Source organism: Schistocerca serialis, chromosome 11 (genome assembly GCF_023864345.2).
Source record: "Schistocerca serialis cubense isolate TAMUIC-IGC-003099 chromosome 11, iqSchSeri2.2, whole genome shotgun sequence".
NCBI lineage: Eukaryota > Metazoa > Arthropoda > Insecta > Orthoptera > Acrididae > Schistocerca > Schistocerca serialis.
The window spans coordinates 13,532,792-13,676,970 of record NC_064648.1 but is presented as its reverse complement, the minus strand read 5'-3'; positions in this window follow the sequence as shown (position 1 = coordinate 13,676,970).

Here is a 144,179-nt window from a genome sequence, read left to right as displayed (position 1 = left end):
ACTCTTCCTACAGTCTATGTTTTGAACCATTCCTGTGACACTAGTTATAGATTCCGATGCTTCACTTCAGGTTTACTGTATCCCTTGGACCTTCTTATTGACGACGAAACACAGAAATTGCAACGGAATTAAATAGAAAAGGCACAATGCCGACTTAAGTACAAAAAGACTGACTCTTCCTTCTGTCTATGCTTTCAACCATTCCTGTGACACTAGTTATAGATTCCGATGCTTCACTTCAGGTTTACTGTATCCCTCTGACCTTCTTATTGACAATGAAACACAGAAATTGCATCGGAATTAAATACAAAAGGCACAATGCCGACTTAAGTACAAGAAGACTGACTTTTCTTACTGCCTATGTTTTGAACCATTCCTGTGACACTAGTTATAGTTTCCGATGCTTCACCTCAGGTTTACTGTAACCCTCTGACCTTCTTATTGACGATAAAACACAGAAATTGCATCGGAATTAAATACAAAAGGCATAATGCCGACTTAAGTACAACAAGACTGACTCTTCTTACTGTCTGTGCCTTTAACCATTCCTGTGACACTGGTTATAGATTCCGATGCTTCACTTCAGGTTTACTCCATCCCTCTGACATTCTTATTGACGATGAAACACAGAAATTGCATCGGAATTAAATAGAAAAGGCACAATGCCGACTTAAGTACAAAACAACTGACTCTTCTTACTGTCTATTATTTGAACCATTCCTGTGACACTAGTTCTAGATCCCTATGATTCACTTCAGGTTTACTGTATCCCGTGGACCTTCGTATTGACGACGAAACACAGAAAATGCATCGGAATTAAATAGAAAAGGCACAATGCCAACTTAAGTACAAGAAGCCTGACTCTTCCTACTGTCTATGTTTTGAACCATTCCTGTGACACTAGTTATAGATTCCGATGCTTTACTTCAGGTTTACTGTATCCGTCTGACCTTCTTATTGACGATGAAACACAGAAATTGAATCGGAATTTAATACAAAAGGCACAATGCCGACTTAAGTACAAGAAGACTGACTCTTCTTACTGTCTATGTTTTGAATCATTCCTGTGACTCTAGTTATAGATTCCGATGCTTCACTTCAGGTTTACTGTATACCTCTGACCTTCTTATTGACGATGAAACAAAGAAATTGCATCGGAATTAAATACAAGAGGCACAATGCCGACTTAAGTACAAGAAGACTGACTCTTCTTACTGTCTATGTGTTGAACCTTTCCTGTGACACTAGTTATAGATTCAGATGCTTCACTTCAGGTTTTCTGTATCCCTTGGACCTTTTTATTGACGACGAAACAATGACATTGCATCGGAATTAGATAAAAAATGCACAATGCCGACTTAAGTACAAGAAGACTGACTCTTCTTACTGACTATGTTTTGAACATTTCCTGTGAGACCAGTTTTAGATTCCGATGCTTCAATATATGTTTACTGTGTCCCTTGGACCTTCGTATTGACGACGAAACACAGAAATTGCATCGAAATTAAATAGAAAAGGCACAGTGCCGATTTAAGTTCCAGAAGACTAACTCTTCCAACTATCTATGTTTTGAACCATTCCTGTGACACTAGTTATAGATTCAGATGCTTCACTTCAGGTTTACTTTATCCCTCTGACCTTCTTATTGACGATGAAACACAAAAATTGCTTTGGAATTAAATACAAAACTCACAATGCCGATTTAAGTACAAGAAGACTGACTCCACTTTCTGTGTATGTTCTGAACCTTTCCTGTGACACTAGTTATAGATTCCGACGCTTCACTTCAGGTTCACTGTATCCCTTGGACCTTCTTATTGACGACGAAACACAAAAATTGCATCTTAATTAAATAGAAAATCACAATGCCGACTTAAGTACAAGAAGACTGACTCTTCCTACTGTCTATGATTTGAACCATTCCTGTGACACTAGTTATAGATTCCGATGCTTTACTTCAGGTTTACTGTATCCCTCTGACATTTTTATTGATGATGAAACACAGAAATTGCATCGGAATTAAATCGAAAAGGCACAATGCCGACTTACGTACATGAAGACTTACTCTTCTTACTGTCTATGTTTTGAACAATTCATGTGACACTAGTTATAGATTCCTATGCTTCACTTCAGGTTTACTGTATCCCTTGGACCTTCTTATTGACGATGAAACACAGAAATTGCGTCAGAATTAAATACGAAAGGCGCAATGCCGACTCAAGTACAAGTAGACTGGCTCTTCCTAGTGTCTATGTTTTGAAGCTTTTCTTTGGGACCGGTTTTAGATTCCGATGCTTCACTTCTGGTTTACTGTATCCCTTGGATCTTCATATTGATGACGAAACATAGAAATTGAATCAGAATTAAATAGAAAAGGCACAATGCTGACATAAGTACAAGAAAACTAACTCTTCTTACTGTCTAAGTTTTGAACCTTTCCTGTGAGACCAGTTTTAGATTCCGATGTTTCACTTCAGTGTTACTGTATCACTTGGACCTTCTTATTGACGATGAAACACAGAAATTTCATCGGAATTAAATACAAAAGCACAATGCCGACATAGGTACAAGAAGACTGACTCTTCTTACTGACTATGTTTTGAACATTTCCTGGGGGACAAGTTTTCGATTCTGATGCTTCATTATATGTTTACTGTATCCCTTGGACCTTCTTATTGACGATGAAACACAGAAATTGCATCGGAAATAAATACAAAAGGCACAATGCCGACTTAAGTACAAGAAGACTGACTCTTCTTACTGACTATCCTTTGAACATTTCCTGTGAGATCAGTTTTAGATTCCGATGCATCACTATATGTTTACAGTATCCCTTGTACCTTCTTATTGACGATGAAACACAGATATTGCATCGGAATTAAATAGAAAAGGCACAATGCTGACTTAAGTACAAGCAAATTGACACTTCTTACTGTCTATGTTTTTAACCATTTCTGTGACACTAGTTATAGATTCCGATGCTTCACTTCAGGTATACTGTATCTCTCTGACCTTTGTATTGACGATGAAACACAGAAATTGCATCGGAATTAAATACAAAACGCACAATGCCGACTCAAGTACAAGAAGACTGGCTCTTCTTACTGTCTATGTTTTGAAACTTTCCTGTGAGACCGGTTTCAGATTCCGATGCTTCACTTCAGGTGTACTGTATCCCATGGACCTTCTTATTGACGACGAAATACAGAAATTGCATCGGAATTAAATAGAAAGGGCACAATTCCGACTTAAGTCCAAGAAAACTGACTCTTCTTACTGCCTATGATTTGAAGCATTCCTGTGACACTAGTTACAAATTCCGATGGTTCCCTTCAGGTTTACTGTATCCCTCTGACCTTCTTATTAACGATGAAACACAGAAATTGCATCGGAATTAAATACAAAAGGCACAATGCCGACTTAAGTACAAGAAATTTGACTCTTCTTACTGTCTGTGTTTTGAACCATTCCTGTGACACTAGTTATCGATCCGATGCTTCACTTCAGGTTTACTGTATCCCTCTGACCGTCTTATTGATGATGAAACACAGAAATTGCATCGGAATTAAGTACAAAACGCTCAATGCTGATTTAAGGACAAGAAGACTGACTCTTCTTACTGTCTATGTTTTGAAGCATTCCTGTGACACTAGTTGTAGATTCCGATGCTTCACTTCAGGTTTACTGTATCCCTCTGACCTTCTTATTGACAATGAAACACAGGAATTGCATCGGAATTAAGTACAAAAGGCACAATGCCGGCTCAAGTACAAGAAGACTGGCTCTTCCTACTGTCTATGTTTTGAACCATTCCTGTGACACTAGTTATAGATTCCGATACTTCACTTCAGGTTTACTGTGTCCCTCTGACCTTCTTATTGACGATGAAACACAGAAATTGCATCGGAATTAAATAGAGAAGGCACAATGCCGACTTAACTACAAGAAAACTGACTCTTCTTACTGTCTATCTTTTGAACCTTTCTTGTGAGACCAGTTTCAGATTCCGATGCTTCACTTCAGGTTTACTGTATACCTTGGACTTCCTTATTGACGATGAAACACAGAAATTGCATCGGAATAAAATACATAGGCACAATGCCGATTCAAGTACAAGAAGACTGGTTCTTCTCACTGTCTATGTTTTGAACCATTCCTGTGACACTAGTTATAGATTCCGATGCTTCACTTCAGGTGTACTGTATCCCTTGGACCTTCTTATTGACGACGAAGCACAGAAATTGCATCGGAATTAAATACAAAATGCACAATGCCGACTTAAGTACAAGAGGACTGACTCTTCTTACTGTCTGTGTTTTGAACCTATCCTGTGACACTAGTTATAGATTCAGATGCTTCACTTCAGGTTTTCTGTATCCCTTGGACCTTTTTATTGACGACGAAACAATGACATTGCATCGGAATTAGATAAAAAATGCACAATGCCGACTTAAGTACAAGAAGACTGACTCTTCTTACTGACTATGTTTTGAACATTTCCTGTGAGACCAGTTTTAGTTTTCGATCCTTCAATATATGTTTACTGTGTCCCTTGGACCTTCGTATTGACGACGAAACACAGAAATTGCATCGAAATTAAATAGAAAAGGCACAATGCCAACTTAAGTTCCAGAAGACTAACTCTTCCAACTATCTATGTTTTGAACCATTCCTGTGACACTAGTTATAGATTCAGATGCTTCACTTCAGGTTTACTTTATCCCTCTGACCTTCCTATTGACGATGAAACACAAAAATTGCTTTGGAATTAAATACAAAACTCACAATGCAGATTTAAGTACAAGAAGACTGACTCCTCTTTCTGTGTATGTTCTGAACCTTTCCTGTGACACTAGTTATAGATTCCGACGCTTCACTTCAGGTTCACTGTATCCCTTGGACCTTCTTATTGACGACGAAACACAAAAATTGCATCTTAATTAAATAGAAAAGCACAATGCCGACTTAAGTACAAGAAGACTTACTCTTCTTACTGTCTATGTTTTGAACAATTCCTGTGACACTAGTTATAGATTCCTATGCTTCACTTCAGGTTTACTGTATCCCTTGTACCTTCTTATTGACGATGAAACACAGATATTGCATCGGAATTAAATAGAAAAGGCACAATGCTGACTTAAGTACAAGCAAATTGACACTTCTTACTGTCTATGTTTTTAACCATTTCTGTGACACTAGTTATAGATTCCGATGCTTCACTTCAGGTATACTGTATCTCTCTGACCTTTGTGTTGACGATGAAACACAGATATTGCATCGGAATTAAAACAAAACGCACAATGCCGACTCAAGTACAAGAAGACTGGCTCTTCTTACTGTCTATGTTTTGAAACTTTCCTGTGAGACCGGTTTCAGATTCCGATGCTTCACTTCAGGTTTACTGTATCCCATGGACCTTCTTATTGACGACGAAATACAGAAATTGCATCGGAATTAAATAGAAAAGGCACAATTCCGACTTAAGTCCAAGAAAACTGACTCTTCTTACTGCCTATTATTTGAAGCATTCCTGTGACACTAGTTACACATTCCGATGCTTCCCTTCAGGTTTACTGTATCCCTCTGACCTTCTTATTGACGATGAAACACAGAAATTGCATCGGAATTAAATACAAAAGGCACAATGCCGACTTAAGTACAAGAAATTTTACTCCTCTTACTGTCTGTGTTTTGAACCATTCCTGTGACACTAGTTATCGATCCGATGCTTCACTTCAGGTTTACTGTATCCCTCTGACCTTCTTATTGATGATGAAACACAGAAATTGCATCGGAATTAAGTACAAAACGCACAATGCTGATTTAAGGACAAGAAGACTGACTCTTCTTACTGTCTATGTTTTGAAGCATTCCTGTGACACTAGTTGTAGATTCCGATGCTTCACTTCAGGTTTACTGTATCCCTCTGACCTTCTTATTGACAATGAAACACAGGAATTGCATCGGAATTAAGTACAAAAGGCACAATGCCGGCTCAAGTACAAGAAGACTGGCTCTTCTTACAGTCTATGCTTTGAACCATTCCTGTGACACTAGTTATAGATTCCGATACTTCACTTCAGGTTTACTGTATCCCTCTGACCTTCTTATTGACGATGAAACACAGAAATTGCATCGGAATTAAATAGAGAAGGCACAATGCCGACATAACTACAACAAAACTGACTCTTCTTACTGTCTATCTTTTGAACCTTTCTTGTGAGACCAGTTTCAGATTCCGATGCTTCACTTCAGGTTTACTGTATACCTTGGACTTCCTTATTGACGATGAAACACAGAAATTGCATCGGAATAAAATACATAGGCACAATGCCGATTCAAGTACAAGAAGACTGGTTCTTCCTACTGTCTATGTTTTGAACCCTTCCTGTGACACTAGTTATAGATTCCGATGCTTCACTTCAGGTTTACTGTATCCCTCTGACTTTCTTATTGACGATGTAACATTGAAATTGCATGGGAATTAAATACATTGGCACAATGCCGACTCAAGTACAAGAAGACTGCCTCTTCTTACTGTCTATGTTTGAACCATTCCTGTGACACTAGTTATAGATTCCGATGCTTCGCTTTAGGTTTACTGTATCCCTTGGACCTTCTTATTGACGATGAAACACAGAAATTGCATCGGAATTAAATACATAGGCACAATGCCGATTCAAGTACAAGAAGACTGGTTCTTCTCACTGTCTATGTTTTGAACCATTCCTGTGACACTAGTTATAGATTCCGATGCTTCACTTCAGGTGTACTGTATCCCTTGGACCTTCTTATTGACGACGAAGCACAGAAATTGCATCGGAATTAAATACAAAATGCACAATGCCGACTTAAGTACAAGAGGACTGACTCTTCTTACTGTCTATGTTTTGAACCATTCCTGTGACACTTGTTTAAGATTCCGATGCTTCTCTTTAGGTTTACTGTATCCCTCTGACCTTCTTATTGCCGATTAATTACAAAAATTGCATCGGAAATCAATAGAAAAGGCACATTGCCGACTTAAGTACAAGAAGACTGACTCATCTTACTGTCTATGTTTTAAACCATTCCTTTGACACTAGTTATAGATTCCGATGCTCCACTTCAGGTTTACTGTATACTTCCCACCTTCTTATTGACGATGAAACACAGAAATTGCATCGGAATTAAATACAAACGGCACAATGCCGACCTAAGTACAAGAAGACTGACTCTTCTTACTGACTATGATTTGAACATTTCCTGTGAGACCAGTTTTAGATTCCGATGCCTCACTATATTTTTACTGTATCCCTTGGACCTTCGTATTGACGACGAACTACAGAAATTACATCGAAATTAAATAGAAAAGGCACAATGCCGACTTAAATTCAAGAAGACTAACTCTTCCTACTCTCTATGTTTTGAACCATTCCTGTGACACTAGTTATAGATTCCGATGCTCCACTTCAGGTTTACTTTATCCCTCTGACGTTCTTATTGACGACGAAACACAGAAATTGCATCGGAATTAATTACAAGACGCACAATGCCGACATAAGTACAAGAAGACTGACTCTTCTTACTGTCTATGTTTTAAACCATTCCTTTGACACTAGTTATAGATTCCGGTGCTCCTCTTAAGGTTTACTTTATCCCTCTGATCTTCTTATTGACGACGAAACACACAAATTGCATCGGAATTAAATAGAAAAAGCGCAATGCCAACTTAAGTACAAGAAGACTGACTTTTCCTACTGTTTATGTTTTGAACCATTCCTGTGACACTAGTTATAGATTCCGATGCTTCACTTCAGGGTTACTGTATCCCTTGGACCTTCTTATTGACGACGAAACACAGAAGTTGCAACGGAATTAAATAGAAAAGGCACAATGCCGACTTAAGTACAAAAAGACTGACTCTTCCTACTGTCTATGCTTTGAACCATTCCTGTGACACTAGTTATAGATTCCGATGCTTCACTTCAGGTTTACTGTATCCCTCTGACCTTCTTATTGACGATGAAACACAGAAATTGCAATAGAATTAAATACAAAAGGCATAATGCCGACTTAAGTACAACAAGACTGACTCTTCTTACTGTCTGTGCTTTTAACCATTCCTGTGACACTGGTTATAGATTCCGATGCTTCACTTCAGGTTTACTCCATCCCTCTGACATTCTTATTGACGATGAAACACAGAAATTGCATCGGAATTAAATAGAAAAGGCTCAATGCCAACTTAAGTACAAAACAACTGACTCTTCTTACCGTCTATGATTTGAACCATTCCTGTGACACTAGTTCTAGATCCCTATGAGTCACTTCAGGTTTACTGTATCCATTGGACCTTCGTATTGACGACGAAACACAGAAAATGCATCGGAGTTAAATAGAAAAGGCACTATGCCAACTTAAGTACAAGAAGCCTGACTCTTCCTACTGTCTATGTTTTGAACCATTCCTGTGACACTAGTTATAGATTCCGATACTTTACTTCAGGTTTACTGTATCCGTCTGACCTTCTTATTGACGATGAAACACAGAAATTGAATCGGAATTTAATACAAAAGGCACAATGCCGACTTAAGTACAAGAAGACTGACTCTTCTTACTGTCTATGTTTTGAATCATTCCTGTGACTCTGGTTATAGATTCCGATGCTTCACTTCAGGGTTACTGTATACCTCTGACCTTCTTATTGACGATGAAACAAAGAAATTGCATCGGAATTAAATACAAGAGGCACAATGCCGACTTAAGTTAAAGAAGACTGACTCTTCTTACTGTCTATGTGTTGAACCTTTCCTGTGACACTAGTTATAGATTCAGATGCTTCACTTCAGGTTTTCTGTATCCCTTGGACCTTTTTATTGACGACGAAACAATGAAATTGCATCGGAATTAGATAAAAAATGCACAATGCCGACTTAAGTACAAGAAGACTGACTCTTCCTACTGTCTATGATTTGAAACATTCCTGTGACACTAGTTATAGATTCCGATGCTTCACTTCAGGTTTACTGTATCCCTCTGACATTCTTATTGACCATGAAACACAGAAATTGCAGCGGAATTAAATCCAAAGTCACAATGGCGACTTAAGTACAAGAAGACTGACTCTTCTTACCGTCTATGATTTGAACCATTCCTGTGACACTAGTTATAGATTCCGATGCTTCACTTCAGGTTTACTGTATCCCATGGACCTTCTTATTGACGACGAAACACAGAAATTGCATCGGAATTTAATCGAAAAACACAATTCCGACTTAAGTTCAAGATGACTGACTCTTCCAACTGTCTATGTTTTGAACCATTCCTGTGACACTAGTTATAGATTCCGATGCTTCACTTCAGGTTTACTGTATCCCTTGGACCCTCTTATTGACGATGTAACACAGAAATTGCATCGGAATTAAATACATAAGGCACAATGCCGACTTAAGTACAAGTACAATGACTCTTCCTACTGTCTTTGTTTGAACCATTCCTGTGACACTAGTTATAGATTCCGATGTTTCACTTCAGGTTTACTGTATCCCTTGGACCTTCTTATTGACGATGAAACACAGAAATTGCATCGGAATTAAATACAAAAGGCAAAATGCCGACTTAAGTACAAGAACACTCACTCTTCCTACTGTCTATCTTTTGAACCATTCCTGTGACACTAGTTATAGATTTCGATGCTTCACTTCAGGTTTGCTGTATCCCTTGGACCTTCTTATTGACGATAAAACACCGAAATTGCATCGGAATTTAATCGAAAAACACAGTTCCGACTTAAGTTCAAGAAGACTGACTCTTCCAACTGTCTATGTTTTGAACCATTCCTGTGACACTAGTTATAGATTCCGATGCTTCACTTCAGGTTTACTGTAACCCTTGGACCTTCTTATTGACGACGAAAAACAGAAGTTGCATCCGAATTAAATACAAAAGGCACAATGCCGACTTAAGTACAAGAAGACTGACTCTTGTTACTGTCTATGTTTTGAACTATTCCTGAGACACTAGTTATAGATTCCGATGCTTCACTTCAGGTTTACTGTATCCCTTGGACCTTCTTATTGACGACGAAACACAGAAATTGCATCGGAATTTAATCGAAAAACACAATTCCGACTTAAGTTCAAGAAGACTGACTCTTCCAACTGTCTATGTTTTGAACCATTCCTGTGACACTAGTTATAGATTCCGATGCTTCACTTCAGGTTTACTGTATCCCTTGGACCCTCTTATTGACGATGTAACACAGAAATTGCATCGGAATTAAATACATAAGGCGCAATGCCGTCTTAAGTACAAGTACAATGACTCTTCCTACTGTCTTTGTTTTGAACCATTCCTGTGACACTAGTTATAGATTCCGATACTTCACTTCAGGTGTACTGTATCCCTCTGACCTTCTTATTGACGACGAAACACGGAAGTTGCATCGGAATAAAATACAAAAGGCACAATGGCGACTTTAGTACAAGAAGACAGACCCTTCTTACTGTCTATGCTTTGAACCATTCCTGTGACACTAGTTATAGATGCCGATGCTTCACTTCAGGTTTACTGTGTCCCTTGGACCTTCTTATTGACGACGAAACACAGAAATTGCATCGGAATTAAATAGAAAAGGCACAATGCCGACTTAAGTTCAAGAAGACTGACTCTTCCAACTGTCTATGTTTTGAACCATTCCTGTGACACTAGTTATAGACTCCGATGCTTCACTTCAGGTTTACTGTATCCCTTGGACCTTCTTATTGACGATGAAACACAGAAATTGCATCGGAATTAAATACAAAAGGCACAATACCGACTTAAGTAAAAGAACACTCACTCTTCCTACTGTCTATCTTTTGAACCATTCCTGTGACACTAGTTATAGATTTCGATGCTTCACTTCAGGTTTGCTGTATCCCTTGGACCTTCTTATTGACGATAAAACACCGAAATTGCATCGGTATAAAATATAAGAGTCACATTGCCGACTTAAGTACAAGAAGACTGACTCTTCTTATTGTCTATGTCTTGAACCATTCCTGTGACACTAGTTATAGATTGCGATGCTTCACCTCAGATTTACTGTATCCCTCTGACCATCTTATTGACGATGAAACACAGAAATTGCATCAGAATTAATGACAAAAGGCACAATGCCGACTCAAGTTCAAGAAGACTAGCTCTTCTGACTGTCTATGTTTTCGACCTTTCCTGAGAGACCGGTTATAGATTCCGATGCTTCACTTCACGTTTACTGTATTCCTTGGACCTTCTTATTGACAAGATAACACAGAAATTGCATCGGAATTAAATAGAAAAGGCACAATACCGACTTAAGTACAAGAAGACTGACTCTTCCTACTGACTATGCTTTGAACATTTCCTGTGAGACTAGTTTTAGATTCCGATGCTTCACTATATTTTTACTGTATCCCTTGGACTTTCTTATTGACGATGACACACAGAAATAGAATCGGAATTAAATACAAAAGGCACAATAACGACTTATGTACAAGAAGACTGACTCTTCTTACTGACTATGATTTGAACATTTCCTGTGAGACCAGTTTTAGATTCCGATGCTTCACTATATTTTTACTGTATCCCTTGGACATTCTTATTGACGATGAAATACAGATATTTCATCAGAATTAAATACGAACGGCGCAATGCCGGCTCAAGTACAAGTGGACTGGCTCTTCTTACTGTCTATGTTTTGAAGCTTTTCTGTGGGACCGGTTCTAGATTCCGATGCTTCACTTCAGGTTTACTGTATCCCTTGGACCTTCATATTGATGACGAAACACAGAAATTGAATCGGAATTAAATAGAAAAGGCACAATGCTGACATAACTACAAGAAAACTAACTCTTCTTACTGTCTATGTTTTGAACCTTTCCTGAGAGACCAGTTTTGGATTCGAGTGCTTCACTTCAGTTTTACTGTATCCCTTGGACCTTCATATTGACGATGAAATACAGAAATTTCATCGGAATTAAATACAAAAGGCACAATGCCGACATAGGTACAAGAAGACTGACTCTTCTTACTGACTGTGTTTTGAACATTTCCTGTGAGACCAGTTTCAGATTCTGATGCTTCACTATATGTTTACTGTATCCCTTGGACCTTCTTATTGACGATGAAACACTGAAATTGCATCGGAATTAAATAAAAAAGCCACAATGCTGACTTAAGTACAACAAGACTGTCTCTTCTTAATGACTATCTTTTGAACATTTCCTGTGAGACCAGTTTTAGATTCCGATGCTTCACTATATGTTTACTGTATCCCTTGGACCTTCTTATTGACGATGAAACACAGAAATTGCATCGGAATTAAATACAAAAGGCACAATACCGACTTAAGTACAAGAAGACTGACTCTACTTACTGACTATGTTTTGAACATTTCCTGTGAGACCAGTTTTAGATTACGATGCTTCACTATATTTTTACTGTATCCCTTGGATCTTCTTATTGACGATGAAACACATATATTGCATCACAATTAAATACAAAAGGCAAAATGCCGACTTAAGTGCAGGAAGACTGACTCTTCGTACTTACTATGATTTCAACATTTCCTGTGAGACCAGTTTTAGATTCCGATGCTTCACTATATGTTTACTGTATCCCTTGGACCTTCTTATTGACGATGAAACACAGAAATTGCATCGGAATTAAAAAGAAAAGGTACAATACCGACTTACGTACAAGCAAACTGACACTTCTTACTGTCTATGTTTTAACCATTTCTGTGACACTAGTTATAGATTCCGATGCTTCACTTCAGGTATACTGTATCTCTCTGACCTTTGTATTGACGATGAAACACAGAAATTGCATCGGAATTAAATACAAAGGCACAATGCCGACTCTAGTACAAGAAGACTGGTTCCTCTTACTGTCCTATGTTTACAAAACTTTCCTGTGAGACCGGTTTTAGATTCTGTTGCTTCACTTCAGGCTTACTGTATCCCATGGACTCTCTTATTGACGATGAAGTACAGAAGTTGCATCGGAATTAAATAGATAAGGCACTATGCCGACTTAAGTACAAGAAAACTGACTCTTCTTATTGTCTATGTTTTGAACCATTCCTGTGACACTTGTTACACATTCCGATGCTTCCCTTCAGGTTTACTATATCCCTCTGACCTTCTTATTGACGTTGAAACACAGAAATTGCAACGGAATTGAATACAAAAGGCAAAATGCCGACTTAAGTACAAGAAAACTGACTTTTCTTTTTGCCTTTGTTTTCAACCATTCCTGTGACACTAGTTATGGATTTCGATGCTTCACTTCAGGTTTACTGTATCCCTCTGACCTTCTTATTGACGATGAAACACAGAAATTCCATCGGAATTAAATACAAAAGGCACAATGCCGACTTAAGTACAAGTAATCTGACTCTTCTTACTGTCTGTGTTTTGAACCATTCCTGTGACACTAGTTATAGATTCCGATGCTTCACTTCAGGTTTACTGTATCCCTTGGACCCTCTTATTGACGATGTAACACAGAAATTGCATCGGAATTAAATACATAAGGCACAATGCCGACTTAAGTACAAGTACAATGACTCTTCCTACTGTCTTTGTTTTGAACCATTCCTGTGACACTAGTTATAGATTCCGATGCTTCACCTCGGGTTTACTGTATCCCTTGGACATTCTTATTGACGATGAATCACGGAAATTGCATCGTTATTAAATATAAAAGTCACAAATCCGACTTAAGTACAAGAAGACTGAGTCTTCATACTGTCTATGATTTGAACCATTCCTGTGACACTATCTATAGATTCCGATGTTTCACTTCAGGTTTACTGTATCCCTCTGACATTCTTATTGACGATGAAGCACAGAAATTGCATCGGAATTAAATAGAAAAGGCACAATGCCGACTTAAGTACAAGAAGACTGACTGTTCTTACTGTCTATGTTTTGAACCATTCCTGTGACACTAGTTATAGGTTACTATGCTTCACTTCAGGTTTACTGTAACCCTTGGACCTTCTTATTGACGACGAAAAACAGAAGTTGCATCCGAATTAAATACAAAAGGCACAATGCCGACTTAAGTACAAGAAGACTGACTCTTGTTACTGTCTATGTTTTGAACTATTCCTGTGACACTAGTTATAGATTCCGATGCTTCACTTCAGGTTTACTGTATCCCTTGGACCTTCTTATTGACGACGGAACACAGAAATTGCATCGGAATTTAATCGAAAAACACAATTCCGACTTAAGTTCAAGAAGACTGACTCTTCCAACTGTCTATGTTTTGAACCATTCCTGTGACACTAGTTATAGATTCCGATGCTTCACTTCAGGTTTACTGTATCCCTTGGACCCTCTTACTGACGATGTAACACAGAAATTGCATCGGAATTAAATACATAAGGCACAATGCCGTCTTAAGTACAAGTACAATGACTCTTCCTACTGTCTTTGTTTTGAACCATTCCTGTGACACTAGTTATAGATTCCGATACTTCACTTCAGGTGTACTGTATCCCTCTGACCTTCTTATTGACGACGAAACACGGAAGTTGCATCGGAATAAAATACAAAAGGCACAATGGCGACTTTAGTACAAGAAGACAGACCCTTCTTACTGTCTATGCTTTGAACCATTCCTGTGACACTAGTTATAGATGCCGATGCTTCACTTCAGGTTTACTGTATCCCTTGGACCTTCTTATTGACGATAAAACACCGAAATTGCATCGGTAAAAAATATAAGAGTCACATTGCCGACTTAAGTACAAGAAGACTGACTCTTCTTATTGTCTATGTTTTGAACCATTCCTGTGACACTAGTTATAGATTGCGATGCTTCACCTCAGATTTACTGTATCCCTCTGACCATCTTATTGACGATGAAACACAGAAATTGCATCAGAATTAATGACAAAAGGCACAATGCTGACTCAAGTTCAAGAAGACTAGCTCTTCTGACTGTCTATGTTTTCGACCTTTCCTGAGAGACCGGTTATAGATTCCGATGCTTCACTTCACGTTTACTGTATTCCTTGGACCTTCTTATTGACAAGATAACACAGAAATTGCATCGGAATTAAATAGAAAAGGCACAATACCGACTTAAGTACAAGAAGACTGACTCTTCCTACTGACTATGCTTTGAACATTTCCTGTGAGACTAGTTTTAGATTCCGATGCTTCACTATATTTTTACTGTATCCCTTGGACTTTCCTATTGACGATGACACACAGAAATTGAATCGGAATTAAATACAAAAGGCACAATAACGACTTAAGTACAAGAAGACTGACTCTTCTTACTGACTATGATTTGAACATTTCCTGTGAGACCAGTTTTAGATTCCGATGCTTCACTATATTTTTACTGTATCCCTTGGACCTTCTTATTGACGATGAAACACAGATATTTCATCAGAATTAAATACGAACGGCGCAATGCCGACTCAAGTACAAGTGGACTGGCTCTTCTTACTGTCTATGTTTTGAAGCTTTTCTGTGGGACCGGTTCTAGATTCCGATGCTTCACTTCAGGTTTACTGTATCCCTTGGACCTTCATATTGATGACGAAACACAGAAATTGAATCGGAATTAAATAGAAAAGGCACAATGCTGACATAACTACAAGAAAACTAACTCTTCTTACTGTCTATGTTTTGAACCTTTCCTGAGAGACCAGTTTTGGATTCGAGTGCTTCACTTCAGTTTTACTGTATCCCTTGGACCTTCATAATGACGATGAAACACAGAAATTTCATCGGAATTAAATACAAAAGGCACAATGCCGACATAGGTAAAAGAAGACTGACTCTTCTTACTAACTGTGTTTTGAACATTTCCTGTGAGACCAGTTTCAGATTCTGATGCTTCACTATATGTTTACTGTATCCCTTGGAACTTCTTATTGACGATGAAACACTGAAATTGCATCGGAATTAAATAAAAAAGCCACAATGCCGACTTAAGTACAAGTAGACTGTCTCTTCCTAATGACTATCTTTTGAACATTTCCTGTGAGACCAGTTTTAGATTCCGATGCTTCACTATATGTTTACTGTATCCCTTGGACCTTCTTATTGACGATGAAACACAGAAATTGCATCGGAATTAAATACAAAAGGCACAATACCGACTTAAGTACAAGAAGACTGACTCTACTTACTGACTATGTTTTGAACATTTCCTGTGAGACCAGTTTTAGATTACGATGCTTCACTATACTTTTACTGTATCCCTTGGATCTTCTTATTGACGATGAAACACATATATTGCATCACAATTAAATACAAAAGGCAAAATGCCGACTTAAGTGCAGGAAGACTGACTCTTCGTACTTACTATGTTTTCAACATTTCCTGTGAGACCAGTTTTAGATTACGATGCTTCACTATATGTTTACTGTATCCCTTGGACCTTCTTATTGACGATGAAACACAGAAATTGCATCGGAATTAAAAAGAAAAGGCACAATGCCGACTTACGTACAAGCAAACTGACACTTCTTACTGTCTACGTTTTAACCATTTCTGTGACACTAGTTATAGATTCCGATGCTTCACTTCAGGTATACTGTATCTCTCTGACCTTTGTATTGACGATGAAACACAGAAATTGCATCGGAATTAAATACAAAAGCACATTGCCGACTCTAGTACAAGAAGACTGGTTCTTCTTACTGTCTATGTTTACAAAACTTTCCTGTGAGACCGGTTTTAGATTCCGTTGCTTCACTTCAGGTTTACTGTATCCCATGGACTCTCTTATTGACGATGAAGGACAGAAATTGCATCGGAATTAAATACAAAAGGCACAATGCCGAGTTAAGTACAAGAAAACTGAGACTTCTTACTGTCTATGTTTTGAACCATTCCTGTGACACTAGTTATAGATTCCGATGCTTCACTTGAAGTTTACTGTATCCCTCTGACCTTCTTATTGACAATGAAACACAGAAATTGCATCGGAATTAAATACAAAAGGCACAATGCCGGCTGAAGTACAAGAAGACTGGCTCTTCTTACTGTATATATTTGGAACCATTCCTGTGACACTAGTTATAGATTCCGATCCTTCACTTGAAGTTTACTGTATCCCTCTGACCCTCTTATTGACGATGAAACACAGAAATTGCATAGGAATTAAATACAAAAGGCACAATGCCGACTCAAGTACATGAAGACTGGCTCTTCTTACTGTCTATGTTTTGAACCATTCCTGTGACACTAGTTATAGATTCCGATGCTTCACTTAAGGTTTACTGTATCCCTCTGACCTTCTTATTGACAATGAAACACAGAAATTGCATCGGAATTAAATACAAAAGGCACAATGCCGGCTCAAGTACAAGAAGACTGGCTCTTCTTACTGCATATGTTTGGAACCATTCCTGTGACACTAGTTATAGATTCTGATACTTCACTTGAAGTTTACTGTATCCCTCTGACCCTCTTATTGACGATGAAACACAGAAATTGCATGGGAATTAAATACAAAAGGCACAATGCCGACTCAAGTACATGAAGACTGGCTCTTCTTACTGTCTATGCTTTGAACCATTCCTGTGACACTAGTTATAGATTCCGATGCTTCACTTAAGGTTTACTGTATCCCTCTGACCTTCTTATTGACGATGAAACACAGAAATTGCATCGGAATTAAATACATAGGCACAATTCCGACTCAAGTACAAGAAGACCGGCTCTTCTTACTGTCTATGTTTTGAACCATTCCTGTGACACTAGTTATAGATTCCGATGCTTCACTTAAGGTTTACTGTATCCCTCTGACATTCTTATTGACGATGAAACACAGAAATTGCATCGGAATTAAATACAAAACGCACAATGCCGAATTAAGTACAAGAAAACTGACTCTTCTTACAGTCTATGTTTTGAACCATTCCTGTGACACTAGTTATAGATTCCGATGCTTCACTACAGGTTTACTGTATCCCTCTGAGCTCCTTATTGTCGATGAAACACAGAAATTGCATCGGAATTAAATACAAAAGGCAGAATGCCTATGTAAGAAAAAAGAAGACTGACTCTTCTTACTGTCTATGTTTTGAACTATTCCTGTGTCACTAGTTATAGATTCCGATGCTTCGCTTCAGGTTTACTGTATCCCATGGACCTTCTTATTGACGATGAAACACAGAAATTGCATCGGAAATAAATACATAGGCACAATGCCGATTCAAGTACAAGAAGACTGGCTCTTCTTACTGTCTATGTTTTGAACCATTCCCGTGACACTAGTTATTGATTCCGATGCTACACTTCAGGTTTACCGTATCCCTTGGACCTTCTTATTGACGATGAAGCACAGAAATTGCATAGGAATTAAATACAAGAGGCACAATGCCAACTTAAGTACAAGAAGACTGAATCTTCCTACTGTCTATGTTTTGAACCATTCCTGTGACACTAGTTAAAGATTCCGATGCTTCACTTCAGGTTCACTGTATCCCTCTGACCTTCTTATTGCCGATGAAACACAGAAATTGCATCGGAATTAAATAGAAAAGGCACAATGCCGACTTAAGTACAAGAAGAATGACTCTTCTTACTGTCTATGTTTTAAACCATTCCTTTGACACTAGTTATAGATTCCGATGCTCCACTTCAGGTTTACTGTATCCTTCTGACCTTCTTATTGACGATGAAACACAGAAATTGCATCGGAATTAAATGGAACAGTCACAATGCCGACATAAGTACAAGAAGACTGACTCTTCCTCCTGTCTATGCTTTGATGTATTCCAGTGTCACTAGTTATAGATTCCGATACTTCACATCAGGTTTACTGTATCCCTCTGACCTTCTTATTGACGACGAAACACGGAAGTCGCATCGGAATTAAATACAAAAGGCACAATGGCGACCTAAGTACAAGAAGACAAACTCTTCTTACTATCTATGTTTTGAACCATTCCTGTGACACTAGTCATAGATTCCGATGCTTCACTTCAGGTTTACTGTATCCCTTGGACCTTCTTATTGACGATGAAACACAGAAATTGCATCGGAATTAAATACAAAAGGCACAATGCCGACTTAAGTACAAGAACACTGACTCTTCCAACTGTCTATGTTTTGAACCATTCCTGTGACACTAGTTATAGATTCCGATGCTTCACTTCAGGTTTACTGTATCCCTTGGACTTTCTTATTGACGATGAAACACGGAAATTGCATCGGTATAAAATATAAAATCACATTGCCGACTTAAGTACTAGAAGACTGACTCTTCTTACTGTCTATGTTTTGAACCATTCCTGTGACACTAGTTATAGATTGCGATGCTTCACCTCAGATTTACTGTATCCCTCTGACCATCTAATTGACGATGAAACACAGAAATTGCATCGGAATTAAATACAAAAGGCACAATACCGACTTAAGTACAAGAAGACTGACTCTTCTTACTGACTATGTTTTGAACATTTCCTGTGAGACTAGTTTTAGATTCCGATGCTTCACTATATTTTTACTGTATCCCTTGGACCTTCTTATTGACGATGAAACACAGAAATTGCATCGGAATTAAATACAGAAGGCACAATACCGACTTAAGTACAAGAAGACTGGCTCTTCTTACTGACTATGATTTGAACATTTCCGGTGAGATTAGTTTTAGATTCCGATGATTCTCTATATTTTTACTGTATCCCTTGGACCTTCTTATTGACGATGAAACACAGATATTTCATCAGAATTAAATACGAAAGGCGCAATGCCGACTCAAGTACAAGTAGACTGGCTCTTCTTACTGTCTATGTTTTGAAGCTTTTCTGTGGGGCCGGTTTTAGATTCCGATGCTTCACTTCAGGTTTACTGTATCACTTGGACCTTCATATTGATGACGAAACACAGAAATTGAATCGGAATTAAATAGAAAAAGTACAATGCTGACATAACTACAAGAAAACTAACTCTTCTTACCGTATATGTTTGGAACCTGTCCTGTGAGACCAGTTCGGATGCTTCACTTCAGTTTTACTGTATCCCTTGGACCTTCTTATTGACGATGAAACACAGAAATTTCATCGGAATGAAATACAAAAGGCACAATGCCGAATTAGGTACAAGAAGACTGACTCTTCTTACTGACTATGTTTTGAACATTTCCTGTGAGACCAGTTTTAGATTCCGATGCTTCACTATATGTTTACTGTATCCCTTGGACCTTCTTATTGACGATGAAACACAGAAATTGCATCGGAATTAAATACAAAAGGCATAATGCCGGCTCAAGTACAAGAAGACTGGCTCTTCTTACTGTATATGTTTGGAACCATTCCTGTGACACTAGTTATAGATTCCGATACTTCACTTCGGGTTTACTGTATCCCTCTGACCTTCTTATTGACGATGAAACACAGAAATTGCATCGGAATTAAATTCAAAAGGCACAATGCCGACTCAAGTACATGAAGACTGGCTCTTCTTATTGTCTATGATATGAACCATTCCTGTGACACTAGTTATAGATTCCGATGCTTCACTTAAGGTTTACTGTATCCCTCTGACATTCTTATTGACGATGAAACACAGAAATTGCATCGGAATTAAATACATATGCACAATTCCGACTCAAGTACAAGAAGACCGGCTCTTCTTACTGTCAATGTTTTGAACCATTCCTGTGACGCTAGTTATAGACTCCGATGCTTCACTTCAGGTTAACTTTATCCCTCTGACCTTCTTATTGACGATGAAACACAGAAATTGCATCGGAATTAAATAGAAAAGGCACAATGCCGACTTAAGTACAAGAAAACTCACTTTTCTTACTGTCTATGTTTTGAACCATTCCCGTGACACAAGTTATATATTCCGATGCTTCACTTCAGGTTTACTGTATCCCTCTGACTATCTTATTGACGATGAAACACAGAAATTGCATCGGAATTAAATACAAAAGGCACAATGCCGAATTAAGTACAAGAAAACTGACTCTTCTTACTGTCTATGTTTTGAACCATTCCTGTGACACTAGTTATAGATTCCGATGCTTCACTACAGGTTTACTGTATCCCTCTGACCTTCTTATTGATGATGAAACACAGATATTGCATCGGAATTATATACAAAAGGCACAATACCGACTTAAGTAGAAGAAGACTGAATCTTCTTACTGACTATGTTTTGAACATTTCCTGTGAGACCAGTTTTAGATTCTGATGCTTCACTATATTTTTACTGTATCCCTTGGATCCTCTTATTAACGATGAAACACAGATATTGCATCAGAATTAAATACAAAAGGCAAAATGCCGACTTAAGTGCAGGAAGACTGACTCTTCTTACTTACTATGATTTCAACATTTCCTGTGAGACCAGTTTTAGATTCCGATGCTTCACCATATGTTTACTGTATCCCTTGGACCTTCTTATTGACGATGAAACACAGAAATTGCATCGGAATTAAACAGAAAAGGCACAATGCCGACTTAAGTACAAGCAAACTGACACTTCTTACTGTCTATGTTTTAACCATTTCTGTGACACTAGTTATAGATTCCGATGCTTCACTTCAGGTATACTGTATCTCTCTGACCTTTGTATTGACGATGAAACACAGAAATTGCATCGTAATTAAATACAAAAGGCACAATGCCGACTCTAGTACAAGAAGACTGGTTCTTCTTACTGTCTATGTTTGAAACGTTCCTGTGACACTAGTTACACATTCCGATGCTTCCCTTCAGGTTTACTGTATCCCTCTGACCTTCTTATTGACGATGAAACACAGAAATTGCATCGATATTGAATACAATAGGCAAAATGCCGACTTAAGTACAAGAAAACTGACTCTTCTTACTGCCTTTGTTTTGAACCATTCCTGTGACACTAGTTATGGATTTTGATGCTTCCCTTCATGTTTACTGTATCCCTCTGACCTTCTTATTGACGATGAAACACAGAAATTGCATCGGAATTAAATACAAAAGGCACAATGCCAACTTAAGTACAAGAAATCTGACTCTTCTTACTGTTGTGTTTTGAACCATTCCTGTGACACTAGTTATCGATTCCGATGCTTCACTTCAGGTTTATTGTATCGCTCTGACCTTCTTATTGACGATGAAACACAGAAATTGCATCGGAATTAAATACAAAAGGCACAATGCCGACTTAAGAACAACAAAACTGACACTTCTTACTGTCTATGTTTTGAACCATTCCTGTGACACTAGTTATAGATTCCGAAGTATCACTTCAGGTTTACTGTATCCCTCTGACCTTCTTATTGATGATGAAACACAGATATTGCATCGTAATTAAATACAAAAGGCACAATGCCGACTCTAGTACAAGAAGACTGGTTCTTCTTACTGTCTATGTTTGAAACTTTCCTGTGACACTAGTTACACATTCCGATGCTTCCCTTCATGTTTACTGTATCCCTCTGACCTTCTTATTGACGATGAAACACAGAAATTGCATCGGAATTGAATACAAAAGGCAAAATGCCGCCTTAAGTACAAGAAAACTGACTCTTCTTACTGCCTTTGTTTTGAACCATTCCTGTGACACTAGTTATGGATTTCGATGCTTCACTTCATGTTTACTGTATCCCTCTGACCTTCTTATTGACGATGAAACACAGAAATTGCATCGGAATTAAATACAAAAGGCACAATGCCAACTTAAGTACAAGAAATCTGACTCTTGTTACTGTCTATGTTTTGAACCATTCCTGTGACACTAGTTATAGATTCCGAAGTATCACTTCAGGTTTACTGTATCCCTCTGACCTTCTTATTGATGATGAAACACAGATATTGCATAGTAATTAAATACAAAAGGCACAATGCCGACTTAAGTACAAGAAGACTGACTCTTCTTACTGTCTATGTTATGAAGCATTCCTGTGACACTAGTTATAGATTCCGATGCTTCACTTCAGGTTTACTGTATCCCTCTGACCTTCCTATTGACAATGAAACACAGAAATTGCATCGGAATTAAATACAAAAGGCATAATGCCGGCTCAAGTACAAGAAGACTGGCTCTTCTTACTGTATATGTTTGGAACCATTCCTGTGACACTAGTTATAGATTCCGATACTTCACTTCGGGTCTACTGTATCCCTCTGACCTTCTTATTGACGATGAAACACAGAAACTGCATCGGAATTAAATACAAAAGGCACAATGCCGACTCAAGTACATCACGAATGGCTCTTCTTACTGCCTATGTTTTGAACCATTCCAGTGACACTAGTTATAGATTCCGATGCTTCACTTCAGGTTTACTGTATCCCTCTGACATTCTTATGGACGATGAAACACAAAAATTGCATCGGAATTAAATACAAAAGGCACAATGCCGAATTAAGTACAGGAAAACTAACTCTTCTTACTGTCTATGTTTTGAACCATTCCTGTGACACTAGTTATAGATTCCGATGCTTCACTACAGGTTTACTGTATCCCTCTGAGCTCCTTATTGACGATGAAACACAGAAATTGCATCGGAATTAAATACAAAAGGCACAATGCCTACGTAAGAACAAGAAGACTGACTCTTCTTACTGCCTATGTTTTGAGCCATTCCTGCGACACTAGTTATAGATTCCGATGCTTCACTTCAGGTTTACTGTAACCCTCTGACTTTCTTATTGATGATGTAACACTGAAATTGCATGGGAATGAAATAAATAGGCACAATGCCGACTAAGGTACAAGAAGACTGGCTCTCCTTACTGTCTATGCTTTGATCCATTCCTGTGACACTAGTTATGGATTCCGATGCTTCGCTTCAGGTTTACTGTATCCCTTGGACCTTCTTATTGACGATGAAACACAGAAATTGCATCGGAATTAAATACATAGGCACAATGCCGATTCAAGTACAAGAAGACTGGCTCTTCTTACTGTCTATGTTTCGAACCATTCCTGTGACACTAGTTATTGATTCCGATGCTACACTTCAGGTTTACTGTGTCCCTTGGACCTTGTTATAGACGATGAAACACAGAAATTGCATCGGAATTAAATACAAAAGGCACAATGCCGACTTAAGTACAAGAAGACTGACTCTTCCTACTGTCTATGATTTGAAAATTCCTGTGACACTAGTTAAAGATTCCGATGCTTCACTTCAGGTTTACTGTATCCCTCGGACCTTCTTATTGCCGATGAAACACAGAAATTGCATCGGAAATAAATACAAAATGCACAATGCCGACTTAAGTACAAGAAGAATGACGCTTCTTACTGTCTATGATTTAAACCATTCCTTTGACACTAGATATAGATTCCGATGCTCCACTTCAGGTTTACTGTATCCTTCTGACCTTCTTATTGACGATGAAACACAGAAATTGCATCGGAAAAAATTACAAACGGCACAATGCCGACTTAAGTACAAGAAGACTGACTCTTCATACTGACTATGATTTGAACATTTCCTGTGAGACCAGTTTTAGATTCCGATGTTTCACTTCAGTTTTACTGTATCCCTTGGACCTTCTTATTGACGATGAAACACAGAAATTGCATCGGAATTAAATATAAAAGGCACAATGCCGACTTAAGTACAAAAAGACTGACTCTTCTTACTGTCTATATTTTGAACCATTCCTGTGAAACTAGTTATAGATTCCGATGCTTCACTTCAAGTTTACTGTATCCCCTGGACTTTCTTATTGACGACGGAACACAGAAATTGCATCGGAATTAAATAGAAAAGGCAACAATGCCGACTTAAGTACAAGAAGACTGACTCTTCTTACTGACTATGTTTTAACATTTCCTGAGAGACCAGTTTTTGATTCCGATGCTTCACTATATGTTTACAGTATCCCTTGGACCTTCGTATTGACGACGAAACACAGAAATTGCATGGAAATTAAATAGAAAAGACACAATGCCGACTTAAGTTCAAGAAGACTTAACTATTCCTACTCTCTATGTTTTCAACCATTCCTGTGACACTAGTTATAGATTCCGATGCTTAACTTCCGGTTTACTGAATCCCTCTGACATTCTTATTGACGATGAAACACAGATATTGCATCGGAATTAAATCGAAAAGGCACAATGCCGACTTACGTACAAGAAGACTGACTCTTCTTACTGTCTATGTTTTGAACAATTCCTGTGACACTAGTTATAGATTCCTAAGCATCACTTCAGGTTTACTGTATCCCTCTGACCTTCTTATTGACGATGAAACACAGATATTGCATCGGAATTAAATGCAAAAGGCATAATGCCGACTTAAGTACAACAAGACTGACTCTTCTTACTGTCTATGTTTTGTACCATTCCTGTGACACTGGTTATAGATTCCGATGCTTCACTTTAGGTTTACTGCATCCCTCTGACCTTCTTATTGACGATGAAACACAGAAATTACATCGGAATTAAATAGAAAAGGCACAATGCCGACTTAAGTACAAGAAAACTGACTTTTCGTACTGTCTATGTTTTGAACCATTCCCGTGACACAAGTTATAGATTCCGATACTTCACTTCAGGTTTACTGTATCCCTCTGACATTCTTATTGACGATGAAACACAGATATTGCATCGTAATTAAATACAAATGGCACAATGCCGAATTAAGTACAAGAAAACTGACTCTTCTTACTGTCTATGTTTTGAACCATTCCTGTGACACTAGTTGTAGATTCCGATGCTTCACTACAGGTTTACTGTATCCCTCTGAGCCCCTTATTGACGATGAAACACAGAAATTGTATCGGAATTAAATACAAAAGGCACAATGCCTACGTAAGTACTAGAAGACTGACTCTTCTTACTGTCTATGATTTGAACATTTCCTGTGACACTAGTTTTAGATTCCGATGCTTCACTTCAGGTTTACTGTATCCCTTTGACTTTCTTATTGACGATGTAACACAAAAATTGCATCGGAATTAAATACATAGCCACAATGCCGACTCAAGTACAAGATGACTGGCTCTTCTTACTGTCTATGTTTTGAACCATTCCTGTGACACTAGTTATAGATTCCAATGCTTCACTTCAGGTTTACTGTATCCCTTGGACCTTCTTATTGACGATGAAACACAGAAATTGCATCGGAATTAAATACATAGGCACAATGCCGATTCAAGTACAAGAAGACTGGCTCTTCTTACTGTCTATGTTTTGAATCATTCCTGTGACACTAGTTATTGATTCCGATGCTGCACTTCAGGTTTACTGTATCCCTTGGAAGTTCTTATTGACGATGAAACACAGAAATTGCATCGGAATTAAATACAAAAGGCACAATGCCGACTTAAGTACAAGAAGACTGACTCTTCCTACTGTCTATGATTTGAACCATTCCCGTGACACTAGTTAAAGATTCCGATGCTTCACTTCAGGTTTATTGTATCCCTCTGACCTTCTCATTGCCGATGAAACACAGAAATTGCATCTGAATTAAATAGAAAGGGCACAATGCCGACTTGAGTACAAGAAGACTGACTCATCTTACTGTCTATGTTTTAAACCGTTCCTTTGACACTAGTTATAGATTCCGATGCTCCACTTCAGGTTTACTATATCTTTCTGACATTCTTATTGACGATGAAACACAGAAATTGCCTCGGAATTAATTACAAACGGCACAATGCCGACTTAAGTACAAGAAGACTGACTCTTCATACTGACTATGATTTGAACATTTCCTGTGAGACTAGTTTTAGATTCCGATGCTTCACTATAATTTTACTGTATCCCTTGGACCTTCTTATTGACGATGAAACACAGAAATTGCATCGGAATTAAATAAAAAAGCCACAATGCCGACTTAAGTACAAGAAGACTGACTCCTCTTACTGTCTATGTTTTGAACCATTCCTGTATTTAGATTCCGATGCTTCACTTCAGGTTTACTGTATCCCTCTGACATTCTTAATGACGATGAAACACAGAAATTGCATCGGAATTAAATAGGAAAGGCACAATGCCGACTTAAGTACAAGAAGACTGACTGTTCTTACTGTTTATGTTTTGAACCATTCCTGTGACACTAGTTATAGATTACTATGCTTCACTTCAGGTTGACTGTATCCCTTGGACCTTCTTATTGACGACGAAACACAGAAGTTGCATCGCAATTGAATACAAACGGCACAATGCCGACTTAAGTACAAGAAAACTGACTCCTCTTACTGACTATGTTTTGAACCATTCCTGTATTTAGATTCCGATGCTTCCCTTCAGGTGTACTGTAACCCTCTGACCTTCTTATTGACAATGAAACACAGAAATTGCATCTGAATTAAATACAAAAGGCACAATGCCGACTTAAGTACAAGAACACTGACTCTTACTACTGTCTATGTATTGAACCATTCCTGTGACACTAGATATAGATTCCGATCCTTTACCTCGGGTTTACTGTATCCCTCGGTCCTTCTTATTGACGATGAAACACGGAAATTGCATCGGTGTAAAATATAATAGTCACATTGCCGACTTAAGCACAAGAAGACTGTCTCTTCTTGCTCTCTATGTTTTGAACCATTCCTGTGACACTAGTTACAGATTGCGATGCTTCACCTCAGGTTTACTGTATCTCTGTGACCTTCTTATTGACGATGATACACAGAAATTGCATCGCAATTAATTACAAATGGCACAATGCCGACTCAAGTTCAAGAAGACTGGCTTTACTGACTGTCTATGTTTTGAACCTTTCCTGTGAGACCGGTTATAGATTCCGATGCTTCACTTCAGGTTTACTGTATCCCTTGGACCTTCTTAGTGAGGACAAAACACAGAAATTGCATCGGAATTAATTAGAAAAGGCACAATGCCGACTTAAGTACAAGATGGCTGACTCTTCTTACTGACTATGATTTGAACCTTTTCTGTGAGACCAGTTTTAGATTCCGATGCTTCACTATAATTTTACTGTATCCCTTGTACCTTCTAATTGACGATGAAACACAGAAATTGCATCAGAATTAAATACGAAAGCCGCAATGCCGACTCAAGTACAAGTAGACTGGCTCTTCTTGCGGTCTATGATTTGAAGCTTTTCTGTGGGACCGGTTTTAGATTCCGATGCTTCACTTCAGGTTTACTGTATCCCTTGGTCCCTCATATTGATGACAAAACACAGAAATTGAATCAGAATTAAATTGAAAAGGCACAACGCAGACATAAGTACAAGAAAACTAACTCTTCTTACTGTCTATGTTTTGAACAATTCCTGTGACACTAGATACACATTCCGATGCTTCCCTTCAGGTTTACAGTATCCCTCTGACCTTCTTATTGACGATGAAACACAGAAATTGCATCGGAATTAAATACAAAAGGCAAAATGCCGACTTAAGTTCAAGAGAACTGACTCTTCTTACTGTATTTGTTTTGAACCATTCCTGTGACACTAGTTATGGATTTCGATGCTTCACTTCAGGTTTACTGTATCGCTCTGACCTTCTTATTGACGATGAAACACAGATATTGCATCGGAATTAAATACAAAAGGCACAATGCCGACTTAAGTACAAGATATTTGACTCTTCTTACTGTCTGTGTTTTGAACCATTCCTGTGAAACTAGTTATCGATTCCGATGCTTCACTTCAGGTTTACTGTATCGCTCTGACCTTCTTATTGACGATGAAACACAGAAATTGTATCGGAATTAAATACAAAAGGCACAATGCCGAGTTAAGTACAAGCAAACTGAGTCTTCTTACTGTCTACGTTTATAACCATTCCTGTGACACTAGTGTATCCTACTGACCTTCTTATTGATCATGAAACACAGAAATTGCATCGGAATTAAATACAAAAGGCACAATGCCGACTTAAGTACAAGAAGACTGACTCTTCTTACTGTCTATGTTTGGAACCATTCCTGTGACACTAGTTATCGATTCCGATGCTTCACTTCAGGTTTACTGTATCCCTCTGACCTTCTTATCCACGATGAAACACAGAAATTGCATCGGAAATAAATACAAAAGGACAATGCCCAATGAAGTACAAGAGAACTGACTCTTCCTACTGTATTTGTTTTGAGCCATTCCTGTGACACTAGTTATAGATTCCGATGCTTCACTTAAGGTTTACTGTATCCCTCTGACCTTCTTATTGACGATGAAACACAGATATTGCTTCGGAATTAAATACTTAGGCTCAATTCCGACTCAAGTACAAGGAGACCGTCTCTTCTTACTGTCTATGCTTTGATCCATTCCTGTGACACTAGTTACAGATTCCGATGCTTCACTTCAGGTTAACTTTATCCCTCTGACCTTCTTATTGACGATGAAACACAGAAATTGCATCGGAATTAAATACAAAAGGCACAATGCCTACGTAAGTACAAGAAGACTGACTCTTCTTACTGTCTATGTTTCGAACCATTCCTGTGACACTGGTTATAGATTCCGATGCTTCACTTCAGGTTTACTGTATCCCTCTGACCTTCTTATTCACTATGAAACACAGAAATTGCATCGGAAATAAATACAAAAGCACAATGCCGAATTAAGTACAAGAGAACTGACTCTTCCTACTGTATTTGTTTTGAACCATTCCTGTGACACTAGTTATAGATTCCGATGCTTCACTTCAGGTTTACTGTATCCCTCTGACCATCTTATTGACAATGAAACACAGAAATTGCATCGGAATTAAATACAAAAGGCACAATGCTGACTCAAGTACAAGAAGACTGACTGTTCTTACTGTCTATGTTTTTAACCATTCCTGTGACACTAGTTATAGATTCCGATGCTTCACTTAAGGTTTACTGTATCCCTCTGACCTTCTTATTGACGATGAAACACAGAAATTGCATCGGAATTAAATACATAGGCTCAATTCCGACTCAAGTACAATAAGACCGGCTCTTCTTACTGTCTATGCTTTGAACCATTCCTGTGACATTAGTTATAGATTCCGATGCTTCACTTCAGGTTAACTTTATCCCTCTGACCTTCTTATTGACGATGAAACACAGAAATTGCATCGGAATTAAATAGAAAAGGCAACAATGCCGACTTAAGTACAAGAAGACTGACTCTTCTTACTGACTATGTTTTAACATTTCCTGAGAGACCAGTTTTTGATTCCGATGCTTCACTATATGTTTACAGTATCCCTTGGACCTTCGTATTGACGACGAAACACAGAAATTGCATGGAAATTAAATAGAAAAGACACAATGCCGACTTAAGTTCAAGAAGACTTAACTATTCCTACTCTGTATGTTTTCAACCATTCCTGTGACACTAGTTATAGATTCCGATGCTTAACTTCCGGTTTACTGTATCCCTCTGACATTCTTATTGACGATGAAACACAGAAATTGCATCGGAATTAAATCGAAAAGGCACAATGCCGACTTACGTACAAGAAGACTGACTCTTCTTACTGTCTATGTTTTGAACAATTCCTGTGACACTAGTTATATATTCCTAAGCATCACTTCAGGTTTACTGTATCCCTCTGACCTTCTTATTGACGATGAAACACAGATATTGCATCGGAATTAAATGCAAAAGGCATAATGCCGACTTAAGTACAACAAGACTGACTCTTCTTACTGTCTATGTTTTGTACCATTCCTGTGACACTGGTTATAGATTCCGATGCTTCACTTTAGGTTTACTGCATCCCTCTGACCTTCTTATTGACGATGAAACACAGAAATTGCATCGGAATTAAATAGAAAAGGCACAATGCCGACTTAAGTACAAGAAAACTGACTTTTCGTACTGTCTATGTTTTGAACCATTCCCGTGACACAAGTTATAGATTCCGATACTTCACTTCAGGTTTACTGTATCCCTCTGACATTCTTATTGACGATGAAACACAGAAATTGCATCGTAATTAAATACAAATGGCACAATGCCGAATTAAGTACAAGAAAACTGACTCTTCTTACTGTCTATGTTTTGAACCATTCCTGTGACACTAGTTGTAGATTCCGATGCTTCACTACAGGTTTACTGTATCCCTCTGAGCCCCTTATTGACGATGAAACACAGAAATTGTATCGGAATTAAATACAAAAGGCACAATGCCTACGTAAGTACTAGAAGACTGACTCTTCTTACTGTCTATGTTTTGAACCTTTCCTGTGACACTAGTTATAGATTCCGATGCTTCACTTCAGGTTTACTGTATCCCTCTGACTTTCTTATTGACGATGTAACACAAAAATTGCATCGGAATTAAATACATAGCCACAATGCCGACTCAAGTACAAGATGACTGGCTCTTCTTACTGTCTATGTTTTGAACCATTCCTGTGACACTAGTTATAGATTCCAATGCTTCACTTCAGGTTTACTGTATCCCTTGGACCTTCTTATTGACGATGAAACACAGAAATTGCATCGGAATTAAATACATAGGCACAATGCCGATTCAAGTACAAGAAGACTGGCTCTTCTTACTGTCTATGTTTTGAATCATTCCTGTGACACTTGTTATTGATTCCGATGCTGCACTTCAGGTTTACTGTATCCCTTGGAAGTTCTTATTGACGATGAAACACAGAAATTGCATCGGAATTAAATACAAAGGGCACAATGCCGACTTAAGTACAAGAAGACTGACTCTTCCTACTGTCTATGTTTTGAACCATTCCCGTGACACTAGTTAAAGATTCCGATGCTTCACTTCAGGTTTATTGTATCCCTCTGACCTTCTCATTGCCGATGAAACACAGAAATTGCATCTGAATTAAATAGAAAAGGCACAATGCCGACTTGAGTACAAGAAGACTGACTCATCTTACTGTCTATGTTTTAAACCGTTCCTTTGACACTAGTTATAGATTCCGATGCTCCACTTCAGGTTTACTATATCTTTCTGACATTCTTATTGACGATGAAACACAGAAATTGCCTCGAAATTAATTACAAACGGCACAATGCCGACTTAAGTACAAGAAGACTGACTCTTCATACTGACTATGATTTGAACATTTCCTGTGAGACTAGTTTTAGATTCCGATGCTTCACTATAATTTTACTGTATCCCTTGGACCTTCTTATTGACGATGAAACACAGAAATTGCATCGGAATTAAATAAAAAAGCCACAATGCCGACTTAAGTACAAGAAGACTGACTCCTCTTACTGTCTATGTTTTGAACCATTCCTGTATTTAGATTCCGATGCTTCACTTCAGGTTTACTGTATCCCTCTGACATTCTTAATGACGATGAAACACAGAAATTGCATCGGAATTAAATAGGAAAGGCACAATGCCGACTTAAGTACAAGAAGACTGACTGTTCTTACTGTTTATGTTTTGAACCATTCCTGTGACACTAGTTACAGATTACTATGCTTCACTTCAGGTTGACTGTATCCCTTGGACCTTCTTATTGACGACGAAACACAGAAGTTGGATCGCAATTGAATACAAACGGCACAATGCCGACTTAAGTACAAGAAAACTGACTCCTCTTACTGACTATGTTTTGAACCATTCCTGTATTTAGATTCCGATGCTTCCCTTCAGGTGTACTGTAACCCTCTGACCTTCTTATTGACAATGAAACACAGAAATTGCATCTGAATTAAATACAAAAGGCACAATGCCGACTTAAGTACAAGAACACTGACTCTTACTACTGTCTATGTATTGAACCATTCCTGTGACACTAGTTATAGATTCCGATCCTTTACCTCGGGTTTACTGTATCCCTCGGTCCTTCTTATTGACGATGAAACACGGAAATTGCATCGGTGTAAAATATAATAGTCACATTGCCGACTTAAGCACAAGAAGACTGTCTCTTCTTGCTCTCTATGTTTTGAACCATTCCTGTGACACTAGTTACAGATTGCGATGCTTCACCTAAGGTTTACTGTATCTCTGTGACCTTCTTATTGACGATGATACACAGAAATTGCATCGCAATTAATTACAAAAGGCACAATGCCGACTCAAGTTCAAGAAGACTGGCTTTACTGACTGTCTATGTTTTGAACCTTTCCTGTGAGACCGGTTATAGATTCCGATGCTTCACTTCAGGTTTACTGTATCCCTTGGACCTTCTTATTGAGGACAAAACACAGAAATTGCATCGGAATTAATTAGAAAAGGCACAATGCCGACTTAAGTACAAGATGGCTGACTCTTCTTACTGACTATGATTTGAACATTTTCTGTGAGACCAGTTTTAGATTCCGATGCTTCACTATAATTTTACTGTATCCCTTGTACCTTCTAATTGACGATGAAACACAGAAATTGCATCAGAATTAAATACGAAAGCCGCAATGCCGACTCAAGTACAAGTAGACTGGCTCTTCTTGCGGTCTATGATTTGAAGCTTTTCTGTGGGACCGGTTTTAGATTCCGATGCTTCACTTCAGGTTTACTGTATCCCTTGGTCCCTCATATTGATGACAAAACACAGAAATTGAATCAGAATTAAATTGAAAAGGCACAACGCAGACATAAGTACAAGAAAACTAACTCTTCTTACTGTCTATGTTTTGAACAATTCCTGTGACACTAGATACACATTCCGATGCTTCCCTTCAGGTTTACAGTATCCCTCTGACCTTCTTATTGACGATGAAACACAGAAATTGTATCGGAATTAAATACAAAAGGCAAAATGCCGACTTAAGTACAAGAGAACTGACTCTTCTTACTGTATTTGTTTTGAACCATTCCTGTGACACTAGTTAGGGATTTCGATGCTTCACTTCAGGTTTACTGTATCGCTCTGACCTTCTTATTGACGATGAAACACAGATATTGCATCGGAATTAAATACAAAAGGCACAATGCCGACTTAAGTACAAGATATCTGACTCTTCTTACTGTCTGTGTTTTGAACCATTCCTGTGAAACTAGTTATCGATTCCGATGCTTCACTTCAGGTTTACTGTATCGCTCTGACCTTCTTATTGACGATGAAACACAGAAATTGCATCGGAATTAAATACAAAAGGCACAATGCCGAGTTAAGTACAAGCAAACTGAGTCTTCTTACTGTCTACGTTTTTAACCATTCCTGTGACACTAGTGTATCCTACTGACCTTCTTATTGATCATGAAACACAGAAATTGCATCGGAATTAAATACAAAAGGCACAATGCCGACTTAAGTACAAGAAGACTGACTCTTCTTACTGTCTATGTTTGGAACCATTCCTGTGACACTAGTTATCGATTCCGATGCTTCACTTCAGGTTTACTGTATCCCTCTGACCTTCTTATCCACGATGAAACACAGAAATTGCATCGGAAATAAATACAAAAGGACAATGCCCAATGAAGTACAAGAGAACTGACTCTTCCTACTGTATTTGTTTTGAGCCATTCCTGTGACACTAGTTATAGATTCCGATGCTTCACTTAAGGTTTACTGTATCCCTCTGACCTTCTTATTGACGATGAAACACAGATATTGCTTCGGAATTAAATACATAGGCTCAATTCCGACTCAAGTACAAGAAGACCGGCTCTTCTTACTGTCTATGCTTTGATCCATTCCTGTGACACTAGTTACAGATTCCGATGCTTCACTTCAGGTTAACTTTATCCCTCTGACCTTCTTATTGACGATGAAACACAGAAATTGCATCGGAATTAAATACAAAAGGCACAATGCCTACGTAAGTACAAGAAGACTGACTCTTCTTACTGTCTATGTTTCGAACCATTCCTGTGACACTGGTTATAGATTCCGATGCTTCACTTCAGGTTTACTGTATCCCTCTGACCTTCTTATTCACTATGAAACACAGAAATTGCATCGGAAATAAATACAAAAGCACAATGCCGAATTAAGTACAAGAGAACTGACTCTTCCTACTGTATTTGTTTTGAACCATTCCTGTGACACTAGTTATAGATTCCGATGCTTCACTTCAGGTTTACTGTATCCCTCTGACCATCTTATTGACAATGAAACACAGAAATTGCATCGGAATTAAATACAAAAGGCACAATGCTGACTCAAGTACAAGAAGACTGACTGTTCTTACTGTCTATGTTTTTAACCATTCCTGTGACACTAGTTATAGATTCCGATGCTTCACTTAAGGTTTACTGTATCCCTCTGACCTTCTTATTGACGATGAAACACAGAAATTGCATCGGAATTAAATACATAGGCTCAATTCCGACTCAAGTACAATAAGACCGGCTCTTCTTACTGTCTATGCTTTGAACCATTCCTGTGACATTAGTTATAGATTCCGATGCTTCACTTCAGGTTAACTTTATCCCTCTGATCTTCTTATTGACGATGAAACACAGAAATTGCATCGGAATTAAATACAAAAGGCACAATGCCTACGTAAGTACAAGAAGACTGACTCTTCTTACTGTCTATGTTTCCAACCATTCCTGTGACACTAGTTACAGATTCCGATGCTTCACTTCAGGTTTACTGTATCCCTCTGACCTTCTTATTCACGATGAAACACAGAAATTGCATCGGAAATAAATACAAAAGCACAATGCCGAATTAAGTACAATAGAACTGACTCTTCCTACTGTATTTGTTTTGAACCATTCCTGTGACACTAGTTAAAGATTCCGATGCTTCACTTCAGGTTTACTGTATCCCTCTGACCTTGTTATTGCCGATGAAACACAGAAATTGCATCGGAATTAAATAGGATGCACAATGCCGACTTAAGTACAAGAAGACTGACTCTTCTCACTGTCTATGTTTAAACCATTCCTTTGACACTAGTTATAGATTCTGATGCTTCACTTCAGAATTACTGTATCCCTCTGACCTTTCTATTGACGATGAAACACAGAAATTGCATCGGAATTAAATACAAAAGGCACATTGCCGACTCAAGTACAAGAAGACTGGCTCTTCTTACTATGTTTTGAACATTTCCTGTGAGACCAGTTTTAGATTCCAATGTTACACTATATGTTTACTGTATCCCTTGGACTTTCTTATTGACGATGAAACACAGAAATTGCTTCGGAATTAAACAGAAAAGGCAGATTGCCGACTTAAGTACAAGAAATCTGACTCTTCTTACAGTCTATGTTTTGAACCATTCCTGTGAGACTAGTTATAGATTCCGATGCTTCAATTCATGTATACTGTATCTCTCTGACCTTCTTGTTGACGATGAAACGCAGAAATTGCATCGGAATTAAATAGAAAAAGCGCAATGCCGACTCAAGTACAAGAAGACTAGTTCTTCTTACTGTCTATGTTCCGAAACTTTCCTGTGAGACCGGTTTTAGATTCCGATGCTTCACTTCAGGTTTACTGTATCCCTTGGATCTTCTTATTGACGACGAAACACAGAAATTGCATCGGAATTAAATACAAAAGGCACAATGCCGACATAAGTACAAGATATCTCACTCTTCTTACAGTCTATGTTATGAACCATTCCTGTGACACTAGTTATCGATTCCAATGCTTCACTTCAGGTTTACTGTATCGCTCTGACCTTCTTATTGACGATGAAACACAGAAATTGCATCGGAATTAAATACAAAAGGCATAATTCCGAATTAAGTACAAGAAAACTGACTCTTCTTACTGTCTATGTTTTGAACCATTCCTGTGACACTAGTTATAGATTCCGATGCTTCACTTCAGGTTTACTGTATCCCTCTGACCTTCTTATTGACGATGAAACACAAAAATTGCATCGGAATAAAATACAAAAGGCATAATGCCAACTTAAGTACAAGAAGACTGACTCCTCATACTGTCTATGTTTTGAACTATTCCTGTGACACTAGTTAAAGATTCCGAAGCTTCACTTCAGGTTTACTGTATCCCTCTGACCTTCTTATTGACAATGAAACACAGAAATTGCATCGGAATTAAATACAAAAGGCACAATGCTGACTCAAGTACAAGAAGACTGACTGTTCTTACTGTCTATGTTTTTAACCATTCCTGTGACACTAGTTATAGATTCCGATGCTTCACTTAAGGTTTACTGTATCCCTCTGACCTTCTTATTGCCGATGAAACACAGAAATTGCATCGGAATTAAATAAAAAAGCACAATGCCGACTGAAGTACAAGAGAACTGACTCTTCCTACTGTCTATGTTTTGAACCATTCCGGTGACACTACTTATAGATTCCGATTCTTCACTTCAGGTTTACTGTATCCCTCTGACCTTCGTATTGACGATGAAACACAGATATTGCATCGGAATTAAATACAAAAGGCACAATGCCGACTTAAGTACAAGAAAACTGACTATTCAATCTGTCTATGTTTTGAACCATTCATGTGACACTAGTTATAGATTCCGATGCTTCACTTCAGGTTTTTCTGTATCCTTCTGACCTTCTTATTGACGATGAAACACCGAAATTGCATCGGAATTAAATACAAAAGGCACAATGCCGACTCAAATACAAGAAGACTGGCTCTTCTTACTGTCTATGTTATGAACCATTCCTGTGACACTAGTCATAGATTCCGATGCATCCCTTCAGGTTCACTGTATCCCTCCTACCTTCTTGTTGACGATGAAACACAGAAATTGCATCGGAATTAAATACAAGAGGCACAATGCCGACTTAAGAACAAGAAAACTGACTCTTCTTACTTTCTATGTTTTGAACCATTCCTGTGACACTAGTTATAGATTCCGATGCTTCACTTCAGGTTCGCTGTATCCCTCTGACCTTCTTATTGACGATGAAACACAGGAACTGCAACGGAATGAAATACAAAAGGCACAATGCCAACTTAAGTACAAGAAAACTGACTCTTCTTACTGTCTATGTTTTGAACCATTCCTGTGCCACTTGTTATAGATTCCGAAGCTTCACTTCAGGTTCACTGTATGCCTCTGACCTTCTTATTGACGATCAAACACTGATATTGCATCGGAATTAAATAGAAAAGTCACAATACCGACTTAAGTACAAGAAAACTGACTCTTCTTACTGTCTACGTTTTCAAACATTCCTGTGACACTAGTTATAGATTCCGATGCTTCACTTCAGGTTTACTGTATCACTCTGACCTTCTTATTGAAGATGAAACACAGAAATTGCATCGGAATTAAATACAAAAGGCACAATGCCGACTTACGTACAAGAAAACTGACTCTTCTTACTGTTTATGATTTGAACCATTCCTGTGACACTAGTTATAGATTCCGATGCTTCACTTCAGGTTTACTGTATCCCTGTGACCTTCTTATTGACGATGAAATACAGAAATTGCATCGGAATTAATTACAAACGGCACAATGCCTATTTAAGTACAAGAAAACTGACTCTTCTTACTGTCTATGTTTTGAACCATTCATGTTTCACTAGTTATAGATTCCGATCCTTCACTTCAGGTTCACAGTACCCCGCTGAGATTCTTATTGACGATGAAACACAGAAATTGCATCGGAATTAAATAACAAAGGCACAATGCCGAATTAAGTACAAGAAAACTGACTCTTCTTACTGTCTATGTTTTGAACCATTCATGTGACACTAGTTATAGATTCCGATGCTTCACTTCAGGTTTACTGTATCCCTCTGACCTTCTTATTGACGATGAAACACAGAAATTGCATCGGAATTATATACAAGAGGCACAATGCCGACTTAAGGACAAGAAAACTGACTCTTCTTACTTTCTATGTTTTGAACCATTCCTGTGACACTAGTTATAGATTCCGATGCTTCACTTCAGGTTCACTGTATCCCTCTGACCTTCTTATTGACGATGAAACACTGAAATTGCATCGGAATTAAATACAAAACGCACAATGCCGACTTAAAAACAAGAAAACTGACTCTTCTTACTTTCTATGCTTTCAACCATTCCTGTGACACTAGTTATAGATTCCGATCCTTCACTTCAGGTTCACTGTATCCCTCTGATCTTCTTATTGACGATGAAACACAGATATTGCATCGGAATTAAATACAAAAGGCACAATGCCGACTTAAGTACAAGATATCTGACTCTTCTTACTGTCTGTGTTTTGAACCATTCCTGTGACACTAGTTATCGATTCCGATGCTTCACTTCAGGTTTACTGTATCGCTCTGACCTTCTTATTGACTATGAAACACAGAAATTGCATCGGAATTAAATACAAAAGACACAATGCCGAGTTAAGTACAAGAAAACTGACTCTTCTTACTGTCTATGTTTTTAACCATTCCTGTGACACTAGTGTATCCTCCTGACATTCTTATTGATCATGAAACACAGAAATTGCATCGGAATTAAATACAAAAGGCACAATGCCGACTTAAGTACAAGAAGACTGACTCTTCTTACTGTCTATGTTTTGAACCATTCCTGTGACACTAGTTATCGATTCCGATGCATCACTTCAGGTTTACTGTATCCCTCTGACCTTCTTATTCACGATGAAACACAGAAATTGCATCGGAAATAAATACAAAAGCACAATGTCCAATTAAGTACAAGAGAACTGACTCTTCCTACTGTATTTGTTTTGAACCATTCCTGTGACACTAGTTATAGATTCCGATGCTTCACATAAGGGTTACTGTATCCCTCTGACCTTCTTATTGACGATGAAACACAGATATTGCATCGGAAATAAATACTTAGGCTCAATTCCGACTTAAGTACAAGAAGACCGGCTCTTCTTACTGTCTATGCTTTGAACCATTCCTGTGACACTAGTTATAGATTCCGATGCTTCACTTCAGGTTAACTTTATCCCTCTGACCTTCTTATTGACGATGAAACACAGAAATTGCATCGGAATTAAATAAAAAAGGCACAATGCCGACTTAAGTACAAGGAGACTGACTCCTCTTACTGTCTATGTTTTGAACCATTCCTGTGACACTAGTTATAGATTCCGATCCTTCACTTCAGGTTCACTGTATCCCTCTGATCTTCTTATTGACGATGAAACACAGATATTGCATCGGAATTAAATACAAAAGGCACAATGCCGACTTAAGTACAAGATATCTGACTCTTCTTACTGTCTGGGTTTTGAACCATTCCTGTGACACTAGTTATCGATTCCGATGCTTCACTTCAGGTTTACTGTATCGCTCTGACCTTCTTATTGACGATGAAACACAGAGATTGCATCGGAATTAAATACAAAAGGCACAATGCCGAGTTAAGTACAAGAAAACTAACTCTTCTTACTGTCTATGTGTTGAACAATTCCTGTGACACTAGTTACACATTCCGATGCTTCCCTTCAGGTTTACTGTATCCCTCTGACCTTCTTATTGACGATGACACACAGAAATTGCATCGGAATTAAATACAAAAGGCAAAATGCCGACTTAAGTACAAGAGAACTGAGTCTTCTTACTGTATTTGTTTTGAACCATTCCTGTAACGCTAGTTATGGATTTCGATGCTTCACTTCAGGTTTACTGTATCCCTCTGACCTTCTTATTGACAATGAACACAGAAATTGCATCGGAAAAAAATACAAAAGGCACAATGCTGACTCAAGTACAAGAAGACTGACTCTTCTTACTGTCTATGATTTTAACCATTCCTGTGACACTAGTTATAGATCCCGATGCTTCACTTAAGGTTTACTGTATCCCTCTGACCTTCTTATTGACGATGAAACACAGAAATTGCATCGGAATTAAATACATAGGCTAAATTCCGACTCAAGTACAATAAGACCGGCTCTTCTTACTGTCTATGCTTTGAACCATTCCTCTGACACTAGTTATAGATTCCGATGCTTCACTTCAGGTTAACTTTATTCCTCTGACCTTCTTATTGCCGATGAAACACAGAAATTGCATCGGAATTAAATAGGATGCACAATGCCGACTTAAGTACAAGAAGACTGACTCTTCTTACTGTCTATGTTTTAAACCATTCCTTTGACACTAGTTATAGATTCTGATGCTTCACTTCAGGTTTACTGTATCCCTCTGACCTTGCTATTGACGATGAAACACAGAAATTGCATCGGAATTAAATACAAAAGGCACAATGCCTACGTAAGTACAAGAAGACTGACTCTTCTAACGGTCTATGTTTCGAACCATTCCTGTGACACTAGTTATAGATCCCGATGCTTCGTTTCAGGTTTACTGTATCCCATGGACCTTCTTATTGACGATGAAACACAGAAATTGCATCGGAATGAAATACAAAAGGCACAATGCCGACTTAAGTACAAGAAGACTGACTCTTTCTACTGTCTATGTTTTGAACCATTCCTGTGACACTAGTTAAAGATTCCGATGCTTCACTTCAGGTTTACTGTATCCCTCTGACCTTCTTATTGCCGATGAAACACAGAAATTGCATCGGAATTAAATAGGATGCACAATGCCGACTTAAGTACAAGAAGACTGACTCTTCTTACTGTCTATGTTTTAAACCATTCCTTTGACATTAGTTATAGATTCTGATGCTTCACTTCAGGTTTACTGTATCCCTCTGACCTTGCTATTGACGATGAAACACAGAAATTGCATCGGAATTAAATACAAAAGGCACATTGCCGACTCAAGTACAAGAAGACTGACTCTTCTTACTATGTTTTGAACATTTCCTGTGAGACCAGTTTTAGATTCCGATGCTTCACTATATGTTTACTGTATCCCTTGGACCTTCTTATTGACGATGAAACACAGAACTTGCATCAGAACTAAATACAAAGGCACAATGCTGACTTAAGTACAAGAAGACTGACTCTTCCTACTGACTACGATTTCAACATTTCCTGTGAGACCAGTTTCAGATTCCGATGCTTCACTATATGTTTATTGTATCCCTTGGTCCTTCTTATTGACGATGAAACACAGAAATTGCATCGGAATTAAATACAGAAGGCACATTGCCGACTCAAGTACAAGAAGACTGGCTCTTCTTACTGACTAAGTTTTGAACATTTCCTGTGAGACCAGTTTTAGATTCCGATGCTTCACTATATGTTTACTGTATCCCTTGGACCTTCTTATTGACGATGAAACACAGAACTTGCATCAGAATTAAATACAAAGGCACAATGCTGATTTAAGTACAAGAAGACTGACTCTTCCTACTGACTACGATTTCAACATTTCCTGTGAGACCAGTTTCAGATTCCGATGCTTCACCATATGTTTACTGTATCCCTTGGACCTTCTTATTGACGATGAAACACAGAAATTGCTTCGGAATTAAACTGAAAAGGCACATTGCCGACTTAAGTACTAGAAATCTGACTCATCTTACAGTCTAGGTTTTGGACCATTCCTGTGAGACTAGTTATAGTTTCCGATGCTTCACTTCATGTATACTGTATCTCTCTGACTTTCTTATTGACGGTGAAACGCTGAAATTGCATCGGAATTAAATACAAAAAGCACAATGCCGACTCAAGTACAAGAAGACTAGCTCTTCTTACTGTCTATGATCTGACACTTTCCTGTGAGACTGGTTTTAGATTCCGATGCTTCACTTCATGTTTACTGTATCCCTTGGATCTTAGTATTGACGACGAAACACAGAAATTGCATCGGAATTAAATACAAAACGCACAATGCCGACTTAAGTACAAGAGAACTGACTCTTCCTACTGTCTATGTTTTGAACCATTCCGGTGACACTACTTATAGATTCCGATTCTTCACTTCAGGTTTACTGTATCCCTCTGACCTTCTTATTGACGATGAAACACAGATATTGCATCGGATTAAATACTAAAGGCACAATGCCGACTTAAGTACAAGAAAACTGACTATTCAATCTGTCTATGTTTTGAACCATTCATGTGACACTAGTTATAGATTCCGATGCTTCACTTCAGGTTTACTGTATCCTTCTGACCTTCTTATTGACGATGAATCACAGAAATTGCATCGGAATTAACTACAAGAGGCACAATGACGACTTAAGTACAAGAAAACTGACTCTTCTTACTTTCTATGTTTTGAACCATTCCTGTGACAGTAGTTATAGATTCCGATGCTTCACTTCAGGTTCACTGTATCCCTCTGACCTTCTTATTGACGATGAAACAAGAAATTGCATCGGAATGAAATACAAAAGGCACAATGCCGACTTAAGTACAAGAAAACTGACTTTTCTTACTGTCTATGTTTTGAACCATTCCTGTGCTACTTGTTTTAGATTCCGAAGCTTCACTTCAGGTTCGCTGTATCCCTCTGACCTTCTTATTGACGATGAAACACTGAAATTGCATCAGAATTAAATAGAAAAGTCACAATGCCGACTTAAGTACAAGAAAACTGACTCTTCTTACTGTCTACGTTTTCAAAGATTCCTGTGACACTAGTTATATATTCCGATGCTTCACTTCAGGTTTACTGTATCCCTCTGACCTTCTTATTGAAGATGAAACACAGAAATTGCATCGGAATTAAATACAAAAGGCACAATGCCGACTTAAGTACAAGAAAACTAACTCTTCTTACTGTTTATGATTTGAACCATTCCTGTGACACTAGTTATAGATTCCGATGCTTCACTTCAGGTTTACTGTATCCCTCTGACCTTCTTATTGACGATGAAATACAGAAATTGAATCGGAATTAATTACAAACGGCACAATGCCGATTTAAGTACAAGAAAACTGACCATCCTTACTGTCTATGTTTTGAGTCATTCATGTTACACTAGTTATAGATTCCGATGCTTAACTTCAGGTTTACTGTATGCCTCTGACCTTCTTATTGACGATGAAACACAGAAATTGCATCGGAATTAAATACAAAAGGCACAATGCCGACTTAAGTACAAGAAAACTGATTCTTCTTACTGTCTATGCTTTGAACCATTCCTGTGACACTAGTTATAGATTCCGATGCTTCACATCAGGTTTAGTGTATCCCTCTGACCTTCTTATTGACGATGAAACACAGAAATTGCATCGGAATTAAATACAAAAGGTACAATGCCGACTTAAGTACAAGAAAACTGACTCTTCTTACTGTCTATGTTTTGAACTATTCCTGTGACACTAGTTATAGATTCCGATGCTTCACTTCAGGTTTACTGTGTCCCTCTGACCTTCTTATTGTCGATGACACACAGAAATTGCATCGGAATTAAATACAAAACGCACAATGCCGACTTAAGTACAAGAAAACTGACTCTTTTTACTTTCTATGTTTTGAACCATTCATGTGACACTAGTTATAGATTCCGATCGTTCACTTCAGGTTCACTGTATCCCTCTGATCTTCTTATTGACGATGAAACACAGAAATTGCATCGGAATGATGTACAAAAGGCACAATGCCGACTTAAGTAGAAGAAAACTGACTCTTCTTACTGTCTATGTTTCGAACCATTCCTGTGACACTAGTTATAGATTCCGAAGCTTCACTTGAGGTTTACTGTATCCCTCTGACCTTCTTATTGACGATTAAATACAGAAATTGCATCGGATTAAATACAAAAGGCACAATGCCGACTTAAATGCATGAAAATTGACTCTTCTTACTGTCTATGTTTTGAACCATTCATGTGACACTAGTTATAGATTCCGATGCTTCACTGCAGGTTTACTGTATCCCTCTGACCTTCTTATTGACGATGGAACACAGAAATTGCATCGGAATTAAATACAAAAGGCACAATGCCGACTTAAGTACAAGGAAACAGACTCTTCCTACTGTCTATGTTTGAACCATTCCTGTGACACTAGTTATAGATTCCGATGCTTCACTTCAGGTTTACTGTATCCCTCTGACCTTCTTAGTGACGATGAAACACAGAAATTGCATCGGAATTAAATACAAAAGGCACAATGCCGACTTAAGTACAAGAAAATTGACTCTTCTTACTGTCTATGTCTTGAACCATTCCTGTGATACTACTTATAGATTCCGATGCTTCACTTCAGGTTTACTGTATCCCTCTGACTTTCTTATTGACGATGAAACACAGAAATTGCATGGGAAATAAATACATAAGGCACAATGCCGACTTAGGTACAAGAAAACTGACTCTTCTTGCTGTCAATGCCTTGAACCATTCCTGTGACACTACTTATAGATTCCGATGTTTCACTTCAGGTTTACTGTATCCCTCTGACCTTCTTATTGACGATGATACACAGATATTGCATCGGAATTAAATACAAAAAGCACAATGCCGACTTAAGTACGAGAAAACTGACTTTTCTTACTGTCTATGTTTTGAACCTTTCCTGTGACACTAGTTATAGATTCCGATGCTTCACTTCAGGTTTTCTGTATCGCTCTGACCTTCTTATTGAAGATGAAATACAGAAATTGCTTCGGACTTAAATACAAAAGATACAACGCCGACTTAAATAGAAGAAAAGTGACTCTTCTTACCGTCTTTGATTTGAACCATACCTGTGACAGTAGTTATAGATTCCGATGCTTCACTTCAGGTTTACTGTATACCTCTGACCTTCTTATTGACGATGAAACTCAGAAATTGTATCGGAATTAAATACAAAAGGCACAATGCCGACTTAAGTACAAGAATACTGACTCTCCTAAATGTCTATGTTTGAACCATTCATGTGACACTAGTTATTGATTCCGATGCTTCACTTCAGGTTTACTGTATCCCTCTGACCTTCTTATTGACGATGAAACACAGAAATTGCATCGGAAATAAATACAAAAGGGCACAATGCCGACTTAAGTACAAGAAAACTGACTCTTCTTACTGTCTATGCTTTGAACAATTCCTGTGACACTAGTTATAGATTCCGATGCTTCGCATCAGGTTTACTGTATCCCTCTGACCTTCTTATTGACGATGAAACACAGAAATTGCATCGGAATTAAATACAAGAATCACAATGCCGCCTTAAGTACAAGAAAACTGACTTTTCTTACTGTCTATGTCTTGAACCATTCCTGTGTCACTACTTATAGATTCCAATGCTTCACTTCAGGTATACTGTATCCCTCTGAACTTCTTATTGACGAAGAAACACTGAAATTGCATCGGAATTAAATACAAAAGGCACAATGCCAACTTAAGTACAAGAAAACTGACTCTTCTTACTGTCTATGTTTTGAACCATTCCTGTGACACTAGTTACAGTTTCCGATGCTTCACTTCAGGTTTACTGTATCGCTCTGACCTTCTTATTGAAGATGAAATACAGAAATTGCTTCGGAATTAAATACAAAAGATACAATGCCGACTTAAGTACAAGAAAACTGACTCTTCTTACTGTCTATGTTTTGAACAATTCCTGTGACACTAGTTATAGATTCCGATGCTTCACTTCAGGTTTACTGTATACCTCTGACCTTCTTATTGACAATGAAACACAGAAATTGCATCGGAATTAAATACAAAAGGCACAATGCCGACTTAAGTACAAGAAAACTGACTCTTCTTACTGTCTATGCTTTGAACCATTCATGTGACACTAGTTATAGATTCCGACGCTTTACTCCAGCTTTACTGTATCCCTCTGACCTTCTTGTTGAAGATGAAACACAGAAATTGCTTCGGAATTAAACACAAAACGCACAATGCCGACTTAAGTACAAGAAAACTGACTCTACTTACTGTCTATGCTTTGATCCATTCCTGTAACACTAGTTATAGATTCCGATCCATCACTTCAGGTTTACTGTATCCCTCTGACCTTCTTATTGACGATGAAAGATAGAAATTGCATCGGAATTAAATAGAAAAGGAGCAATGCCGACTTAAGTACAAGAAAAATGACTCTTCTTACTGTCTATGGTTTGAACAATTCCTGTGACACTTGTTATAGATTCCGATGCTTCACTTCAGGTTTACTGTATGCCTCTGACCTTCTTATTGACGATGAAACACAGAAATTGCATCGGAATTAAATACAAAAGGCACAATGCCGACTTAAGTAAAAGAAAAGTGACTCTTCTTACTGTCTATGTTTGAACCATTCCTGTGACACAAGTTATAGATTCCGATGCTTCACTTCAGGTTTACTGTATCCCTCTGACCTTCTTATTGACGATGAAACACAGAAATTGCATCGGCATTAAATACAAAAGGCACAATGCTGACTTAAGTACATGAAAACTGACTTTTCTTACTGTCTATGTTTTGAACCAATCATGTGACCCTAGTTATAGATTCCGATGCTTCACTTCACGTTTACTGTATCGCTCTGACTTTCTTATTGACGATTAATTACAGAAATTGCATCGGAATTAAATACAAATGGCACAATGCCGACTTGAATACAAGAAAAATGACCCTTCTTACTGTCTATGTTTTGAACCATACCTGTGACACTAGTTATAGATTCCGATGGTTCACTTCAGGTTTACTGTATACCTCTGACCTTCTTATTGACGATGAAACTCAGAAATTGTCTCGGAATTTAATACAATAGGCACAATGCCGACTTAAGTACAAGAATGCTGACTCTTCTTAATGTCTATGTTTTGAACCATTCATGTGACTCTAGTTATCGATTCCGATGCTTCACTGCAGGTTTACTGTATCCCTCTGACCTTCTTTTTCACGATGAAACACAGAAATTGCATCGGAATTAAACAGAAGAGGCACAATGCCGACTTAAGTACGAGAAAACTGACTTTTCTTACTGTCTATGTTTTGAACCATTCCTGTGACACTAGTTATAGATTCCGATGCTTCACTTCAGGTTTTCTGTATCGCTCTGACCTTCTTATTGAAGATGAAATACAGAAATTGCTTCGGAATTAAATACAAAAGATACAACGCCGACTTAAATAGAAGAAAATTGACTCTTCTTACCGTCTTTGATTTGAACCATACCTGTGACAGTAGTTATAGATTCCGATGCTTCACTTCAGGTTTACTGTATTCCTCTGACCTTCTTATTGACGATGAAACTCAGAAATTGTATCGGAATTAAATACAAAAGGCACAATGCCGACTTAAGTACAAGAATACTGACTCTCCTAAATGTCTATGTTTGAACCATTCATGTGACACTAGTTATTGATTCCGATGCTTCACTTCAGGTTTACTGTATCCCTCTGACCTTCTTATTGACGATGAAACACAGAAATTGCATCGGAAATAAAAACAAAAGGGCACAATGCCGACTTAAGTACAAGAAAACTGACTCTTCTTACTGTCTATGCTTTGAACAATTCCTGTGACACTAGTTATAGATTCCGATGCTTCGCATCAGGTTTACTGTATCCCTCTGACCTTCTTATTGACGATGAAACACAGAAATTGCATCGGAATTAAATACAAAAGGCACAATGCCGACTTACGTACAAGAAAACTGATTCTTCTTACTGTCTATACTTTGAACCATTCATGTGACACTTGTTATAGATTCCGATGCTTTACTCCAAGTTTACTGTATCCCTCTGACCTTCTTGTTGACGATGAAACACAGAAAATGCTTCGGAATTAAACACAAAATGCACAATGCCGACTTAAGTACAAGAAAACTGACTCTTCTTACTGTCTATGCTTGGATCCATGTTTTGAACCATTCCTGTGACACTAGTTATAGATTCCGATGATTTACTTCAGGTTTACTGTATGCCTCTGACCTTCTTATTGACGATGAAACACAGAAATTGCATCGGAATTAAATACAAAAGGCACAATGCCGACTTAAGTAAAAGAAAACTGACTCTTCTTACTGTCTATGTTTGAACAATTCCTGTGACACTAGTTATAGATTCCGATGCTTCACTTCGGGTTTACTGTATCCCTCTGACCTTCTTATTGACGATGAAACAAAGAATTTGCATCGGAATTAAATACAAAAGGCACAATGCCGACTTAAGTAAAAGAAAACTGACTCTTCTTACTGTCTATACTTTGAACCATTCATGTGACACTTGTTATAGATTCCGATGCTTTACTCCAGGTTTACTGTATCCCTCTGACCTTCTTGTTGACGATGAAACACAGAAAATGCTTCGGAATTAAACACAAAACGCACAATGCCGACTTAAGTACAAGAAAACTGACTTTTCTTACTGTCTATGCTTGGATCCATGTTTTGAACCATTCCTGTGACACTAGTTATAGATTCCGATGCTTCACTTCAGGTTTACTGTATCCCTCTGACCTTCTTATTGACGATGAAACACAGAAATTGCTTCGGCATTAAATACAAAAGGCACAATGCTGACTGAAGAACAAGAAAACTGACTCTTCTTACTGACTATGTTTTGATCCATTCATGTGACACTAGTTGTAGATTCCGATGCTTCACTGCTGATTTACTGTACCCTCTGACCTTCTTATTGACGATGAAACACAGAAATTGCATCGGAATTAAATACAAAAATCACAATGCCGCCTTAAGTACAAGAAAACTGACTTTTCTTACTGTCTATGTCTTGAACCATTCCTGTGACACTACTTATAGATTCCAATGCTTCACTTCAGGTATACTGTATCCCTCTGAACTTCTTATTGACGAAGAAACACTGAAATTGCATCGGAATTAAATACAAAAGGCACAATGCCAACTTAAGTACAAGAAAACTGACTCTTCTTACTGTCTATGTTTTGAACCATTCCTGTGACACTAGTTACAGTTTCCGATGCTTCACTTCAGGTTTACTGTATCGCTCTGACCTTCTTATTGAAGATGAAATACAGAAATTGCTTCGGAATTAAATACAAAAGATACAATGCCGACTTAAGTACAAGAAAACTGACTCTTCTTACTGTCTATGTTTTGAACAATTCCTGTGACACTAGTTATAGATTCCGATGCTTCACTTCAGGTTTACTGTATACCTCTGACCTTCTTATTGACAATGAAACACAGAAATTGCATCGGAATTAAATACAAAAGGCACAATGCCGACTTAAGTACAAGAAAACTGACTCTTCTTACTGTCTATGCTTTGAACCATTCATGTGACACTAGTTATAGATTCCGACGCTTTACTCCAGCTTTACTGTATCCCTCTGACCTTCTTGTTGAAGATGAAACACAGAAATTGCTTCGGAATTAAACACAAAACGCACAATGCCGACTTAAGTACAAGAAAACTGACTCTACTTACTGTCTATGCTTTGATCCATTCCTGTAACACTAGTTATAGATTCCGATCCATCACTTCAGGTTTACTGTATCCCTCTGACCTTCTTATTGACGATGAAAGATAGAAATTGCATCGGAATTAAATAGAAAAGGAGCAATGCCGACTTAAGTACAAGAAAAATGACTCTTCTTACTGTCTATGGTTTGAACAATTCCTGTGACACTTGTTATAGATTCCGATGCTTCACTTCAGGTTTACTGTATGCCTCTGACCTTCTTATTGACGATGAAACACAGAAATTGCATCGGAATTAAATACAAAAGGCACAATGCCGACTTAAGTAAAAGAAAAAGTGACTCTTCTTACTGTCTATGTTTGAACCATTCCTGTGACACAAGTTATAGATTCCGATGCTTCACTTCAGGTTTACTGTATCCCTCTGACCTTCTTATTGACGATGAAACACAGAAATTGCATCGGCATTAAATACAAAAGGCACAATGCTGACTTAAGTACATGAAAACTGACTTTTCTTACTGTCTATGTTTTGAACCAATCATGTGACCCTAGTTATAGATTCCGATGCTTCACTTCACGTTTACTGTATCGCTCTGACTTTCTTATTGACGATTAATTACAGAAATTGCATCGGAATTAAATACAAATGGCACAATGCCGACTTGAATACAAGAAAAATGACCCTTCTTACTGTCTATGTTTTGAACCATACCTGTGACACTAGTTATAGATTCCGATGCTTCACTTCAGGTTTACTGTATACCTCTGACCTTCTTATTGACGATGAAACTCAGAAATTGTCTCGGAATTTAATACAATAGGCACAATGCCGACTTAAGTACAAGAATGCTGACTCTTCTTAATGTCTATGTTTTGAACCATTCATGTGACTCTAGTTATAGATTCCGATGCTTCACTGCAGGTTTACTGTATCCCTCTGACCTTCTTTTTCACGATGAAACACAGAAATTGCATCGGAATTAAACAGAAGAGGCACAATGCCGACTTAAGTACGAGAAAACTGACTTTTCTTACTGTCTATGTTTTGAACCATTCCTGTGACACTAGTTATAGATTCCGATGCTTCACTTCAGGTTTTCTGTATCGCTCTGACCTTCTTATTGAAGATGAAATACAGAAATTGCTTCGGAATTAAATACAAAAGATACAACGCCGACTTAAATAGAAGAAAATTGACTCTTCTTACCGTCTTTGATTTGAACCATACCTGTGACAGTAGTTATAGATTCCGATGCTTCACTTCAGGTTTACTGTATACCTCTGACCTTCTTATTGACGATGAAACTCAGAAATTGTATCGGAATTAAATACAAAAGGCACAATGCCGACTTAAGTACAAGAATACTGACTCTCCTAAATGTCTATGTTTGAACCATTCATGTGACACTAGTTATTGATTCCGATGCTTCACTTCAGGTTTACTGTATCCCTCTGACCTTCTTATTGACGATGAAACACAGAAATTGCATCGGAAATAAAAACAAAAGGGCACAATGCCGACTTAAGTACAAGAAAACTGACTCTTCTTACTGTCTATGCTTTGAACAATTCCTGTGACACTAGTTATAGATTCCGATGCTTCGCATCAGGTTTACTGTATCCCTCTGACCTTCTTATTGACGATGAAACACAGAAATTGCATCGGAATTAAATACAAAAGGCACAATGCCGACTTACGTACAAGAAAACTGATTCTTCTTACTGTCTATACTTTGAACCATTCATGTGACACTTGTTATAGATTCCGATGCTTTACTCCAAGTTTACTGTATCCCTCTGACCTTCTTGTTGACGATGAAACACAGAAAATGCTTCGGAATTAAACACAAAATGCACAATGCCGACTTAAGTACAAGAAAACTGACTCTTCTTACTGTCTATGCTTGGATCCATGTTTTGAACCATTCCTGTGACACTAGTTATAGATTCCGATGATTTACTTCAGGTTTACTGTATGCCTCTGACCTTCTTATTGACGATGAAACACAGAAATTGCATCGGAATTAAATACAAAAAGCACAATGCCGACTTAAGTAAAAGAAAACTGACTCTTCTTACTGTCTATGTTTGAACAATTCCTGTGACACTAGTTATAGATTCCGATGCTTCACTTCGGGTTTACTGTATCCCTCTGACCTTCTTATTGACGATGAAACAAAGAATTTGCATCGGAATTAAATACAAAAGGCACAATGCCGACTTAAGTTAAAGAATACTGACTCTTCTTACTGTCTATGTTTTGAACCATTCCTGTGACGCTAGTTATAGATTCCGATGCTTCACTTCAGGTTTACTGTATCCCTCTGACCTTCTTATTGACGATGAAACACAGAAATTGCTTCGGCATTAAATACAAAAGGCACAATGCTGACTGAAGAACAAGAAAACTGACTCTTCTTACTGTCTATGTTTTGAACCATTCCTGTGACACTAGTTATAGTTTCCGATGCTTCACTTCAGGTTTACTGTATCGCTCTGACCTTCTTATTGAAGATGAATTACAGAAATTGCTTCGGAATTAAATATAAAAGATACAATGCCGACTTAAGTACAAGAAATCTGACTCTTCTTACTGTCTATGTTTTGAACAATTCCTGTGACACTAGTTATAGATTCCGATGCTTCACTTCACGTTTACTGTATACCTCTGACCTTCTTACTGACAATGAAACACAGAAATTGCATCGGAATTAAATACAAAAGGCACAATGCCGACTTAAGTACAAGAAAACTGACTCTTCTTACTGTCTATGCTTTGAACCATTCATGTGACACTAGTTATAGATTCCGATGCTTTACTCCAGCTGTACTGTATCCCTCTGACCTTCTTGTTGAAGATGAAACACAGAAATTGCTTCGGAATTAAACACAAAACGCACAATGCCGACTGAAGTACAAGAAAACTGACTCTACTTACTGTCTATGCTTTGATCCATTCCTGTAACACTAGTTATAGATTCCGATCCATCACTTCAGGTTTACTGTATCCCTCTGACCTTCATATTGACGATGAAAGATAGAAATTGCATCGGAATTAAATAGAAAAGGAGCAATGCCGACTTAAGTACAAGAAAAATGACTCTGCTTACTGTCTATGTTTTGAACCATTCCTGTGACACTTGTTATAGATTCCGATGCTTCACTTCAGGTTTACTGTATGCCTCTGACCTTCTTATTGACGATGAAACACAGAAATTGCATCGGAATTAAATACAAAAGGCACAATGCCGACTTAAGTAAAAGAAAACTGACTCTTCTTACTGTCTATGTTTGAACCATTCCTGTGACACAAGTTATAGATTCCGATGCTTCACTTCAAGTTTATTGTATCCCTCTGACCTTCTTATTGACGATGAAACACAGAAATTGCATCGGCATTAAATACAAAAGGCATAATGCTGACATAACTACATGAAAACTGACTTTTCTTACTGTCTATGTTTTGAACCATTCATGTGACACTATTTATAGATTCCGATGCTTCACTGCAGGTTTACTGTATTCCTCTGACCTACTTATTGACGATGAAACACAGAAATTGCATCGGAATTTAATACAAAAGGCACAATGCCGACTTAAGTACAAGAAAACTGACTCTTCTTACTGTCTATGTTTGAACCATTCCTGTGAAACTAGTTATAGATTCCGATGCTTCAAATCAGGTTTACTGTATCCCTCTGACCTTCTTATTGACGATGAAACACAGAAATTGAATCGGAATTAAATACAAAAGGCACAATGCCGACTTCAGTACAAGAAAACTGACTCTTCTTACTGTCTATATTTTGAACCATTCCTGTGACACTTGTTATAGATTCCGATGCTTCACTTCAGGTTTACTGTATGCCTCTGACCTTCTTATTGACGATGAAACACAGAAATTGAATCGGAATTAAATACAAAAGGCACAATGCCGACTTAAGTAAAAGAAAACTGACTCTCCTTACTGTCTATGTTTGAACCATTCCTTTGAGACTAGTTATAGATTCCGATGCTTCACTTCAGGTTTACTGTATCCCTCTGACCTTCTTATTGACGATGTAACACAGAAATTGCATCGGAATTAAATACAAAAGGCCCAATGCCGACTTAAGTATAAGAAAACTGACTCTTCCTACTGTCTATGTTTTGAACCATTCCTGTGACACAACTTAAAGATTCCGATGCTTCACTTCAGGTTTGCTGTATCCCTCTGACCATCTTATTGACGATGAAACACAGAAATTGCATCGGAATTAAAAACAAAAGGCACAATGCCGACTTAAGTACAAGAAAACTGACTCTTCTTACTGTCTATGCTTTGAACAATTCCTGTGACACTAGTTATAGATTCCGATGGTTCACTTCAGGTTTACTGTATACCTCTGACCTTCTTATTGACGATGAAACTCAGAAATTGTATCGGAATTAAATACAATAGGCACAATGCCGACTTAAGTACAAGAATACTGACTCTTCTAAATGTCTATGTTTGAACCATTCATGTGACACAAGTTATTGATTCCGATGCTTCACTTCAGGTTTACTGTATCCCTCTGACCTTCTTATTGACGATGAAACACAGAAATTGCATCGGAAATAAATACAAAAGTGCACAATGCCGACTTAAGTACAAGAAAACTGACTCTTCTTACTGTCTATGCTTTGAACAATTCCTGTGACACTAGTTATAGATTCCGATGCTTCGCATCAGGTTTACAGTATCCCTCTGACCTTCTTATTGACGATGAAACACAGAAATTGCATCGGAATTAAATACAAAAGGCACAATGCCGACTTAAGTACTAGAAAACTGACTCTTCTTACTGTCTATGCTTTGAACCATTCATGTGACACTAGTTATAGATTCCGATGCTTTACTCCAGGTTTACTGTATCCCTCTGACCTTCTTGTTGACGATGAAACACAGAAATTGCTTCGGAATTAAACACAAAACGCACAATGCCGACTTAAGTACAAGAAAACTGACTCTTCTTACTGTCTATGCTTTGATCCATGTTTTGAACCATTCCTGCGATACTAATTATAGATTCCGATGATTTACTTCAGGTTTACTGTATGCCTCTGACCTTCTTATTGACGATGAAACACAGAAATTGCATCGGAATTAAATACAAAAGGCACAATGCCGACTTAAGTAAAAGAAAACTGACTCTTCTTACTGTCTATGCTTTGAACAATTCCTGTGACACTAGTTTTAGATTCCGATGCTTCACTTCAGGTTTACTGTATACCTCTGACCTTCTTATTGACGATGAAACTCAGAAATTGAATCGGAATTAAATACAATAGGCACAATGCCGACTTAAGTACACGAATACTGACTCTTCTAAATGTCTATGTTTGAACCATTCATGTGACACTAGTTATTGATTCCGATGCTTCACTTCAGGTTTACTGTATCCCTCTGACCTTCTTATTGACGATGAAACACAGAAATTGCATCGGAAATTAATACAAAAGGGCACAATGCCGACTTAAGTACAAGAAAACTGACTCTTCTTACTGTCTATGCTTTGAACAATTCCTGTGACACTAGTTATAGATTCCGATGCTTCACTTCAGGTTTACTGTATGCCTCTGACCTTCTTATTGACGATGAAACACAGAAATTGCATCGGAATTAAATACAAAAGGCACAATGCCGACTTAAGTAAAAGAAAACTGACTCTCCTTACTGTCTATGTTTGAACCATTCCTGTGAGACTAGTTATAGATTCCGATGCTTCACTTCAGGTTTACTGTATCCCTCTGACCTTCTTACTGACGATGTAACACAGAAATTGCATCGGAATTAAATACAAAAGGCACAATGCCGACTTAAGTACAAGAAAACTGACTCTTCCTACTGTCTATGTTTTGAACCATTCCTGTGACACAACTTAAAGATTCCGATGCTTCACTTCAGGTTTGCTGTATCCCTCTGACCATCTTATTGACGATGAAACACTGAAATTGCATCGGAATTAAAAACGAAAGGCACAATGCCGACTTAAGTACAAGAAAACTGACTCTTCTTACTGTCTATGATTTGAACAATTCCTGTGACACTAGTTATAGATTCCGATGCTTCACTTCAGGTTTACTGTATACCTCTGACCTTCTTATTGACGATGAAACTCAGAAATTGTATCGGAATTAAATGCAATATGCACAATGCCGACTTAAGTACAAGAATACTGACTCTTCTAAATGTCTATGTTTGAACCATTCATGTGACACTAGTTATTGATTCCGATGCTTCACTTCAAGTTTACTGTATCCCTCTGACCTTCTTATTGACGATGAAACACAGAAATTGCATCGGAAATAAATACAAAAGGGCACAATGCCGACTTAAGTACAAGAAAACTGACTCTTCTTACTGTCTATGCTTTGAACCATTCCTGTGACACTAGTTATAGATTCCGATGCTTCGCATCAGGTTTACTGTATCCCTCTGACCATCTTATTGACGATGAAACACAGAATTTGCATCGGAATTAAAAACAAAAGGCACAATGCCGACTTAAGTACAAGAAAACTGACTCATCTTACTGTCTATGTTTTGAACCATACCTGCGACACTAGTTATAGATTCCGATGCTTCACTTCAGGTTTACTGTATACCTCTGACATTCTTATTGACGATGAAACTCAGAAATTGCCTCGGAATTAAATACAAAAGGCACAATGCCGACTTAAGTACAAGAATGCTGACTCTTCTTAATGTCTATGTTTTGAACCATTCATGTGACACTAGTTATAGATTCCGATGCTTCACTGCAGGTTTACTGTATCCCTCTGACCTTCTTATTGACGATGGAACACAGAAATTGCATCGGAATTAAATACAAAAGGCACAATGCCGACTTAAGTACGAGAAAACTGACTTTTCTTACTGTCTATGTTTTGAACCATTCCTGTGACACTAGTTATAGATTCCGATGCTTCACTTCAGGTTTTCTGTATCGCTCTGACCTTCTTATTGAAGATGAATTACAGAAATTGCTTCGTAATTAAATACAAAAGATACAACGTCGACTTAAATAGAAGAAAATTGACTCTTCTTACTGTCTTTGATTTGAACCATACCTGTGACAGTAGTTATAGATTCTGATGCTTCACTTCAGGTTTACTGTATACCTCTGACCTTCTTATTGACGATGAAACTCAGAAATTGTATCGGAATTAAATACAATAGGCACAATGCCGACTTAAGTACAAGAATACTGACTCTTCTAAATGTCTATGTTTGAACCATTCATGTGACACTAGTTATTGATTCCGATGCTTCACTTCAGGTTTACTGTATCCCTCTGACCTTCTTATTGACGATGAAACACAGAAATAGCATCGGAAATAAATACAAAATGGCACAATGCCGACTTAAGTACAAGAAAACTGACTCTTCTTATTGTCTATGCTTTGAACAATTCCTGTGACACTAGTTATAGATTCCGATGCTTCGCATCAGGTTTACTGTATCCCTCTGACCTTCTTATTGACGATGAAACACAGAAATTGCATCGGAATTAAATACAAAAGGCACAATGCCGACTTAAGTACAAGAAAACTGACTCTTCTTACTGTCTATGCTTTGAACCATTCATGTGACACTAGTTATAGATTCCGATGCTTTACTCCAGGTTTACTGTATCCCTCTGACCATCTTGTTGACGATGAAACACAGAAATTGCTTCGGAATTAAACACAAAACGCACAATGCCGACTTAAGTACAAGAAAACTGACTCTTCTTACTGTCTATGCTTTGATCCATGATTTGAACCATTCCTGCGATACTAATTATAGATTCCGATGATTTACTTCAGGTTTACTGTATGCCTCTGACCTTCTTATTGACGATGAAACACAGAAATTGCATCGGAATTAAATACAAAAAGCACAATGCCGACTTAAGTAAAAGAAAACTGACTCTTCTTACTGTCTATGTTTGAACCATTCCTGTGAGACTAGTTATAGATTCCGATGCTTCACTTCAGGTTTACTGTATCCCTTTGAACTTCTTATTGACGATGAAACACAGAAATTACATCGGCATTAAATACAAAAGGCACAATTATGACTTAAGTACAAGAAAACTAACTCTTCTTACTGTCTATATTTTGAACCATTCATGTGACACTAGTTGTAGATTCCGATGCTTCACTGCAGGTTTAGTGTACCTTCTGACCTTCTTATTGACGATGAAACACAGAAATTGCATCGTAATTAAATACAAAAGGCACAATGCCGACTTAAGTACAAGAAATCTGACTCTTCTTACCGTCTATGCCTTGAACCATTCCTGTGACACTACTTATAGATTCCGATGCTTCACTTCAGGTTTACTGTATCCCTCTCACCTTCTTATTGACGATGAAACAAAGAATTTGCATCGGAATTAAATACAAAAGGCACAATGCCGACTTAAGTTAAAGAATACTGACTCTTCTTACTGTCTATGTTTTGAAACATTCCTGTGGCACTAGTTATAGATTCCGATGCTTCACATCAGGTTTACTGTATCCCTCTGACCTTCTTATTGACGATGAAACACAGAAATTGCATCGGCATTAAATACAAAAGGCACAATGCTAACTTAAGTACAAGAAAACTGACTCTTCTTACTGTCTATGTTTGAACCATTCCTGTGACACTAGTTATAGATTCCGATGCTTCACTTCAGGTTTACTGTATCCCTCTGACCTTCTTATTGACGATGAAACACAGAAATTGCTTCGGCATTAAATACAAAAGGCACAATGCTGACTGAAGTACAAGAAAACTGACTCTTCTTACTGTCTATGTTTTGATCCATTCATGTGACACTAGTTGTAGATTCCGATGCTTCACTGCTGATTTACCGTATCCTCTGACCTTCTTATTGACGATGAAACACAGAAATTGCATCGGAATTAAATACAAAAGGCACAATGCCGCCTTAAGTACAAGAAAACTGACTCTTCTTACTGTCTATGTCTTGAACCATTCCTGTGACACTACTTATAGATTCCAATGCTTCACTTCAGGTTTACTGAATCCCTCTGACCTTCTTATTGACGAAGAAACACTGAAATTGCATCGGAATTAAATACAAAAGGCACAATGCCGACTTAAGTACAAGAAAACTGACTCTTCTTACTGTCTATGTTTTGAACCATTCCTGTGACACTAGTTATAGTTTCCGATGCTTCACTTCAGGTTTACTGTATCGCTCTGACCTTATTATTGAAGATGAAATACAGAAATTGCTTCGGAATTAAATACAAAAGATACAATGCCGACTTAAGTACAAGAAAACTGACTCTTCTTACTATCTATGTTTTGAACAATTCCAGTGACACTAGTTATAGATTCCGATGCTTCACTTCAGGTTTACTGTATACCTCTGACCTTCTTATTGACGATGAAACACAGAAATTGCATCGGAATTAAATACAAAAGGCACAATGCCGACTTAAGTACAAGAAAACTGACTCTTCTTACTGTCTATGCTTTGAACCATTCATGTGACACTAGTTATAGATTCCGATGCTTTACTCCAGCTTTTACTGTATCCCTCTGACCTTCTTGTTGAGGATGAAACACAGAAATTGCTTCGGAATTAAACAGAAAACGCACAACGCCGACTTAAGTACAAGAAAACTGACTCTACTTACTGTCTATGCTTTGATCCATTCCTGTAACACTAGTTATAGATTCCGATCCATCACTTCAGGTTTACTGTATCCCTCTGACCTTCTTATTGACGATGAAAGGTAGAAATTTCATCGTAATTAAATAGAAAAGGAGCAATGCCGACTTAAGTACAAGAATACTGACTCTTCTTAATGTCTTTGTTTTGAACCATTCATGTGACACTAGTTATAGATTCCGATGCTTCACTGCAGGTTTACTGTATTCCTCAGACTTTCTTATTGACGATGAAACACAGAAATTGCATCGGAAATAAATACAAAAGGCACAATGCCGACTTAAGTACAAGAAAACTGACTCTGCTTACTGTCTATGTTTTGAACCATTCCTGTGACACTTGTTATAGATTCGGATGCTTCACTTCAGGTTTACTGTATGCCTCTGACCTTCTTATTGACGTTGAAACACAGAAATTGCATCGGAATTAAAATACAAAAGGCACAATGCCGACTTGAATACAAGAAAATTGACTCTTCTTACTGTCTATGCTTTGAACCATACCTTTGACACTAGTTATAGATTCCGATGCTTCACTTCAGGTTTACTGTATACCTCTGACCTTCTTATTGACGATGAAACTCAGAAATTGTCTCGGAATTTAATACAAAAGGCACAATGCCGACTTAAGTACAAGAATGCTGACTCTTCTTAATGTCTATGATTTGAACCATTCATGTGACACTAGTTATAGATTCCGATGCTTCACATCAGGTTTACTGTATCCCTCTGACCTTCTTATTGACGATGTAACACAGAAATTGCATCGGAATTAAATACAAAAGGCACAATGCCGACTTAAGTACAAGAAAACTGACTCTTCCTACTGTCTATGTTTTGAACCATTCCTGTGACACTACTTAAAGATTCCGATGCTTCACTTCAGGTTTACTGTATCCCTCTGACCATCTTATTGACGATGAAACACAGAAATTGCATCGGAATTAAATACAAAAGGCACAATGCCGACTTAAGTACAAGAAAACTGACTCATCTTACTGTCTATGTTTTGAACCATTCCTGTGACACTAGTTATAGATTCCGATGCTTCACTTCAGGTTTACTGTATCGCTCTGACCTTCTTATTGACGATGAAATACAGAAATTGCATCGGAATTAAATACAAAAGGCACAATGCCGACTTAAATTCAAGAAAATTGACTCTTCTTACTGTCTATGTTTTGAACCATACCTGTGACAGTAGTTATAGATTCCGATGCTTCACTTCAAGGTTTACTGTATACCTCTGACCTTCTTATTGACGATGAAACTCAGAAATTGTATCGGAATTAAATACAAAAGGCACAATGCCGACTTAAGTACAAGAATACTGACTCTTCTTAATGCCTTTGTTTTGAACCATTCATGTGACAGTAGTTATAGATTCCGATGCTTCACTTCAGGTTTACTGTATACCTCTGATCTTCTTATTGACGATGAAACACAGAAATTGAATCGGAATTAAATACAAAAGGCACAATGCCGACTTCAGTACAAGAAAACTGACTCTTCTTACTGTCTATGTTTTGAACCATTCCTGTGACACTTGTTATAGATTCCGATGCTTCACTTCAAGTTTACTGTATGCCTCTGACCTTCTTATTGACGATGAAACACAGAAATTGCATCGGAATTAAATACAAAAGGCACAATGCCGACTTAAGTACAAGAAAACTGACTCTTCTTACTGTCTATGCTTTGAACCATTCATGTGACACTAGTTATAGATTCCGATGCTTTACTCCAGGTTTACTGTATCCCTCTGACCTTCTTGTTGACGGTGAAACACAGAAATTGCTTCGGAATTAAACACAAAACGCACAATGCCGACTTAAGTACAAGAAAACTGACTCTTCTTACTGTCTATGCTTTGATCCATGTTTTGAACCATTCCTGCGATACTAATTATAGATTCCGATGATTTACTTCAGGTTTACTGTATGCCTCTGACCTACTTATTGACGATGAAACACAGAAATTGCATCGGAATTAAATACAAAAGGCACAATGCCGACTTAAGTAAAAGAAAACTGACTCTTCTTACTGTCTATGCTTTGAACAATTCCTGTGACACTAGTTTTAGATTCCGATGCTTCACTTCAGGTTTACTGTATACCTCTGACCTTCTTATTGACGATGAAACTCAGAAATTGTATCGGAATTAAATACAATAGGCACAATGCCGACTTAAGTACAAGAATACTGACTCTTCTAAATGTCTATGTTTGAACCATTCATGTGACACTAGTTATTGATTCCGATGCTTCACTTCAGGTTTACTGTATCCCTCTGACCTTCTTATTGACGATGAAACACAGAAATTGCATCGGAAATAAATACAAAAGGGCACAATGCCGACTTAAGTACAAGAAAACTGACTCTTCTTACTGTCTATGCTTTGAACAATTCCTGTGACACTAGTTATAGATTCCGATGCTTCACTTCAGGTTTACTGTATGCCTCTGACCTTCTTATTGACGATGAAACACAGAAATTGCATCGGAATTAAATACAAAAGGCACAATGCCGACTAAAGTAAAAGAAAACTGACTCTCCTTACTGTCTATGTTTGAACCATTCCTGTGAGACTAGTTATAGATTCCGATGCTTCACTTCAGTTTTACTGTATCCCTCTGACCTTCTTATTGACGATGTAACACAGAAATTGCATCGGAATTAAATACAAAAGGCACAATGCCGACTTAAGTACAAGAAAACTGACTCTTCCTACTGTCTATGTTTTGAACCATTCCTGTGACACAACTTAAAGATTCCGATGCTTCACTTCAGGTTTGCTGTATCCCTCTGACCATCTTATTGACGATGAAACACAGAAATTGCATCGGAATTAAAAACAAAAGGCACAATGCCGACTTAAGTACAAGAAAACTGACTCTTCTTACTGTCTATGATTTGAACAATTCCTGTGACACTAGTTATAGATTCCGATGCTTCACTTCAGGTTTACTGTATACCTCTGACCTTCTTATTGACGATGAAACTCAGAAATTGTATCGGAATTAAATGCAATATGCACAATGCCGACTTAAGTACAAGAATACTGACTCTTCTAAATTTCTATGTTTGAACCATTCATGTGACACTAGTTATTGATTCCGATGCTTCACTTCAGGTTTACTGTATCCCTCTGACCTTCTTATTGACGATGAAACACAGAAATTGCATCGGAAATAAATACAAAAGGGCACAATACCGACTGAAGTACAAGAAAACTGACTCTTCTTACTGTCTATGCTTTGAACAATTCCTGTGACACTAGTTATAGATTCCGGTGCTTCGCATCAGGTTTACTGTATCCCTCTGACCATCTTATTGACGATGAAACACAGAAATTGCATCGGAATTAAAAACAAAAGGCACAATGCCGACTTAAGTACAAGAAAACTGACTCATCTTACTATCTATGTTTTGAACCATTCCTGTGACAGTAGTTATAGATTCCGATGCTTCACTTCGCGTTTACTGTATAGCTCTGACCTTCTTATTGACGATTAAATACAGAAATTGCATCGGATTAAATACAAAAGGCACAATGCCGACTTAAATACATGAAAATTGACTCTTCTTACTGTCTATGTTTTGAACCATACCTGCGACACTAGTTATAGATTCCGATGCTTCACTTCAGGTTTACTGTATACCTCTGACATTCTTATTGACGATGAAACTCAGAAATTGCCTCGGAATTAAATACAAAAGGCACAATGCCAACTTAAGTACAAGAATGCTGACTCTTCTTAATGTCTATGTTTTGAACCATTCATGTGACACTAGTTATAGATTCCGATGCTTCACTGCAGGTTTACTGTATCCCTCTGACCTTCTTATTGACGATGGAACACAGAAATTGCATCGGAATTAAATACAAAAGGCACAATGCCGACTTAAGTACGAGAAAACTGACTTTTCTTACTGTCTATGTTTTGAACCATTCCTGTGACACTAGTTATAGATTCCGATGCTTCACTTCAGGTTTTCTGTATCGCTCTGACCTTCTTATTGAAGATGAATTACAGAAATTGCTTCGGAATTAAATACAAAAGATACAACGCCGACTTAAATAGAAGAAAATTGCCTCTTCTTACTGTCTTTGATTTGAACGATACCTGTGACAGTAGTTATAGATTCCGATGCTTCACTTCAGGTTTACTGTATACCTCTGACCTTCTTATTGACGATGAAACTCAGAAATTGTATCGGAATGCCGACTTAAGTACAAGAATACTGACTCTTCTAAATGTCTATGTTTGAACCATTCATGTGACACTAGTTATTGATTCCGATGCTTCACTTCAGGTTTACTGTATCCCTCTGACCTTCTTATTGACGATGAAACACAGAAATTGCATCGGAAATAAATACAAAAGGGCACAATGCCGACTTAAGTACAAGAAAACTGACTCTTCTTACTGTCTATGCTTTGAACAATTCCTGTGACACTAGTTATAGATTCCGATGCTTCGCATCAGGTTTACTGTATCCCTCTGACCTTCTTATTGACGATGAAACACAGAAATTGCATCGGAATTAAATACAAAAGGCACAATGCCGACTTAAGTACAAGAAAACTGACTCTTCTTACTGTCTATGCTTTGAACCATTCATGTGACACTAGTTATAGATTCCGATGCTTTACTCCAGGTTTACTGTATCCCTCTGACCATCTTGTTGACGATGAAACACAGAAATTGCTTCGGAATTAAACACAAAACGCACAATGCTGACTTAAGTACAAGAAAACTGACTCTTCTTACTGTCTATGCTTTGATCCATGATTTGAACCATTCCTGCGATACTAATTATAGATTCCGATGATTTACTTCAGGTTTACTGTATGCCTCTGACCTTCTTATTGACGATGAAACACAGAAATTGCATCGTAATTAAATACAAAAGGCACAATGCCGACTTAAGTACAAGACATCTGACTCTTCTTACCGTCTATGCCTTGAACCATTCCTGTGACACTACTTATAGATTCCGATGCTTCACTTCAGGTTTACTGTATCCCTCTCACCTTCTTATTGACGATGAAACAAAGAATTTGCATCGGAATTAAATACAAAAGGCACAATGCCGACTTAAGTTAAAGAATACTGACTCTTCTTACTGTCTATGTTTTGAACCATTCCTGTGGCACTAGTTATAGATTCCGATGCTTCACTTCAGGTTTACTGTATCCCTCTGACCTTCTTATTGACGATGAAACACAGAGATTGCATCGGCATTAAATACAAAAGGCACAATGCTAACTTAAGTACAAGAAAACTGACTCTTCTTACTGTCTATGTTTGAACCATTCCTGTGACACTAGTTATAGATTCCGATGCTTCACTTCAGGTTTACTGTATCCCTCTGACCTTCTTATTGACGATGAAACACAGAAATTGCTTCGGTATTAAATACAAAAGGCACAATGCTGTCTGAAGTACAAGAAAACTGACTCTTCTTACTGTCTATGTTTTGATCCATTCATGTGACCCTAGTTGTAGATTCTGATGCTTCACTGCTGATTTACCGTAACCTCTGACCTTCTTATTGACGATGAAACACAGAAATTGCATCGGAATTAAATACAAAAGGCACAATGCCGCCTTAAGTACAAGAAAACTGACTCTTCTTACTGTCTATGTCTTGAACCATTCCTGTGACACTACTTATAGATTCCTATGCTTCACTTCAGGTTTACTGAATCCCTCTGACCTTCTTATTGACGAAGAAACACTGAAATTGCATCGGAATTAAATACAAAAGGCACAATGCCGACTTAAGTACAAGAAAACTGACTCTTCTTACTGTCTATGTTTTGAACCATTCCTGTGACACTAGTTATAGTTTCCGATGCTTCCCTTCAGGTTTACTGTATACCTCTGACCTTCTTATTGACGATGAAACTCAGAAATTGCATCGGAATTAAATACAAAAGGCACAATGCCGACTTAAGTACAAGAAAACTGACTCTTCTTACTGTCTATGCTTTGAACCATTCATGTGACACTAGTTATAGATTCCGATGCTTTACTCCAGCTTTTACTGTATCCCTCTGACCTTCTTGTTGAAGATGAAACACAGAAATTGCTTCGGAATTAAACAGAAAACGCACAATGCCGACTTAAGTACAAGAAAACTGACTCTACTTACTGTCTATGCTTTGATCCATTCCTGTAACACTAGTTATAGATTCCGATCCATCACTTCAGGTTTACTGTATCCCTCTGACCTTCTTATTGACGATGAAAGGTAGAAATTTCATCGTAATTAAATAGAAAAGGAGCAATGCCGACTTAAGTACAAGAATACTGACTCTTCTTAATGTCTTTGTTTTGAACCATTCATGTGACACTAGTTATAGATTCCGATGCTTCACTGCAGGTTTACTGTATCCCTCAGACCTTCTTATTGACGATGAAACACAGAAATTGCATCGGAAATAAATACAAAAGGCACAATGCCGACTTAAGTACAAGAAAACTGACTCTGCTTACTGTCTATGTTTTGAACCATTCCTGTGACACTTGTTATAGATTCGGATGCTTCACTTCAGGTTTACTGTATGCCTCTGACCTTCTTATTGACGATGAAACACAGAAATTGCATCGGAATTAAAATACAAAAGGCACAATGCCGACTTGAATACAAGAAAATTGACTCTTCTTACTGTCTATGCTTTGAACCATACCTTTGACACTAGTTATAGATTCCGATGCTTCACTTCAGGTTTACTGTATACCTCTGACCTTCTTATTGACGATGAAACTCAGAAATTGTCTCGGAATTTAATACAAAAGGCACAATGCCGACTTAAGTACAAGAATGCTGACTCTTCTTAATGTCTATGTTTTGAACCATTCATGTGACACTAGTTATAGATTCCGATGCTTCACATCAGGTTTACTGTATCCCTCTGACCTTCTTATTGACGATGTAACACAGAAATTGCATCGGAATTAAATACAAAAGGCACAATGCCGACTTAAGTACAAGAAAACTGACTCTTCCTACTGTCTATGTTTTGAACCATTCCTGTGACACTACTTAAAGATTCCGATGCTTCACTTCAGGTTTACTGTATCCCTCTGACCATCTTATTGACGATGAAACACAGAAATTGCATCGGAATTAAATACAAAAGGCACAATGCCGACTTAAGTACAAGAAAACTGACTCATCTTACTGTCTATGTTTTGAACCATTCCTGTGACACTAGTTATAGATTCCGATGCTTCACTTCAGGTTTACTGTATCGCTGTGACCTTCTTATTGACGATGAAATACAGAAATTGCATCGGAATGAAATACAAAAGGCACAATGCCGACTTAAATACAAGAAAATTGACTCTTCTTACTGTCTATGTTTTGAACCATACCTGTGACAGTAGTTATAGATTCCGATGCTTCACTTCAGGTTTACTGTATACCTCTGACCTTCTTATTGACGATGAAACTCAGAAATTGTATCGGAATTAAATACAAAAGGCACAATGCCGACTTAAGTACAAGAATACTGACTCTTCTTAATGTCTTTGTTTTGAACCATTCATGTGACACTAGTTATAGATTCCGATGCTTCACTGCAGATTTACTGTATCCCTCAGACCTTCTTATTGACGATGAAACACAGAAATTGCATCGGAAATAAATACAAAAGGCACAATGCCGACTTAAGTACAAGAAAACTGACTCTGCTTACTGTCTATGTTTTGAACCATTCCTGTGACACTTGTTATAGATTCTGAAGCTTCACTTCAGGTTTACTGTATGCCTCTGACCTTCTTATTGACGATGAAACACAGAAATTGCATCGGAATTAAAATACAAAAGGCACAATGCCGACTTAAGTAAAAGAAAACTGGCTCTTCTAACTGTCTATGTTTGAACCATTCCTGTGACACTAGTTATAGATTCCGATGCTTCCCTTCAGGTTTACTGTATCCCTCTGACCTTCTTATTGACGATGAAACACAGAGATTGCATCGGCATTAAATACAAAAGGCACAATGCTGACTTAAGTACAAGAAAACTGACTCTTCTTACTGTCTATGTTTTGAACCATTCATGTGACACTAGTTGTAGATTCCGATGCTTCACTGCAGGTTTACTGTATCCCTCTGACCTTCTAATTGACGATGTAACACAGAAATTGCATCGGAATTGAATACAAAAGGCACAATGCCGACTTAAGTACAAGAAAACTGACTCTTCCTACTGTCTATGTTTTGAACCATTCCTGTGACACTACTTAAAGATTCCGATGCTTCACTTCAGGTTTACTGTATCCCTCTGACCATCTTATTGACGATGAAACACAGAAATTGCATCGGAATTAAATACAAAAGGCACAATGCCGACTTAAGTACAAGAAAACTGACTCATCTTACTGTCTATGTTTTGAACCATACCTGTGACAGTAGTTATAGATTCCGATGCTTCACTTCAGGTTTACTGTATAACTCTGACCTTCTTATTGACGATGAAACTCAGAAATTGTATCGGAATTAAATACAAAAGGCACAATGCCGACTTATGTACAAGAAAACTGACTCTTCCTACTGTCTATGTTTTGAACAATTCCTGTGACACTAGTTATAGATTCCGATGCTTCACTTCAGGTTTACTGTATCCCTCTGACCTTCTTATTGACGATGAAACACAGAAATTGCATCGGAAATAAATACAAAAGGCACAACGCCGACTTATGTACAAGAAAACTGACTCTTCCTACTGTCTATGCTTTGAACAATTCCTGTGACACTAGTTATAGATTCCGATGCTTCACATCAGGTTTACCGTATCCCTCTGACCTTCTTATTGACGATGAAACACAGACTTTGCATCGGAATTAAATACAAAAGGCACATTGCCGACTTAAGTACAATAAAACTGACTCTTCTTACAGTCTATGCTTTGTACCATTCATGTGACACTAGTTATAGATTCCGGTGCTTTACTCCAGGTTTACTGTATCCCTCTGACCTTCTTATTGACGATGAAACACAGAAATTGCTTCGGAATTAAACACAAAACGCACAATGCCGACTTAAGTACAAGAAAACTGACTCTTCTTACTGTCTATTTTTTGAACCATTACTGTGACACTAGTTATAGATTCCGATGCTTCACATCAGGTTTACTGTATCCCTCTGACCTTCTTATTGAAGATGAAACACAGATATTGCATCGGAATTAAATACTAAAGGCACAATGCCGACTTAAGTACAAGAAAACTGACTCTTCTTACTGTCTATGTTTTGAACCATTCCTGTGACACTAGTTATAGATTCCGATGCTTCACTTCAGGTTTACTGTATTCTTCTGACCTTTTCATTGACGATGAAACACAGAAATTGCATCGGAATTAAATACAAAAGGCACAATGCTGACTTAAGTACAAGAATACGTTCTCTTCTCACTGTCTATGATTTGAACCATACATGTGACACTAGTTATAGATTCCGATGCTTCACTTCAGGTTTACTGTATCCCTCGGCCCTTCTTATTGACGATGAAACACAGAAATTGCATCGGAATTAAATACAAGAGGCACAATGCCGACTTAGGTACAAGAAAACTGACTCTTCTTACTTTCTATGTTTTGAACCATTCCTGTGACACTAGTTATAGATTCCGATACTTCACTTCAGGTTCACTGTATCCCTCTGACCTTCTTATTGACGATGAAACACAGAAATTGCATCGGAATTAAATACAAAAGGCACATTGCCGACTTAAGTAAAAGAAAACTGACTTCTCTTACTGTCTATGTTTGAACCATTCCTGTGACACTAGTTATAGATTCCGATGCTTCACTTCAGTTTTACTGTATCCCTCTGACCTTCTTATTGACGATGAAACAAAGAAATTGCATCGGCATTAAATACAAAAAGCACAATGCTGACGTAAGTACAAGAAAACTGACTCTTCTTACTGTCTATGTTTTAAACCATTCATGTGACACTAGTTGTAGATTCCGATGCTTCACTGCAGGTTTACTGTATCCCTCTGACCTTCTTATTCACGATGGAACACAGAAATTGCATCGGAATTAAATACAAAAGGCACAATGCCGACTTAACTACAAGAAAACTGACTCTTCTAACTGTCTATGTTTTGAACCATTCCTGTGACACTACTTATAGATTCCGATGCTTCACTTCAGGTTTACTGTATCCCTTCGACATTCTTATTTACGATGAAACACAGAAATTCCATCGGAATTAAATACAAAAGGCACAATGCCGACTTAAGTACAAGAAAACTGACTCTTCTTACTGTCTATGTATTGAACCATTCCTGTGACACTAGTTATGGATTCCTATGCTTCACTTCAGGTTTACTGTATCGCTCTGACCTTCTTTTTGACGATGAAATACAGAAATTGCATCGGAATTAAATACAAATGTCACAATGCCGGCTTAAGTACAAGAAAACTGACTCTTCTTACTGTCTATGTTTTGAACCATTCCTGTGACACTAGTTATAGATTCCTATGCTTCACTTCAGGTTTACTGTATCCCTCTTACCTTCTTATTGACGACGAAACACAGAAATTGCTTCGGAATTTAATACAAAAGGCACAATGCCAACTTAATTACAAGAAAACTGACTCTTCTTACTGTCTATGTTTGAACCATTCCTGTGACTCTAGTTATAGATTCCGATGCTTCACTTCAGCTTTACTGTATCCCTCCGACCTTCTTATTGACGATTTAACACAGATATTGCATCGGAATTAAATACAAAAGGCACAATGCCGACTATTGTGCAAGAAAACTGACTCTTCTTACTGTCTATGTTTTGAACCATTCATGTGACACTAGTTATAGATTCCGATGCTTCACTTCAGGTTTACTGTATCGCTCTGACCTTCTTATTGACGATGAAATACAGAAATTGCATCAGAATTAAATACAAAAGGCACAATGCCGACTTATATACAAGAAAATTTACTCTTCTTACTGTCTACGTTTTGAACCATACCTGCGACACTAGTTATAGATTCCGATGCTTCACTTCAGGTTTACTGTATACCTCAGACCTTCTTATTGACGATGAAACTCAGAAATTGCATCGGAATTAAATACAAAAGGCACCATGCCGACTTAAATACAAGAATGCTGACTCTTCTTAATGTCTATGTTTTGAACCATTCATGTGACACTTGTTATAGATTCCGATGCTTCACTGCAGGTTTACTGTATCCCTCTGACCTTCTTATTGACGATGAAACACAGAAATTGCATCGGAATGATATACAAAAGCCACAATGCCGACTTAAGTACAAGATAACTGACTCTTCTTACTGTCTATGTTTTGAACAATTCCTGTGACACTAGTTACAGATTCCGGTGCTTCCCATCAGGCTTACCGTATCCCTCTGACCTTCTTATTGACGATGAAACACAGAAATTGCATCGGAATTAAATACAAAAGGCACAATGCCGACTTATGTACACGAAAACTGACTCTTCTTACTGTCTATGTTTTGATCCATTCATGTGACACTAGTCATAGATTCCGATGCTTCACTTCAGGTTTACTGTATCCCTCTGACCTTCTTATTGAAGATGAAACCCAGATATTGCATCGGAAATTTAATACTAAAGGCACAATGCCGACTTAAGTACAAGAAAATTGACTCTTCTTACCGTCTATGTTTTGAACCATTCCTGTGACACTAGTTATAGATTCCGATGCTTCACTTCAGGTTTACTGTATCCCTCTGACCCTCTTATTGACGATGAAACACAGAAATTGCATCGGAATTAAATACAAAAGGCACAATGCCGACTTAAGTACAAGAATACTGACTCTTCTTACTGTGTATGTTTTGAACCATTCAAGTGACACTAGTTATAGATTCCGATGCTTCACTTCAGGTTTACTGTATCCCTCTGACCGTCTTATTGACGATGAAACACTGAAATTGCATCGGAATTAAATACAAAAGGCACAATGCCGACTTAAGTACAAGAATTCTTACTCTTCTTACTGTCTATGTTTTGAACCATTCCTGTGACACTAGTTATAGATTCCGATGCTTCACTTCAGGTTTACTGTATCCTTCTGACCTTCTCATTGACGATGAAATACAGAAATTGCATCGGAAATATACACAAAAGGCACAATGCCGTCTTAAGTACAAGAAAACTGACTCTTCTTACTGTCTATGATTTGAACCATTCCTGTGACACTAGATATAGATTCCGATGCTTCACTTCAGGTTTACTGTATCCCTCTGACCTTCTTATTGACGATGAAACACAGAAATTGCATCGGAATCAAATACAAAAAGCTCAATGCAGACTTAAGTACAAGAAAACTGACTCTTCTTACTTTCTATGCTTTGAACCATTCCGGTGACACTAGTTATAGATTCCGATGCTTCACTTCAGGTTTACTGTATCCCTCTGACCTTCTTATTGTTGATGAAATACAGATATTGCATCGGAATTAAATACAAAAGGCACAATGCCGACTTAAGTACAAGAAAACTGACTCTACTTACTGTCAATGCTTTGAACCATTCCTGTGACACTAGTTATAGATTCCGATGCTTCACTTCAGGTTTACTGTATCCCTGTGACCTTCTTATTGACGATGAAACACAGAAATGGCATCGGAATTAAATACAAAAGACACAATGGCGACATATGTACAAGAAAACTGACGCTTCTTGCTGTCTATGTTTTGAACCATTCCTGTGACACTAGATATAGATTCCGATGCTTCACTTCAGGTTAACTGTATCCCTCTGACCTTCTTATTGACGATGAAACACAGAAATTGCATCCGAATTATATACAAAAGGCACAATGCCGACTTAAGTACAAGAATACTGATTCTTCTTACTGTCTATGTTTTGAACCATTCAAGTGACACTAGTTATAGATTCCGATGCTTCACTTCAGGTTTTCTGTATCCTTCTGACCTTCTCATTGACGACGAAATACAGAAATTGCATCGGAAATAAATACAAAAGGCACAATGCCGTCTTAAGTACAAGAAAACTGACTCTTCTTACTGTCTATGTTTTGAACCATTCCTGTGACACTAGATATAGATTCCGATGCTTCACTTCAGGTTTACTGTATCCCTCTGACCTTCTTATTGACCATGAAACACAGAAATTGCATCGAAATTAAATACAAAAGGCACAATGCCGACTTAAGTACAAGAAAACTGACTCTTCTTACTGTCTATGCTTTAACTATTCCTGTGACACTAGTTATAGATTCCGATGCTTCACTTCAGGTTTACTGTATCCCTCTGACCTTCTTATTGATGATTAAACACAGATATTGAATCGGAATTAAATACAAAAGGCACAATGCCGACTTAAGTACAAGAAAACTGACTCTTCTTACTGTCTATGTTTTGAACCATTCATGTGACTCTAGTTATAGATTCCGATGCTTCACTTCAGGTTTACTGTATCGCTCTGACCTTCTTATTGACGATGAAATACAGAAATTGCATCGGAATTAAATACAAAAGGCACAATGCCGACTTATATACAAGAAAATTGACTCTTCTTACTGTCTATGTTTTGAACCATACCTGCGACACTAGTTATAGATTCCGATGCTTCACTTCAGGTTTACTGTATCCCTCTAACCCTCATATTGACGATGAAACACAGAAATTGCATCGGAATTAAATACAAAAGGCACAATGCCGACTTAAGTACAAGAATACTGACTCTTCTTACTGTCTATGTTTTGAACCTTTCAAGTGACACTAGTTATAGATTCCGATGCTTCACTTCAGGTTTACTGTATCCCTCTGACCGTCTTATTGACGATGAAACACTGAAATTGCATCGGAATTAAATACAAAAGGCACAATGCCGACTTAAGTACAAGAATACTGACTCTTCTTACTGTCTATGTTTCAAACCATTCCTGTGACACTAGTTATAGATTCCGATGCTTCACTTCAGGTTTACTGTATCCTTCTGACCTTCTCATTGACGATGAAATACAGAAATTGCATCGGAAATATACACAAAAGGCACAATGCCATCTTAAGTACAAGAAAACTGACTCTTCTTACTGTCTATGTTTTGAACCATTCCTGTGACACTAGATATAGATTCCGATGCTTCACTGCAGATTTACTGTATCCCTCAGACCTGCTTATTGACGATGAACACAGAAATTGCATCGGAAATAAATACAAAAGGCACAATGCCGACTTAAGTACAAGAAAACTGACTCTGCTTACTGTCTATGTTTTGAACCATTCCTGTGACACTTGTTATAGATTCGGAAGCTTCACTTCAGGTTTACTGTATGCCTCTGACCTTCTTATTGACGATGAAACACAGAAATTGCATCGGAATTAAAATACAAAAGGCACAATGCCGACTTAAGTAAAAGAAAACTGACTATTCTTACTGTCTATGTTTGAACCATTCCTGTGACACTAGTTATAGATTCCGATGCTTCCCTTCAGGTTTACTGTATCCCTCTGACCTTCTTATTGACGATGAAACACAGAGATTGCATCGGCATTAAATACAAAAGGCACAATGCTGACTTAAGTACAAGAAAACTGACTCTTCTTACTGTCTATGTTTTGAACCATTCATGTGACACTAGTTGTAGATTCCGATGCTTCACTGCAGGTTTACTGTATCCCTCTGACCTTCTAATTGACGATGTAACACAGAAATTGCATCGGAATTGAATACAAAAGGCACAATGCCGACTTAAGTACAAGAAAACTGACTCTTCCTACTGTCTATGTTTTGAACCATTCCTGTGACACTACTTAAAGATTCCGATGCTTCACTTCAGGTTTACTGTATCCCTCTGACCATCTTATTGACGATGAAACACAGAAATTGCATCGGAATTAAATACAAAAGGCACAATGCCGACTTAAGTACAAGAAAACTGACTCATCTTACTGTCTATGTTTTGAACCATTCCTGTGACACTAGTTATAGATTCCGATGCTTCACTTCAGGTTTACTGTATCGCTCTGACCTTCTTATTGACGATGAAATACAGAAATTGCATCGGAATTAAATACAAAAGGCCAATGCCGACTTAAATACAAGAAAATTGACTCTTCTTACTGTCTATGTTTTGAACCATACCTGTGACAGTAGTTATAGATTCCGATGCTTCACTTCAGGTTTACTGTATACCTCTGACCTTCTTATTGACGATGAAACTCAGAAATTGTATCGGAATTAAATACAAAAGGCACAATGCCGACTTAAGTACAAGAATACTGACTCTTCTTAATGTCTTTGTTTTGAACCATTCATGTGACACTAGTTATAGATTCCGATGCTTCACTGCAGGTTTACTGCATCCCTCTGACCTTCTTATTGACGATGAAACACAGAAATTGCATCGGAAATAAATACAAAAGGCACAATGCCGACTTATGTACAAGAAAACTGACTCTTCCTACTGTCTATGTTTTGAACAATTCCTGTGACACTAGTTATAGATTCCAATGCTTCACATCAGGTTTACCGTATCCCTCTGACCTTCTTATTGACGATGAAACACAGACTTTGCATCGGAATTAAATACAAAAGGCACATTGCCGACTTAAGTACAATAAAACTGACTCTTCTTACAGTCTATGCTTTGTACCATTCATGTGACACTAGTTATAGATTCCGGTGCTTTACTCCAGGTTTACTGTATCCCTATGACCTTCTTATTGACGATGAAACACAGAAATTGCTTCGGAATTAAACACAAAACGCACAATGCCGACTTAAGTACAAGAAAACTGACTCTTCTTACTGTCTATTTTTTGAACCATTACTGTGACACTAGTTATAGATTCCGATGCTTCGCATCAGGTTTACTGTATCCCTCTGACCTTCTTATTGAAGATGAAACACAGATATTGCATCGGAATTAAATACTAAAGGCACAATGCCGACTTAAGTACAAGAAAACTGACTCTTCTTACTGTCTATGTTTTGAACCATTCCTGTGACACTAGTTATAGATTCCGATGCTTCACTTCAGGTTTACTGTATTCTTCTGACCTTTTCATTGACGATGAAACACAGAAATTGCATCGGAATTAAATACAAAAGGCACAATGCTGACTTAAGTACAAGAATACGTTCTCTTCTCACTGTCTATGATTTGAACCATACATGTGACACTAGTTATAGATTCCGATGCTTCACTTCAGGTTTACTGTATCCCTCAGCCCTTCTTATTGACGATGAAACACAGAAATTGCATCGGAATTAAATACAAGAGGCACAATGCCGACTTAGGTACAAGAAAACTGACTCTTCTTACTTTCTATGTTTTGAACCATTCCTGTGACACTAGTTATAGATTCCGATACTTCACTTCAGGTTCACTGTATCCCTCTGACCTTCTTATTGACGATGAAACACAGAAATTGCATCGGAATTAAATACAAAAGGCACATTGCCGACTTAAGTAAAAGAAAACTGACTTCTCTAACTGTCTATGTTTGAACCATTCCTGTGACACTAGTTATAGATTCCGATGCTTCACTTCAGTTTTACTGTATCCCTCTGACCTTCTTATTGACGATGAAACAAAGAAATTGCATCGGCATTAAATACAAAAAGCACAATGCTGACGTAAGTACAAGAAAACTGACTCTTCTTACTGTCTATGATTTAAACCATTCATGTGACACTAGTTGTAGATTCCGATGCTTCACTGCAGGTTTACTGTATCCCTCTGACCTTCTTATTCACGATGGAACACAGAAATTGCATCGGAATTAAATACAAAAGGCACAATGCCGACTTAACTACAAGAAAACTGACTCTTCTAACTGTCTATGTTTTGAACCATTCCTGTGACACTACTTATAGATTCCGATGCTTCACTTCAGGTTTACTGTATCTTTCTGACATTCTTATTGACGATGAAACACAGAAATTCCATCGGAATTAAATACAAAAGGCACAATGCCGACTTAAGTACAAGAAAACTGACTCTTCTTACTGTCTATGTATTGAACCATTCCTGTGACACTAGTTATAGATTCCTATGCTTCACTTCAGGTTTACTGTATCGCTCTGACCTTCTTTTTGACGATGAAATACAGAAATTGCATCGGAATTAAATACAAATGTCACAATGCAGGCTTAAGTACAAGAAAACTGACTCTTCTTACTGTCTATGTTTTGAACCATTCCTGTGACACTAGTTATAGATTCCTATGCTTCACTTCAGGTTTACTGTATCCCTCTTACCTTCTTATTGACGACGAAACACAGAAATTGCTTCGGAATTTAATACAAAAGGCACAATGCCAACTTAATTACAAGAAAACTGACTCTTCTTACTGTCTATGTTTGAACCATTCCTGTGACTCTAGTTATAGATTCCGATGCTTCACTTCAGCTTTACTGTATCCCTCCGACCTTCTTATTGACGATTTAACACAGATATTGCATCGGAATTAAATACAAAAGGCACAATGCCGACTATTGTGCAAGAAAACTGACTCTTCTTACTGTCTATGTTTTAAACCATTCATGTGACACTAGTTATAGATTCCGATGCTTCACTTCAGGTTTACTGTATCGCTCTGACCATCTTATTGACGATGAAACACAGAAATTGCATCAGAATTAAATACAAAAGGCACAATGCCGACTTATATACAAGAAAATTTACTCTTCTTACTGTCTACGTTTTGAACCATACCTGCGACACTAGTTATGGATTCCGATGCTTCACTTCAGGTTTACTGTATACCTCAGACCTTCTTATTGACGATGAAACTCAGAAATTGCATCGGAATTAAATACAAAAGGCACCATGCCGACTTAAATACAAGAATGCTGACTCTTCTTAATGTCTATGTTTTGAACCATTCATGTGACACTAGTTATAGATTCCGATGCTTCACTGCAGGTTTACTGTATCCCTCTGACCTTCTTATTGACGATGAAACACAGAAATTGCATCGGAATGATATACAAAAGCCACAATGCCGACTTAAGTACAAGATAACTGACTCTTCTTACTATCTATGTTTTGAACAATTCCTGTGACACTAGTTACAGATTCCGGTGCTTCACATCAGGCTTACCGTATCCCTCTGACCTTCTTATTGACGATGAAACACAGAAATTGCATCGGAATTAAATACAAAAGGCACAATGCCGACTTATGTACACGAAAACTGACTCTTCTTACTGTCTATGTTTTGATCCATTCATGTGACACTAGTCATAGATTCCGATGCTTCACTTCAGGTTTACTGTATCCCTCTGACCTTCTTATTGAAGATGACACCCAGATATTGCATCGGAAATTTAATACTAAAGGCACAATGCCGACTTAAGTACAAGAAAATTGACTCTTCTTACCGTCTATGTTTTGAACCATTCCTGTGACACTAGTTATAGATTCCGATGCTTCACTTCAGGTTTACTGTATCCCTCTGACCCTCTTATTGACGATGAAACACAGAAATTGCATCGGAATTAAATACAAAAGGCACAATGCCGACTTAAGTACAAGAATACTGACTCTTCTTACTGTGTATGTTTTGAACCATTCAAGTGACACTAGTTATAGATTCCGATGCTTCACTTCAGGTTTACTGTATCCCTCTGACCGTCTTATTGACGATGAAACACTGAAATTGCATCGGAATTAAATACAAAAGGCACAATGCCGACTTAAGTACAAGAATACTTACTCTTCTTACTGTCTATGTTTTGAACCATTCCTGTGACACTAGTTATAGATTCCGATGCTTCACTTCAGGATTACTGTATCCTTCTGACCTTCTCATTGACGATGAAATACAGAAATTGCATCGGAAATATACACAAAAGGCACAATGCCGTCTTAAGTACAAGAAAACTGACTCTTCTTACTGTCTATGATTTGAACCATTCCTGTGACACTAGATATAGATTCCGATGCTACACTTCAGGTTTACTGTATCCCTCTGACCTTCTTATTGACGATGAAACACAGAAATTGCATCGGAATCAAATACAAAAAGCTCAATGCAGACTTAAGTACAAGAAAACTGACTCTTCTTACTTTCTATGCTTTGAACCATTCCGGTGACACTAGTTATAGATTCCGATGCTTCACTTCAGGTTTACTGTATCCCTCTGACCTTCTTATTGTTGATGAAATACAGATATTGCATCGGAATTAAATACAAAAGGCACAATGCCGACTTAAGTACAAGAAAACTGACTCTACTTACTGTCTATGCTTTGAACCATTCCTGTGACACTAGTTACAGATTCCGATGCTTCACTTCAGGTTTACTGTATCCCTGTGACCTTCTTATTGACGATGAAACACAGAAATGGCATCAGAATTAAATACAAAAGACACAATGGCGACATATGTACAAGAAAACTGACGCTTCTTGCTGTCTATGTTTTGAACCATTCCTGTGACACTAGATATAGATTCCGATGCTTCACTTCAGGTTAACTGTATCCCTCTGACCTTCTTATTGACGATGAAACACAGAAATTGCATCCGAATTATATACAAAAGGCACAATGCCGACTTAAGTACAAGAATACTGATTCTTCTTACTGTCTATGTTTTGAACCATTCAAGTGACACTAGTTATAGATTCCGATGCTTCACTTCAGGTTTTCTGTATCCTTCTGACCTTCTCATTGACGACGAAATACAGAAATTGCATCGGAAATAAATACAAAAGGCACAATGCCGTCTTAAGTACAAGAAAACTGACTCTTCTTACTGTCTATGTTTTGAACCATTCCTGTGACACTAGATATAGATTCCGATGCTTCACTTCAGGTTTACTGTATCCCTCTGACCTTCTTATTGACGATGAAACACAGAAATTGCATCGAAATTAAATACAAAAGGCACAATGCCGACTTAAGTACAAGAAAACTGACTCTTCTTACTGTCTATGCTTTGAACTATTCCTGTGACACTAGTTATAGATTCCGATGCTTCACTTCAGGTTTACTGTATCCCTCTGACCTTCTTATTGACGACGAAACACAGAAATTGCATCGGAATTTAATACAAAAGGCACAATGCCGACTTAAGTACAAGAAAACTGACTCTTCTTACTGTCTATGTTTGAACCATTCCTGTGACTCTAGTCATAGATTCCGATGCTTCACTTCAGCTTTCCTGTATCCCTCTGACCTTCTTATTGATGATTAAACACAGATATTGAATCGGAATTAAATACAAAAGGCACAATGCCGACTTAAGTACAAGAAAACTGACTCTTCTTACTGTCTATGTTTTGAACCATTCATGTGACTCTAGTTATAGATTCCGATGCTGCACTTCAGGTTTACTGTATCGCTCTGACCTTCTTATTGACGATGAAATACTGAAATTGCATCGGAATTAAATACAAAAGGCACAATGCCGACTTATATACAAGAAAATTGACTCTTCTTACTGTCTATGTTTTGAACCATACCTGCGACACTAGTTATAGATTCCGATGCTTCACTTCAGGTTTACTGTATCCCTCTAACCCTCATATTGACGATGAAACACAGAAATTGCATCGGAATTAAATACAAAAGGCACAATGCCGACTTAAGTACAAGAATACTGACTCTTCTTACTGTCTATGTTTTGAACCTTTCAAGTGACACTAGTTATAGATTCCGATGCTTCACTTCAGGTTTACTGTATCCCTCTGACCGTCTTATTGACGATGAAACACTGAAATTGCATCGGAATTAAATACAAAAGGCACAATGCCGACTTAAGTACAAGAATACTGACTCTTCTTACTGTCTATGTTTCAAACCATTCCTGTGACACTAGTTATAGATTCCGATGCTTCACTTCAGGTTTACTGTATCCTTCTGACCTTCTCATTGACGATGAAATACAGAAATTGCATCGGAAATATACACAAAAGGCACAATGCCATCTTAAGTACAAGAAAACTGACTCTTCTTACTGTCTATGTTTTGAACCATTCCTGTGACACTAGATATAGATTCCGATGCTTCACTTCAGGTTTACTGTATCCCTCTGACCTTCTTATTGACGATGAAACACAGAAATTGCATCGGAATTAAATACAAATAGCTCAATGCAGACTTAAGTACAAGAAAACTGACTCTTCTTACTTTCTATGTTTTCAACCATTCCGGTGACACTAGTTATAGATTCCGATGCTTCACTTCAGGTTTACTGTATCCCTCTGACCTTCTTATTGTTGATGAAATACAGAAATTGCATCGGAATTCAATACAAAAGGCACAATGCCGACTTAAGTACAAGAAAACTGACTCTTCTTACTGTCTATGCTTTGAACCATTCCTGTGACACTAGTTATAGATTCCGATGCTTCACTTCAGGTTTACTGTATCCCTCTGACCTTCTTAATGACGATGAAACACAGAAATTGCATCGGAATTAAATACAAAAGGCACAATGCCGACTTGGGTACAAGAATACTGACTCTTCTTACTGTCTATGTCTTGAACCATTCAAGTGACACTAGTTCTAGTTTCCGATGCTTCACTTCAGGTTTACTGTATCCCTCTGACCTTCTTATTGACGATGAAGCACAGAAATGGCATCGGAATTAAATACAAAAGACACAATGGCGACATATGTACAAGAAAACGGACGCTTCTTGCTGTCTATGTTTTGAACCATTCCTGTGACACTAGAAATAGATTCCCATGCTTCACTTCAGGTTTACTGTATCCCTCTGACCTTCTTATTGACGATGAAACACAGAAATTGCATCCGAATTATATACAAAAGGCACAATGCCGACTTAAGTACAAGAATACTGATTCTTCTTACTGTCTATGTTTTGAACCATTCAAGTGACACTAGTTATAGATTCCGATGCTTCACTTCAGGTTTTCTGTATCCTTCTGACCTTCTCATTGACGACGAAATACAGAAATTGCATCGGAAATAAATACAAAAGGCACAATGCCGTCTTAAGTAAAAGAAAACTGACTCTTCTTACTGTCTATGTTTTGAACCATTCCTGTGACACTAGATATAGATTCCGATGCTTCACTTCAGGTTTACTGTATCCCTCTGACCTTCTTATTGACGATGAAACACAGAAATTGCATCGAAATTAAATACAAAAGGCACAATGCCGACTTAAGTACAAGAAAACTGACTCTTCTACTGTCTATGCTTTGAACTATTCCTGTGACACTAGTTATAGATTCCGATGCTTCACTTCAGGTTTACTGTATCCCTCTGACCTTCTTATTGACGACGAAACACAGAGATTGCATCGGAATTTAATACAAAAGGCACAATGCCGACTTAAGTACAAGAAAGCTGACTCTTCTTACTGTCTATGTTTGAACCATTCCTGTGACTCTAGTAATAGATTCCGATGCTTCACTTCAGCTTTCCTGTATCCCTCTGACCTTCTTATTGATGATTAAACACAGATATTGAATCGGAATTAAATACAAAAGGCACAATGCTAACTTAAGTACAAGAAAACTGACTCTTCTTACTGTCTATGTTTTGAACCATTCATGTGACTCTAGTTATAGATTCCGATGCTTCACTTCAGGTTTACTGTATCGCTCTGACCTTCTTATTGACGATGAAATACAGAAATTGCATCGGAATTAAATACAAAAGGCACAATACCGACTTATATACAAGAAAATTGACTCTTCTTACTGTCTATGTTTTGAACCATACCTGCGACACTAGTTATAGATTCCGATGCTTCACTTCAGGTTTACTGTATACCACAGACCTTCTTATTGACGATGAAACTCAGAAATTGCATTGGAATTAAATACAAAAGGCACAGTGCCGACTTATGTACAAGAAAACTGACTCTTCTTACTGTCTATGTTTTGAACCATTCCTGTGACACTAGTTATAGATTGCGATGCTTCACTTCAGGTTTACTGTATCCCTCTGACCTTCTTATTGACGATGAAACACAGAAATTGCATCGGAATTAAATACAAAAGGCACAATGCCGACTTAAGTACAAGAATACTGACTCTTCTTACTGTCTGTGTTTTGAACCATTCAAGTGACACTAGTTATAGATTCCGATGCTTCACTTCAGGTTTACTGTATCCCTCTGACCTCCTTATTGACAATGAAGCACTGAAATTGCATCGGAATTAAATACAAAACGCACAATGCCGGCTTAAGTACAAGAATACTGACTCTTCTTACTGTCTATGTTTTGAACCATTCCTGTGACACTAGTTATAGATTCCGATGCTTCACTTCAGGTTTACTGTATCCTTCTGACCTTCTCATTGACGATGAAATACAGAAATTGCATCGGAAATATACACAAAAGGCACAATGCCGTCTTAAGTACAAGAAAACTGACTCTTCTTACTGTCTATGTTTTGAACCATTCATGTGACACTAGATATAGATTCCGATGCTTCACTTCAGGTTTACTGTATCCCTCTGACCTTCTTACTGACGATGAAACACAGAAATTGCATCGGAATTAAATACAAAAAGCTCAATGCAGACTTAAGTACAAGAAAACTGACTCTTCTTACTTTCTATGTTTTGAACCATTCCGGTGACACTAGTTATAGATTCCGATGCTTCACTTCAGGTTTACTGTATCCCTCTGACCTTCTTATTGACGATGAAACACAGAAATTGCATCCGAATTATATACAAAAGGCACAATGCCGACTTAAGTACAAGAATACTGATTCTTCTTACTGTCTATGTTTTGAACCATTCAAGTTACACTAGTTATAGATTCCGATGCTTCACTTCAGGTTTTCTGTATCCTTCTGACCTTCTCATTGACGACGAAATACAGAAATTGCATCGGAAATAAATACAAAAGGCACAATGCCGTCTTAAGTACAAGAAAACTGACTCTTCTTACTGTCTATGTTTGTACCATTCCTGTGACACTCGATATAGATTCCGATGCTTCACTACAGGTGTACTGTATCCCTCTGACCTTCTTATTGACGATGAAACACAGAAATTGGATCGAAATTAAATACAAAAGGCACAATGCCGACTTAAGTACAAGAAAACTGACTCTTCTACTGTCTATGCTTTGAACTATTCCTGTGACACTAGTTATAGATTCCGATGCTTCACTTCAGGTTTACTGTATCCCTCTGACCTTCTTATTGACGACGAAACACAGAAATAGCATCGGAATTTAATACAAAAGGCACAATGCCGACTTAAGTACAAGAAAACTGACTCTTCTTACTGTCTATGTTTGAACCATTCCTGTGACTCTAATCATAGATTCCGATGCTTCACTTCAGCTTTCCTGAATCCCTCTGACCTTCTTATTGATGATTAAACACAGATATTGAATCGGAATTAAATACAAAAGGCACAAAGCCAACTTAAGTACAAGAAAACTGACTCTTCTTACTGTATATGTTTTGAACCATTCATGTGACTCTAGTTATAGATTCCGATGCTTCACTTCAGGTTTACTGTATCGCTCTGACCTTCTTATTGACGATGAAATACAGAAATTGCATCGGAATTAAATACAAAAGTCACAATGCCGACTTATATACAAGAAAATTGACTCTTCTTACTGTCTATGTTTTGAACCATACCTGCGACACTAGTTATAGATTCCGATGCTTCACTTCAGGTTTACTGTATACCTCAGACCTTCTTATTGACGATGAAACTCAGAAATTGCATTAGAATTAAATACAAAAGGCACAATGCCGACTTATGTACAAGAAAACTGACTCTTCTTACTGTCTATGTTTTGAACCATTCCTGTGACACTAGTTACAGATTCCGATGCTTCACTTCAGGTTTACTGTATCCCTCTGACCTTCTTATTGACGATGAAACACAGAAATTGCATCGGAATTAAATACAAAAGGCACAATGCCGACTTAAGTACAAGAATACTGACTCTTCTTACTGTCTGTGTTTTGAACCATTCAAGTGACACTAGTTATAGATTCCGATGCTTCACTTCAGGTTTACTGTATCCCTCTGACCTTCTTATTGACGATGAAGCACAGAAATGGCATCGGAATTAAATACAAAAGGCATAATGGCGACATATGTACAAGAAAACTGACTTTTCTTGCTGTCTATGTTTTGAACCATTCCTGTGACACTAGATATAGATTCCGATGCTTCACTTCAGGTTTACTGTATCCCTCTGACCTTCTTATTGACGATGAAACACAGAAATTGCATCGGAATTAAATACAAAAGGCACAATGCCGAATTAAGTACAAGAATACTGACTCTTCTTGCTGTCTATGTTTTGAACCATTCCTGTGACACTAGATATAGATTCCGATGTTTCACTTCAGGTTTACTGTATCCCTCTGACCCTCTTATTGACGATGAAACACAGAAATTGCATCGGAATTAAATACAAAAGGCACAATGCCGACTTATATACAAGAAAATTGACTCTTCTTACTGTCTATGTTTTGAACCATACCTGCGACACTAGTTATAGATTCCGATACTTCACTTCAGGTTTACTGTATACCTCAGACCTTCTTATTGACGATGAAACTCAGAAATTGCATCGGAATTAAGTACAAAAGGCACAATGCCGAATTAAATACATGAATGCTGACTCTTCTTAATGTCTATGTTTTGAACCATTCCTGTGACACTAGTTATAGATTCCGATACTTCACTTCAGGTTTACTGTATCCCTCTGACCTTCTTATTGACGATGAAACACAGAAATTGCATCGGATTTAAATACAAAATGCACAATGCAGACTTAAGTACAAGAAAACTGACTCTTCTTACTTTCCATGTTTTGAACCATTCCGGTGACACTAGTTATGGATTCCGATGCTTCACTTCATGCTTACTGTATCCCTCTGACCTTCTTATTGCCGATGAAACACAGAAATTGCATCGGAATTAAATACAAAAAGCACAATGCCGACTTAAACACAAGAAAACTGACTCTTCTTACAGTCTAAGTTTTGAACCATTCCTGTGTCACTAGTTATAGATTCCGATGCTTCACTTCAGGTTTACTGTATCCCTCTGACCTTCTTAATGTTGATGAAATACAGAAATTGCATCGGAATTAAATACACAAGGCACAATGCCGACTTAAGTACAAGAATACTGACTCTTCTTACTGTCTATGTTTTGTACCATTCAAGTGACACTAGTTATAGATTCCGATGCTTCACTTCGGGTTTACTGTATCCCTCTGACCTTCTTATTGACGATGAAGCACAGAAATGGCATCGGAATTAAATACAAAAAGCACAATGGCGACATTTGTACAAAAAAACTGACTCTTCTTGCTGTCTATGTTTTGAACCATTCCTGTGACACTAGATATAGATTCCGATGCTTCACTTTAGGATTACTGTATCCCTCTGACCTTCTTATTGACGATGAAAAACAGAAATTGCATCGGAACTAAATACAAAAGGCACAATGCCGACTTAAGTACAAGAATACTGACTCTTCTTACTGTCTAAGTTTTGAACCATTCAAGTGACACTAGTTATAGATTCCGATGCATCACTTCAGGTTTACTGTATCCTTCTGACCTTCTCATTGACGATGAAATACAGACATTGCATCGGAAATAAATACAAAAGGCACAATGCCGTCTTAAGTACAAGAAAACTGACTCTTCTTACTGTCTGTGTTTTGATTCATTCCTGTGACACTAGTTATAGATTCCGATCCATCACTTCAGGTTTACTGTATCCGTCTGACCTTCTTATTGACGATGAAACATAGAGATTGCATCTGAATTAAATAGAAAAGGAACAATGCCGACTTAAGGACAAGAAAACTGACTCTTCTTACTGTCTATGTTTTGAACCTTTACTGTGACACTAGTTATAGATTCCGATGCTTCACATCAGGTTTACTGTATCCCTCTGACCTTCTTAATGAAGATGAAACACAGATATTACGTCGGAATTAAATACTTAAGGCACAATGCCGACTTAAGTACAAGAAAACAGACTCTTCTTATTGTCTATGTTTTGAACCATTCCTGTGACAGTAGTTATAGATTGCGATGCTTCACTTCTGGTTTACTGTATCCCTCTGACCTTCTTATTGTCGATGAAACACAGAAATTGCATCGGAATTAAATACAAAAGGCACAATGCCCACTTGATCACAAGAAAACTGACTCTTCTTACTGTCTAAGTTTTGAACCATTCCTGTGACACTAGTTATAGATTCCGATACTTCACTTCATGTTTACTGTATCCCTCTGACCTTCTTATTGTTGATGAAACACAGAAATTGCATCGGAATTAAATACAAAAGGCACAATGCCGTCTTAAGTACAAGGAAACTGACTCTTCTTACTGTCTATTTTTTGAACTAGTCCTGTGACACTAGTTATAGATTCCGATGCTTCACTTCAGGTTTACTGTATCCCTCTGACCTTCTTATTGACGATGAAACACAGAAATTGCATCGGAATTAAATACAAAAGGCACAATGCCGACTTAAGTACAAGTATACTGACTCTTCTTGCTGTCTATGTTTTGAACCATTCCTGTGACACTAGATATAGATTCCGATGCTTCACTTCAGGTTTACTGTATCCCTCTGACCTTCTTATTGACGATGAAACACAGAAATTGCATCGGAATTAAATACTAAAGGCACAATGCCGACTTAAGTACAAGAATACTGACTCTTCTTGCTGTCTATGTTTTGAACCATTCCTGTGACACTAGATATAGATTCCGATGTTTCACTTCAGGTTTACTGTATCCCTCTGACCTTCTTATTGACGATGAAACACAAAAATTGCATCGGAATTAAATACAAAAATCACAATGCCGACTTATATACAAGAAAATTGACTCTTCTTACTGTCTATGTTTTGGACCATACCTGCGACACTAGTTATAGATTCCGATGCTTCACTTCAGGTTTACTGTATACCTCAGACCTTCTTATTGACGATGAAACTCAGAAATTGCATCGGAATTAAATACAAAAGGCACAATGCCGAATTAAATACAAGAATGCTGACTCTTCTTAATGTCTATGTTTTGAACCATTCCTGTGACACTAGTTATAGATTCCGATACTTCACTTCAGGTTTACTGTATCCCTCTGACCTTCTTATTGACGATGAAACACAGAAATTGCATCGGATTTAAATACAAAATGCACAATGCAGACTTAAGTACATAAAAACTGACTCTTCTTACTTTCCATGTTTTGAACCATTCCGGTGACACTAGTTATGGATTCCGATGCTTCACTTCAGGCTTACTGTATCCCTCTGACCTTCTTATTGCCGATGAAACACAGAAATTGCATCGGAATTAAATACAAAAAGCACAATGCCGACTTAAACACAAGAAAACTGACTCTTCTTACAGTCTAAGTTTTGAACCATTCCTGTGACACTAGTTATAGATTCCGATGCTTCACTTCAGGTTTACTGTATCCCTCTGACCTTCTTAATGTTGATGAAATACAGAAATTGCATCGGAATTAAATACACAAGGCACAATGCCGACTTAAGTACAAGAATACTGACTCTTCTTACTGTCTACGTTTTGTACCATTCAAGTGACACTAGTTATAGATTCCGATGCTTCACTTCGGGTTTACTGTATCCCTCTGACCTTCTTATTGACGATGAAGCACAGAAATGGCATCGGAATTAAATACAAAAAGCACAATGGCGACATTTGTACAAAAAAACTGACTCTTCTTGCTGTCTGTGTTTTGAACCATTCCTGTGACACTAGATATAGATTCCGATGCTTCACTTTAGGATTACTGTATCCCTCTGACCTTCTTATTGACGATGAAACACAGAAATTGCATCGGAATTAAATACAAAAGGCACAATGCCGACTTAAGTACAAGAATACTGACTCTTCTTACTGTCTAAGTTTTGAACCATTCAAGTGACACTAGTTATAGATTCCGAAGCATCACTTCAGGTTTACTGTATACTTCTGACCTTCTCATTGACGATGAAATACAGAAATTGCATCGGAAATAAATACAAAAGGCACAATGCCGTCTTAAGTACAAGAAAACTGACTCTTCTTACTGTCTATGTTTTGATGCATTCCTGTGACACTAGTTATAGATTCCGATCCATCACTTCAGGTTTACTGTATCCGTCTGACCTTCTTATTGACGATGAAACATAGAAATTGCATCTCAATTAAATAGAAAAGGAACAATGCCGACTTAAGAACAAGAAAACTGACTCTTCTTACTGTCTATGTTTTGAACCATTACTGTGACACTAGTTATAGATTCCGATGCTTCACATCAGGTTTACTGTATCCCTCAGACCTTCTTAATGAAGATGAAACACAGATATTACATCGGAATTACATACTTAAGGCACAATGCCGACTTAAGTACAAGAAAACTGACTCTTCTTATTGTCTATGTTTTGAACCATTCCTGTGACAGTAGTTATAGATTGCGATGCTTCACTTCTGGTTTACTGTATCCCTCTGACCTTCTTATTGTCGATGAAACACAGAAATTGCATCGGAATTAAATACAAAAGGCACAATGCCCACTTGATCACAAGAAAACTGACTCTTCTTACTGTCTAAGTTTTGAACCATTCCTGTGACACTGGTTATAGATTCCGATACTTCACTTCATGTTTACTGTATCCCTCTGACCTTCTTATTGTTGATGAAACACAGAAATTGCATCGGAATTAAATACAAAAGGCACAATGCCGTCTTAAGTACAAGGAAACTGACTCTTCTTACTGTCTATGTTTTGAACTAGTCCTGTGACACTAGTTATAGATTCCGATGCCTCACTTCAGGTTTACTGTATCCCTCTGACCTTCTTATTGACGATGAAACACAGAAATTGCATCGGAATTAAATACAAAAGTCACAATGCCGACTTAAGTACAAGAAAACTGACTCTTCTTACTGTCTATGTTTTGAACCGTTCCTGTGACACTATTTATAGATTCCGATGCTTCACTTCTGGTTTACTGTATCCCTCTGTCCTTCTTATTGACGATGAAACACAGAAATTGCATCGGAATTAAATACAAAAGGCACAATGCCGACTTAAGTACAAGAAAACTGACTCTTCTTGCTGTCTATGTTTGGAACTATTCCTGTGACACTAGTTATAGATTCCGATGCTTCACTTCAGGTTAACTGTATCCCTCTGACCTTCTTATTGACGATGAAACATAGAATTTGGATCGGAATTAAATACAAAAGGCACAATGCCGACTTAAATAAAAGAAAACTGACTCTTCTTACTGCTATGTTTTGAGCCATTCCTGTGACACTAGTTATATATTCCGATGCTTCACTTCAGGTTTACTGTATCCCCCTGACCTTCTTATTGACGATGAAACACAGAAATTGCATCGGCATTAAATACAAAAAGCACAATGCTGACTTAAGTACAAGAATACTGACTCCTCTTAATGTCTATGTTTTGAACCATTCATGTGACACTAGTTATAGATTCCGATCCTTCACTGCAGGTTTACTGTATCCCTCTGACCTTCTTATTGACGATGAAACACAGAAATTGCAGCGAAATTAAATACAAAAGGCACAATGCCGACTTAAGTACAAGAAAACTGACTCTTCTTACTGTCTATGTTTTGATCCGTTCCTGTGACACTAGTTATAGATTCCGATCTATCACTTCAGGTTTACTGTATCCCACTGACCTTCTTATTGACGATGAAACATAGAAATTGCATCGGAATTAAATAGAAAAGGAACAATGCCGACTTAAGTACAAGAAAACTGACTCTTCTTACTGTCTATGTTTTGAACCATTACTGTGACACTAGTTATAGATTCCGATGCTTCACATCAGGTTTACTGTATCTCACTGACCTTCGTATTGACGATGAAACACAGATATTGCATCGGAATTAAATACTAAAGGCACAATGCCGCTTAAGTACACGAATACTGACTCTTCTTACTGTCTATGTTTTGAACCATTCCTGTGACATTTGATATAGATTCCGATGCTTCACTTCAGGTTTACTGTATCCCTCTGGCCTTCTTATTGACGATGAAACACAGAAATGGCATCGGAATTAAATACAAAAGGCACAATGGCGACATATGTACAAGAGAACTGACTCTTCTTGCTGTCTATTTTTTGAACGATTTCTGTGACACTAGATATAGGTTCCGACGCTTCACCTCAGGTTAACTGTATCCCACTGACCTTCTTCTTGACGATGAAACACAGAAATTGCAACGGAATTAAATACAAAAGGCACAGTGCCGACTTAAGTACAAATAAAACTGACTCTTCTTACAGTCTATGTTTTGAACCATTCCTGTGACACTAGATATAGATTCCGATGCTTCACTTCCGGTTTACTGTATCCCTCTGACCTTCTTATTGACGATGAAACACAGAAATTGCATCGGAATTAAACACAAAAGGCACAATGCCGACTTAAGTTCAAGAGAACTGACTCTTCTTACTGTCTATGTTTTAAACTATTCCTGTTACACTAGTTATAGATTCCGATGCTTCACTTCAGGTTTACTGTGTCCCTCTGACCTTCTTATTGTCGATGAAACACAGAAATTGCATCGGAAATAAATACAAAAGGCACAATGCCGAATTAAGTACAAGAAAACTGACTCTTCTCACTGTCTATGATTTGAACCATTCATGTGAAACTAGTTATAGATTCCGATGCTTAACTTCAGGTTTACTGTATCCCTCTGACCTTCTTATTGACGATGAAAAACAGAATTTGCATCGGAATTAAATACAAGAGGCACAATGCCGACTTAAGTACAAGAAAACTGACTCCTCTTACCTTCTATGTTTTGAACCACTCCTGTGACACTAGTTATAGGTTCCGATGCTTCACTTCAGGTTCACTGTATCCCTCTGACTTTCTTATTGACGATGACACACAGAAATTGCATCGGAATGATATAGAAAAGGCACAATGCCGACTTAAGTAGAAGAAAACTGACTCTTCTTACTGCCTATGTTTTGAACCATTCCTGTGACACTAGTTATAGATTCCGATGCTTCACTTCAGGTTTACTGTATCCCTCTGACCTTCTTATTGACGATGAAACACAGAAATTGCATCGGAATTAAATACAAAATTCACAGTGCCGACTTAAGTACAAGAAAACTGACTCTTCTTACTGTCAATGTTTTGAACCACTCATGTCACACTAGTTATAGATTCCGAGGCTTCACTGCGGGTTTACTGTATCCCTCTGACCTTCTTATTGACAATGAAACACAAAATTGCATCGGAATTAAATAAGAAAGGCACAATACCGACTTAAGTACAAGAATACTGACTCTTCTTAATGTCTATGTCTTGAACCATTCATGTGACACTAGTTATAGATTCCGATGCTTTACTTCAGGTTTACTGTATCCCTCTGACTTTCTTATTGACGATGAAACACAGAAATTGCATCGGAATTAAATACAAAAGGCACAATGGCGACATATGTACAAGAAAACTGACTCTTCTTGCTGTCTCTGTTTTGAACCATTCCTGTGACACTAGATATAGATTCCGATGCTTCACTTCAGGTTTACTGTTTCCCTCTGACCTTCTTATTGACGATGAAACACAGAAATTGCATCGGAATTAAATACAAAATTCACAGTGCCGACTTAAGTACAAGAAAACTGACTCTTCTTACTGTCAATGTTTTGAACCACTCATGTCACACTAGTTATAGATTCCGAGGCTTCACTGCGGGTTTACTGTATCCCTCTGACCTTCTTATTGACAATGAAACACAAAATTGCATCGGAATTAAGTACAAAAGGCACAATGCCGACTTAAGTACAAGAAAACTGACTCTTCTTAATGTCTATTTTTTGAACCATTCCTGTGACACTAGTTATAGATTCCGATGCTTCACTTTAGGTTCACTGTATCCCTCTGACCTTCGTATTGACGATGAAACACAGAAATTGCATCGGAATTAAATAAGAAAGGCACAATACCGACTTAAGTACAAGAATACTGACTCTTCTTAATGTCTATGTTTTGAACCATTCGTGTGACACTAGTTGTAGATTCCGATGCATCACTGCAGGTTTACTGTATCCCTCTGACCTTCTTATTGACGATGAAACACAGAAATTGCATCGGAATTAAATACAAAAGGTACAATGCCGACTTAAGTACAAGAAAACTGACTCTTCTTACTGTCTATGTTTTGAACCATTCCTGTGACACTTGATATACGAGTAGATTCCGATGCTTCATTTCAGATTTACTGTATCCCTCTGACCTTCTCATTGACGATGAAACACAGAAAGTGCATCGGATTAAATACAAAAGGCACAATGCAGACTTAAGTACAAGAAAACTGACTCTTCTTCCTTTCTATGTCTTTTAACCATTCCTGTGACACTAGTTATAGAATCCTATGCTTCACATCAGGTTTACTGTATGCCTCTGACCTTCTTATTGACGATAAAACACAGAAATTGCATCGGAATTAAATACAAAACGCACAATGCCGACTTAAGTACAAGAAAACTGACTCTTCTTACTGTCTATGTCTTGAACCATTCATGTGACACTAGTTATAGATTCCGATGCTTTACTTCAGGTTTACTGTATCCCTCTGACCTTCTTATTGACGATGAAACACAGAAATTGCATCGGAATTAAATACAAAAGGCACAATGGCGACATATGTACAAGAAAACTGACTCTTCTTGCTGTCTCTGTTTTGAACCATTCCTGTGACACTAGATATAGATTCCGATGCTTCACTTCAGGTTTACTGTTTCCCTCTGACCTTCTTATTGACGATGAAACACAGAAATTGCATCGGAATTAAATACAAAATTCACAGTGCCGACATAAGTACAAGAAAACTGACTCTTCTTACAGTCTATGTTTTGAACCATTCCTGTGACACTAGATATAGATTCCGATGCTTCACTTCCGGTTTACTGTATCCCTTTGACCTTCTTATTGACGATGAAACACAGAAATTACATCGGAATTAAATACTAAAGGCACAATGCCGACTTAAGTACAAGAAAACTGACTCTTCTTACTGTCTATGTTTTGAACTATTCCTGTGACACTAGTTATAGATTCCGATGCTTCACTTCAGGTTTACTGTGTCCCTTTGACCTTCTTATTGTCGATGAAACACAGAAATTGCATCGGAATTAAATACAAAAGGCACAATGCCGACTTATGTACAAGAAAACTGACTCTTCTCACTGTCTATGATTTGAACCGTTCATGTGACACTAGTTATAGATGTCGATGCTTCACTTCAGGTTTACTGTATCCCTCTGGCCTTCTTATTGACGATGAAACACAGAAATTGCATCGGAATTAAATACAAAAGGCATAGTGCCGACTTAAGTACAAGAAAACTGACTCTTCTTACAGTCTATGTTTTGAACCATTCCTGTGACTCTAGATATAGATTCCGATGCTTCACTTCCGGTTTAATGTGTCCCTTTGACCTTCTTATTGTCGATGAAACACAGAAATTGCATCGGAATTAAATACAAATGTCACAATGCCGACTTAAGTACAAGAACACTGACTCTTCTTACTGTCTATGATTTGAACCATTCCTGTGACACTAGTTATAGATTCCGATGCTTCACGTCAGGTTTACTATATCCCTGTGACATTCTTATTGACGATGAAACACAGAAATTGCATCGGAATTAAATACAAAAGGCACAATGCCGACTTAAGTACAAGAAAACTGACTCTTCTTACTGTCTATGATTAGAATTATTCCAGTGACACTAGTTATAGATTCCGATGCTTCACTTTTGGGTTTACTGTATCGATCTGACCTTCTTATTGACGACGAAATACAGAAATTGCATCGGAATTAAATACAAAAGGCACAATGCCGAATTAAATACAAGAAAATTGACTCTTCTTACTGTCTATGATTTGAACCATTCCTGCGACAATAGTTATAGATTCCGATGCTTCACTTCAGGTTTACTGTATACCTCTGACCTTCTTATTGACGATGAAACACAGAATTTGCACCGGAATTAAATACAAAATGCACAATGCCGACTTAAGTAAAAGAAAAATGACTCTTCTTACTGTCTATGTTTGAACCATTCCTGTGACAATAGTTATAGATTCCGATGCTTCACTTCAGGTTTACTGTATCCCTCTGACCGTCTTATTGACGATGAAACACAGAAATTGCATCGGAATTAAATACAAAAGGCACAATGCCGACTTAAGTACATGAAAACTGACTCTTCTTGCTGTCTATGTTTTGAACCATTCCTGTGACACTAGTTATAGATTCCGATGCTTCACTTCAGGTTTACTGTATCGATCTGACCTTCTTATTGACGACGAAATACAGAAATTGCATCGGAATTAAATACAAAAGACACGATGCCGACTTAAATACAAGAAAACTGACTCTTCTTACTGTCTATGTTTTGTACCATTCATGTGACACTAGTTATAGATTCCGATGCTTCACTTCAGGTTTACTGTATCTCTCTGACCTTCTTATTCACGATGAAACACAACAATTGCATCGGAATTAAATACAAAAGGCACAATGCCGACTTAAGTACAAGAAAACTGACTCTTCTCACTGTCTATAATTTGAACCATTCATGTGACACTAGTTATAGATGTCGATGCTTCACTTCAGGTTTACTGTATCCCTCTGACCTTGTTATTGACGATGAAAAACAGAATTTGCTTCGGAATTAAATACAAGAGGCACAATGCCGACTTAAGTACAAGAAAACTGACTCTTCTTACTTTCTAAGTTTTGAACCACTCCTGTGACACTAGTTGTAGATTCCGATGCTTCACTTCAGGTTCACTGTATCCCTCTGAACTTCTTATTGACGATGAAACACAGAAATTGCATCGGAGTGATATACAAACGGCCCAATGCCGACTTAAGTAGAAGTAAACTGACGCTTCTTACTGTCTATGTTTTGAACCATTCCTGTGACACTAGTTATAGATTCCGATGATTCACTTCAGGTTTACTGTATGCCTCTGACCTGCTTATTGACGATGAAACACAGAATTTGCATCGGAATTAAATACAAAAGGCACAATGCCAACTTAAGTAAAAGAAAAATGACTCTTCTTACTGTCTATGTTTGAACCATTCATGTGACACTAGTTATTGATTCTGATGCTTCACTGCAGGTTTACTGTATCCCTCTGACCTTCTTATTGACGAGGAAACACAGAAATTGCATCGGAAGTAAATACAAATGTCACAATGCCGACTTAAGTACAAGAACACTGACTCTTCTTACTGTCTATGATTTGAACCATTCCTGTGACACTAGTTATAGATTCCGATGCTTCACGTCAGGTTTACTATATCCCTCTGACATTCTTATTGACGATGAAACACAGAAATTGCATCGGAAATAAATACAAAAGGCACAATGCCGACTTAAGTACAAGAAAACTGACTCTTCTTACTGTCTATGCTTAGAATCATTCCAGTGACACTAGTTATAGATTCCGATGCTTCACTTCGGGTTTACTGTATCGATCTGACCTTCTTATTGACGACGAAATACAGAAATTGCATCGGAATTAAATACAAAAGGCACAATGCCGAATTAAATACAAGAAAATTGACTCTTCTTACTGTCTATGATTTGAACCATTCCTGTGACAATAGTTATAGATTCCGATGCTTCACTTCAGGTTTACTGTATACCTCTGACCTTCTTATTGACGATGAAACACAGAATTTGCACCGGAATTAAATACAAAATGCACAATGCCGAATTAAGTAAAAGAAATATGACTCTTCTTACTGTCTATGTTTGAACCATTCCTGTGACAATAGTTATAGATTCCGATGCTTCACTTCAGGTTTACTGTATCCCTCTGACCGTCTTATTGACGATGAAACACAGAAATTGCATCGGAATTAAATACAAAAGGCACAATGCCGACTTAAGTACATGAAAACTGACTCTTCTTGCTGTCTATGTTTTGAACCATTCCTGTGACACTAGTTATAGATTCCGATGCTTCACTTCAGGTTTACTGTATCGATCTGACCTTCTTATTGACGACGAAATACAGAAATTGCATCGGAATTAAATACAAAAGACACGATGCCGACTTAAATACAAGAAAACTGACTCTTCTTACTGTCTATGTTTTGTACCATTCATGTGACACTAGTTATAGATTCCGATGCTTCACTTCAGGTTTACTGTATCCCTCTGACCTTCTTATTCACGATGAAACACAAAAATTGCATCGGAATTAAATACAAAAGGCACAATGCCGACTTAAGTACACGAAAACTGACTCTTCTTACTGTCTATGTTTTGAACCATTCATGTGACACTAGTTATAGATTCCGATGCTTTACTTCAGGTTTACTGTATCCCTCTGACCTTCTTATTGACGAAGAAACACAGAAATTGCATCGGAATTAAATACAAAAGGCACAATGGCGACTTATGTACAAGAAAACTGACTCTTCTTGCTGTCTATGTTTGAACCATTCATGTGACACTAGTGATAGATTCCGATGCTTCACTTCTGCTTTACTGTATCCCTCTGACCTTCTTATTGACGATTAAACACAGATATTGCATCGGAATTAAATACAAAAGGCACAATGCCGACTTAAGTACAAGAAAACTGCCTCTTCTTACTGTCTATGTTTTGAACCATTCATGTGACACTAGTTATAGATTCCGATGCTTCACTTCAGGTTTACTGTATCGCTCTGACCTTCTTATTCACGATGAAATACAGAAATTGCATCGGAATTAAATACAAAAGGCACAATGCCGACTTATATACAAGAAAATTGACTCTTCTTACTGTCTATGTTTTGAACCATACCTGCGACACTAGTTATAGATTCCGATGCTTCACTTCAGGTTTACTGTATACCTCAGACCCTCTTATTGACGATGAAACTCAGAAATTGCATCGGAATTAAATACAAAAGGCACAATGCCCACTTGATCACTAGAAAACTGACTCTTCTTACTGTCTAAGTTTTGAACCATTCCTGTGACACTAGTTATAGATTCCGATGCTTCACTTCAGGTTTACTGTATCCCTCTGACCTTCTTATTGTTGATGAAACACAGAAATTGCATCGGAATTAAATACAAAAGGCACAATGCCGACTTAAGTACAAGGAAACTGACTCTTCTTACTGTCTATGTTTTGAACTAGTCCTGTGACACTAGTTATAGATTCCGATGCTTCACTTCAGGTTTACTGTATCCCTCTGACCTTCTTATTGACGACGAAGCACAGAAATGGCATCGGAATTAAATACAAAAGGCACAATGGCGACATATGTAGAAGAAAACTGACTCTTCTTGCTGTCTATGTTTTGAACCATTCCTGTGACACTAGATATAGATTCCGATGCTTCACTTCAGGTTTACTGTATCCCTCTGACCTTCTTCTTGACGATGAAACACAGAAATTGCATCGGAATTAAATACAAAAGGCACAGTGCCGACTTAAGTACAAGAAAACTGACTCTTCTTACAGTCTATGTTTTGAACCACTCCTGTGACACTAGATATAGATTTCGATGCTTCACTTCCGGTTTACTGTATCCCTCTGACCTTCTTATTGACGATGAAACACAGAAATTGCAACGGATTTAAATACAAAAGGCACAATGCCGACTTAAGTACAAGAAAACTGACTCTTCTTACTGTCTATGTTTGGAACCGTTCCTGTGACACTAGTTATAGATTCCGATGCTTCACTTCAGGTTTACTGTATCCCTCTGACCTTCTTATTGACGATGAAACAAAGAAATTGCATCGGAATTAAATACAAAAGGCACAATGCCGACTTAAGTACAAGAAAACTGACTCTTCTTACTGTCTATGTTTGGAACTATTCCTGTGACACTAGTTATAGATTCCGATGCTTCACTTCAGGTTTACTGTATGCCTCTGACCTTCTTATTGACGATGAAACATAGAATTTGCATCGGAATTAAATACAAAAGGCACAATGCCGACTTAAATAAAAGAAAACTGACTCTTCTTACTGTCTATGTTTTGAGCCATTCCTGTGACACTAGTTATATATTCCGATGCTTCACTTCAGGTTTACTGTATCCCCCTGACCTTCTTATTGACGATGAAACACAGAAATTGCATCGGCATTAAATACAAAAAGCACAATGCTGACTTAAGTACAAGAATACTTACTCTTCTTAATATCTATGTTTTGAACCATTCATGTGACACTAGTTATAGATTCCGATCCTTCACTGCAGGTTTACTGTATCCCTCTGACCTTCTTATTGACGATGAAACACAGAAATTGCAACAAAATTAAATACAAAAGGCACAACGCCGACTTAAGTACAAGAAAACTGACTCTTCTTACTGTCTATGTTTTGATCCGTTCCTGTGACACGAGTTATAGATTCCGATCTATCACCTCAGGTTAACTGTATCCCACTGACCTTCTTATTGACGATGAAACATAGAAATTGCATCGGAATTAAATAGAAAAGGAACAATGCCGACTTAAGTACAAGAAAACTGACTCTTCTTACTGTCTATGTTTGGAACCGTTCCTGTGACACTAGTTATAGATTCCGATGCTTCACTTCAGGTTTACTGTATCCCTCTGACCTTCTTATTGACGATGAAACAAAGAAATTGCATCGGAATTAAATACAAAAGGCACAATGCCAACTTAAGTAAAAGAAAAATGACTCTTCTTACTGTCTATGTTTGAACCATTCATGTGACACTAGTTATTGATTCTGATGCTTCACTGCAGGTTTACTGTATCCCTCTGACCTTCTTATTGACGAGGAAACACAGAAATTGCATCGGAACTAAATACAAATGTCACAATGCCGACTTAAGTACAAGAACACTGACTCTTCTTACTGTCTATGATTTGAACCATTCCTGTGACACTAGTTATAGATTCCGATGCTTCACGTCAGGTTTACTATATCCCTCTGACATTCTTATTGACGATGAAACACAGAAATTGCATCGGAAATAAATACAAAAGGCACAATGCCGACTTAAGTACAAGAAAACTGACTCTTCTTACTGTCTATGCTTAGAATCATTCCAGTGACACTAGTTATAGATTCCGATGCTTCACTTCGGGTTTACTGTATCGATCTGACCTTCTTATTGACGACGAAATACAGAAATTGCATCGGAATTAAATACAAAAGGCACAATGCCGAATTAAATACAAGAAAATTGACTCTTCTTACTGTCTATGATTTGAACCATTCCTGTGACAATAGTTATAGATTCCGATGCTTCACTTCAGGTTTACTGTATACCTCTGACCTTCTTATTGACGATGAAACACAGAATTTGCACCGGAATTAAATACAAAATGCACAATGCCGACTTAAGTAAAAGAAAAATGACTCTTCTTACTGTCTATGTTTGAACCATTCCTGTGACAATAGTTATAGATTCCGATGCTTCACTTCAGGTTTACTGTATCCCTCTGACCGTCTTATTGACGATGAAACACAGAAATTGCATCGGAATTAAATACAAAAGGCACAATGCCGACTTAAGTACATGAAAACTGACTCTTCTTGCTGTCTATGTTTTGAACCATTCCTGTGACACTAGTTATAGATTCCGATGCTTCACTTCAGGTTTACTGTATCGATCTGACCTTCTTATTGACGACGAAATACAGAAATTGCATCGGAATTAAATACAAAAGACACGATGCCGACTTAAATACAAGAAAACTGACTCTTCTTACTGTCTATGTTTTGTACCATTCATGTGACACTAGTTATAGATTCCGATGCTTCACTTCAGGTTTACTGTATCCCTCTGACCTTCTTATTCACGATGAAACACAAAAATTGCATCGGAATTAAATACAAAAGGCACAATGCCGACTTAAGTACACGAAAACTGACTCTTCTTACTGTCTATGTTTTGAACCATTCATGTGACACTAGTTATAGATTCCGATGCTTTACTTCAGGTTTACTGTATCCCTCTGACCTTCTTATTGACGAAGAAACACAGAAATTGCATCGGAATTAAATACAAAAGGCACAATGGCGACTTATGTACAAGAAAACTGACTCTTCTTGCTGTCTATGTTTGAACCATTCATGTGACACTAGTGATAGATTCCGATGCTTCACTTCTGCTTTACTGTATCCCTCTGACCTTCTTATTGACGATTAAACACAGATATTGCATCGGAATTAAATACAAAAGGCACAATGCCGACTTAAGTACAAGAAAACTGCCTCTTCTTACTGTCTATGTTTTGAACCATTCATGTGACACTAGTTATAGATTCCGATGCTTCACTTCAGGTTTACTGTATCGCTCTGACATTCTTATTCACGATGAAATACAGAAATTGCATCGGAATTAAATACAAAAGGCACAATGCCGACTTATATACAAGAAAATTGACTCTTCTTACTGTCTATGTTTTGAACCATACCTGCGACACTAGTTATAGATTCCGATGCTTCACTTCAGGTTTACTGTATACCTCAGACCCTCTTATTGACGATGAAACTCAGAAATTGCATCGGAATTAAATACAAAAGGCACAATGCCCACTTGATCACTAGAAAACTGACTCTTCTTACTGTCTAAGTTTTGAACCATTCCTGTGACACTAGTTATAGATTCCGATGCTTCACTTCAGGTTTACTGTATCCCTCTGACCTTCTTATTGTTGATGAAACACAGAAATTGCATCGGAATTAAATACAAAAGGCACAATGCCGACTTAAGTACAAGGAAACTGACTCTTCTTACTGTCTATGTTTTGAACTAGTCCTGTGACACTAGTTATAGATTCCGATGCTTCACTTCAGGTTTACTGTATCCCTCTGACCTTCTTATTGACGATGAAACACAGAAATTGCATCGGAATTAAATACAAAAGGTACAATGCCGACTTAAGTACAAGAATACTGACTCTTCTTACTGTCTATGTTTTGAACCATTCAAGTGACAGTAGTTATAGATTCCGATGCTTCACTTCAGGTTTACTGTATCCCTCTGACCTTCTTATTGACGACGAAGCACAGAAATGGCATCGGAATTAAATACAAAAGGCACAATGGCGACATATGTAGAAGAAAACTGACTCTTCTTGCTGTCTATGTTTTGAACCATTCCTGTGACACTAGATATAGATTCCGATGCTTCACTTCAGGTTTACTGTATCCCTCTGACCTTCTTCTTGACGATGAAACACAGAAATTGCATCGGAATTAAATACAAAAGGCACAGTGCCGACTTAAGTACAAGAAAACTGACTCTTCTTACAGTCTATGTTTTGAACCACTCCTGTGACACTAGATATAGATTTCGATGCTTCACTTCCGGTTTACTGTATCCCTCTGACCTTCTTATTGACGATGAAACACAGAAATTGCAACGGATTTAAATACAAAAGGCACAATGCCGACTTAAGTACAAGAAAACTGACTCTTCTTACTGTCTATGTTTGGAACCGTTCCTGTGACACTAGTTATAGATTCCGATGCTTCACTTCAGGTTTACTGTATCCCTCTGACCTTCTTATTGACGATGAAACAAAGAAATTGCATCGGAATTAAATACAAAAGGCACAATGCCGACTTAAGTACAAGAAAACTGACTCTTCTTACTGTCTATGTTTGGAACTATTCCTGTGACACTAGTTATAGATTCCGATGCTTCACTTCAGGTTTACTGTATGCCTCTGACCTTCTTATTGACGATGAAACATAGAATTTGCATCGGAATTAAATACAAAAGGCACAATGCCGACTTAAATAAAAGAAAACTGACTCTTCTTACTGTCTATGTTTTGAGCCATTCCTGTGACACTAGTTATATATTCCGATGCTTCACTTCAGGTTTACTGTATCCCCCTGACCTTCTTATTGACGATGAAACACAGAAATTGCATCGGCATTAAATACAAAAAGCACAATGCTGACTTAAGTACAAGAATACTTACTCTTCTTAATATCTATGTTTTGAACCATTCATGTGACACTAGTTATAGATTCCGATCCTTCACTGCAGGTTTACTGTATCCCTCTGACCTTCTTATTGACGATGAAACAGAGAAATTGCAACAAAATTAAATACAAAAGGCACAACGCCGACTTAAGTACAAGAAAACTGACTCTTCTTACTGTCTATGTTTTGATCCGTTCCTGTGACACGAGTTATAGATTCCGATCTATCACCTCAGGTTAACTGTATCCCACTGACCTTCTTATTGACGATGAAACATAGAAATTGCATCGGAATTAAATAGAAAAGGAACAATGCCGACTTAAGTACAAGAAAACTGACTCTTCTTACTGTCTATGTTTGGAACCGTTCCTGTGACACTAGTTATAGATTCCGATGCTTCACTTCAGGTTTACTGTATCCCCCTGACCTTCTTATTGACGATGAAACAAAGAAATTGCATCGGAATTAAATACAAAAGGCACAATGCCGACTTAAGTACAAGAAAACTGACTCTTCTTACTGTCTATGTTTGGAACTATTCCTGTGACATTTGATATAGATTCCGATGCTTCACATCAGGTTTACTGTATCCCTCTGGCCTTCTTATTGACGATGAAACACAGAAATGGCATCGGAATTAAATACAAAAGGCACAATGGCGACATATGTACAAGAAAACTGACTCTTCTTGCTGTCTATTTTTTGAACCATTTCTGTGACACTAGATATAGATTCCGACGCTTCACTTCAGGTTTACTGTATCCCACTGACCTTCTTCTTGACGATGAAGCACAGAAATTGCAACGGAATTAAATACAAAAGGCACAGTGCCGACTTAAGTACAAAAAAACTGACTCTTCTTACAGTCTATGTTTTGAACCATTCCTGTGACACTAGATATAGATTCCGATGCTTCACTTCCGGTTTACTGTATCCCTCTGACCTTCTTATTGACGATGAAACACAGAAATTGCATCGGAATTAAATACAAAAGGCACAATGCCGACATAAGTACAAGAAAACTGACTCTTCTTACTGTCTATGTTTTGAACTTTCCTGTTACACTAGTTATAGATTCCGATGCTTCACTTTAGGTTTACTGTGTCCCTCTGACCTTCTTATTGTCGATGAAACACAGAAATTGCATCGGAAATAAATACAAAAGGCACAATGCCGAATTAAGTACAAGAAAACTGACTCTTCTCACTGTCTATGATTTGAACCATTCATGTGAAACTAGTTATAGATTCCGATGCTTAACTTCAGGTTTACTGTATCCCTCTGACCTTCTTATTGACGATGAAAATAAGAATTTGCATCGGAATTAAATACAAGAGGCACAATGCCGACTTAAGTACAAGAAAACTGACTCCTCTTACCTTCTATGTTTTGAACCACTCCTGTGACACTAGTTATAGGTTCCGATGCTTCACTTCAGGTTCACTGTATCCCTCTGACTTTCTTATTGACGATGACACACAGAAATTGCATCGGAATGATATAGAAAATGCACAATGCCGACTTAAGTAGAAGAAAACTGACTCTTCTTACTGTCTATGTTTTGAACCATTCCTGTGACACTAGTTATAGATTCCGATGCTTCACTTCAGGTTTACTGTATGCCTCTGACCTTCTTATTGACGATGAAACACAGAATTTGCATCGGAATTAAATGCAAAAGGCACAATGCCGACTTAAGTATAAGAAAACTGACTCTTCTTACTGTCTATGATTTGAACCATTCCTGTGACACTAGTTATATATTCCGATGCTTCACTTCAGGTTTACTGTATCCCTCTGACCTTCTTATTGACGATGAAACACAGAAATTGCATCGGCATTAAATACAAAAGACACAATGCTGACTTAAGTACAAGAAAACTGACCTTTCTTACTGTCAATGCTTTGAACCATTCATGTCACACTAGTTATAGATTCCGATACTTCACTGCGGGTTTACTGTATCCCTCTGACCTTCTTATTGACAATGAAACACAAAAATTGCATCGGAATTAAATACAAAAGGCACAATGCCGACTTAAGTACAAGAAAACTGACTCTTCTTACTGTCTATTCTTTGAACCATTCCTGTGACACTAGTTATAGATTCCGATGCTTCACTTTAGGTTCACTGTATCCCTCTGACCTTCGTATTGACGATGAAACACAGAAATTGCATCGGAATTAAATAAGAAAGGCACAATACCGACTTAAGTACAAGAATATTGACTCTTCTTAATGTCTATGTTTTGAACCATTCATGTGACACTAGTTATAGATTCCGATGCATCACTGCAGGTTTACTGTATCCCTCTGACCTTCTTATTGACGATGAAACACAGAAATTGCATCGGAATTAAATACAAATGGTACAATGCCGACTTATGTACAAGAAAACTGACTCTTCTTACTGTCTATGTTTTGAACCATTCCTGTGACACTTGATATACGAGTACATTCCGATGCTTCATTTCCGGTTTACTGTATCCCTCTGACCTTCTTATTGACGATGAAACACAGAAAGTGCATCGGAATTAAATACAAAAAGCACAATGCAGCCTTAAGTACAAGAAAACTGACTCTTCTTCCTTTCTATGTCTTTTAACCATTCCTGTGACACTAGTTATAGAATCCGATGCTTCACATCAGGTTTACTGTATCCCTCTGACCTTCTTATTGACGATGAAAAACAGAATTTGCATCGGAATTAAAAACAAGTACAATAAAACTGACTCTTCTTACTTTCTATGTTTTGAACCACTCCTGTGACACTAGTTATAGATTCCGATGCTTCACTTCAGGTTTACTGTATCGATATGACCTTCTTATTGACGACGAAATACAGAAATTGCATCGGAATTAAATACAAAATGCACAATGCCGACTTAAATACTAGAAAATTGACTCTTCTTACTGTCTATGTTTTGAACCATACCTGTGACAATAGTTATAGATTCCGATGCTTCACTTCAAGTTTACTGTATCCCTCTGACGTTCTTATTGACGATGAAACACAGAAATTGCATCGGAATTAAATACAAAAGGCACAATGCCGACTTAAGTACAAGAAAACTGACTCTTCTTACTGTCTATTTTTTGAACTATTCCTGTGACACTAGTTATAGATTCCGATGCTTCACTTCAGGTTTACTGTGTTCCTCTGACCGTCTTATTGTCGATGAAACACAGAAATTGCATCGGAAATAAATACAAAAGGCACAATGCCGACTTAAGTAGAAGAAAACTGACTCTTCTTACTGTCTATGTTTTGAACCATTCCTGTGACACTAGTTATAGATTCCGATGCTTCACTTCAGGTTTACTGTAACCCTCTGACCTTCTTATTGACGATGAAACACAGAAATTGCATCGGAATTAAATACAAAACGCACAATGCCGACTTAAGTACAAGAAAACTGACTCTTCTGACTGTCTATGCTTGAACCATTCATGTGACACTAGTTATAGATTCCGATGCTTCACTTCAGGTTTACTGTATCCCTCTGACCTTCTTATTGACGATGAAACACTGAAATTGCATCGGAATTAAATACAAAAGGCACAATCGCGACATATGTACAAGAAAACTGACTCTTCTTGCTGTCTCTTTTTGAACGATTCCTGTGACACTAGATATAGATTCCGATGCTTCACTTCAGATTTACTGTTTCCCTCTGACCTTCTTATTGATGATGAAACACAGAAATCGCATCGTAATTAAATACAAAAGGCATAGTGCCGACTTAAGTACAAGAAAACAGACTCTTCTTACAGTCTATGTTTTGAACCATTCCTGTGACACTAGATATAGATTCCGATGCTTCACTTCAGGTTTACTGTAACCCTCTGCCCTTCGTATTGACGATGAAACACAGAAATTGCATCGGAATTGAATACAAGTACAAGAAAACTGACTCTTCTTACTTTCTATGTTTTGAACCACTCCTGTGACACTAGTAATAGATTCCGATGCTTCACTTCAGGTTCACTGTATCCCTCTGACCTTCTTATTGACGATGAAACACAGAAATTGCATCGGAATGATATACAAAAGGCACAATGCCGACTTAAGTAAAAGAAAACTGACTCTTCTTACTGTCTACGATTTGAACTATTCCTGTGACACTAGTTATAGATTCCGATGCTTCACTTCAGGTTTACTGTGTCCCTCTGACCGTCTTACTGTCGATGAAACACAGAAATTGCATCGGAAATAAATACAAAAGGCACAATGCCGACTTAAGTACAAGAAAACTGACTCTTCTCACTGTCTATGATTTGAACCATTCATGTGACACTAGTTATAGATTCCGATGCTTCACTTCAGGTTTACTGTATCCCTCTGACCTTCTTATTGAAGATGAAAAACAGAATTGGCATCGGAATTAAATACAAGTACAAGAAAACTGACTCTTCTTACTTTCTATGATTTGAACCACTCCTGTGACACTAGTAATAGATTCCGATGCTTCACTTCAGGTTCACTGTATCCCTCTGACCATCTTATTGACGATGAAACACAGAAATTGCATCGGAATGATATACAAAAGGCACAATGCCGACTTAAGTACAAGAAAACTGACTCTTCTTACTTTCTATGTTTTAGAACCACTCCTGTGACACTTGTTGTAGATTCCGATGCTTCACTTCAGGTTCACTGTATCCCTCTGACCTTCTTATTGACGATGAAACACAGAAGTTGCATCGGAATCATATACAAAAGGCCCAATGCCGACTTAAGTAGAGGAAAACTGACTCTTCTTACTGTCTATGTTTTGAACCATTCCTGTGACACTAGTTATAGATTCCGATGCTTCACTTCAGGTTTACTGTATGCCTCTGACCTTCTTATTGACGATGAAACACAGAAATTGCTTCGGCATTAAATACAAAAGGCACAATGCTGACTTAAGTACAAGAAAACTGACTCTTCTTACTGTCTATGTTTTGAACTATTCATGTGACACTAGTTATAGATTCCGATGCTTGACTGCAGGATTACTGTATCCCTCTGACCGTCTTATTGACGATGAAACACAGAAATTGCATCGGAATTAAATACAAAAGTCTCAATGCAGACCTAAGTACAAGAAAACTGACTCTTCTTACTGTCTATGTTTTGAACCATTCCTGTGACACTAGTTATAGATTCCAATGCTCCACTTCAGGTTTACTCTATCCCTCTGACCTTCGTATTGACGATGAAACACAGATATAGCATCGGAATTAAATACAAAACGCAGAATGCCGACTTAAGTAGAAGAAAACTGACTCTTCTTTCTGTCTATGTTTTGAACCATTCCTGTGACACTAGTTATAGATTCCGATGCTTCACTTAAGGTTTACTGTATCCCTCTGACCTTCTTATTGACGATGAAACTCAGAAATTGCATCGGAATTAAATACAAAAGGCACAATGCCGACTTAAGTACAAGAATACTGACACTTCTTAATGTCTATGTTTTGAACCATTCATGTGACACTAGTTATAGATTCCGATGCTTCACTTCAGGTTTACTGTATCCCTCTGACCTTCTTATTGACGATGAAACACAGAAATTGCATCGGAATTAAATACAAAAGGCACAATTCCGACTTAAGTACAAGAAAACTGACTCATCTTACTGTCTATGTTTGAACCATACCTGTGACAATAGTTATAGATTCCGATGCTTCACTTCAGGTTTACTGTATACCTCTGACCTTCTTATTGACGATGAATCTCACAAATTGAGTCGGAATTATATACAAAAGGCACAATGCCGACTTAAGTACAAGAATACTGACTCTTCTTAATGTCTATGATTTGAACCATTCATGTGACACTAGTTATAGATTTCGATGCTTCACTGCAGCTTTACTGTATCCCTCTGACCTTCTTATTGACGATGAAACACAGAAATTGCATCGGAATTAAATACAAAAGGCACAATTCCGACTTAAGTACAAGAAAACTGACTCTTCTTACTGTCTATGATTTGATCCATTCCTGTGACTTTAATTACAGATTTCGATCCATCACTTCAGGTTAACTGTATCGCTCTGACCTTCTTATTGACGATGAAACACAGAAATTGCATCGGAATTAAATACAAAACGCACAATGCCGACTTAAGTACAAGAAAACTGACTCTTCTTACTGTCTGTGTTTTGAACCATTCCTGTGACACTAGTTATAGATTCCGATGCTTCACTTCAGGTTTACTGTATCCCTCTGACCTTCTTATTGACGATGAAACACAGATATTGCATCGGAATTAAATACAAAACGCAGAATGCCGACTTAAGTAGAAGAAAACTGACACTTCTTTCTGTCTATGTTTTGAACCATTCCTGTGACACTAGTTATAGATTCCGATGCTTCACTTCAGGTTTACTGTATCCCTCTGACCTTCTTATTGACCATGAAACTCAGAAATTGCATCGGAATTAAATACAAAAGGCACAATGCCGACTTAAGTACAAGAATACTGACACTTCTTAATGTCTATGTTTTGAACCATTCATGTGACACTAGTTATAGATTCCGATGCTTCACTGCAGGTTTACTGTATCCCTCTGACCTTCTTATTGACGATGAATCACAGAAATTGCATCGGAATTAAATACAAAAGGCACAATTCCGACTTCAGTACAAGAAAACTGACTCTTCTTACTGTCTATGTTTTGATCCATTCCTGTGACACTAGTTATAGATTCCGATGCTTCACTTCAGGTTTACTGTATCGATCTGACCTTCTTATTGACGACGAAATACAGAAATTGAATCGGAATTAAATGCAAAAGGCACAATGCCGATTTAAATACAAGAAAATTGACTCTTCTTACTGTCTATGTTTTGAACCATACCTGTGACAATAGTTATAGATTCCGATGCTTCACTTCAAGTTTACTGTATCCCTCTGACGTTCTTATTGACGATGAAACACAGAAATTGCATCGGAATTAAATACAAAAGGCACAATGCCGACTTAAGTACAAGAAAACTGACTCTTCTTACTGTCTATTTTTTGAACTATTCCTGTGACACTAGTTATAGATTCCGATGCTTCACTTCAGGTTTACTGTGTTCCTCTGACCGTCTTATTGTCGATGAAACACAGAAATTGCATCGGAAATAAATACAAAAGGCACAATGCCGACTTAAGTAGAAGAAAACTGACTCTTCTTACTGTCTATGTTTTGAACCATTCCTGTGACACTAGTTATAGATTCCGATGCTTCACTTCAGGTTTACTGTAACCCTCTGACCTTCTTATTGACGATGAAACACAGAAATTGCATCGGAATTAAATACAAAACGCACAATGCCGACTTAAGTACAAGAAAACTGACTCTTCTGACTGTCTATGCTTGAACCATTCATGTGACACTAGTTATAGATTCCGATGCTTCACTTCAGGTTTACTGTATCCCTCTGACCTTCTTATTGACGATGAAACACTGAAATTGCATCGGAATTAAATACAAAAGGCACAATCGCGACATATGTACAAGAAAACTGACTCTTCTTGCTGTCTCTTTTTGAACGATTCCTGTGACACTAGATATAGATTCCGATGCTTCACTTCAGATTTACTGTTTCCCTCTGACCTTCTTATTGATGATGAAACACAGAAATCGCATCGTAATTAAATACAAAAGGCATAGTGCCGACTTAAGTACAAGAAAACAGACTCTTCTTAAAGTCTATGTTTTGAACCATTCCTGTGACACTAGATATAGATTCCGATGCTTCACTTCCGGTTTACTGTATCCCTCTGACGTTCTTATAGACGATGAAACACAGAAATTGCATCGGAATTGAATACAAAAGGCACAATGCCGACTTAAGTACAAGAAAACTGACTCTTCTTACTGTCTATGTTTTGAACTATTCCTGTGACACTAGTTATAGATTCCGATGCTTCACTTCAGGTTTACTGTATCCCTCTGACCTTCTTATTGGCGATGAAACACAGAAATTGCATCGGAATGATATACAAAAGGCACAATGCCGACTTAAATTGAAGAAATCTGACTCTTCTTACTGTCTATGATTTGAACTATTCCTGTGACACTAGTTATAGATTCCGATGCTTCACTTCAGGTTTACTGTGTCCCTCTGACCGTCTTATTGTCGATGAAACACAGAAATTGCATCGGAAATAAATACAAAAGGCACAGTGCCGACTTAAGTACAAGAAAACTTACTCTTCTCACTATCTATGATTTGAACCATTCATGTGACACTAGTTATAGATTCCGATGCTTCACTTCAGGTTTACTGTATCCCTCTGACCTTCTTATTGAAGATGAAAAACAGAATTGGCATCGGAATTAAATACAAGTACAAGAAAACTGACTCTTCTTACTTTCTATGATTTGTACCACCCCTGTGACACTAGCAATACATTCCGATGCTTCACAAAAGGTTCACTGTATCCCTCTGACCTTCTTATTGACGATGAAACACAGAAATTGCATCGGAATGATATACAAAAGGCACAATGCCGACTTAAGTAGAAGAAAACTGACTCTTCTTACTGTCTATTTTTTGAACCATTCCTGTGACACTAGTTATAGATTCCGATGCTTCACTTCAGGTTTACTGTAACCCTCTGACCTTCTTATTGACGATGAATCACAGAAATTGCATCGGAATTAAATACAAAACGCACAATGCCGACTTAAGTACAAGAAAACTGACTCTTCTTACTGTCTATGCTTGAACCATTCATGTGACACTAGTTATAGATTCCGATGCTTCACTTCAGGTTTACTGTATCCCTCTGACTTTCTTATTGACGATGAAACACAGAAATTGCATCGGAATTAAATACAAAAGGCACAATGGCGACATATGTACAAGAAAACTAACTCTTCTTGCTGTCTCTGTTTTGAACGATTCCTGTGACACTAGATATAGATTCCGATGCTTCACTTCCGGTTTACTGTATCCCTCTGACCTTCTTATTGACGATGAAACACAGAAATTGCATCGGAATGAAATACAAAAGGCACAATGGCGACATATGTACAAGAAAACTGACTCTTCTTACTGTCTATTTTTTGAACTATTCCTGTGACACTAGTTATAGATTCCGATGCTTCACTTCAGGTTTACTGTGTTCCTCTGACCGTCTTATTGTCGATGAAACACAGAAATTGCATCGGAAATAAATACAAAACGCACAATGCCGACTTAAGTACAAGATAACTGACTCTTTTCACTGTCTATGATTTGAACCATTCATGTGACACTAGTTATAGACTCAGATGCTTCACTTCAGGTTTACTGTATCCCTCTGACCTTCTGATTGACGATGAAAAATAGAATTGGCATCGGAATTAAATACAAGTACAAGAAAACTGACTCTTCTTACTTTCTATGTTTTGAACCACTCCTGTGACACTAGTAATAGATTCCGATGCTTCACTTCAGGTTCACTGTATCCCTCTGACCTTCTTATTGACGATGAAACACAGAAATAGCATCGGAATGATATACAAAAGGCACAATGCCGACTTAAGTAGAAGAAAACTGACTCTTCTTACTGTCTATGTTTTGAACCATTCCTGTGACACTAGTTATAGATTCCGATGCTTCACTTCAGGTTTACTGTAACCCTCTGACCTTCGTATTGACGATGAAACACAGAAATTGCATCGGAATTGAATACAAGTACAAGAAAACTGACTCTTCTTACTTTCTATGTTTTGAACCACTCCTGTGACACTAGTAATAGATTCCGATGCTTCACTTCAGGTTCACTGTATCCCTCTGACCTTCTTATTGACGATGAAACACAGAAATTGCATCGGAATGATATACAAAAGGCACAATGCCGACTTAAGTAAAAGAATACTGTCTCTTCTTACTGTCTATGATTTGAACTATTCCTGTGACACTAGTTATAGATTCCGATGCTTCACTTCAGGTTTACTGTGTCCCTCTGACCGTCTTATTGTCGATGAAACACAGAAATTGCATCGGAAATAAATACAAAAGGCACAATGCCGACTTAAGTACAAGAAAACTGACTCTTCTCACTGTCTATGATTTGAACCATTCATGTGACACTAGTTATAGATTCCGATGCTTCACTTCAGGTTTACTGTATCCCTCTGACCTTCTTATTGAAGATGAAAAACAGAATTGGCATCGGAATTAAATACAAGTACAAGAAAACTGACTCTTCTTACTTTCTATGATTTGAGCCACTCCTGTGACACTAGTAATAGATTCCGATGCTTCACTTCAGGTTCACTGTATCCCTCTGACCATCTTATTGACGATGAAACACAGAAATTGCATCGGAATGATATACAAAAGGCACAATGCCGACTTAAGTACAAGAAAACTGACTCTTCTTACTTTCTATGTTTTAGAACCACTCCTGTGACACTTGTTGTAGATTCCGATGCTTCACTTCAGGTTCACTGTATCCCTCTGACCTTCTTATTGACGATGAAACACAGAAGTTGCATCGGAATCATATACAAAAGGCCCAATGCCGACTTAAGTAGAGGAAAACTGACTCTTCTTACTGTCTATGTTTTGAACCATTCCTGTGACACTAGTTATAGATTCCGATGCTTCACTTCAGGTTTACTGTATGCCTCTGACCTTCTTATTGACGATGAAACACAGAAATTGCTTCGGCATTAAATACAAAAGGCACAATGCTGACTTAAGTACAAGAAAACTGACTCTTCTTACTGTCTATGTTTTGAACTATTCATGTGACACTAGTTATAGATTCCGATGCTTGACTGCAGGTTTACTGTATCCCTCTGACCGTCTTATTGACGATGAAACACAGAAATTGCATCGGAATTAAATAAGAAAGTCACAATGCAGACGTAAGTACAAGAAAACTGACTCTTCTTACTGTCTATGTTTTGAACCATTCCTGTGACACTAGTTATAGATTCCAATGCTCCACTTCAGGTTTACTCTATCCCTCTGACCTTCGTATTGACGATGAAACACAGATATAGCATCGGAATTAAATACAAAACGCAGAATGCCGACTTAAGTAGAAGAAAACTGACTCTTCTTTCTGTCTATGTTTTGAACCATTCCTGTGACACTAGTTATAGATTCCGATGCTTCACTTAAGGTTTACTGTATCCCTCTGACCTTCTTATTGACGATGAAACTCAGAAATTGCATCGGAATTAAATACAAAAGGCACAATGCCGACTTAAGTACAAGAATACTGACACTTCTTAATGTCTATGTTTTGAACCATTCATGTGACACTAGTTATAGATTCCGATGCTTCACTTCAGGTTTACTGTATCCCTCTGACCTTCTTATTAACGATGAAACACAGAAATTGCATCGGAATTAAATACAAAAGGCACAATTCCGACTTAAGTACAAGAAAACTGACTCTTCTTACTGTCTATGTTTGAACCATACCTGTGACAATAGTTATAGATTCCGATGCTTCACTTCAGGTTTACTGTATACCTCTGACCTTCTTATTGACGATGAATCTCACAAATTGCATCGGAATTATATACAAAAGGCACAATGCCGACTTAAGTACAAGAATACTGACTCTTCTTAATGTCTATGATTTGAACCATTCAAGTGACACTAGTTATAGATTCCGATGCTTCACTGCAGCTTTACTGTATCCCTCTGACCTTCTTATTGACGATGAAACACAGAAATTGCATCGGAATTAAATACAAAAGGCACAATTCCGACTTAAGTACAAGAAAACTGACTCTTCTTACTGTCTATGATTTGATCCATTCCTGTGACATTAATTACAGATTTCGATCCATCACTTCAGGTTAACTGTATCGCTCTGACCTTCTTATTGACGATGAAACACAGAAATTGCATCGCAATTAAATAGAAAAGCAACAATGCCGACTTAAGTACAAGAAAACGGACTCTTCTTACTGTCTATGTTTTGAACCATTCCTGTGACACTAGTTATAGATTCCGATGCTTCACTTCAGGTTTACTGTATGCCTCTGACCTTCTTATTGACGATGAAACACAGAATTTGCATCGGATTTAAATACAAAAGGCACAATGCCGACTTAAGTAAAATAAAAATGACTCTTCTTACTGTCTATGTTTTGAACCATTCCTGTGACACTAGTTATAGATTCCGATGCTTCACTGCAGGTTTACTGTATCCCTCTGACCTTCTTATTGACGATGAAACACAGAAATTGCATCGGAATTAAATACAAAAGGCACAATTCCGACTTCAGTACAAGAAAACTGACTCTTCTTACTGTCTATGTTTTGATCCATTCCTGTGACACTAGTTATAGATTCCGATGCTTCACTTCTGGTTTACTGTATCCCTCTGACCTTCTTATTGACGATGAAACACAGAAATTGCATCGGAAAGAAATACAAAAGTCACAATGGCGACATATGTACAAGAAAACTGACTCTTCTTGCTGTCTCTGTTTTGAAACATTCCTGTGACACTACATATAGATTCCGATGCTTCACTGCAGGTTTACTGTATCCCTCTGACCTTCTTATTGACGATGAAACACAGAAATTGCATCGGAATTAAATACAAAAGTCACAATGCCGACTTAAGTACAAGAAAACTGACTCTTCTTACTGTCTGTGTTTTGAACCATTCCTGTGACACTAGTTATAGATTCCGATGCTTCACTTCAGGTTTACTGTATCCCTCTGACCTTCTTATTGACGATGAAACACAGATATTGCATCGGAATTAAATACAAAACGCAGAATGCCGACTTAAGTAGAAGAAAACTGACACTTCTTTCTGTCTATGTTTTGAACCATTCCTGTGACACTAGTTATAGATTCCGATGCTTCACTTCAGGTTTACTGTATCCCTCTGACCTTCTTATTGACCATGAAACTCAGAAATTGCATCGGAATTAAATACAAAAGGCACAATGCCGACTTAAGTACAAGAATACTGACACTTCTTAATGTCTATGTTTTGAACCATTCATGTGACACTAGTTATAGATTCCGATGCTTCACTGCAGGTTTACTGTATCCCTCTGACCTTCTTATTGACGATGAATCACAGAAATTGCATCGGAATTAAATACAAAAGGCACAATTCCGACTTCAGTACAAGAAAACTGACTCTTCTTACTGTCTATGTTTTGATCCATTCCTGTGACACTAGTTATAGATTCCGATGCTTCACTTCAGGTTTACTGTATCGATCTGACCTTCTTATTGACGACGAAATACAGAAATTGCATCGGAATTAAATGCAAAAGGCACAATGCCGACTTAAATACAAGAAAATTGACTCTTCTTACTGTCTATGTTTTGAACCATACCTGTGACAATAGTTATAGATTCCGATGCTTCACTTCAGGTTTATTGTATCCCTCAGACCTTCTTATTGACGATGAAACACAGAAATTGCATCGGAATTAAATACAAAAAGCACAATGCAGACTTAAGTACAAGAAAACTAACTCTTCTTACTTTCTATGTCTTGAACCATTCCTGTGACACTCGTTATAGAATCCGATGCTTCACATCAGGTTTACTATATCCCTCTGACCTTCTTATTGACGATGAAACACAGAAATTGCATCGGAATTAAATACAAAACGCAGAATGCCGACTTAAGTACAAGAAAACTGACTCTTCTTACTGTCTATGTCTTGAACCAATCATATGACACTAGTTATAGATTCCGATGCTTCACTTCAGGTTTACTGTATCCCTCTGACCTTCTTATTGACGATGAAACACATAAATTGCATCGGAATGAAATACAAAAGTCACAATGGCGACATATGTACAAGATAACTGACTCTTCCTGCTGTCTCTGTTTTGAAACATTCCTGTGACACTACATATAGATTCCGATGCTTCACTTCAGGTTTACTGTTTCCCTCTGACCTTCTTATTGACGATGAAACACATAAATTGCATCGGAATTAAATAGAAAAGGCACAGTGCCGACTTAAGTACAAGAAAACTGACTCTTCTTACAGTCTATGTTTTGAACCATTCCTGTGACACTAGATATAGATTCCGATGCTTCACTTCCGGTTTACTGTATCCCTCTGACCTTCTTATAGACGATGAAACACAGAAATTGCATCGGAATTAAATACAAAAGGCACAATGCCGACTTAAGTACAAGAAACTGACTCTTCTTACTGTCTATGTTTTGAAGTATTCCTGTGACACTAGTTATAGATTCCAATGCTTCACTTCAGGTTTACTGTGTCCCTCTGACCGTCTTATTGTCGATGAAACACAGAAATTGCATCGGAAATAAATACAAAAGGCACAATGCCGACTTAAGTACAAGAAAACTGACTCTTATCACTGTATATGTTTTGAAGTATTCCTGTGACACTAGTTATAGATTCCGATGCTTCACTTCAGGTTTACTGTATCCCTCTGACCTTCTTATTGACGATGGAAAACAGAATTTGCATCGGAATTAAAAACAAGTACAAGAAAACTGACTCTTCTTACTTTCTATGTTTTGAACCACTCCTGTGACACTAGTAATAGATTCCGATGCTTCACTTCAGGTTCACTGTATCCCTCTGACCTTCTTATTGACGATGAAACACAGAAATTGCATCGGAATGATATACAAAAGGCACAATGCCGACTTAAGTAGAAGAAAACTGACTCTTCTTACTGTCTATGTTTTGAACCATTCCTGTGACACTAGTTATAGATTCCGATGCTTCACTTCAGGTTTACTGTAATCCTCTGACCTTATTATTGACGATGAAACACAGAAATTGCATCGGAATTAAATACAAAACGCACAATGCCGACTTAAGTACAAGAAAACTGACTCTTCTTACTGTCTATGCTTGAACCATTCATGTGACACTAGTTATAGATTCCGATGCTTCACTTCAGGTTTACAGTATCCCTCTGACCTTCTTATTGACGATGAAACACAGAAATTGCATCGGAATTAAATACAAAAGGCACAATGGCGACATATGTACAAGAAAACTGACTCTTCCTGCTGTATCTGTTTGGAACCTTTCCTGTGACACTAGATATAGATTCCGATGCTTCACTTCCGGTTTACTGTTTCCCTCTGACTTTCTTATAGACTATGAAACTCAGAAATTGCATCGGAATTAAATACAAAAGGCACAGTGCCGACATAAATACAAGAAAAATGACTCTTCTTACAGTCTATGTTTTGAACCATTCCTGTGACACTAGATATAGATTCCGATGCTTCACTTCAGGTTTACTGTGTCCCTCTGACCTTCTTATTGTCGATGAAACACAATAATTGCATCGGAAATAAATACAAAAGGCACAATGCCGACTTAAGTACAAGAAAACTGACTCTTCTTACTGTCTATGTTTTGATCCATTCCTGTGACACTAGTTACAGATTTAGATCCATGATTTCAGGTTAACTGTATCCCTCTGACCTTCTTATTACCGATGAAACACAGAAATTGCATCGGAAATTAATACAAAAGGCACAATGCCGACTTAAGTACAAGAAAACTGACTCTTCTTACTGTCTATGTTTTGAACTATTCCTGTGACACTAGTCATGGATTCCGATGCTTCACTTCAGGTTTACTGTGTCCCTCTGACCTTCTTATTGTCTATGAAACACAATAATTGCATCGGAAATAAATACAAAAGGCACAATGCCGACTTAAGTACAAGAAAACTGACTCTTCTTACTGTCTATCATTTGAACCATTCATGTGACACTAGTTATAGATTCCGATGCTTCACTTCAGGTTTACTGTATCCCTCTGACCTTCCTGTTGACGATAAAAAACAGAATTTGCATCGGAATTAAATACGAGAACAAGAAAACTGACTCTTCTTACTTTCTATGTTTTGAACCACTCCTGTGACACTAGTTATAGATTCCGATGCTAAACTGCAGGTTTACTGTATCCCTCTGACCTTCTTATTGACGATGAAACACAGAAATTGCATCGGAATTAAATACAAAAGTCACAATGCCGACTTAAGTACAAGAAAACTGACTCTTCTTACTGTCTATGTTTTGAACCATTTCTGTGACACTAGTTATAGATTCCGATGCTTCACTTCAGGTTTACTGTATCCCTCTGACCTTCTTATTGACGATGAAACACAGATATTGCATCGGAACTAAATACAAAACGCAGAATGCCGACTTAAGTAGAAGAAAACTGACACTTCTTTCTGTCTATGTTTTGAACCATTCCTGTGACACTAGTTATAGATTCCGATGCTTCACTTCAGGTTTACTGCATCCCTCTGACCTTCTTATTGACCATGAATCTCAGAAATTGCATCGGAATAAAATACAAAAGGCACAATGCCGACTTAAGTACAAGAATACTGACACTTCTTAATGTCTATGTTTTGAACCATTCATGTGACACTAGTTATAGATTCCGATGCTTCACTGCAGGTTTACTGTATCCCTCTGACCTTCTTATTGACGATGAATCACACAAATTGCATCGGAATTAAATACAAAAGGCACAATTCCGACTTCAGTACAAGAAAACTGACTCTTCTTACTGTCTATGCTTTGATCCATTCCTGTGACACTAGTTATAGATTCCGATGCTTCACTTCAGGTTTACTGTATCGATCTGACCTTCTTATTGACGACGAAATACAGAAATTGCATCGGAATTAAATGCAAAAGGCACAATGCCGACTTAAATACAAGAAAATTGACTCTTCTTACTGTCTATGTTTTGAACCATACCTGTGACAATAGTTATAGATTCCGATGCTTCACTTCAGGTTTACTGTATCCCTCTGACCTTCTTATTGACCATGAAACTCAGAAATTGCATCGGAATTAAATACAAAAGGCACAATGCCGACTTAAGTACAAGAATACTGACACTTCTTAATGTCTATGTTTTGAACCATTCATGTGACACTAGTTATAGGTTCCGATGCTTCACTTCAGGTTTACTGTATCCCTCTGACCTTCTTATTGACGATGAAACACAGAAATTGCATCGGAATGAAATATAAAAGTCGCAATGGCGACATATGTACAAGAAAACTGACTCTTCTTACTGTCTATGTTTTGAACCATTCCTGTGACACTAGATATAGATTCCGATGCTTCACTTACGGTTTACTGTATCCCTCTGACCTTCTTATTGACGATGAAACACAGAAATTGCATCGCAATTAAATACAAAAGGCACAATGCCGACTTAAGTACAAGAAACTGACTCTTCTTACTGTCTATGTTTTGAACTATTCCTGTGACACTAGTTATAGATTCCGATGCTTCACTTCAGGTTTACTGTGTCCCTCTGACCGTCTTATTGTCGATGAAACACAGAAATTGCATCGGAAATAAATACAAAAGTCACAATGCCGACTTAAGTACAAGAAAACTGACACTTCTCACTGCCTATGATTTGAACCATTCATGTGACACTAGTTATAGATTCCGATGCTTCACTTCAGGTTTACTGTATCCCTCTGACCTTCTTATTGACGATGAAAAACAGAATTTGCATCGGAATTAAAAACAAGTACAATAAAACTGCCTCTTCTTACTTTCTATGTTTTGAACCACTCCTGTGACACTAGTTATAGATTCCGATGCTTCACTTCAGGTTCACTGTATCCCTCTGACCTTCTTATTGACGATGAAACACAGAAATTGCATCGGAATGATATACAAAAGACACAATGCCGACTTAAGTAGAAGAAAACTGACTCTTCTTACTGTCTATGTTTTGAACGATTCCTGTGACACTAGTTATAGATTCCGATGCTTCACTTCAGGTTAACTGTATCCCTCTGACCTTCTTATTGACGATGAAACACAGAAATTGCATCGGAATTAAATACAAAAGGCACAATGGCGACATATGTACAAGAAAACTGACTCTTCTTGCTGTCTCTGTTTGGAACCATTCCTGTGACACTAGATATAGATTCCGATGCTTCACTTCAGGTTTACTGTTTCCCTCTGACCTTCTTATTGACGATGAATTACAGAAATTGCATCGGAATTAAATACAAAAGGCACAGTGCCGACATAAGTACAAGAAAAATGACTCTTCTTACAGTCTATGTTTTGAACCATTCCTGTGACACTAGATATAGATTCCGATGCTTCACTTCTGGTTTACTGTATTCCTCTGACCTTCTTATTACCGATGAAACACAGAAATTGCATCGGAATTAAATTCAAAAGGCACAATGCCGACTTAAGTACAAAAAAAATGACTCTTCTTACTGTCTATGTTTTGAACTATTCCTGTGACACTAGTTATAGATTCCGATGCTTCACTTCAGGTTTACTGTGTCCCTCTGACCTTCTTATTGTCGATGAAACACAATAATTGCATCGGAAATAAATACAAAAGGCACAATGCCGACTTAAGTACAAGAAAACTGATTCTTCTCACTGTCTATGATTTGAACCATTCATGTGACACTATTTATAGATTCCGATGCCTCACTTCAGGTTTACTGTATCCCTCTGACCTTCCTGTTGTCGATAAAAAACAGAATCTGCATCGGAATTAAATACGAAAACAAGAAAACTGACTCTTCTTACTTTCTATGTTTTGAACCACTCCTGTGACACTAGTTATAGATTTCGATGCTTCACTTCCGGTTCACTGTATCCCTCTGACCATCTTATTGACGATGAAACACAGAAATTGCATCGGAATGATATACAAAAGGCACAATGCCGACTTAAGTAGAAGAAAACTGACTCTTCTTTCTTTCTATGTTTTGAACCATTCCTGTCACACTAGTTATAGATTCCGATGCTTCACTTCAGGTTTACTGTATCCCTCTGACCTTCTTATTGACGATGAAACACAGAAATTGCATCGGAATTAAATACAAAAGGCACAATGCCGACTTAAGTACAAGAATACAGACACTTCTTAATGTCTATGTTTTGAACCATTCATGTGACACTAGTTATAGATTCCGATGCTTCACTGCAGGTTTACTGTATCCCTCTGACCTTCTTATTGACGATGAAACACAGAAATTGCATCGGAATTAAATACAAAAGGCACAATGCCGACTTAAGTACAAGAAAACTGACTCTTCTTACTGTCTATGTTTCGATCCATTCCTGTGACACTAGTTATAGATTCCGATCCATCACTTCAGGTTTACTGTATCCCTCTGACCTTCTTATTGACGATGAAACATAGAAATTGCATCGGAATTAATTAGATAAGGAAAAATGCCGACTTAAGTACAAGAAAACTGACTCTTCTTACTATCTATGTTTTGAACCATTACTGTGACACTAGTTATATATTCCGATGCTTCACATCAGGTTTACTGTATCCCTCTGACCTTCTTATTGACGATGAAACACAGATATTGCATCGGAATTAGATTCTAAAGGCACAATGCCGACTTAAGTACAAGAAAACTGACTCTTCTTACTGTCTATGTTTTGATCCATTCCTGTGACACTAGTTATAGATTCCGATGCTTCACTTCAGGTTTACTGTATCGATCTGACCTTCTTATTGACGACGAAATACAGAAATTGCATCGGAATTAAATGCAAAAGGCACAATGCCGACTTAAATACAAGAAAATTGACTCTTCTTACTGTCTATGTTTTGAACCATACCTGTGACAATAGTTATAGATTCCGATGCTTCACATCAGGTTTACTGTATCCCTCTGACCTTCTTATTGACCATGAAACTCAGAAATTGCATCGGAATTAAATACAAAAGGCACAATGCCGACTTAAGTACAAGAATACTGACACTTCTTAATGTCTATGTTTTGAACCATTCATGTGACACTAGTTATAGGTTCCGATGCTTCACTTCAGGTTTACTGTATCCCTCTGACCTTCTTATTGACGATGAAACACAGAAATTGCATCGGAATGAAATACAAAAGTCGCATTGGCGACATATGTACAAGAAAACTGACTCTTCTTACTGTCTATGTTTTGAACCATTCCTGTGACACTAGATATTGATTCCGATGCTTCTCTTCCGGTTTACTGTATCCCTCTGATCTTCTTATTGACGTTGAAACACAGAAATTGCATCGGAATTAAATACAAAAGGCACAATGCCGACTTAAGTACAAGAAACTGACTCTTCTTACTGTCTATGTTTTGAACTATTCCTGTGACACTAGTTATAGATTCCGATGCTTCACTTCAGGTTTACTGTGTCCCTCTGACCGTCTTATTGCCGATGAAACACAGAAATTGCATCGGAAATAAATACAAAAGGCACAATGCCGACTTAAGTACAAGAAAACTGACACTTCTCACTGTCTATGATTTGAACCATTCATGTGACACTAGTTATAGATTCCGATGCTTCACTTCAGGTTTACTGTATCCCTCTGACCTTCTTAATGACGATGAAAAACTGAATTTGCATCGGAATTAAAAACAAGTACAATAAAACTGACTCTTCTTACTTTCTATGTTTTGAACCACTCCTGTGACACTAGTTATAGATTCCGATGCTTCACTTCAGGTTCACTGTATCCCTCTGACCTTCTTATTGACGATGAAACACAGAAATTGCATCGGAATGATATACAAAAGGCACAATGCCGACTTAAGTAGAAGAAAACTGACTCTTCTTACTGTCTATGTTTTGAACCATTCCTGTCACACTAGTTATAGATTCCGATGCTTCACTTCAGGTTAACTGTATCCCTCTGACCTTCTTATTGACGATGAAACACAGAAATTGCATCGGAATTAAATACAAAAGGCACAATGGCGACATATGTACAAGAAAACTGACTCTTCTTGCTGTCTCTGTTTGGAACCATTCCTGTGACACTAGATATAGATTCCGATGCTTCACTTCAGGTTTACTGTTTCCCTCTGACCTTCTTATTGACGATGAAACATAGAAATTGCATCGGAATTAATTAGATAAGGAAAAATGCCGACTTAAGTACAAGAAAACTGACTCTTCTTACTATCTATGTTTTGAACCATTACTGTGACACTAGTTATATATTCCGATGCTTCACATCAGGTTTACTGTATCCCTCTGACCTTCTTATTGACGATGAAACACAGATATTGCATCGGAATTAGATTCTAAAGGCACAATGCCGACTTAAGTACAAGAAAACTGACTCTTCTTACTGTCTATGTTTTGATCCATTCCTGTGACACTAGTTATAGATTCCGATGCTTCACTTCAGGTTTACTGTATCGATCTGACCTTCTTATTGACGACGAAATACAGAAATTGCATCGGAATTAAATGCAAAAGGCACAATGCCGACTTAAATACAAGAAAATTGACTCTTCTTACTGTCTATGTTTTGAACCATACCTGTGACAATAGTTATAGATTCCGATGCTTCACTTCAGGTTTACTGTATCCCTCTGACCTTCTTATTGACCATGAAACTCAGAAATTGCATCGGAATTAAATACAAAAGGCACAATGCCGACTTAAGTACAAGAATACTGACACTTCTTAATGTCTATGTTTTGAACCATTCATGTGACACTAGTTATAGGTTCCGATGCTTCACTTCAGGTTTACTGTATCCCTCTGACCTTCTTATTGACGATGAAACACAGAAATTGCATCGGAATGAAATACAAAAGTCGCAATGGCGACATATGTACAAGAAAACTGACTCTTCTTACTGTCTATGTTTTGAACCATTCCTGTGACACTAGATATAGATTCCGATGCTTCACTTACGGTTTACTGTATCCCTCTGACCTTCTTATTGACGATGAAACACAGAAATTGCATCGGAATTAAATACAAAAGGCACAATGCCGACTTAAGTACAAGAAACTGACTCTTCTTACTGTCTATGTTTTGAACTATTCCTGTGACACTAGTTATAGATTCCGATGCTTCACTTCAGGTTTACTGTGTCCCTCTGACCGTCTTATTGTCGATGAAACACAGAAATTGCATCGGAAATAAATACAAAAGGCACAATGCCGACTTAAGTACAAGAAAACTGACACTTCTCACTGCCTATGATTTGAACCATTCATGTGACACTAGTTATAGATTCCGATGCTTCACTTCAGGTTTACTGTATCCCTCTGACCTTCTTATTGACGATGAAAAACAGAATTTGCATCGGAATTAAAAACAAGTACAATAAAACTGACTCTTCTTACTGTCTATGTTTTGAACCATTCATGTGACACTAGTTATAGATTCCGATGCTTCACTTCAGGTTAACTGTATCCCTCTGACCTTCTTATTGACGATGAAACACAGAAATTGCATAGGAATTAAATACAAAAGGCACAATGGCGACATATGTACAAGAAAACTGACTCTTCTTGCTGTCTCTGTTTGGAACCATTCCTGTGACACTAGATATAGATTCCGATTCTTCACTTCAGGTTTACTGTTTCCCTCTGACCTTCTTATTGACGATGAAACACAGAAATTGCATCGGAATTAAATACAAAAGGCACAGTGCCGACATAAGTACAAGAAAAATGACTCTTCTTACAGTCTATGTTTTGAACCATTCCTGTGACACTAGATATAGATTCCGATGCTTCACTTCTGGTTTACTGTATTCCTCTGACCTTCTTATTACCGATGAAACACAGAAATTGCATCGGAATTAAATTCAAAAGGCACAATGCCGACTTAAGTACAAAAAAAATGACTCTTCTTACTGTCTATGTTTTGAACTATTCCTGTGACACTAGTTATAGATTCCGATGCTTCACTTCAGGTTTACTGTGTCCCTCTGACCTTCTTATTGTCGATGAAACACAATAATTGCATCGGAAATAAATACAAAAGGCACAATGCCGACTTAAGTACAAGAAAACTGATTCTTCTCACTGTCTATGATTTGAACCATTCATGTGACACTATTTATAGATTCCGATGCCTCACTTCAGGTTTACTGTATCCCTCTGACCTTCCTGTTGACGATAAAAAACAGAATCTGCATCGGAATTAAATACGAAAACAAGAAAACTGACTCTTCTTACTTTCTATGTTTTGAACCACTCCTGTGACACTAGTTATAGATTCCGATGCTTCACTTCCGGTTCACTGTATCCCTCTGACCATCTTATTGACGATGAAACACAGAAATTGCATCGGAATGATATACAAAGGGCACAATGCCGACTTAAGTAGAAGAAAACTGACTCTTCTTTCTGTCTATGTTTTGAACCATTCCTGTCACACTAGTTATAGATTCCGATGCTTCACTTCAGGTTTACTGTATCCCTCTGACCTTCTTATTGACGATGAAACACAGAAATTGCATCGGAATTAAATACAAAAGGCACAATGCCGACTTAAGTACAAGAATACAGACACTTCTTAATGTCTATGTTTTGAACCATTCATGTGACACTAGTTATAGATTCCGATGCTTCACTGCAGGTTTACTGTATCCCTCTGACCTTCTTATTGACGATGAAACACAGAAATTGCATCGGAATTAAATACAAAAGGCACAATGCCGACTTAAGTACAAGAAAACTGACTCTTCTTACTGTCTATGTTTCGATCCATTCCTGTGACACTAGTTATAGATTCCGATCCATCACTTCAGGTTTACTGTATCGATCTGACCTTCTTATTGACGACGAAATACAGAAATTGCATCGGAATTAAATGCAAAAGGCACAATGCCGACTTAAATACAAGAAAATTGACTCTTCTTACTGTCTATGTTTTGAACCATACCTGTGACAATAGTTATAGATTCCGATGCTTCACTTCAGGTTTACTGTATCCCTCTGACCTTCTTATTGACCATGAAACTCAGAAATTGCATCGGAATTAAATACAAAAGGCACAATGCCGACTTAAGTACAAGAATACTGACACTTCTTAATGTCTATGTTTTGAACCATTCATGTGACACTAGTTATAGGTTCCGATGCTTCACTTCAGGTTTACTGTATCCCTCTGACCTTCTTATTGACGATGAAACACAGAAATTGCATCGGAATGAAATACAAAAGTCGCAATGGCGACATATGTACAAGAAAACTGACTCTTCTTACTGTCTATGTTTTGAACCATTCCTGTGACACTAGATATAGATTCCGATGCTTCACTTCAGGTTTACTGTATCCCTCTGACCTTCTTATTGACGATGAAACATAGAAATTGCATCGGAATTAATTAGATAAGGAAAAATGCCGACTTAAGTACAAGAAAACTGACTCTTCTTACTATCTATGTTTTGAACCATTACTGTGACACTAGTTATATATTCCGATGCTTCACATCAGGTTTCCTGTATCCCTCTGACCTTCTTATTGACGATGAAACACAGATATTGCATCGGAATTAGATTCTAAAGGCACAATGCCGACTTAAGTACAAGAAAACTGACTCTTCTTACTATCTATGTTTTGAACCATTACTGTGACACTAGTTATATATTCCGATGCTTCACATCAGGTTTCCTGTATCCCTCTGACCTTCTTATTGACGATGAAACACAGATATTGCATCGGAATTAGATTCTAAAGGCACAATGCCGACTTAAGTACAAGAAAACTGACTCTTCTTACTGTCTATGTTTTGATCCATTCCTGTGACACTAGTTATAGATTCCGATGCTTCACTTCAGGTTTACTGTATCGATCTGACCTTCTTATTGACGACGAAATACAGAAATTGCATCGGAATTAAATGCAAAAGGCACAATGCCGACTTAAATACAAGAAAATTGACTCTTCTTACTGTCTATGTTTTGAACCATACCTGTGACAATAGTTATAGATTCCGATGCTTCACATCAGGTTTACTGTATCCCTCTGACCTTCTTATTGACCATGAAACTCAGAAATTGAATCGGAATTAAATACAAAAGGCACAATGCCGACTTAAGTACAAGAATACTGACACTTCTTAATGTCTATGTTTTGAACCATTCATGTGACACTAGTTACAGGTTCCGATGCTTCACTTCAGGTTTACTGTATCCCTCTGACCTTCTTATTGACGATGAAACACAGAAATTGCATCGGAATGAAATACAAAAGTCGCATTGGCGACATATGTACAAGAAAACTGACTCTTCTTACTGTCTATGTTTTGAACCATTCCTGTGACACTAGATATTGATTCCGATGCTTCACTTCCGGTTTACTGTATCCCTCTGACCTTCTTATTGACGTTGAAACACAGAAATTGCATCGGAATTAAATACAAAAGGCACAATGCCGACTTAAGTACAAGAAACTGACTCTTCTTACTGTCTATGTTTTGAACTATTCCTGTGACACTAGTTATAGATTCCGATGCTTCACTTCAGGTTTACTGTGTCCCTCTGACCGTCTTATTGTCGATGAAACACAGAAATTGCATCGGAAATAAATACAAAAGGCACAATGCCGACTTAAGTACAAGAAAACTGACACTTCTCACTGTCTATGATTTGAACCATTCATGTGACACTAGTTATAGATTCCGATGCTTCACTTCAGGTTTACTGTATCCCTCTGACCTTCTTATTGACGATGAAAAACTGAATTTGCATCGGAATTAAAAACAAGTACAATAAAACTGACTCTTCTTACTTTCTATGTTTTGAACCACTCCTGTGACACTAGTTATAGATTCCGATGCTTCACTTCAGGTTCACTGTATCCCTCTGACCTTCTTATTGACGATGAAACACAGAAATTGCATCGGAATGATATACAAAAGGCACAATGCCGACTTAAGTAGAAGAAAACTGACTCTTCTTACTGTTTATGTTTTGAACCATTCCTGTGACACTAGTTATAGATTCCGATGCTTCACTTCAGGTTAACTGTATCCCTCTGACCTTCTTATTGACGATGAAACACAGAAATTGCATCGGAATTAAATACAAAAGCCACAATGGCGACATATGTACAAGAAAACTGACTCTTCTTGCTGTCTCTGTTTGGAACCATTCCTGTGACACTAGATATAGATTCCGATGCTTCACTTCAGGTTTACTGTTTCCCTCTGACCTTCTTATTGACGATGGAACATAGAAATTGCATCGGAATTAATTAGATAAGGAAAAATGCCGACTTAAGTACAAGAAAACTGACTCTTCTTACTATCTATGTTTTGAACCATAACTGTGACACTAGTTATATATTCCGATGCTTCACATCAGGTTTACTGTATCCCTCTGACCTTCTTATTGACGATGAAACACAGATATTGCATCGGAATTAGATTCTAAAGGCACAATGCCGACTTAAGTACAAGAAAACTGACTCTTCTTACTGTCTATGTTTTGATCCATTCCTGTGACACTAGTTATAGATTCCGATGCTTCACTTCAGGTTTACTGTATCGATCTGACCTTCTTATTGACGACGAAATACAGAAATTGCATCGGAATTAAATGCAAAAGGCACAATGCCGACTTAAATACAAGAAAATTGACTCTTCTTACTGTCTATGTTTTGAACCATACCTGTGACAATAGTTATAGATTCCGATGCTTCACTTCAGGTTTACTGTATCCCTCTGACCTTCTTATTGACCATGAAACTCAGAAATTGCATCGGAATTAAATACAAAAGGCACAATGCCGACTTAAGTACAAGAATACTGACACTTCTTAATGTCTATGTTTTGAACCATTCATGTGACACTAGTTATAGGTTCCGATGCTTCACTTCAGGTTTACTGTATCCCTCTGACCTTCTTATTGACGATGAAACACAGAAATTGCATCGGAATGAAATACAAAAGTCGCAATGGCGACATATGTACAAGAAAACTGACTCTTCTTACTGTCTATGTTTTGAACCATTCCTGTGACACTAGATATAGATTCCGATGCTTCACTTACGGTTTACTGTATCCCTCTGACCTTCTTATTGACGATGAAACACAGAAATTGCATCGGAATTAAATACAAAAGGCACAATGCCGACTTAAGTACAAGAAACTGACTCTTCTTACTGTCTATGTTTTGCACTATTCCTGTGACACTAGTTATAGATTCCGATGCTTCACTTCAGGTTTACTGTGTCCCTCTGACCGTCTTATTGTCGATGAAACACAGAAATTGCACCGGAAATAAATACAAAAGGCACAATGCCGACTTAAGTACAAGAAAACTGACACTTCTCACTGCCTATGATTTGAACCATTCATGTGACACTAGTTATAGATTCCGATGCTTCACTTCAGGTTTACTGTATCCCTCTGACCTTCTTATTGACGATGAAAAACAGAATTTGCATCGGAATTAAAAACAAGTACAATAAAACTGACTCTTCTTACTTTCTATGTTTTGAACCACTCCTGTGACACTAGTTATAGATTCCGATGCTTCACTTCAGGTTCACTGTATCCCTCTGACCTTCTTATTGACGATGAAACACAGAAATTGCATCGGAATGATATACAAAAGACACAATGCCGACTTAAGTAGAAGAAAACTGACTCTTCTTACTGTCTATGTTTTGAACCATTCCTGTGACACTAGTTATAGATTCCGATGCTTCACTTCAGGTTAACTGTATCCCTCTGACCTTCTTATTGACGATGAAACACAGAAATTGCATCGGAATTAAATACAAAAGGCACAATGGCGACATATGTACAAGAAAACTGACTCTTCTTGCTGTCTCTGGAACCATTCCTGTGACACTAGATATAGATTCCGATGCTTCACTTCAGGTTTACTGTTTCCCTCTGACCTTCTTATTGACGATGAAACACAGAAATTGCATCGGAATTAAATACAAAAGGCACAGTGCCGACATAAGTACAAGAACAATGACTCTTCTTACAGTCTATGTTTTGAACCATTCCTGTGACACTAGATATAGATTCCGATGCTTCACTTCTGGTTTACTGTATTCCTCTGACCTTCTTATTACCGATGAAACACAGAAATTGCATCGGAAATAAATTCAAAAGGCACAATGCCGACTTAAGTACAAAAAAAATGACTCTTCTTACTGTCTATGTTTTGAACTATTCCTGTGACACTAGTTATAGATTCCGATGCTTCACTTCAGGTTTACTGTGTCCCTCTGACCTTCTTATTGTCGATGAAACACAATAATTGCATCGGAAATAAATACAAAAGGCACAATGCCGACTTAAGTACAAGAAAACTGATTCTTCTCACTGTCTATGATTTGAACCATTCATGTGACACTATTTATAGATTCCGATGCCTCACTTCAGGTTTACTGTATCCCTCTGACCTTCCTGTTGACGATAAAAAACAGAATCTGCATCGGAATTAAATACGAAAACAAGAAAACTGACTCTTCTTACTTTCTCTGTTTTGAACCACTCCTGTGACACTAGTTATAGATTCCGATGCTTCACTTCCGGTTCACTGTATCCCTCTGACCATCTTATTGACGATGAAACACAGAAATTGCATCGGAATGATATACAAAAGGCACAATGCCGACTTAAGTAGAAGAAAACTGACCCTTCTTTCTGTCTATGTTTTGAACCATTCCTGTCACACTAGTTATAGATTCCGATGCTTCACTTCAGGTTTACTGTATCCCTCTGACCTTCTTATTGACGATGAAACACAGAAATTGCATCGGAATTAAATACAAAAGGCACAATGCCGACTTAAGTACAAGAATACAGACACTTATTAATGTCTATGTTTTGAACCATTCATGTGACACTAGTTATAGATTCCGATGCTTCACTGCAGGTTTACTGTATCCCTCTGACCTTCTTATTGACGATGAAACACAGAAATTGCATCGGAATTAAATACAAAAGGCACAATGCCGACTTAAGTACAAGATAACTGACTCTTCTTACTGTCTATGTTTTGATCCATTCCTGTGACACTAGTTATTGATTCCGATCCATCACTTCAGGTTTACTGTATCCCTCTGACCTTCTTATTGACGATGAAACATAGAAATTGCATCGGAATTAATTAGATAAGGAAAAATGCCGACTTAAGTACAAGAAAACTGACTCTTCTTACTATCTATGTTTTGAACCATTACTGTCACACTAGTTATATATTCCGATGCTTCACATCAGGTTTACTGTATCCCTCTGACCTTCTTATTGACGATGAAACACAGATATTGCATCGGAATTAGATTCTAAAGGCACAATGCCGACTTAAGTACAAGAAAACTGACTCTTCTTACTGTCTATGTTTTGATCCATTCCTGTGACACTAGTTATAGATTCCGATGCTTCACTTCAGGTTTACTGTATCGATCTGACCTTCTTATTGACGACGAAATACAGAAATTGCATTGGAATTAAATGCAAAAGGCACAATGCCGACTTAAATACAAGAATACTGACACTTCTTAATGTCTATGTTTTGAACCATTCATGTGACACTAGTTATAGGTTCCGATGCTTCACTTCAGGTTTACTGTATCCCTCTGACCTTCTTATTGACGATGAAACACAGAAATTGCATCGGAATGAAATACAAAAGTCGCATTGGCGACATATGTACAAGAAAACTGACTCTTCTTACTGTCTATGTTTTGAACCATTCCTGTGACACTAGATATTGATTCCGATGCTTCACTTCCGGTTTACTGTATCCCTCTGACCTTCTTATTGACGATGAAACACAGAAATTGCATCGGAATTAAATACAAAAGGCACAATGCCGACTTAAGTACAAGAAACTGACTCTTCTTACTGTCTATGTTTTGAACTATTCCTGTGACACTAGTTATAGATTCCGATGCTTCACTTCAGGTTTACTGTGTCCCTCTGACCGTCTTATTGTCGATGAAACACAGAAATTGAATCGGAAATAAATACAAAAGGCACAATGCCGACTTAAGTACAAGAAAACTGACACTTCTCACTGCCTATGATTTGAACCATTCATGTGACACTAGTTATAGATTCCGATGCTTCACTTCAGGTTTACTGTATCCCTCTGACCTTCTTATTGACGATGAAACACAGATATTGCATCGGAACTAAATACAAAACGCAGAATGCCGACTTAAGTAGAAGAAAACTGACACTTCTTTCTGTCTATGTTTTGAACCATTCCTGTGACACTAGTTATAGATTCCGATGCTTCACTTCAGGTTTACTGCATCCCTCTGACCTTCTTATTGACCATGAACTCAGAAATTGCATCGGAATAAAATACAAAAGGCACAATGCCGACTTAAGTACAAGAATACTGACACTTCTTAATGTCTATGTTTTGAACCATTCATGTGACACTAGTTATAGATTCCGATGCTTCACTGCAGGTTTACTGTATCCCTCTGACCTTCTTATTGACGATGAATCACACAAATTGCATCGGAATTAAATACAAAAGGCACAATTCCGACTTCAGTACAAGAAAACTGACTCTTCTTACTGTCTATGTTTTGATCCATTCCTGTGACACTAGTTATAGATTCCGATGCTTCACTTCAGGTTTACTGTATCGATCTGACCTTCTTATTGACGACGAAATACAGAAATTGCATCGGAATTAAATGCAAAAGGCACAATGCCGACTTAAATACAAGAAAATTGACTCTTCTTACTGTCTATGTTTTGAACCATACCTGTGACAGTAGTTATAGATTCCGATGCTTCACTTCAGGTTTACTGTATCCTTCTGACCTTCTTATTGACCATGAAACTCAGAAATTGCATCGGAATTAAATACAAAAGGCACAATGCCGACTTAAGTACAAGAATACTGACACTTCTTAATGTCTATGTTTTGAACCATTCATGTGACACTAGTTATAGGTTCCGATGCTTCACTTCAGGTTTACTGTATCCCTCTGACCTTCTTATTGACGATGAAACACAGAAATTGCATCGGAATGAAATACAAAAGTCGCAATGGCGACATATGTACAAGAAAACTGACTCTTCTTACTGTCTATGTTTTGAACCATTCCTGTGACACTAGATATAGATTCCGATGCTTCACTTACGGTTTACTGTATCCCTCTGACCTTCTTATTGACGATGAACACAGAAATTGCATCGCTATTAAATACAAAAGGCACAATGTCGACTTAAGTACAAGAAACTGACTCTTCTTACTGTCTATGTTTTGAACTATTCCTGTGACACTAGTTATAGATTCCGATGCTTCACTTCAGGTTTACTGTGTCCCTCTGACCGTCTTATTGTCGATGAAACACAGAAATTGCATCGGAAATAAATACAAAAGGCACAATGCCGACTTAAGTACAAGAAAACTGACACTTCTAACTGCCTATGATTTGAACCATTCATGTGACACTAGTTATAGATTCCGATGCTTCACTTCAGGTTTACTGTATCCCTCTGACCTTCTTATTGACGATGAAAAACAGAATTTGCATCGGAATTAAAAACAAGTACAATAAAACTGACTCTTCTTACTTTCTATGTTTTGAACCACTCCTGTGACACTAGTTATAGATTCCGATGCTTCACTTCAGGTTCACTGTATCCCTCTGACCTTCTTATTGACGATGAAACACAGAAATTGCATCGGAATGATATACAATAGACACAATGCCGACTTAAGTAGAAGAAAACTGACTCTTCTTACTGTCTATGTTTTGAACCATTCCTGTGACACTAGTTATAGATTCCGATGCTTCACTTCAGGTTAACTATATCCCTCTGACCTTCTTATTGACGATGAAACACAGAAATTGCATCGGAATTAAATACAAAAGGCACAATGGCGACATATGTACAAGAAAACTGACTCTTCTTGCTGTCTCTGTTTGGAACCATTCCTGTGACACTAGATATAGATTCCGATGCTTCACTTCAGGTTTACTGTTTCCCTCTGACCTTCTTATTGACGATGAAACACAGAAATTGCATCGGAATTAAATACAAAAGGCACAGTGCCGACATAAGTACAAGAAAAATGACTCTTCTTACAGTCTATGTTTTGAACCATTCCTGTGACACTAGATATAGATTCCGATGCTTCACTTCTGGTATACTGTATTCCTCTGACCTTCTTATTACCGATGAAACACAGAAATTGCATCGGAATTAAATTCAAAAGGCACAATGCCGACTTAAGTACAAAAAAAATGACTCTTCTTACTGTCTATGTTTTGAACTATTCCTGTGACACTAGTTATAGATTCCGATGCTTCACTTCAGGTTTACTGTGTCCCTCTGACCTTCTTATTCTCGATGAAACACAATAATTGCATCGGAAATAAATACAAAAGGCACAATGCCGACTTAAGTACAAGAAAACTGATTCTTCTCACTGTCTATGATTTGAACCATTCATGTGACACTATTTATAGATTCCGATGCCTCACTTCAGGTTTACTGTATCCCTCTGACCTTCCTGTTGACGATAAAAAACAGAATCTGCATCGGAATTAAATACGAAAACAAGAAAACTGACTCTTCTAACTTTCTATGTTTTGAACCACTCCTGTGACACTAGTTATAGATTCCGATGCTTCACTTCCGGTTCACTGTATCCCTCTGACCATCTTATTGACGATGAAACACAGAAATTGCATCGGAATGATATACAAAAGGCACAATGCCGACTTAAGTAGAAGAAAACTGACTCTTCTTTCTGTCTATGTTTTGAACCATTCCTGTCACACTAGTTATAGATTCCGATGCTTCACTTCAGGTTTACTGTATCCCTCTGACCTTCTTATTGACGATGAAACACAGAAATTGCATCGGAATGAAATACAAAAGTCGCATTGGCGACATATGTACAAGAAAACTGACTCTTCTTACTGTCTATGTTTTGAACCATTCCTGTGACACTAGATATTGATTCCGATGCTTCACTTCCGGTTTACTGTATCCCTCTGACCTTCTTATTGACGATGAAACACAGAAATTGCATCGGAATTAAATACAAAAGGCACAATGCCGACTTAAGTACAAGAAACTGACTCTTCTTACTGTCTATGTTTTGAACTATTCCTGTGACACTAGTTATAGATTCCGATGCATCACTTCAGGTTTACTGTGTCCCTCTGACCGTCTTATTGTCGATGAAACACAGAAATTGCATCGGAAATAAATACAAAAGGCACAATGCCGACTTAAGTACAAGAAAACTGACTCTTCTTACTGTCTATGATTTGATCCATTCCTGTGACACTAGTTATAGATTCCGATCCATCACTTCAGGTTTACTGTATCCCTCTGACCTTCTTATTGACGATGAAACATAGAAATTGCATCGGAATTAATTAGATAAGGAAAAATGCCGACTTAAGTACAAGAAAACTGACTCTTCTTACTATCTATGTTTTGAACCATTACTGTCACACTAGTTATATATTCCGATGCTTCACATCAGGTTTACTGTATCCCTCTGACCTTCTTATTGACGATGAAACACAGATATTGCATCGGAATTAGATTCTAAAGGCACAATGCCGACTTAAGTACAAGAAAACTGACTCTTCTTACTGTCTATGTTTTGATCCATTCCTGTGACACTAGTTATAGATTCCGATGCTTCACTTCAGGTTTACTGTATCGATCTGACCTTCTTATTGACGACGAAATACAGAAATTGCATCGGAATTAAATGCAAAAGGCACAATGCCGACTTAAATACAAGAATACTGACACTTCTTAATGTCTATGTTTTGAACCATTCATGTGACACTAGTTATAGGTTCCGATGCTTCACTTCAGGTTTACTGTATCCCTCTGACCTTCTTATTGACGATGAAACACAGAAATTGCATCGGAATGAAATACAAAAGTCGCATTGGCGACATATGTACAAGAAAACTGACTCTTCTTACTGTCTATGTTTTGAACCATTCCTGTGACACTAGATATTGATTCCGATGCTTCACTTCCGGTTTACTGTATCCCTCTGACCTTCTTATTGACGATGAAACACAGAAATTGCATTGGAAATAAATACAAAAGGCACAATGCCGACTTAAGTACAAGAAACTGACTCTTCTTACTGTCTATGTTTTGAACTATTCCTGTGACACTAGTTATAGATTCCGATGCTTCACTTCAGGTTTACTGTGTCCCTCTGACCGTCTTATTGTCGATGAAACACAGAAATTGAATCGGAAATAAATACAAAATGCACAATGCCGACTTAAGTACAAGAAAACTGACACTTCTCACTGCCTATGATTTGAACCATTCATGTGACACTAGTTATAGATTCCGATGCTTCACTTCAGGTTTACTGTATCCCTCTGACCTTCTTATTGACGATGAAACACAGATATTGCATCGGAACTAAATACAAAACGCAGAATGCCGACTTAAGTAGAAGAAAACTGACACTTCTTTCTGTCTATGTTTTGAACCATTCCTGTGACACTAGTTATAGATTCCGATGCTTCACTTCAGGTTTACTGCATCCCTCTGACCTTCTTATTGACCATGAATCTCAGAAATTGCATCGGAATAAAATACAAAAGGCACAATGCCGACTTAAGTACAAGAATACTGACACTTCTTAATGTCTATGTTTTGAACCATTCATGTGACACTAGTTATAGATTCCGATGCTTCACTGCAGGTTTACTGTATCCCTCTGACCTTCTTATTGACGATGAATCACACAAATTGCATCGGAATTAAATACAAAAGGCACAATTCCGACTTCAGTACAAGAAAACTGACTCTTCTTACTGTCTATGTTTTGATCCATTCCTGTGACACTAGTTATAGATTCCGATGCTTCACTTCAGGTTTACTGTATCGATCTGACCTTCTTATTGACGACGAAATACAGAAATTGCATCGGAATTAAATGCAAAAGGCACAATGCCGACTTAAATACAAGAAAATTGACTCTTCTTACTGTCTATGTTTTGAACCATACCTGTGACAATAGTTATAGATTCCGATGCTTCACTTCAGGTTTACTGTATCCCTCTGACCTTCTTATTGACCATGAAACTCAGAAATTGCATCGGAATTAAATACAAAATGCACAATGCCGACTTAAGTACAAGAATACTGACACTTCTTAATGTCTATGTTTTGAACCATTCATGTGACACTAGTTATAGGTTCCGATGCTTCACTTCAGGTTTACTGTATCCCTCTGACCTTCTTATTGACGATGAAACACAGAAATTGCATCGGAATGAAATACAAAAGTCGCAATGGCGACATATGTACAAGAAAACTGACTCTTCTTACTGTCTATGTTTTGAACCATTCCTGTGACACTAGATATAGATTCCGATGCTTCACTTACGGTTTACTGTATCCCTCTGACCTTCTTATTGACGATGAACACAGAAATTGCATCGCAATTAAATACAAAAGGCACAATGCCGACTTAAGTACAAGAAACTGACTCTTCTTACTGTCTATGTTTTGAACTATTCCTGTGACACTAGTTATAGATTCCGATGCTTCACTTCAGGTTTACTGTGTCCCTCTGACCGTCTTATTGTCGATGAAACACAGAAATTGCATCGGAAATAAATACAAAAGGCACAATGCCGACTTAAGTACAAGAAAACTGACACTTCTAACTGCCTATGATTTGAACCATTCATGTGACACTAGTTATAGATTCCGATGCTTCACTTCAGGTTTACTGTATCCCTCTGACCTTCTTATTGACGATGAAAAACAGAATTTGCATCGGAATTAAAAACAAGTACAATAAAACTGACTCTTCTTACTTTCTATGTTTTGAACCACTCCTGTGACACTAGTTATAGATTCCGATGCTTCACTTCAGGTTCACTGTATCCCTCTGACCTTCTTATTGACGATGAAACACAGAAATTGCATCGGAATGATATACAATAGACACAATGCCGACTTAAGTAGAAGAAAACTGACTCTTCTTACTGTCTATGTTTTGAACCATTCCTGTGACACTAGTTATAGATTCCGATGCTTCACTTCAGGTTAACTATATCCCTCTGACCTTCTTATTGACGATGAAACACAGAAATTGCATCGGAATTAAATACAAAAGGCACAATGGCGACATATGTACAAGAAAACTGACTCTTCTTGCTGTCTCTGTTTGGAACCATTCCTGTGACACTAGATATAGATTCCGATGCTTCACTTCAGGTTTACTGTTTCCCTCTGACCTTCTTATTGACGATGAAACACAGAAATTGCATCGGAATTAAATACAAAAGGCACAGTGCCGACATAAGTACAAGAAAAATGACTCTTCTTACAGTCTATGTTTTGAACCATTCCTGTGACACTAGATATAGATTCCGATGCTTCACTTCTGGTTTACTGTATTCCTCTGACCTTCTTATTACCGATGAAACACAGAAATTGCATCGGAATTAAATTCAAAAGGCACAATGCCGACTTAAGTACAAAAAAAATGACTCTTCTTACTGTCTATGTTTTGAACTATTCCTGTGACACTAGTTATAGATTCCGATGCTTCACTTCAGGTTTACTGTGTCCCTCTGACCTTCTTATTCTCGATGAAACACAATAATTGCATCGGAAATAAATACAAAAGGCACAATGCCGACTTAAGTACAAGAAAACTGATTCTTCTCACTGTCTATGATTTGAACCATTCATGTGACACTATTTATAGATTCCGATGCCTCACTTCAGGTTTACTGTATCCCTCTGACCTTCCTGTTGACGATAAAAAACAGAATCTGCATCGGAATTAAATACGAAAACAAGAAAACTGACTCTTCTTACTTTCTATGTTTTGAACCACTCCTGTGACACTAGTTATAGATTCCGATGCTTCACTTCCGGTTCACTGTATCCCTCTGACCATCTTATTGACGATGAAACACAGAAATTGCATCGGAATGATATACAAAAGGCACAATGCCGACTTAAGTAGAAGAAAACTGACTCTTCTTTCTGTCTATGTTTTGAACCATTCCTGTCACACTAGTTATAGATTCCGATGCTTCACTTCAGGTTTACTGTATCCCTCTGACCTTCTTATTGACGATGAAACACAGAAATTGCATCGGAATGAAATACAAAAGTCGCATTGGCGACATATGTACAAGAAAACTGACTCTTCTTACTGTCTATGTTTTGAACCATTCCTGTGACACTAGATATTGATTCCGATGCTTCACTTCCGGTTTACTGTATCCCTCTGACCTTCTTATTGACGATGAAACACAGAAATTGCATCGGAATTAAATACAAAAGGCACAATGCCGACTTAAGTACAAGAAACTGACTCTTCTTACTGTCTATGTTTTGAACTATTCCTGTGACACTAGTTATAGATTCCGATGCATCACTTCAGGTTTACTGTGTCCCTCTGACCGTCTTATTGTCGATGAAACACAGAAATTGCATCGGAAATAAATACAAAAGGCACATTGCCGACTTAAGTACAAGAAAACTGACACTTCTCACTGTCTATGATTTGAACCATTCATGTGACACTAGTTATAGATTCCGATGCTTCACTTCAGGTTTACTGTATCCCTCTGACCTTCTTATTGACGATGAAAAACTGAATTTGCATCGGAATTAAAAACAAGTACAATAAAACTGACTCTTCTTACTTTCTATGTTTTGAACCACTCCTGTGACACTAGTTATAGATTCCGATGCTTCACTTCAGGTTCACTGTATCCCTCTGACCTTCTTATTGACGATGAAACACAGAAATTGCATCGGAATGATATACAAAAGGCACAATGCCGACTTAAGTAGAAGAAAACTGACTCTTCTTACTGTCTATGTTTTGAACCATTCCTGTGACACTAGTTATAGATTCCGATGCTTCACTTCAGGTTAACTGTATCCCTCTGACCTTCTTATTGACGATGAAACACAGAAATTGCATCGGAATTAAATACAAAAGGCACAATTGCGACATATGTACAAGAAAACTGACTCTTCTTGCTGTCTCTGTTTGGAACCATTCCTGTGACACTAGATATAGATTCCGATGCTTCACTTCAGGTTTACTGTTTCCCTCTGATCTTCTTATTGACGATGAAACACAGAAATTGCATCGGAATGAAATACAAAAGTCGCAATGGCGACATATGTACAAGAAAACTGACTCTTCTTACTGTCTATGTTTTGAACCATTCCTGTGACACTAGATATAGATTCCGATGCTTCACTTACGGTTTACTGTATCCCTCTGACCTTCTTATTGACGATGAAACACAGAAATTGCATCGCAATTAAATACAAAAGGCACAATGCCGACTTAAGTACAAGAAACTGACTCTTCTTACTGTCTATGTTTTGAACTATTCCTGTGACACTAGTTATAGATTCCGATGCTTCACTTCAGGTTTACTGTGTCCCTCTGACCGTCTTATTGTCGATGAAACACAGAAATTGCATCGGAAATAAATACAAAAGGCACAATGCCGACTTAAGTACAAGAAAACTGACACTTCTCACTGCCTATGATTTGAACCATTCATGAGACACTAGTTATAGATTCCGATGCTTCACTTCAGGTTTACTGTATCCCTCTGACCTTCTTATTGACGATGAAAAACAGAATTTGCATCGGAATTAAAAACAAGTACAATAAAACTGACTCTTCTTACTTTCTATGTTTTGAACCACTCCTGTGACACTAGTTATAGATTCCGATGCTTCACTTCAGGTTCACTGTATCCCTCTGACCTTCTTATTGACGATGAAACACAGAAATTGCATCGGAATGATATACAAAAGACACAATGCCGACTTAAGTAGAAGAAAACTGACTCTTCTTACTGTCTATGTTTTGAACCATTCCTGTGACACTAGTTATAGATTCCGATGCTTCACTTCAGGTTAACTGTATCCCTCTGACCTTCTTATTGACGATGAAACACAGAGATTGCATCGGAATTAAATACAAAAGGCACAATGGCGACATATGTACAAGAAAACTGACTCTTCTTGCTGTCTCTGGAACCATTCCTGTGACACTAGATATAGATTCCGATGCTTCACTTCAGGTTTACTGTTTCCCTCTGACCTTCTTATTGACGATGAAACACAGAAATTGCATCGGAATTAAATACAAAAGGCACAGTGCCGACATAAGTACAAGAAAAATGACTCTTTTTACAGTCTATGTTTTGAACCATTCCTGTGACACTAGATATAGATTCCGATGCTTCACTTCTGGTTTACTGTATTCCTCTGACCTTCTTATTACCGATGAAACACAGAAATTGCATCGGAATTAAATTCAAAAGGCACAATGCCGACTTAAGTACAAAAAAAATGACTCTTCTTACTGTCTATGTTTTGAACTATTCCTGTGACACTAGTTATAGATTCCGATGCTTCACTTCAGGTTTACTGTGACCCTCTGACCTTCTTATTGTCGATGAAACACAATAATTGCATCGGAAATAAATACAAAAGGCACAATGCCGAATTAAGTACAAGAAAACTGATTCTTCTCACTGTCTATGATTTGAACCATTCATGAGACACTATTTATAGATTCCGATGCCTCACTTCAGGTTTACTGTATCCCTCTGACCTTCCTGTTGACGATAAAAAACAGAATCCGCATCGGAATTAAATACGAAAACAAGAAAACTGACTCTTCTTACTTTCTATGTTTTGAACCACTCCTGTGACACTAGTTATAGATTCCGATGCTTCACTTCCGGTTCACTGTATCCCTCTGACCATCTTATTGACGATGAAACACAGAAATTGCATCGGAATGATATACAAAAGGCACAATGCCGACTTAAGTAGAAGAAAACTGACTCTTCTTTCTGTCTATGTTTTGAACCATTCCTGTCACACTAGTTATAGATTCCGATGCTTCACTTCAGGTTTACTGTATCCCTCTGACCTTCTTATTGACGATGAAACACAGAAATTGCATCGGAATTAAATACAAAAGGCACAATGCCGACTTAAGTACAAGAATACTGACACTTATTAATGTCTATGTTTTGAACCATTCATGTGACACTAGTTATAGATTCCGATGCTTCACTGCAGGTTTACTGTATCCCTCTGACCTTCTTATTGACGATGAAACACAGAAATTGCATCGGAATTAAATACAAAAGGCACAATGCCGACTTAAGTACAAGAAAACTGACTCTTCTTACTGTCTATGTTTTGATCCATTCCTGTGACACTAGTTATGGATTCCGATCCATCACTTCAGGTTTACTGTATCCCTCTGACCTTCTTATTGACGATGAAACATAGAAATTGCATCGGAATTAATTAGATAAGGAAAAATGCCGACTTAAGTACAAGAAAACTGACTCTTCTTACTATCTATGCTTTGAACCATTACTGTCACACTAGTTATATATTCCGATGCTTCACATCAGGTTTACTGTATCCCTCTGACCTTCTTATTGACGATGAAACACAGATATTGCATCGGAATTAGATTCTAAAGGCACAATGCCGACTTAAGTACAAGAAAACTGACTCTTCTTACTGTCTATGTTTTGATCCATTCCTGTGACACTAGTTATAGATTCCGATGCTTCACTTCAGGTTTACTGTATCGATCTGACCTTCTTATTGACGACGAAATACAGAAATTGCATCGGAATTAAATGCAAAAGGCACAATGCCGACTTAAATACAAGAATACTGACACTTCTTAATGTCTATGTTTTGAACCATTCATGTGACACTAGTTATAGGTTCCGATGCTTCACTTCAGGTTTACTGTATCCCTCTGACCTTCTTATTGACGATGAAACACAGAATTTGCATCGGAATGAAATACAAAAGTCGCATTGGCGACATATGTACAAGAAAACTGACTCTTCTTACTGTCTATGTTTTGAACCATTCCTGTGACACTAGATATTGATTCCGATGCTTCACTTCCGGTTTACTGTATCCCTCTGACCTTCTTATTGACGATGAAACACAGAAATTGCATCGGAATTAAATACAAAAGGCACAATGCCGACTTAAGTACAAGAAACTGACTCTTCTTACTGTCTATGTTTTGAACTATTCCTGTGACACTAGTTACAGATTCCGATGCTTCACTTCAGGTTTACTGTGTCCCTCTGACCGTCTTATTGTCGATGAAACACAGAAATTGCATCGGAAATAAATACAAAAGGCACAATGCCGACTTAAGTACAAGAAAACTGACACTTCTCACTGTCTATGATTTGAACCATTCATGTGACACTAGTTATAGATTCCGATGCTTCACTTCAGGTTTACTGTATCCCTCTGACCTTCTTATTGACGATGAAAAACAGAATTTGCATCGGAATTAAAAACAAGTACAATAAAACTGACTCTTCTTACTTTCTATATTTTGAACCACTCCTGTGACACTAGTTATAGATTCCGATGCTTCACTTCAGGTTCACTGTATCCCTCTGACCTTCTTATTGACGATGAAACACAGAAATTGCATCGGAATGATATACAAAAGGCACAATGCCGACTTAAGTAGAAGAAAACTGACTCTTCTTACTGTCTATGTTTTGAACCATTCCTGTGACACTAGTTATAGATTCCGATGCTTCACTTCAGGTTAACTATATCCCTCTGACCTTCTTATTGACGATGAAACACAGAAATTGCATCGGAATTAAATACAAAAGGCACAATGGCGACATATGTACAAGAAAACTGACTCTTCTTGCTGTCTCTGTTTGGAACCATTCCTGTGACACTAGATATAGATTCCGATGCTTCACTTCAGGTTTACTGTTTCCCTCTGACCTTCTTATTGACGATGAAACACAGAAATTGCATCGGAATTAAATACAAAAGGCACAGTGCCGACATAAGTACAAGAAAAATGACTCTTCTTAGAGTCTTTGTTTTGAACCATTCCTGTGAC